Source organism: Strongylocentrotus purpuratus, unplaced genomic scaffold (genome assembly GCF_000002235.5).
Source record: "Strongylocentrotus purpuratus isolate Spur 01 unplaced genomic scaffold, Spur_5.0 spur5_scaffold_5, whole genome shotgun sequence".
Taxonomy (NCBI): Eukaryota; Metazoa; Echinodermata; class Echinoidea; order Camarodonta; family Strongylocentrotidae; genus Strongylocentrotus; species Strongylocentrotus purpuratus.
In genome coordinates this window covers 33,536,232-33,667,531 of record NW_022145611.1, presented here as the reverse complement: position 1 = coordinate 33,667,531, position 131,300 = coordinate 33,536,232, and the positions used below count along the sequence as shown (strand labels likewise).

Below are 131,300 nucleotides of genomic sequence, written 5' to 3'. Positions count from 1 at the left end.
AAGAAGTACTTTTGGCTTATTTTACTTTACTTGTAGGTAAACTTATTAGGTCTCTTGTTTTATTTGAAGCGACCTGTTCTATGGATATATAGTAGGATGGCATATTGAGCCTTCTGTGAAAACTTGAAAAGTATTCTTTTTGTTTCTTCTATTGTTTTGGTGTCTAAATCTGAGAAAAGCATTGCTCGTTCAATGATATACTTATTACAATAAAATATAAAATGTTCTTCTGTTTCACTGATGTTACAATAATCACAATATTCTGTTTCACTTAAACCCACTTTAGCCTTTTGTTGGTTCAGTTGAAGAACACCCATTCTCAATCTATGTAATATTACTTCACTGTATCTGTTTACCTTGATTGATATACATGAATGATTCTCAAATCGTTTTAAAGGTGATTCTATCGTTTTCCATCTTTCTTCCCCAATTTCTCGTACTCTTTTACTCAGTATTGATTTCAGTTCTTGTACATTAAGATCATTGTTAATTTCTATGTTTTTCTTTAATGCTCTCTTAGCAAAACTATCTACTACTTCATTCCCTACTAGTCCACAGTGAGATGGGATCCATTCTAGCGTTATGTTTATACCTCTATAATGAAGATGTGTTATTTTTATCAGTATTTCTATTACGAAATTTTCTTTTATCTGCGATTCTATTGCATTTATTGTACTCAGAGAGTCTGAAAGAATAACTATACCAACATAAATATTCAAGTTTTCAATCCAATCTAATGCCATAATAATGGCTACTTGTTCTGCCCTGTATGACGATGTGTCATTGTGTAATCGTTTCTGTTCATGAATTTTCATCGCTGGTACGTAGAAGCCTGCTGCTGCGTTGCCTCTTTTAGGATCTTTAGATCCGTCTGTGTATATATGTAGGTGTGTTTTATATCTAGTGTTTATTACTTCTAAAGATTTGGCTTTTTGATAGTGTGGGTTGTCATTCTTGCTGATTAAAGTATGTAATTCAGTGGAGATGGTGGGTGGAATGTAATGCCATGGTGGAAATGGTATTGGTCTGTTTTCTTCAACTTCATCCGATTCTTGAACTATTTTCTCGTTTAGAATTCTAAAACCAAAGGGCTTTTTTCCTTTCTTTTTTTTAAGATTTTCATACTGCCAACAGTTTATTGTACATTTTCGGACTGGGTGTTCGGGAGTAGATTTCACTTTAAAATAATATCTATTCGTCAGCATTTTTCTCCTTATATCTAGTGGTTCTTCTCCTGTTTCTTTAAGCAGGGATTGTAATGAAGTTCCAATAGGGCCACCAGTTATAATTTTTAAAGCCTGATATTGTACTGAGTTCAACGTATTCTTTACTAAGTTTGAAGCTGAATCGTATGCTTCACATCCATAGTCAAATAGTGAACGTATTAATGCTTTATATACAATAAGCATAGAGTGGGAGTCATTTCCCCATGATATACCAGTTATTTTCTTCAAAATATTCAATTTTATTTTACATCTTTTTACTATATCCTGAATATGTGGTCTCCAACTTAATTTTTTATCAAACATTAAGCCTAGGAATTTGTGCTCCTGTACAAAAGGCAAGGGTACTCCTTCAAGATTCAGTTCACATTTTTTATTACTATTTGTAAATAGAAGCGAAACTGTTTTTTCATGAGATATTGAAATTCCCCAGTATTTAAACCATTCATTTAACCGATGTAGGTATGTTTGAACTTTGTCTTGAACAAACGTTTCATTTTTACCTGATTTCCATATAGCACAGTCATCTGCAAATAATGATAAATTCACTTCCTTTTCCAATGGTATATCATGCATCATAATGTTGAATAAAATTGGGCTAAGGGCACTTCCTTGTGGTAATCCATTGGCTAGGGTAGATATTTTAGATAATGTCTGTCCATTCCTCACTTGGAAGGTTCTTTTCTGTAGTAAGTTCTGAATAAATGTATACATGTTTCCTTTCACTCCTAATTTGAGTAATTTATATAATAAACCATTGTACCACAACTTATCGTATGCTTTTGTTACATCTATAAAGCAGACTAGAGTATGTTCATGGTTCCCTAAGCTTTGCTGAATACTATTTTCAAGTAGTATAATATTATCTGTAGAGCTTCTTCCTTTTCTGAATCCGCTCTGTATGCTCGGAAAAATACTTTTATTTTCTAAATACCAATCTAGTCTTCTATAAACCATCTTTTCCAATATCTTTATAAAGATGGGAGTTAATGTTATTGGTCTATACGATGATGGTTTTTGTGGATCTTTACCTGCTTTTAGTATCGGTATCAAGATTCCGTGTTTACACTGTTGGGGGATGTTTCCACTTTCCCAAATCTTATTCATAATTTTTAACATTTTATTTTTAATCTGTACTGGTAACTTCTTGTAGATTTCATATCCAATTTTATCTTTTCCTGGTGCTGTATCTTTTTGATTTTTCAGGACTTGATTGAATTCTTGCATAGTAAATTTTTGATTCAAAGACTGATTTCTACGTTGTTCTTGATCGTCATTTACATTTTCTTGCATAATATATTCTTTAACTATATTTTCGGCTTCATTGTTTATTATTGTACTCTCACTAATATTTTCAAAATGATTAGCCATCACATTTACAACCTCTTGAGGATTTATTATTTCTTTCTCTTCGTATATTATCGATTTAATGTTTTTATTTTTCTTATTAGTCTTACTATTTTCTATTTTACGTATCATATTCCAAATGTCTGTCATTGATGTGAAACGAGTCATTTCCTTACAATAGGTGATCCAATAGTCTCGTTTTGCTTGTCTTTTGATCTTTTGTGCTTCTGCTTTCTTTATCAGGTAATCTTCTACATACTCTCCAGTTTTTCTTTTCTCTGCTAGATATCTTAGGTGATTTCTTTCTTTTATACTTTGTGAACATTCCTTGTTCCACCAGGGAACAGGATTTTGTCTTCTTTTTGATTTCACTTTTCCTAGACGTATCATTATGTTATTCAAAGTTTCTACAAATATAATGTAAGCTTCTTCTACATTATGTTCGTCTATATTTATCATCTCTTCTTCACATGCGTGTTGGAATGTTTCCCAATTAATATTAGCAAGTGACCAATTTATTTCTTCCGGATCAATCTTTGGAAGATCATTTTGATTTCCTATTTCTATCAATATAGGAAAATGATCACTTCCTAAAGTGGTAGATTCTACGCTCCAAGAAATCTTATGGGAAATATTAGGAGATGAAAAGCATAAATCTAATGCTGAACGCTTTGTCGTTCTATGGTCAATTCTTGTACCTTCCCCAAGGTTACAAATCGTAAAATCATGTTTCAACATGTATTTTTCGATTATTTTTCCATTTCCGTCGGTCTTGTCACTACCCCATAAAGTATTATGTGCGTTAAAGTCTCCTAATATAATTTTTCTTTTAGCTTCTTTTGCATTTTTTGTTATATTATCCAATATCTGTGGTGTTATCTTTTTACATGGGTTATAAAAGTTCACCACTGTGTATATACATTGATTGAAATATATATTCACCGTTTGACATTCTATGTCTTCATGTTCTGTAACTTTGTTATGTCCTAACGAATTATGGAAGTATATAGCACATCCACCTCGTATGCCTGTTTTTCTATTTCTATAAACTCCTTCATAATTATTTATATCAAAATTTTCGTTTTCTAATAGCCAAGTTTCTTGCACGCAAATTAAATGAATTATTTCTTGTCTATTATTAATGTGAAGTCTCAGTTCGTCTCCGTGACCATTTATGCCCTGCGCATTCCATTGCAGTATATTTAGGGTCACGGAGGCGAACAGACTAAAATACCAGGTCAATAACATTTTGTTCATTTAACATTTCTTTAGTGAGATTGAAAAATTTGAGAGCTGCTCCTACAATCAGGCTTATTGGATTATCTTTCTTTTGATTAAAATTTGCAAGAATATATACAATAAATGAAATTATTTCTTCATTACTGGCATTGACAACGAAGTTTTTCTCATTTTTACAAACTTCTCCTCCTTCATGAACATACTGCGTGGTTCCAGAATAATCTTGGTGTGCAGTATTTTCTTTCGTATTTCTGTTTTGTTGTCTGCCTTCGCTTTGTTTTAGTTGTTTGGGATAAGTTTTAATTTCCTTCTCAGATTCTTTTATCTGGGGTGTTTGTTTGTTTATCTGTACCGGAAAGTCTACCGCTTGTCTTTCTTGTGAAAGAGGAGCGTGTTGGATTTGGTTTGTATCCATTGCTTGATCTTGATCATTCTTCCAAACTTTGGCAGCTTGAGCATAGCTTACTTTTTTTTTCTATTTTGATTCTTTGCACTTCTTTTGCTTTTTGGGCTTCTTGACATCCCAAATATGCCGCAGAGTGTTCGCCTCCACAATTAACACATTTTGGCGTTTCTTTGTGGGGACATTCGTCGAAGGAGTGCGTCTCCCCACAGCGAACACATCTGGGCTTGGATTCACATTGTGCTATTCCGTGGCCGAAACGTTGGCATTTGAAACATCTGAGTGTGGGTGGAAAGAATTGTTTAACCTTAAATAATTGGTAACAAAACGTTATTTCAGAGGGGAGGTTGGTGCGGTCAAATGATAGAATGATATTCCTAGTGGGAATTGGTTCTTTTATTTTGTCTTCTCTTCCTTGAGAACCATTTTCTTTTTTGTCATTTCTTCTACTCATCATTCTTTTAACCCCCACAACTTTCTGTTTAGTCAGTTCATTTTGGATTTCTCGTTCTGTCATTTCGATGGGGATACCATATATCACTCCTTTCACCCAATTTCTCAACTCTTCCGCCTTCACGGGGATATTTCCGATGTTTTCAATTTCTTTCACACTTCTCATTTGCTTGGAGTTTTTACACTTTACCATGATTCCATTCCTTACATGCTTCACGAATTCCACTGGATTATTGCCCACCACTGCATGTATAGCTTTAGCTATCACTAGGAGATTCAGATTGTTTAGATTTTTCGTTTTGTCTATAGGGACTAAAAAGCATTTTAAGTCAGGTGGTTTGGGGGTTGAGAAAGTATCATTTTCTTTATCCGAATTCGAAGTATCGTGCATTTTAAGTGTTTCCACTTCTCTACTTTCTTTTCTTCGTCTTTTTGCTGATTGTTTTTTCCCTGGACTGACAGTCATAAAATTATCTTCTGTTTCGTTGCCTAATTGCTCCGGAGCGGAGGCCGCCATGGTTGCAGTGACGTGGCGCCACTACAAAAAGGCGGGAGTTTCAAAAAGATTCGATAGTTTTTAACAGTGTTAGTATAAACAATTTGCCCACAAAATGTCTGCTTACCTTTGTGATTCCTTCTTGCGATGTAGGTGTTCACTAGATATTCCAAATAATATGTGATATAAAGGAGATTTTCTATTGTAAATCCTGATATTTCCTAAGTGTAACAAATTTGCGTCCACGCCCTATCGCGAGCGCCCTCTACCAGGGCAGGTTATGTGTCTGAGAAAGATAGAGATGAATAAAAGAGGAACAATATTGGTAGGCGGCTACTTCTATTTAAATGCTGAGATATACAAAAAAAAAGGCACATGTTATTTAAATTCGGAATTCTTTTCCTCGAAATGCATTTTGCATCAACAGTTTAAAAACAATCTCGTTGTTTCTCTTTAAGAGTATGTATTCTTATATAGTCATATCTTTTAAGTCATTTCCCATACCTGATTTACTTTTATTCATGTAAACTGCGTATTTTACCTTTGTTTTCAGGTTGCATTAATTGATTCACTTGAATGAAATACTATAGGTAATGCAGTGTAATGTAATGTAACTTAATATAATACAATGTAATGTGATGTGATGCAATTTTATGTTATGGAATGTAATGTAAAGAGGCAAGGTCACAACTACTGTACGATACGGGCGCTTTGAGCACCTTGCAGGGTGGATATGTGCGCTATATAAATATATAATATTATTATTATTATTATTATTATTATTATTATTATTATTATAACTTATACAGTAACAAATACATGTATTCTAATCATTTCAAACTTTTTTTTCCACTCAAACAGTTTTTCATTCAGTCTTTAGTCGGTTTCGATTTCGTCGTTGTCTCTTAGACATTTGGAAGGAGTTACCAAATGTGTGCTCAGAGTAGATGTTAATGACCGACAACACGAGCAATTAATCATTTAGTAAACTGATTTTCCGCTCATGTATATTATGCAATGAGAAGAAAACTTCTATTATCACACAGCGCCCTCTTTTGATGGCAGTTAGATGGTGAAGAGAAGAGTTCATAAAGAAACTTAAAGAACACATCACGGAGACAAATATAAATAGAGAACGATACTGATATACTGAGAGAGAGAGAGAGAGAGAGAGAGAGAGAGAGAGAGAGAGAGAGAGAGAGAAAGAGAGAGAGAGAGAGAGAAAGAGAGAGAGAGAGAAGAAGAAAAAGAAGAAGAAGAAGAAGGAGAAGAAGAAGAAAACGAGACAGACAGAGAGAGAGTGGGGGTTAAGACGACTTGAGCTTGAGAAATAATGGAAGACATGTTTGTAGGCCTAATACAGAGATAAATAGACATGCCAGTGTTCAGTGGTATTGCACATTCTCTTTATGTTGGCAAATATTTATATAATTATGAAAGTCTAATTTTAGGACTCTTTTTCAACATAGAGTATTATTATACTAAATTTGATGAAACAGAAACAACCAGAGTCAAGTGAAGATCACTATCTCTACCACTATAAAAGGTTTTGACTTGAAGTATTGTAGTGGTCCAACCGTCCAACTAGCATGCCAATAAGACGCCATGTGTGTTCTCTCGTGTTCACATACTTCGTTCTGGCGGTCTATGTATCAAACGGGTTAGTATAGAGTAACGGGTTCTGTACACAAAAAGAAATAGAAACAAAATAAACATGAAAATTACGCTAAGAGTAATTTAGAATATCACGGGACTGCTGTATATGAAGTGACAAAAATAAGAGCATTTCATTTCATGGAATCAGAGGGCGATAGTCTGCTATTGTTGAGGCAAATGATTTAGCCGTTATAAAAGAAAAATTAATAAAAATTCGATGAAGAAGGCCTTGACTCGCGCATTTAGGAGCTCCATACAAAATCATGTATATCGTAACAAATTCACGATATTTGGAATAGATATCCAATATTCAACACTTCTACGAAGCAAAGTTTCGTGACCTCAGAATAATCCATGCATGCATTTTGTTTGATTGGATTATACATGTATAAGGGTTTTTCGAGAATTCATCAACGCATTCAATAATGAATGTTTTATCAATTGATTCACTTGTAAATGCGTGAGTCAGCTGTCTTCTACATAAAGTTGTCAAAGGATGACCGGGATAGATATCTCGGTGTATCAAATGATTAGGTATACACCCATAGAACAAACAATCAAGAACATTTTGGGGCTTCATGGAAATAACATCGCAGTATGTTCATAATATTTCGTTGCTTTTCACAGATTTTGACCCCGACTTCTTCTTGCTTGCTCATAACTGTATCCGTATAATGCTCTTATGTTCCGGAAATCAGCAAAATGTCATACAAGAATGTCAGTAGAGTCTCTCTCTGTCTGTCTCTGTCTCTCTCTCTGTCTCTCTCTCTCTGTCTCTGTCTGTCTCTCTCTGTCTCTCTCTCTCTCTCTCTCCTTTTAAGAGAAACCTATTATATTACTGGCAATTAACCTGCATCGGAATATAATATCTAAATGCACTTGGGGAGGCCGGGATCAATTGAAATGTTTTTTTTTTCTCTTCTTCTTCGTATTATTCGATTTCAAACATGGCACAGGCCTATATCTTCTGATTGCTTGTCGAGTGGTGAGGTTCACACACATGACTGGAGAAGCGCAGGTTTGCTCCTCGACATAACACTAATGTCCTTAAGCATTGATTTTTTAATCAAAAAAATGCTTCTCCATACTCTTAACCAAGGCACCCAGTATGATACAAATTCATCGTGTTTAGTTGATCACTGTATAGTCTGTACAATAACCTCTCGTTAGAATGCTCCCCAGTGAGTGGAGAATGCGCACACATTGTGTGTAGGCTTGTCTGAAATGTTATGACAGTGTAAAGGCTTTTAGAGACACCGTATATGTATACTAAGCGCTATAATTATAATCCAAACTAACTTCTTAATCATTTTTGTTACTGCGAAGAAAGTGTTTTGCCTGTTTTGCGTTACATTGTTTTTGAGTACGTTTTTAAACGATTTGGATGGGGCAGGGACAAAGCGACCAGAGGCCAAATTGAAAGGATTTACGGGCAACCATCTAGCCAACAAAACCAACTTCATTCAGGACTAAAACTCTACTGAACTTTGTCTGTTTGTTTGTGAAAAACAAGAAAAGAAAGAAAACAGATTTAAAGTCATTCGGTTAGCAGTCTACACCTATAAGTCACATCGCCCAAACTGACCGATTCTTGGTCATTCGTGGTCATTCGTTGTAATGTACAATTTTGATTGGTGTTTTGTCGGTCTTGCATCGGTTTCATCGTTGTGACTGTAGTAGTTGGTGAGTCGATTTTTCCTGACCATTTTAACAAAGGCTTTTATAACGAGCAAACGCAACAATATTTCTATTGATTAAATGACGAAAAAATAAACAGCGAAAATATTAATGATACACAAGTTGATTATTATTCAACAACGAGGCCTACAACATTTCTTCCGAATATGTGCCTTTATACTCGACATCATAATAATGTATACAGTCAATGTTAAAAGTAAATTACCTAAAAGAGCGGATTACTAAGAAAAATTTACGTCACAATAGTTAAAAATACAATACACGTACACAAACATTCCTTTTTCTAGAAATAGAATATTTGCAGCAGATTCTATTGTTTCCGTGTCCTGATCTATTGAGTGAGCGGTATTCAAGCGTACACCTGGTTTGTGGTAATAATCGGGAACATGTCGTTCATAATATTCATGGGTCTAGTTCTGAATCTGATTGTAATGAGGCAAAGGCGTGATTTTAAGGCACAATGGATGTAACGGTGAATAATTTTTTTCTTCACGGAAGTGTATGATCTAATCTTGGCTGATGGAGATAATTGATTCAGGCAAGCGACAACACTGGATGATTATAGTTTAGTCTTCGTGCATCTTTTGCGCGCGCTGCATTCTCTTGTCGTCCTCTTGCACTCTTGCACGGACAATCGCAAGATAACAAATGCTCTAAGAAGACAGTAGGCTGACACCGTCTCCTGGTTCAGACACAGTCATGACAATGGGGCTATTAAGTTTGAGAGTGATGGCGACAACAAGACTTCTCCGGCTGCTACGGTTTGAAGTCTGGCTTGTAATCGCGCTGTCGATGTCGGCGGCTTCGCTAGCCACCACAGACTCGATGTCTACTTCAGCGTTCAGTGATACGATGATGTCTACGACGTTGTCATCACAATCCACCGTCATCAATGACTTCGAATCGGCATCGTCGATTCCCTTCACAACCTTCCAGACCGAGGCAAACCAATCACAGGGTGTTGGATCCTCTGATGGAGTCGGGAGAGACGGGAAAATACCGATTTACCTGGGTGGGTTTTTCACCCTTGGAGGGAATTGGGACGGTAGTGGTATATTACCTGTGGTAGAGATGGCATTAGAGCATGTTAACAATCGCCCTGATCTCCTCGCTGATTATGAACTCAGAATGGTGTGGAATGATACACAGGTGAGACATTCATTCTTTTTGTTTGGGAAAACATTTAAATTCGCCATTTTGAAAACAAAATTGATAGACCTCTTTACTAATGTAATTCAATATATGCATGTTTCTCTCCAAAACCACTGGATACTAATTATTTAATTCACCTGCTGAGCATTATGACATATCTATAGATGGAATCTACTGTGCATACGTTATATATTGCTATGTCTGGCAAGCTTTGATTTTTCATGGAGCAACCATTGTTCAAGAATCATTTATGAAATTAGTTAAAAGGTCTTACTACCCGACAGGTTGGAAATGAATGCATACTCCTTCATACTGAGTTTATAAACAAAATATTACTTTCTATTAGTTTCATCATTAGAATATGGATTGCAGCCATTGTTGCTAGGTCGGACAAGCAACCCGACCTAGCAACGACTTACGAATGCACTGAGTTTGCGTTCGGGTTATTAAAATACAATACCTCGTAAAAGGTTGAAATAATAGGCAAAGGTATATCGTATCTGGAACGTCTTCCAATCTAATTGTTTTTTACCTTTTGGCCTAAACGACTACATCAGCTCTGACGGTCCTTGTCAGTGAATGTTAACCCTCAAAAGAAAAACCTTGGACAGTGTTGTTACTCCATATAATCAAAAGAGATTTATATACATCTACGACCCTCCTTGAAAACTTAATTATTCTTGATTACGTTTTACGAATCCCAGGTTAGAACAAAGAGTTGTGGAATTCTATGTTGTAAACATCGTGAATGTTGGCATGGAGAAGCTATACACGAATTTAAGTCGATGTGTTTTGGAGGAGATCTAGGAGTTATTTCATACTAAGTATTACACCGATAGGGGCCCAGTTACATACCTCATGCATGGGCACATTCCTCATTTCGAGCGCTCCTTAATTTTCTATTGTGACAAGTCGTCACCCCCTCCATTTCACAACTCATTATGAGAGGTTTCGTCATAATTATATCCTAGGTAATCACAAATCAAACGCTTTGATTATTTTTCATAGCTAATCTGATTGATGGTGGACCAAAAGGAAAAAGTATTTTCTGACAGAATATGATATTAAAATGTCGTACCTAACATAACAAATCTAATCTGGATTTGTTTTACATTAAACGTATAACCTTTGATTTTTTCTATGAATTCATAACTAAGCTGTACACTATTTATCTCCTCTATAACATGCACACAAAAAAAGTCTATCTACTTAAATAGTTGACGTATTTCATTTGATGTATTTCATTTAAATATCTCATAATTCTGGATCAATAATTAATGGATGCCTCACGCAGTTTGTGTTAATTGATAGCGTTCCGCTCAAATCAGCTGCCACCCAATGTATATTAAAACTTAGATGGCAGATTACATTGTTTACCAACTATGATGAAGATCAAAATTACTGCCACTGGCGACTCGTAATACCTTTTTTTATACCATGCATAATTCATCCTTCTTCTGGAGCACAACTGTAAAGGGTAATAAATGTGTATAATATATGCAGTGAATGGCTAAGTATGGTACTTCTACTTCCTCATATATCCATCATATTCCCCACCTAAATCCCTCTCATCGTATCTGAAAAAGAGAAATCAGTGGTTATATGGCAGAATCTCTCTAAGCCCTTGTCCAACTTTCAAATGCTTTCCTGCTCTCTTCCCATTACTTGCATTCATACTGAATATAAAATCGACATGAATTGAAGTCGAAAGTAATACCATATATTCCGTTCAATCTTTATTTGATCTTATGTTTGTTTTGGCTTTTTGTTCTTGTTTGTGTTTTTTTTCAAGCGGTAATAGGGGCAGGTCTAGCTTTTTGCCAAGGGGGGGGGGGGTTGACCAATTTTTTTCCTCCAAAAATCGCGCCGTTTTACTGTTTTCTTTCTTTTTTTTCTCACTTGGCCGCCAAGGGGGGGGGGGGGTTAAACCGCCGAAACACCCCCCCCCCCTCTAGATCCGCCCCTGGGTATCTATACCGAAAAGGTGGTGTGAGTCCATTTTCTTCAATGAAAGTCTAAATGTATATTTCTAATATTCGTTCATTCTATGCAATTATGCACCAGTAGAGACCGCATGGAAGATCTTGTTATGTTATTATTTCAGCTAAAATGGGCTATCCATCTTAGCCGTATCTCAACTTGCATGAAGTACATACACTTCATTGTACATGTATGTTGCTGATTACGGAAATAAAAACAAAACAAACAAGCAAATTATAAAAAATCTAACAAAGAGGTGTAGAGGGAGAGAGTGAGAGAGCGATGGAGACAGAGATAGAAAGAAAGAGAGTATAGAAAGAACTAGAGGAGAGAGATAGAGAGAGCGAGGGGTTATTTAGAAAGAAGAAAGATGGGTATTTGTTACAGGGTACATAATGTGAACCAGGCTAGGAGCTGAACTGGGTTTCCAATCAATCCGTAGGGAGAGGGAGATGTGAGATAAGTACAATACGACACCCCTCTAAAGCTCCCAACACCGTCGATTTCTTCCACCTAACAAGACCGAGTTTCCCCGTCCGTACAGCAGTATGTGCAACCGAGACACATGCTAATAGATATTGTGAGATTATTCTTCTAACCGAGTTCACCATGTCCCCCAAGCAACATTGTTCATTGTGATTATAATTGTGTAATGATGTCGTCGTTCGTTGGAATACTGTTTACATCTTACCTCGATAACGATATCAAGTCCAGAACCCTACGATATCGAGACATAACTTACAAAACTTTTAGCAGGTAAAATAAAGATATTTCGAGTGGGATAAATCGGGCTTTTCTGAGAGATGTGTCCCGTACCGCATATAAATTGTATCCAGTTCATCTTAATTACAAAATATCTTGATATAAAAAATGATATAAAAAATACCAAAACATTACTCAGTTATCAAGAGAATTACATTTTTAAAGAAAGAGATAAAAGGTTTACGTTGTAAGAGATATATCTCACGGTCGGTATCACGATTACTTCCATAAATGGGTCTATCCACTGAATTTTTTAATCATAAACCACACTTGGTATATTGTCAAGGTTTAAGAAAATCAATTATAGCTATTTATTATTACTTCAATTTGTAATTACCCTTTCTGTAAACTATATGAAAAGCAAATTCTCAGATAATGAACAATAATTCCATTCAATGTTAGTTGTTTAACTTCAACATTCATACGACACGCCAGAATGTGCACACAGTTTTTACAATGAAAAACTATTTCATGATTAATTTTTGTGTACAATACCATGAAGTCTGATTCAATTCTTTCCAGAGGATTTTTTATGTTTCACTATCATATCATTTTTTTTTACATTACACTACACTTCCGTATCAAAATATACATGTACGTGGTGCCCCCTGTGGTTAGAAAAAAAAAGGCGAGGTAAATAACATTGACATTCAGAAAAGGGCAAAAAGGTGAATAGAGTCTGCACTATTGTTGATAAAAACACATTTTCAAAAGCAGCTTTCAATGTTTGTAGAGATGTCATAATGCCAGGAAAGTATGTTTATAAAGCAAATGACAATTCGGAAAGAGGACCTAGATTTTACAATTTAGATTCTAATTGTAACTGTAACTCTTGTTCTTAGTTTCGCTTTGTTCAAAAGCTATACACTCAATGACAATGATAGTGTCGATGAAAATTTTGACATCTAATGATCTTTTGTTTGTTTACAATCCACTTCACTTGATGATTTTCAATAATAATGAAACTCGGTATATTATCATTTTAAGAGTTGTCATGAGCTCCACAATATCGTTTACCCTTACATCCTTGTCGAATGATAATTCTAGGAATAGTATTTGCATTGTGGTGTGATAGTATTGGAGTCAAAACTGGTTCTATAGGCTTACAAAACAGATACTTCTGTCATGACGACTACCGAAACTAAGGCATTCTCGAATCAATAGCACAGTATTGTTCTTGTCGTTCTGAATTTTTCAGCTAGTTTTGTCGCGGCTTTATTTATGTCAACTACAAGCATGGTCTCCTACTGATATGATGATCTTTCCTCTACACTCGACTTGCGATCTTCAAGTAGTGCATTGTTTATTCTTAGCAATCCTAAGATCTTATACCCTTAACTTTTAACATATTGCCACACCATGCAGAGACATGTCTCTGGTTACACCAACAAGACAGACAGCAGACTTAAAAGAATCTAATAGTCGCTCGGTCGGGGAGTCGGTCTGGAATCTGTTTGGCGGTGTGAATAGTATCTGATTGGAAGCGCTGTCGTAGTCCCTGCAACAACTCTGACAACATTTACGCATAGTTGTTGGTGTTTCGTTTATATTGATTCAGTGTTCATAGGATGTACGATGCATAATTTCTGATTTTCATGAAATATAGAGGTAAATGTAATAGGGCAAGACAATACAGAAAGAAGTACACACAAATCAAGAGTCTCGTCGACCATTTGCCCTCTTTATCTGCCCCACCCTCTCGTTTCCGTCCCGGTCCGTCCTTCACATTCATTTCAAGTAGTACAAGATGCTGTAAAAATATTACTGTTTATAAGGGTTTACTTGACGACAATTTCACAGGCATGGTATGGTTTTTGATGAAAAAAACAACCCTTATTTCACCTTTGTGACTATCCAAACTATAGGCCTTCTCGAAATCTATTTTTTTTCTTCATCTTTCGTTTGTTAGCAATAAGTTTCAAAATCTTATAACATTGGTTTTGTAATGCCTTCAAAATAAAAATTGTACACATTTGGTATTGTAGCTATCCTTACAGCTTTTGGTTTAAACCCAACCATATATATTTCGATTCGTCTTATCAGTAAGTGCCTATACAATTTCACAAATGAAAATTCTATAATTTTGTCTTCTATTGTTGAGATATTGAATGCACACTCTCTTCTAAACAGGGGAATTCCTGTATTAATAAACATGCCTTTAAATCATCCTTACTGTTGTTCAGTATTTCAAAGTACCTTTGTATATTTGATGCATTTGCGTAGGCTGTTCCTCTCTCTCTCTCTCTCTTTCTTGGTAATTTCTTGTGGAAATTTGTTCATAATCCTATTTGAAAAGCTTATCCTTTCCCTCTTGTTTCTTAAATGCAAAGTTTTATTGTCTTTAATCCCGTTACATAAAAATCATTCTGATCACTGTTCAATTTTTCTTTTTTTCTAAACGAATTTGGCAGGTAACTAAGACATACTCTCGAAGTATGTGTTATTAAAATAATCCTATTACATAGACAAATACTTCAAATCATCGGGTTATCAAGTCGGGTAAATCTGACGAGAGCATTTGTAGATGAGAGGGGGTTTATTTCACAAACAATCCCCGACATTCCTTGAATAACGGGTAATGTTTTTCACAAAAGATCGGATAATGCGACCACCCGATGATCCGAAGTATGGCGATAAACTATAGAGGGAATATCTATGGCATGTATTCTACTACGCTGTGCTAAAGCTTCCGTTCAAAGTCGGGTTTGATAAAGAAAGTTAGTTAGAGGTCTTAGTTTCCTGTGTTAAACGTGATCTTAGATCCAGTGTCGGGTTTAACTAAATTAGTAGAACATAATTATGCACCAAGGTGTTGCCAGCCATTCCATACTTGGGTTTGCGCGTTTGGAAAATAATTATACTGCCAAAGTGACCGATATAGTTGGGAATAAAACGAAATAATACTCACTGATGAACCTCTCGGTAAAGTAGCATCAGAGTGGCATAGTGGAGCACCCCCCCCCCCCCCATATGCCCAGCTCTTTCCCCGTGTTCTTATTCGAGTCACGAGTGCTCATGTAAATAAATTCCAAATGGCGTGACGAATCTACATCCTTAGTTGTTCAATAAGATATTGTTCGCAAAGAACACCATTACACCCTTCAAAACAATCGGATGGAAATCACGGCTTGTTATGCTTTAAGCATGTCAGGTGTAATTTTGCAAGACATTTATTTACTTCAGACTTGGCCCTGTATGCATCCATGTATGAACGAAGAAATTATACAACAAAATATGCAATACTATCAGTGATCTGTGTGAGTGATGTGTTCGAATGAGTAACACTATGAACATGACTGACAAAGAAAGTGGACAAAATATACAGTTCCTCAGGTAGACAAAGGAACATCCCTTTACTGCTATCATGTAAAAATGTATAGAACAGGTGTCACATGCATATTCACCTTTTTACATAATAGCAGTAAAGGGATGTTCCTTTATCTACCTGAGGAACTGTATATTTTGTCCGCTTTCTTTGTCCGTCATGCTCATAGTGTAAGCCGCCTCTATAGACGAGTACCTGGATCTATTTAGATGCACAATGGCTTTTATTTTTTTTATAAAGGTTGCTTCCGATTTTAAATGTTTAACTTATATAGACGTTATAATGTGCCAGTTATCTTACTACATTGATTATTCTGTAATCCTTTGTAAACAAAATATAATTGTGAAATGAAGGAAGTAAAAGCAAAGCAGATGGAGAAACAAAATGATCGCCCATGTGAATCTAAAGGGATGATTATTTCATTTGGATCATGATCCAAACGAAATACTTCTAAACACCTCTCACAATGTATTTTAAATATATGATGTAATGCATATTTTACAAGTTTAGGTACTGAATTCAAGATTATTTTTGAATAACTTAGTGCATGTTTGCGAGGAATGTTGTTTAGGACACATCAGAAATAGGCACATGGGACTGTAGTGTAAAGTGCACACAAAAGTAGGCATCAAAAACCACTAACTTTTACCCTAACTGGGAGCACTTGGGAATGACAACATATACATGTATATTGGTTTTAACACTTTTGAATTCCCCTATAGTAACATTGTTTTGTGTGGTTGGAAGAGGTTAGCCACGGAAATGAAAGGAACTAGCCGCATGTCCATCCCACGGGCTATTCAAGAGGAAAATTATTCATTAGTTTGCTGGACAAGGAGACAGACAGGTCCGAGACAGGTGGAGTTGAAGTGACCGATTGGCGTACATTAATTAGACAGCAATTTAAAGCTCACGGACAGCGATCGAATTAATTATTAGCAGCAATTTATGCAAATTATTCCCGATGGGAGTTTTTAGTTGCACTGATATTCATGGAATATAGAACCCTTTTATTCTTCCTCTCAATAGTATAACAACCTGAAACTGACGGATTAGTCAAGAAATTTTTTTTTTTTTAATTTTCGTTTTTGGGCTTCCCCTTGCTGTGATTATATATTTTTTTTTGCATCGTAAATTGATGATTGAGTTGAATTAATTTGGTTAAATTGATGGTCATTGGACCACACAATATTGAAATTTGTTGGTCTATACACTGATATAATTTATATAAAAATAAGTATGATTACCTAATTGCAAGAAGTGTATAATTCAATTTATTTGGCATCATAACAAAAAATACAAATCATAAATGCAGAATACATAATAGAGCAGGACATCTGAGGAGCAAATTGTGCTTGTAAATAAAGCCCCTATCAAGGTAAACACAATTTTGGATTAAATTGCAAAAGAAATATATTTATAAAGTATATGTATATTTAGAAGAAGAAAAAAAACGACCATTAACTACATGTAGGTATCAACCACGTATATTATGCAAACACACCTAAACACACAGAGACACAAAAGCAGTCCAAAAGAAGGGAACGATATAGAGAAGAAAGGGCCGACTCAGTCAAGGATGGCATCGTTTAAAAAAAATGTAACGTTTGAATAAAAATCTAAAAAGAGAATGAAAAAAATAATGGCTCCTAATGGAAAAATAGACGTAGCATCGTGGACACATGTAGCCTATATTCCTTTTAATTGTCACTTTCTTCCACTCCACTTTCCATCATCTTTTTTCATTGATTCGGGTGGGTGGGGGGGATATTTCCTTTCATGTACAGCGAGCATCATGAAATGGTTACTTAAATGATATAAGCAGTGAGCTTTTCAATAGGAAATACACATTATGGCGTATACATATCGACATTATCATTATGATGACCAATTTCACCAATCCAAAATGTATTTTCCGACTTACATATTATTCGATAATCACTAAATTTAGTAATATCTTCAACAATATTTGAAAATACTACACGACAATACGTTACAGTACTATACGCTACTATTACCAAAAACTAAACCGTTTGAATGACAACCCATTCAACTTTAGAAAGCAATCTTTGCTACTAGGTAGTACTAGCGGACACATTATGACAAGTTTCATGTCAAATTAATTTTCGAGATGATTGTTTTCTGATAGCAATTTGAGACAGCTACATTCTTGATATCCAATTATATTTCATTGACACTAGTTACAAGGGCAGTGCATGACAGGTTATTAGCTAGCTCATTATAGTCTCTAATCGTCCGTCCTTTTTATCTTCCTTGTAAAGATGAACAGGAAATCGGTGAAATTCCATGGTAATATGAATTTAAACAATTCATAATAATGAGTGTGCGTGTGTGTTTAGATCCCTAATGAATTGCGTTTTTACGCGATAATTGCCTATTATAATACCATCATGGCAATTACGTTCCCAATGGATTTAATTAAAACAAATGTGTGCTGAGGAGGTCTTATCGTTTAAGATGCACGTGAACCCCTCATCCATGACACTAAAGGATGACACTCAAAAGTTTTTTCTTGCTTATTGCCTTACATACAGTCATTAAACTATTGAAAATTAAAGAAGACTACAAGTTAAGAATTAATCGAAAGAGGAATTTCTTTTACAAAAGAAGAAATTTCCCTTTTGGGGCATGAACTCTGATTATAGAACATAAACGTGTTCTTTCTCTTTGAACATTTCTTTGTTTTTCACGGTTGTCAATACTTATGAATCTTTCAGTGCATTTTTACGTCGTCTTTTACATAATTTAAGAATGAATTGATTTTCGTATCAAGAGGAGCGGATGTAATGAAAAAATCGTCAGGACAAGTGGAAACGTAACCTAGTATATTATGTGAGGTTGACAACGTTGGCCATTCAAGAGAGAAATAGAGGACGGGTGAGAATGAGATATAGCGGAAGTTTAGACAGTAGCATAGACAGTAGCGTACTCTCTAAAAAAAATCGAATGATCACGGACGTCACTCCTCTGGAGAGTGAAAATGTTGTGAAAATAGAGTGAACATTCACTCTTTTCTTCTTAGAGAGCACTCTAAAATCAATCGATTTTCACTCCTAAACAAGTGATCACGGACGTCACTCCCAAGAAAGTGAAAATAGAGTGAAAATTCACTCCTTTTTTAAAGAGAGTAGCAAGGGGGCACGGGAGCACGCACACCCCCCCCCCCCCGCACACACAATCACACGGGGTGGAAAATGGAAAAAGAAACAGGGAATTCACGAAAGGAATTGAAGGGACTCCCATACAATCCCCCTAAAGGGATTGCCAGGCAGAAAAATCCGTCGGCTAGAAGGAGTTTTAAAAAAAAGTCTTTTGACGCTCTCGCCGTTCGGTTTTAAAGCCAGATGTATAGGCTCAGCGGAACAATATCCCCGAACGAAGAAGACTGAATTTTCTGTCTAATCAGTTGCCTGCTATTAGACCGAGTAAGACCGATTCCATCCTCATGATTCCAGATGAAGAATATGGAGTTGGAAGGCCTGTGGTGGCCGTTAATTAGCAAGAGCCTATACCGTGGTCGCTTTTTAGAAATAATGGAGTCTATTCATAACCTCTTAATAATCTATGACATAGTGAGAAACATGATCAATCTCTTTTCAAATGCTGATTTCAATTATTTGGTCCAATAAGTACATGCAGTCATGCTTTGTAGTTCTAGATTTTATAATGAGTTATTAATAATGCAGAATTCACCTGTTGATAATCACTCTATTGTGTGATTTTAATTTCATCTTTTAACCCATAAGCCCAAAACATTTTATTAATCATTTTTAATACCTTCATGGGATTGATAAATAAAATATCAAACTCGAGGATAGATGCTTTGCCCATCGACATACTCTTTCGTTTTTCAAGTGCTTTGTGTAAATTTGAAAATGACTCATTTTTCTACTTTGCTCATCCCTGAATGAATAACTTCAAAAAATGATTTATTGCTCTCATTCCGAATGTATTCACAGACACAAACGGACCATACCATGATACCTTCCATTGTTATTGTGATATCAATCACTCAAATTGTAATAAATATACTCAATACACGCAGGGAAGTGTGTTTTCGGATGAACACATATCTAATTACAATGATTTGAAATAGTTATGGAGAAGTATCAATCATTGAGATATGTAACATGTGCAAACAAGCTGGTATTATTTCATTCATATGAATGATTATTGTAAACGATTATGAGTGCCACCATCGACAATTCACACTTACGTATATATACTCAATTTACCTTACCTGTTGGAAGGTGTAATATTTGTTACTGATCGTAAGAACATTGTAATCTCCGATACGATTATAATCGTTTACAATACCATACGAAGGTACAATTTGCACCCTTACTATATTATACCTGTATCCGGGACCTGTATGCAAATATAATCTCCTTGGATTTGGTCACGGTTACAAGTACATTAATTTACAATACATGTATATGCAGTGATGCAGGGTAATCTGCACCGCGTGATTTATTAGTGTGTCTATTGAAAAGATCTAATCATATTCGGTGCATGATTATGGTTCTCAGTGTTGGTTTTATCAAAAGAGCCTTTATAGCTTGGGCAGAGACACGCCAGGTCGCATGTATAATGCACACATGATACACAAACAGAGAGAGAGATAGAGAGAGAGAGAGAGGGTGAGAGAGGGAGAGAGAGAGAGAGTGAGAGAGGGAGAAAGAGAGAGAGAGAGAGTGAGTGGGGGAGGAGGGAGGGGGTAACAGGTAGTATGAGAGAGTGAAAGGTATTAGAGAGTGCGAATAGAGAGAAAGAATGTGCGATAGAACGTAAAGAGCAAAGGAAGGAGGTAATCAGATATAATACTGAGAGAAATCAGAGAGGAAGTCAGAAAGAAAAGACAAGAGAGAGAGAGAAATATTTTTATTTCATAAATGATCATAAATCAATTGGGAACAACAAGTCAAAACAGGAATTAAGATGTAGATCCGGATGGATAACACCGACCTATGTCATGCGAAGGTGTTGTTGTAGAATGATTTATACACTTGACTTTTAATGTAAGTCTTGAGGGTTCGAATACCAGCTCGGCACTTACGTCCTTTGGTAAGACATTAATCCACATTAGCCGCTATCCACTCAGGTCCACGCAGATCCACGGCATTTGCTGAGGAATTTATAATTGCAGGGCTAGCAGAGAAAGCAAAATATGACTATCACGTGGCTACCCTGAATAAATAAGACCTAACCATTTAATTATTTATCGTCCTTTTTTGTGTGCTTCAAAAAAAACTTTTATAAAAAAGAAAGATTTTCGATTTGTTCTTGGTCCAACTGCAAACATGCACTAAGCGAAAACCATTCTACCAAATGTTTAACCCTGACCGATACTGTGCTACCTTTACAGCTATGTCCATAGGAGCAGGCTTCTAATCATATCTTTTTTTATTGAGGTAACATTATGCAATTATCATTCAATCAGTTTTTATTGTCTGTTTTTTGACAGTGTGATGCTGGTCTAGGAACCAAGATCCTCTTTGATCAGATCTTCAGAGAACCTCAGAAATTGATGATTCTTGGTCCAGCTTGTTCAACTGCTACACAAGCCGTAGCTGGCACAGCACACTACTGGAACCTTGTCACGGTAGGAAGCTTAATGATTCTGTTTGTCATCTATCACCAAGCCTTAATTAACCATATTACGAATCCTTGATTCAACTCAAGAGAACCAAGTTAATTACTTACGTTTCTTTTCTTCTCTTTTAAGAGAACGCAGCATCATAAAATCATGAGAGTTTGGGTAGAAACCGTCATACACGCACCATAATTATGTTTGGCAAAATTAATGCATAATTTAAGCTGCAAATTTGTATTGTATTGTAGAGACGAAAATCAAGTCACAACCAAACTTGTCACGATTGGAAGCTTAATGATTCTGTTTGTCATCTATCACCAAGCCTTAATTAACCATATTACGAATCCTTGATTCAACTCGAGAAAACCAAGTTAATTACTTACGTTTCTTTTCTTCTTTTTTAAAAGTAGATATTCATTGAATTTAATAACTAATTTTATGTTCATTATTGCAAAGTTGAAACTTTGATTCGACAAGGTTATCAAAATTCAATGCTTGGAAATATTTGAAGTAATGCTTATTATAAATTACAAAATGCTTAAATACAGCCCCGGCATAGCACCTGACGAGCTCTCCGAACGCTGCTGAGATGTGTGAGATCACAGTATGGACATGATTTGCACAAGCAGACGATGTCCCATGACATCTTACACATTTTCAGTGCCTGTGTTTTCATCTTCTCTTGAGTTTTTTCTCTTACTTCACTACCGTCAAGCTAAATGTATATCCTATTGCCTCACTTTAAACCCCGCACATGGTTTTATTTTGATGACAAATGCAGCGATACAAAAATAAAGGAATCTGTCGCTTGTAAACAAAATAAAACGCCATTGTATACTCAGCTGCACACACCGCGGTATGTTCGGTGTTCCAAAGGGGAACAAATGCCGTCCTTAGTATCATTCCGGGGGGTTTTCAATTTGAAAGTCTGGTTTCTTTGATTGTAAGTTAACCCCTATCCTGTGTATTTACAAGCAAAAGATTGTAGTTATCAGAATCGGGTCATATCCCCTTTTGAATGGTTTGACATGCCATTACATTTATATATACTAAACTCATTATAATTCGACAAATAATAGCTTTGCAATTATGTTCATTCTTTATGGGATGTCTTCTGCTTGGGCAGTATTGGTCCATATAGTGACGTCATTATAACATCGTTATTTTTTCCGGCGAATCTCTCGTATATCCCAGATGCTACGGAGGTTGTTTTATTTGTATTTTTTATAAATCACCCGATATGTAGTTGACCTAAAACTTGTACGATGGTCATCTGTTAGCTTACCAGTTTCTAGTGATACATTAGTTGACATATTTGTGATTATCTTTGAATTTCACCTTTAAGAGAACGCAGCATCATAAAAGCATGAGAGTTTGGGTAGAAACCGTCATACACGCACCATAATTATGTTTGGCAAAATTAATGCACAATTAAAGCTGCAAATTTGTATTGTATTGTAGAGACGAAAATCAAGTCACAACCAAACTTGTCATCGTCTTTAGAATGTGAATACGTTTAATCGACTTCAGATGGTACAACATTGAAGCATATAATCAAGAGAAGATGGTAAAACATTATCACGCTGGAAAGATGTGAATTTTATTATTGCTAAATATAAGGCATTTGAGGCCCAGGTAAGCCTATTTTAAAGGGAAGTCGACATTTGTTGTTGTTGCTAATATGTTCTTTCTACTGAAAATATGAAATAATAATGGGCACTTGCATAGCGCTCATACCCGTCACGCAGTGTCGTTAATGGCACTTATAAATTATTACCCTAGTTATAGCCGAGCCGCCAAAGTAACCAGCGCTCCAGCATATCACAAACACATTTTGAACCTGGGTGGAGAGTGGCAAAGGGACATTAATGCCGGGCTTGGATTTGAACCTCGTACCTTGTGATCTACAAAGTCTAATGACTTATCCACTAGACCACCACGCCTCTTCTATGAAGTTAGCCCTAATTTAAGAAGTAGTCTCCCAAATATTATTTTTCCATCGTCAACGCGTCCGTGTTGTGAACTGTGCGATTATATTTATTCGTTCGATCTGTTTCATTTTTTCTACTTTTGGGAAGCTGGGAAGATTTTTTAAATAAAAATTGGTAAGTTAACACGGGAATATTCGATAATCCTATTTCAATCAGTGATATTAGTTACTATGTTTTTGTGATTTTATATAGATGTCTTATTCAGCTTCGTCACCTGCGTTATCCAACATGGAGAAATATCCTACATTCTACCGGACATATATGCCTGATACATTGTATAACACAGCACGTATTAGAATCCTCAAAGAGTTTAACTGGACACGTGTGGCTACGCTCCATGAAAATCATGAAATCTTCTCTTTAGTAAGATAATATACCATGCTTGTACACACGCAGAATCAAGCCGCTAAAGCATTGTAAACGAAACATATCTCATTGAATTGATGGGCCTTCAGTGATTTATCAATATGTGTTCAATCCGTTCACAACTCTCCCCGCCTCTAAAATAGATAAGACGTGTTAGATATAAAATAGATAAATCTGCACATAATTTACAATCCCATATCTGAGGATTGAAGAAATCAAAGTAAAATTGTCGTAGTTTTTTCTTCGGGGGGGGGGGGGGGGGTCATGAAGTTGATATGTGGTACCTTTATCGATTTTCTGTGAGATATTTGGCGGCTTTATTCTGTTTGTGTTGAGGCAAGTCGAACTTACAATATGTATACTTATAACTCGCGTTAAATCGTATAGATGTTTATTTTCATCCCTATATTTCTTTAGATGTCGTATGCTGCTGCGTCATCAATCCTGTCAAACAGGAATAAGTATCCATTGTTCTATCGGACTTACATGCCAGATTCTATGTATAACCCTGCTAGGGTACGTCTCATCAAGGAGTATGGATGGACAAGGGTCGCCACTATTCACGAGAATCATGAGCTTTTCTCGCTTGTAAGACAGTTCATATTTACCACCTTAATGTGCGTCGGTGTCTCACGTGTTTCGTATCTTCACCCCAGCATGTACTTCCTTTCACACACCACCCTATTAACCGTGTTCGATTTGTGCATGGCATTAATTACGTACTGTCCCTGTCTATTTTTTTTCTTCCATTACGTGTCAAAGTTCTAGAAAAAAAAAGGAATAGTTAAAAGCACCAAACGGTGCTATTATACTGTTGTTTGTGTGTATTTTAGGAATGGATTCGATATTTTTACCGTGTTACAAGCACATTTCAGGAATAACATTGTGTTTGTTATTGCACCTACGGGTACATACATGCCTGGGTACATAGCACCTATAATACTATAGTACCTCAAAGCACGATATAACACCTATAACACCTATACTAGCACATGCATATTAAGCACGCCTGATTTCATACATTCATCAACGCACCTGTTGACTTCTTCTTCTTCTTCTTGAGGCCGTGTAAGTTAGTGAATTTTTCAAGGAAAACACTGTGATTATATTCGTCTTTTTAATAGAAACAGCTTCTAAAGAGATATTCGAATGTATTTGGGTTAAGACTGACATTAATCGAGTACTGGAAAATGAAAGCTGTTTCATTACGGTACAAGTAATACAAACAAAATGTGATTCTGTGATTTATTTGATATAATGTCTGTGTCATTGTAAATATATGTATTGTTATCACACCTTAATTTGTATTCTGATGGGAACACATGTAGAATGTGTAAACAAATCGATTAACCTAATGGGTTGTACCGGTAAGCAACTAGAACCTGAGGCAGAGTAATGGATTTAGTGCAACTAGCTCTATATAGAGTTCGATATTGTCATATACAATGAACCATGCGTGCAATCTTGTTTGGTTGATTGTAATTAATTAGTAAGGTAATCTAATTTGTTCGACTGCTATTATAAAGTTCATGACAAAAGAAGTTTTTTTGTTACGAGTGCTAATTTAATCTTAGTTTGTATAGTGCGACATTTTAACAAGTACACCCACGGTAAACGTGAAAAACGTGATCACAAATGAACGGGAAACGTTCGTTTGTCGTTGATAGGTAGAAGGAGGGAAGGTTGAGTTGAGCCACTTAAGATTATTTTCATCGAAATTGTATGCAGGCTTTTCTTAATGAATAATAGAGAAGATCAACTTGTTTCCCTATTCTTGAGACACCCTTTCTCTGGTTCATTTTATCAACGTACATTATCATATCGCAATAACAATAAATATATTGATATTAATAATATAAAATTTGAAATGAGCCAGTGTTCATCATGCTATTAGGGAGATTAAAAAGAAAAGTGATCTGGAAAAGGATGCATTCAATGATGATGACAAGAAAACAAGATGGGAGGGATTGTCTGAATAACCAGGTTCTAAGTAACTCGTGCTATTGAGAGAGGATAGGAAGCTAGGGCTCTATTGAACTCAAATGAACATGATAAAAGGGAGAGGAGGAGAGAAGAGAGTGAAAGAGATAGAGAGAGATAGGGAGAGACAGAGAGGGGGAGAGGGGGAGAGAGAGAGGGAGCGAGAATTGATGGATAAATGGAGAGGTATGTCACCATGTCCTTATAGTTAAGCAACATGGAAAAAACAATAGAGAGGTTATGATGTGAATACTGATTTACAGATAAAACACAGACGAGGGGAAGGGGCAAGGTGGCTGGAACCCCCTCCCCATAACTTATTCGGGCCACCGTTACCTCCTAACTGGGTGAGGAGGCCATCGGTTAGATTTTCGTATCTGAACTTATATAGTTTAGTAATTGTATTACATTAAAGCTATACACTAGCGCAGACCACAAGCTAGACACTACTTTGAAAGGTGCACCTTGTTTATCAATGACAAAAACACCCTTTCTTTAAGATATAACGTTATGTTATGATTTGAGTAGTCTCCAGATTCCGGTGTGTAGATCGAGTAGAAGTATCGTCCCTGTATTTCCCTTGATTTTGCCGCCAAATATGGGAAACATATCAAACTTCACGGAGTGTTTTGAAGGGGTACAGATCCCCCAATTTAAGGGCAAATCTCGCATTACACAGCACAATGTCATATCGAACATTGCAGACATAATTATTACAGGTTCAACTGACTGTTCATATTACATGTCAATGTATTCACCTTGGTTGAATATATATATATTGATAAATATTTGCGGTTAGAGAATCTCTCCTTCTTAAAACGGCTTAAAACCACCTCACAAAAGGTGTAATGATCAAATCAAGTGCAAATTAATACCCCATATGCAACATCCAATATTGCATGTAAAAATTATGTTTGGATTATATAATAAGTTTTTGGATTTTCTCAATTTTCAATAGGTTGTACAAAGCTGTTAGAATTGCCTCGCGTCAATTTTTTGCAAAAGAAAAATTGCGATCGTGATATTCTTTCATTTTCCGGAAAAATATTAAAAGTAATATGTCGTGTTTTTTTATAGTGTTTTTGCCCATGATTAAACTTTAAACTCAGTTTGCTTCACATCGTTTCAGACCGTCCCTGGACGCTGCACGAAAGAAACAAAAGAGGCGACGTAGAAAGAGATAGAGAGAGGTTAAAACCGAGTAAGAAATAGAGAGAGGGTATAAACGTGGAAACATAAGGAGGAGGGAGGGACGTATAGAAACTTGGAAATGTCATGTGAACGATTACCCCTGAGGGATGAATATCTGTGATTATAGGAAATGTATGATAATGGACCTCCACCTTAAGAAAGACGAAGTCATCACAAGAAAGAAATGAATCTTTGTATGATTTGTTAGGAGTCGTGGAGTTCATTTACACCACCAGTGTCATGCTGGAAGCTTTTTCATCCGCTCTCTTGTCATTTTGTTTTTCTCTTTTGCGTGTGTCAAACTATTACGATGCGATATGTGCATAATAGTCAATGTTAACGATTCAGTGCTGAAATCGACGAAAAGAAAGAATACATTCATCTTTGTGATATAACTAACGACATAATATATGGCTGCATGTGTTTTTGTCTGCTTTCTTTGTATACTTATAGCACTAAGAGATGATTTACGCGTTTGAAAGACTTCTTTATAACGATTTGAATCATTAGTCTAGATTTATTAACTTCTTTTTGACTTTTATTCTGTCGAGGCAAAAGGTATTACTCTAAATGTCAAACATAAGTAGATTATGATATGATTGAATTACATTAAATAGCGAAAAATAAATAAATAAAAAGTCGCCATTGCATGATTTAGGATGATTTAGTTATTTAGGTATAACGCAAAATTACCCAAAAGGACTTTTGAAAGCTAGAAATCTAAGGAACTTTTCATTACATGAGATAAGTCTTTGATTTTTTTCTTTTAATAATAATGAAAAATGATACTCCTGGCGCAGTTGTGTGAAAATTGTATAATTGTGGGGATACGACCATCAAGTAATTCAAGAAAGAAAGTAAAATACACATAAAAGTTAAAGTTTAACATACTTCAGGACATAATTTGCAATAATATGTATTTTCATGTAAATTGTCTGGGTTTGTCCTAATATCTTGAATCCTCAAAAGTTCTGTTTACCTCTATATCTGCACCTGCACTTTGATTTTCATGTGTGTGAAAAGTGGAAATAAAGTAAAAGAGAAGTCAAATGCCGATGGGTGTTACCGACATGGATAACAGGCAAATGTAATATGGATTCTACACTCACTCTCATTAGTTCACTATTACTTAGTTTTCTCGCATTTACGTGAGCGCAATTTGCATAAATCATTCATTATTTTGTGGGTGAAGCTTTGTATGGAGCTATTAAATAAACGTTGATGGGTTCATGGAGAAACCATGTGTTCAGGCAAAGAGGGAGGAAGAGAAAGAGCGAAAGATAGAGGGGGTGGGAGATAGAAAGTGAAATCAAAGAGGGAGAGAGAGAGAGAGGAAGAAAGGATGGAGGGCAGCTTAATACTCAAAATGAAAGTGAAAGATGAGGTTAATATTTGATATGATATCCGTCCATTGCCCTTTTGAATAATGCATCATACGTAAACTAATATAAAAGACACATTGAATCGCAACCTACATCAGTTTGAAAAAATGACTATTTTCCGAGTATGATTTCATATTCTATATCTTTTATGTACTATCCATATCGATATTTGTTGGGATTATTTTTGCAGTTTTAATTTTGTACTTATCTTTAAATCTTAAATATGTCTCTGCAATGTTGACATGCGACATTAGATTAATGATTTGCAAAGAGAAATTAGTAAATAGACATATAAACATTGTCGTCAATCATAAGCGTATTTTTCTTTTCAAGATTTTCAATTGTAACTAAACATTACCATATTTCGTAATATTATATTTCCATCTACTCGAGGAATAACTATACTCAAGACACGTGTTGAATATACATATTGGTTCTCTTAGAGTAGGGTGATAAATGATGATTGATCGATTTTCTCAATAACAGCTTTATTCTGACTAGTGTAACATTAAGATTTCTAGGTTATGACCATTGATGTTCAAGCAGGTATGAATCATAGATAGTAATATTAAGTTATAAACGCGTTAATTGATCGCTGGATAAGTTAAGAGAAAAAGTTTGTTTGTATTCTATTCGTTAACTTGCATGTCCTAACCCTTGTCAATGTTTAGTTATTTTGCAGACTTGTCTTGTCATTATCTTTCCTTTGTTATTGTTTGACGTTAGCACATCTTATTTTATGTGTAATCGTTTGAAATATAAATTTATTTAATCAATGAAATATATAATAGATACATGTTTATATACTGTATACAATTAATTTTAATTGCTTATGGAAATTTTTTGACCAGCTAATTCAGCATGATCAGTGAAATTAAGTAAATTAAGGAAAATGGACTAGTTCAATTATTATCGGGATCATAATCGTTATATATATTTTTATGAATTAACTACACAATCGATAGAATTGATCTGATAGCATTTTGGTTTTATCATGTGAACGTGTTCTACAATTTTAAAGATAATTTGATTATTTTGGACTGTATACGCCAATAATGAGGCAATTTGCTGAATAAAAATAAATGCCTCCCTCCACAAATTTTAATTTTTGTTACAGAAATAGTTAGTGGGATGAAAAGGTACCTTAAATTGTATATTGTATTTACTAATATTTTACTAATTTTTACTATCCTTGTATATAGGTTTAAAATATAATTAAATTTTTGTTGTTGTGCCTAAATACAACTTGACAATGCTTTATTATCGTATTAATAAATGTTTTAAATGTTAATAATCAGTAAACCCGTATTTAATTTATATCCTTTAAAAAAATAATTTTAATGAATCTAACTATGTTTACTATTTTTTCACTTTATTTCAATATAATATATAATTTATATATCATTTTTCAGCATATTTTATCATATTTATGTCTTGGTTATAATCCTTTTGATATTTCTTTACAATATGTTTATTTCTACCAACTTTTAACAAACTTCACTTTTACGTATACAGGCATTCAAATTTCATATGATTTCTCTCTACTCGATTTGTCATCAGTCATTTTACTATTTCGTTATTCTTTATATGATATATGGTTTTGTTTTTATAATTAATTTGTATTTGTATTGTATATGCACGGCCCCATTGTAAAACAGCCAAACACTACAGCTGAACTGGGCTTTTACCGTGAATAAATAAATAAATCAAGTCAAAATATATGTCGCTTTTAATCAATAACTTTTATCATAAAATTTGTTTATTTTGTAAAAAAAAAAATTAAAAAACGAAATTTGTTCATGTGATCAAAGCTCATGTTAAAATCCAACGTACGCTAAAAGGGGTTCAAAGATTGCCCTCCAAAGAGAAATTAAAAACAGTTCATAGCCTAAAATATTCGTGGATTTTATGTAACTCAATAATATTTATATAATTCATTTATAGTATTGCGAGAACGTTGTCATGGTATTGGAAGTACGAAATAATTTGTTCTGAAGTTGTTCTGCCCTTTGTCCCTGATCCAGGCGATCGATAATCTACTTACTCTTTTGCGACAAGCTAACATCACCATCATTACCTCTGAAAGCTTCTCAGAGAACCCAAGAAATCAAGTAGAAAATCTCAAGGTAAGTCTTCATCTCTTTCTCTCCCTCTGCCTCTCTGACTCTCTCTCTCTCTCTCTCTCTCTCTCTCTCTGTAATTATCTCTGCCTACCCCCCTCTCTCTATTCGTTTCACCCAGTTTCTTTCACCTATTCCGCTTTTCCTATTTGTATCCCGTCATTTTTTTAATATCATGAATCTCCCATTTCACTCCGTAAATGTGATAAATGAATTGCTCCTCTTTATTAGATTCGTGATATTAAGAATACCTCTACAGCAACGATTGGTGCAAATTGTTATTTTGATATTAACGGTACTGACAAATTTAATATAATGGTACATCCAAGAGTGAATATGCTATAGAGTCATTGGAGGAAATGCCGGGGCACATTAAAGGAAACCTCACCTAAAGTATGTAGGTATTCTGAAAAAAGGAGACGTATTCCTGCCCGTTGATGTACAATATTCCTTACGAAAATGTATAAGAGATACATAACGAAGATATTCTTGCCATTTTCTTGAAAACGTGACGTGCCAAGTAAAGTTGTCCATGTATCATGCACCAAGCTTTTAGTTGGAAAGACTTTCAAAATCAGTAACAAAAACATTACTTTTCAATGAGGAAAAATCATAGCTGAGAAGATAAAAATTACACTTGGTGAAGAATAAATAAAAGGAGAAGCATTGTAACTAATTCATTTCAAAATACTAAAATATAAGACTTGACTAATCTATTTAATTTTGTTACAAACCTTAACCCCAGAAGAGTACCTACTTATTTAAGCAATTTGCGTTCTGGTGATTGTAGTAGAAAGGATAATAGCAGGTAAATGAAATGCTTCATCACTACACACACCTGGGAAGGAAGCATCCATAAGTTTGAATATATTTACTTGATAAACGACTTCACATAGTACGTCACGTTATCAAGAAAACGGTGATGCCCATGTCATGCTGAGTAACTGTACATTATTCTTGCTTTATGCTTCTCCCATAGACTTTGGTGGGAGAATATTGTAGACAAAAATGGACAAGACTATAATAAATCCCCAGAATAAGTAAAGTTATTTCTTGGGGTGCGGTTTCCTTGAAAAAAACATGTTGAGCAACTTTCGTCTAGTCATTTTTTCGACATGTAGGACTACACATACACACACTCCAACTCACACACAACCATGCACCCCCACACACACACGCACTCCCTCCTTCTAACACACGACCATGCTCCCTTACACACATACAAAACCTCCTTCTCACACACAACCATACTCCCACACACACACACACACACACACCCACCCTCCCTCCCACACACAACCATGCTCACACACACACACACACCCACCCTCCATCCCACACACAACCATGCTCCCACACACATAACACACTCTCCTTCTCACACACAACCATGCTCCCACTCACACATACACACCCTCCCTTTCACACCCATCCATGCTCCCAGTCACACACAACCTCTCACACACAACCTTATGCTCCCACTCATACCCTCCCTCTCTCACACACAACCATGCTCCCACTCACACATACACACCCTCCTTCTCACACACAACCATGCGCAAACACACACATTCACACCCTCTCTCTCACACACAACCATGCTCCCACTCACACCCTCCCTCTCACACACAACCTTATGCTCCCTCACACCCTCCCTCTCACACACACACACCCATGCTCCCACTCACACATACACCACAATAAGAACAATATTAAGCACAGAGTTGCATAAGGAGATGCGCAAACATGTATGACGGGGAAGAGAGAGGGGGTAAATCCAAACATTTACTGATTCCTTATTTGTTTAAAAGTCAATACGACCCCGCCCCACATATATAAACACGCACATACTTTCCTTTCTACTAGGGCAGCTCCAAAAAAGCCACTTGGCGTCGTCACGAGGGAATACCTTTCGAATAAAGCTTAAGAAATCAGCTGAATATCTTCCATAAATATACGTTCATTATACGCGGCTTTTCATCGAAACCTCACTTGTCATTTGTTACGGGGATAGTATAAGTTGAAAATATTGATTGAAAAGATTGGTTTACAAATTAGCTGATATTTAGGAGTGGTAAATAACCTTCTATTGCACCTGCGGCAGCCATGTTGTATAGTAATAGTCATGATGACCGGAAGCTTAACTTAAGCTTCCGATTTAAAATCATTGATATGATTTTAAAAGGCAATGCATTAAGTATAAAAGAATGAAGTGGTATTTGTGGCCCGTTACAAAACTATTCTGAAAAGGAATGGGACGAAATTAGGCTAATACATAATGTTATTATAACTTCGAAATCTAAGCAGGAAACTGTCATTGCCCCTGATTCTAGGGGATGTACGATAGGGTATTGAAATAGCACTGAAGTTTTTAAAAAAAATGAAAAAAAATTTACGATTGTGTTATTAGTTGTTTGTCTTAATCATTTATAAAACCTTGTCAGAATCGCCTATATCTTCATTATCTACAAGTCAGAACAAAGTTTAACATTTGAAAGGAAATATTATACATTTCTGATAATGATTATCTCTTGCCTTTGTATCTTTTGTATCGATAATATAATCAATGTATTCCCCTTCCTTCCTATGCAGAATCAAGATGCTAAGATCATCCTTGCAAACATGTATGAGAACATGGCACGAAGGGTTTTCTGTGAGGTAAACAAAAAGTATAAATCAGCATTGTTTAGCATTTAGCTCTATAATAAGTGGTATTCTGAACGAGTTGGTAAATGTTCCGGCTCCTCATTAAGTTGGGACATTTATATTCAAAAATAATATTTTTCTTTCACCAATCAAATATGAGTTCCCAAACGTGTATTCAACTTCAGTTTTCTGTTCGCCTTCCATTCTGTTATTTTATAACACATATTATCATCTGCATATGGTGTAGTTACGTCAATCATTAATGATAGGTTGTGTACGTAATTCACAAAGCTTTTCCTGATTCATAAAGATTTACGTAATAAGCCCTAATGCTTATGCCTAACATGCTTTTCAAATAATGTACACTTAGACGAGGCCGTGCCTATGGTTACGAACGAGAGTCTTTTATCTTGATTAGTATGCACTGTGTCATGTGGTAATTACATTATATTTCTTGATATACTTCTGTCTAGGCCTACAAACAGGGTTTAACAGGAGAAGGGTTCGTTTGGTTCATGATCGGTTGGTATAGCGATGGTTGGTACCAGGTTCCCGACCCCGATGTAACTTGTACTATTTCTCAGATGAAAGAAGCTGTCGAGGGATCGTATTACATCGCTACTGAGAGCTTACAGCTTAGCCCAAGTAAAGAAGCGGGAATCACTGGTCTGGTAAGTAAACCTGTCCTTCTTCTGAAGACCTTGGTGATGCTAAGAACACTAAGAAAAGGGGAAGGATTAAGATGTATATAAAGGAGAATTAGACACACTGGGGAAATTAAGATGAATAGATAGGTACGATAATTGAAAGAGAATTGAAGATAAAGAATAATCAGAATTCAGACGACAGGAAACATGAATCACAAAGTATCATTAATTAGAAAAGGGAAAAAATACAGATAGTGAATATACTTCGTTCGTGATAAGTTTACTTTCAATACAGCATAATAAAACCTTCCATTGCATTATTATACTCTAAGCAGGGCTCTAAGCCGAGTTGTATTAGCGAGTTATGGTGAGTTGCCTCAAAGAGGCACTCGCAATAACTCGCGAATAATTCGGTATGGCTTAGCGTAACTCTTTACAACATTCCACGACTCTCCTCGAAGTCGCGAGCAGTTCCAAAATTTGAACATGTTCAAAAAATTTCCCCGATTCGTTGCAATTCGAGGTGAACTCGCCTACACTCGTAATATACACGCATTACTTGTAACAAGCTCGCGCTGCACTCTTCATGAGGTGGCGAATTGCTACGAGTATATTACGAGTGTTAAGCAAGTTCACCTCGAGCTACAACGAATCTTTATTTCACTGATTCGTTGTTACTCGAGGTGAATTCGTTGTTACTCGAGGTGAACTCGCGTACACTCGTAATATGCTCGCATTACTCGTAACAAGCTTGCGCTGCACTCTTCATAAGGTGGCTAGTTGCTACGAGTTACGAAGAGTGCAGCGCGAACTTGTTACGAGTAATGCGTGAATATTTCGAGTGTAGGCGAGTTCACCTCGAATTACAACGAATCGGGGACAAATTTTGAACATGTTCAAAATTTTGGAACTGCTCGCGACTTCGAGGAGAGTCTAGGAATGTTGTAAAGAGTTACGCTAAGCCATACCGAATTGTTCGCGACTTATTGCGAGTGCCTCTTTGAGGCAACTCACCACAACTCGCCATAACTCGCTAATACAACTCGGCTAAGTGGGAGCCCTGCTTAACTCTTTATGTAAAACAGGGCTCCCACTTAGCCGAGTTGGAGCCTCGAGTTGTGGCGAGCTGGCGCGATCTTATGGCAAGCCGTTTTATCATTAAAACATATTTTTTGATATCAAGAATTGAATTAAATTGAATGCCTGATATCACGAAATCGAATTCTTGATATCAAGAATTACCATTGCTTTATAACATTAAATCATTTCTTGATAACAAGAATTGATTTATTGATATCAATTAATAATAAAACGGCTTGCCATAAGATCGCGCCAGCTCGCCACAACTCGAGGTTCCAACTCGGCTTAGTGGGAGCCCTGCTTAGAAGCGTCATATATATTTACTCATGAATGCAATCTTCTAGAAATCTTAACAATGTGATACGTGGACAACGGTATGAAGTTTTTGAAGTCGACATAGCTTCATAATTATGATTGTTTAATTGGTTTTAATATGTTTTATTTAAAAAAAAATATTAATGAAAGTTGTTGGAATTCATCAAAATCAATGAGATATTTTGTTATCAAATTCAGAGACTAATTATTGATAAGATAAGTTGTTTCTCACAACACATCACCTCGTGATCAAATTGTATTTAATTGCAGTTCTCTGACGTCCCAATTCAAACATCAGGCTTTGATCATGCTAATTCAAATATAGTCTTTTGATGATTGATTACTTCATTTAGAGGAAATCGCATACTGGTTCCATTACTCTGATGAATAAAGAATCAAGAAATAAACGCGTGATTCTCCTCACTTGTAATATGTGTCAGTGGTTTTCTACGCAGCGAAGCCTGAGAGCATTAATTGACTAGGGACCTAACAGAACACTCAGGAGTTTGAATCAAAATGTGAGTGATTCAATACAGATGCAGCTGTATGCCGAGTAATTTGTTGAATGACGAGTGATTATTTCTCAAATAGAAAGTCCATATTAGATAGATGAACGATAAGTCACGATCATAACAACACTTATTTTTGGTAATTTTGTATATTTTGGTATTGCACTATGTCTCTCTAACGTGTCATTATAGTTCCACTGATCGTATATCGAAACGTGTTAGTTTCAATAGAATGCTGAGATAACAAAAATCCATCAAAATTTCACAACGCTTCCTCTACCTGTACCACGTGGGCAATTATTCCGCTGAAATTATTGGCAATTAATACTTGCTTTGTGTGTGTTCATTGGACTAAAAGCATTATTATCTAAGCCTCTTGTCCCATTTAATGAGGAAAGACAAGAGAATTGTTGATATCTCACTCGCGTAATTGTCCGTCCGCAGATCAGTCTCCAATTCATGGACAAACTAATAATATATCCCTTGACATTATCGACGACCTTGCTATAGATAGATTATAATAATGCCCATTCTTAAAAACCGTTCCAAACGATGTTGCGTATTCGTAAAGTAGCTGCTTTAATGAATGATAATAACACCTCATGGTAGAAAAACGGAGATGATTTGTTTATTATTGATCCCTCAGGGACTACATCCCGACTTTGATTTGGAGAAGACGGAGCCATTTTTGTCACCGCTATTGTCAATTCCGAATGGATTGATCTAATAACCTCTGGCATGTTCGGAAAGACTCCAGGGGCTACAGAGGGAGGGGATGTGTCAGTATGGGCGACAATACACTAACTTCCTGTTCTAAATTTCTGTCGACATAATTATTGCTACCACAGATATGAAAAAGTTTCTTCTTCATGAAAAGTTGTTGGCAAACTTACAAAGAAGTCAAGTTCATGTGAACAGTGAACACAGTCACTTATTCACCATTCTTGTCGCTCCTACTCTCGTTCTTCGTATTCGTTTATATCGTTTAATTTTGCTTCACTGTCTTTTTCTTGTTTTATCAAATTTTTAATTTTCGGTTGTTCCAGTGTTTTACAACATTTTACTCCTTTGATCAGACTCAACTTTTGGAGCAATATAAACAGAAATATTATCATATGTATCCCGTTCCCATGCAGACTGCTGAGACGTACACCAAAGAGATACGACAGCGACTAGACAGCCCACGGTACGCTAATCTGAATTATACCTTCAATAATCTGGCGCCCTTCGGATACGACGCAACTTGGGCCGTAGCTCTCATGTTTAACCGTTCTGTAGAGGTGCTGAAGAATATGACGTTCAAAGATGGCGTTCCTAGGAGACTGGAAAACTTTACATACGAGGATAAAGAGATGGCTCAACTCTTCTTTCGTCTCCTGAATGAAACGGAATTCACCGGTATTACGGTGAGAGGAGAGGGAGTGAGAGAGGGAGGGAGAGATGGGGATGATGGGAGAAAAGTGGAAAGGAAGAGAGAGAGAGAGAGAGAGGGGGGTGAGGGAGGGAGAGAGAGAGGGAAGGGAGAGAGAGAAGAGAAGGGAAGAGGGAGAGAGAGAGAGGGGGGGGAGAGAGAGAGAGAGAGAGAGAGAGAGAGAGAGAAAGTTACTAAAAATCTTTAACATTATGTTCATCAACACGTGGCTCGATGTGTTTGAATACCCATTACAAGAAAGGAATAATTTTGCGTTCAAAAATTAAATGAAAAATGAAAAATTCTGATTCAATAACTCTTCATACTATAACATAAGCATTTTTTTCTTAATAGATGGAGAGAAAACAAATATATGTACATATATTTCCTCTAGCACGAGATATTTTTTCCTATTGTAATATATATCCACATTTCATCTACATCGACATGTATTCGATATTGCATTCTTAACTCATACATTTACATTTCTTATATTTATCTCTGTTAGGGGCCAGTGAGTTTCAAGAGTGGAGACAGAGTGGGAATAACTCAGATTGAACAACTTCAACGTAAGTATAGTATGCCTTCCTCTTCTCCCAAACGAATTACTATTTCATATCACATTAAGACCAGATAATTATGACCATTATTGAGCGTCGGTTTCGGCAATAAATTTGTTGATTTTGCATCGAACAGCTTCCATCAAGCATCGTATAAAACCACTGTACTCGGTCTCCAGTCTAACGTCACCTTCTTTAAGTTCCCGTATAACTCGTTAATTCAGGGGACAGGCTGGTGGTGCCTTTGCTTCCAGCCAAATATTAAGGTATTGACTGTGTATCTTTTGCTTCAGTTATGCTTCAAATTAATGCATTTTTTAAACTAATATATTTTGAAACTACACCTATTTTCTAAAAGTCACCAGACATGTCGCTTTTGTTTCTTTTCTTTCTAAAGTTAATATTCAAAGGTTACATGGATCTTTAATGATACTTCTGATTCCATTCAATTAAGATCAAATCAGAATAGGTATAGTTGAGAAAGAATACTGTATTTATAGTTTTGTGCTTTTTTGTTCTCCTTTCGATTCCAGAGGGCTGCACGAACGACCAGTTTCAGATCGAATCTGTGTGTCTGACTTTAAACACCGACATTGAGACGTGGTCGGTGGCCAGTTCGGCATGCAGCCAATTGGGTGATAGGACGTTATTTACTCCTTCCCTGGACGCAATCGAGGACCTGATCGACATCGTTTCCGAAGATGGCATGACGAATACCAAATGGTACGATGTCGTAGGGCTACTCAATTTTCACTTTAATTTCTTTTATACGATTGTGTATGGTAACGCATTGACATCTTTGAATATCTAAGATGAATACTACATTTGATTATAAATGAGTATGCCTTTTAGGAAGTATGAGAAACATACAAACCACACAGAGGTACAGAGTCAACTCAAATTAGAGAAGTTGTGAGCTAACACATAAAGTTCCTGGTGATATTTCGATGCAGTAGATCAAAAAGGCTGAGGAACAAGATATAGGAGAAATATATTGCAAGATGAATAGCAAATGACATCTATAATCAGCACTAGTAATATGAAAATGAACGCAAGTCATGTCATGAAATAGAAAACAAAAGAGTAGATAGAAGATAATGTGTACAACTGGAGAGGAACATCCTCGTAGTAGTAGTAGTAGTAGTAGTAGTAGTAGTAGTAGTAGTAGTAGTAGTGGTAGAAGTGGTAGTAGTAGTAGTAGTAATAGTAGTAGTATTAGTAGTAGTATAGTAGTAGTAGTAATAGTAGTAATAGTAGTAGTAGTAGTAGTAGCAGTATAAGTAGTACATGTAGTAGTAGTTGGCCGCAAATACAATAACAATGGTTCAATGTCTTATGCACACAGGTACATAGGTCTGTATGTTGACTCTGATGGTCAGTTTAATGACGTAAGCGACTCGTTGAACCAGTCTGAATTACAAGCCTTGACAGACTCATGGTCGTCATCATTAACAAGTGGTTGCATGGTCATTGATCTCGACCAAGCTGACGAAGATGGCAATCTCCTCATCGTAGACTGCAACCAGACCTACCCGTTCATCTGCTCTCAACCAACCAGTAAGCTACTTTACCATGTAACCATGGTAACAATACAGTGGTTATCTTGACATTACGAGTAGCCGTGGCGGCAAATCCGCCGTAAAACATCGCATGCTGACTCTTTCCCTATAGAACCTTAAGTCTGCTCAGGGGAGTGAGATAATGGACCGTTGTGATTGTATGCATTTCGAGCAGATGATTACATCAGGTCTACAAGTTGTTGATTCTGATATCGATTTGATCGTGAAAGACGAGTGTTATTCAAATTCAGATATTTATGCCAATCACACTTCGTCGAGCTGAAAGCGAGTTCTTGTCTTTGAACATTGACATACAAAATATTTTATCCAGGCTTTATGTGTATTTGCCTGTCTGCCATGTGAAACATACTCCAGCCATAAAATAATGTTTATCTGTTTTCATAGTTATTCAATGTTTTACCACGACCCTCCTTTTCTCTCTCTGTCAGTATTTCTAGAGCAACGATTAGGACTATATGATACGGCAGGAGATGTCTTAGACTGGAATTCAAGAGGTATTTTTTGGCCAGGTAAGAAGCTATTCAAAGGCTTCGGAGTATTGACTGGAACCTTGATATATCATTGAGCTCTCGAAATATTTTCGAACATTTATGCATCATTCAGATTAACTTAATATAATTGGAAGGGAAGTAACAAATGTTCTTTTCCTCTGTTTTTAAAATATGCTGAGGAAACTTAAGCTGATCAAATTATATGGCAGCCGAATAATACCCCTTTTTGTATACTGACAGCTAGATGGTATAAAGATTAAACTATTACTCTTAAATTCTTATTTGAGTGACTGGTCAAATTTTGAATCAAGTTCCTCAAAACGGACACGGCGGCGCACAGTGGGCCAGAATCGCCTCAAAGTGTGCCAAAATTCAAAATTGGCGAATGTGAATTTTTATATTTTTTTCATTCGTTTTGGGAAGAAAACATTCTAAAGAATATTTTTCCACCCATATTTTAATATTTAGCGAGTTTTAAAAGTGTCATATACCCCTGCGAACATGGGAAAATCTATATGTTGCTTCAAAAATGATAAAAAAGGTAACTTTACACTAGGTGTTGAGAATGTATGAAGGGAAAAGCAATCAACTTGATACTGCGTGCACTTCTTGCCTATTGGTAACCCAATTAGAAAATACAATGACCAAATTTATGGAAGCTTCATTTTGGGAAAAATGAGCATTTAATTTCACAAAAAAAGGGGAAAAATGCAATTTTTATATAAAAGTAGCATATTAATTAGGATTCCGGCCGATTCCCGCAGTGATGTTAATCTCAAAATGTCCGCCCAAACCTATGCTTTCCATGTATGGTATTTCTTTTTGCCATAATTTGCGACTCTGCATGTGCAGGCGCTTTTTCTCCCCACGTCCATCGATTATTATTAGGCATAATCGGTACAATTTTGTACTGTTTACGCACAGCCGATTCAACGCTCGTCCGCGTAACCATGGCAACGGTTACGTGAGTGTAGAGCGTGTAGCGTAGTGTATATTGCTTTCACACGTTGATGCATTTCGCAATCATATATGATATCATTCTAGGAGAACTTGGATTGAAATAAACGATGGCGGTATTAAGAAGACAGCTTTTTCATGCTGTGCATTCAGCTGGCTTCATTTCAGACATCAAACTGGCATCCAAAACATCCATTGATGCATTATGTGCATATCATAATTTGGGTAACAAGTCAAACATCCCACAAAAACTTCTCAAGAGTTTGTCAAAGACTATTGGACGCTTTCTGTATCGTATGCGAGAGAAATGGAACAAGTGTGGTCGTCGCCAGGAATATTTCATGAAAGAAAACGAGGACTGGCTTAATCAGACATTGACATTCAATACTGAAGTAGAAACATTTCTTGCACAGCAAAACAGCACAGATACCGGGACAGAAACAGAGCCAACTTCAGACTTGCCAGGCACGTCACAGGGCGCATCCAATGTGGGACGTCCAGCTAAGAATTGGGACACTCTCTCAGATCGTTCTAAAAAAAGAAAAGCACACCACCTTCTAGAAGACAGGGAACCAGAGGAACTTCTATATGCGGCATCTCAAGGCGTGTATAAGAAAAATTCAAGTTTGAAATATGTGTTGAAATTCGCAATGCTAACACCATCAAGACCAGCTAAAATAAGAAAACTGATATCAGAAAAAAAGAAAGAACCATTAAAATTCTCAAGTGAAGAAGCTTTGTCACTTTTAGTTGAAACAGGAATGACAAAACAGGCATACCAAACAACCAGACTTGCTGCAAAAGGTAAAAATGCTGATATTTATCCACCGTATAACGAGATTAGGGAAGCTAAGGAAAAATGTTATCCCAATGACATCTCAGTCACGGAAGACTCTGGGAAAGTACCCCTACAAAGCCTCTTAGACCACACTGCACTTCGGATAATTCAGGAGCAGAAGGACACTATCACGCGAGTCATTGAAAATTTAGAAGAAGATGAACAGTTCAATTGTGAATTGGTGTGCAAATTGGGCTTTGACGGCTCATCAGGCCACAGTGAATACAAACAGAAGTCTACTGCAGGTACGTGTTTTCTTCTTTCCACCCTACAGAGCTAAATGCGTTTATTCTTTTTTTATCAGAGAGACCAACATCAGCATTAAAGCTGATTCATGAAACAAATAAAAAAAGGACATATCTTAAGTAAAATAAAAACACATGGTTTTAATGCTCCAACAATTAAACAAGCTTAGGTTTCCATTAATATTTATTTCCTGATAATTATATATATTTCTTATGAGCAATGATATTTTATGTTTTGATAAAATAAATAATCAAAGCCTCCAAATGTTGGGATAATATAGATACATTTGGACGTACATGATGTATGAGTATAACATTTTAAGTTTCATTCTGATGAAATTTTAAAGTAATTTTGAATTCATGTTTGCTGTACACAATTATTCATTTCTGACATAATAATTTTATTTTTCTACTGCAGGTACTTTGGATGACAGCAGCATATTCTGCACTACTCTAGTTCCGCTGCAATTGAAGGTAAAAGACAGTATTCTGTGGCAAAATCCGGTTCCTTCTTCGTCAAGATTTTGCCGACCCATTCATCTTCAATTCAAGAAAGAAACAACTGAACTCTCTCAGGAAGAGTATAGATCTGTTCAAGATGAAATCAAGAAATTGCAACCTATGAATGTATCTTTGGACATTGATTATGAGCTGGCAGCAGATCTAAATAGGAACGACACCATACAGATTAACTATGAATTGCACTTCACCATGGTAGATCAGAAAGTCGTGAATGCTCTGACAGAAACCAAGTCATCTATGCGATGCTATGTCTGTGGGGCTACTCCCAAACAGTTCAATGACATAGAGAAACTTCCCTCCGCGTCAAATGAGGAAGCTTATAGCTATGGACTCTCACCTCTACATAAATGGATCAGATGTTTTGAGATGTGTATTCACATTGCTTACAGAATTACGATTAAAAAGTGGCGTGTTTCAACTGAAAATGACAAAGCTGTCGTCGCTGCTCAGAAGAAGAAAATACACGATCGCTTCAAAGAGGAAATGGGTCTTAAAGTAGATGAACCGAAACAAGGATCGGGAAATACAAACGATGGGAACACTGCACGCAGAGCATTCCAAGAGGAGGACACCTTTGCTGACATTTGCGGGTTAGATTTGAACTTAGTACATAGGATTCACATGATCTTAGTAGCAATTTCTTGCAAATCCTCTCTAAATCCAGTACGATTTGGAGACTATTGTCGCAGAACAGCAGAAATCTATGTACAACTCTACCCATGGTATAAAATGCCTGTGAGTGTGCATGTACTGCTGCTTCACGGCTCTACCATTCTTGCTTGTTCAGTTCTACCGATCGGGATGATGAGCGAAGAAGCTCAAGAAGCCAGAAACAAGGACAACAAGGTATACAGAAGGAAATTTGCAAGAAAGACATCAAGAGTAGACAATATGAGTGACGTGTTCCACCGTCTTATGATTACAGGCGATGTTGCCATCAGTCTTTTATCACTTAAAACTCCACAGCCAAGAACCCTGCCACGTGAAGTCCAAGAGATGCTGAAAGACTTTCGGGTCATTCAAGACAATGATTCTCCAGACAGTGACTCGTAATGAGAAGCAAAAGGACCCATACATAGAGATATGGCAAAAACGTTATAAAACGTTCAAGGGTATTTCATATTTTTAAATCATAATAATTTATTTGATTATATTCCAAATCCCTTTGAACATCTTCTGAAATCAATCGATGTCTCATTCTTTAAATTCATATGGAAAGGGAAACCCGATACAATAAACAGAAAACAAGTAGTTTGTAAATACGAAAATAGTGGACTAAAAATAGTTGATGCCGGACAATTTTATAGAGAGAAATTTAAAAATGCTCCAATTGTGCGTCTTAGGTCCAGAAACCCTGAAAAGTTTCCCTAGTCAGTGTCATATGAATCTGTTTATGTGTTACAATGCATGTTGGCCTTTTCCAATCAGAAAACTGTATTTTAATGACGTGAGAGAAATTTGAAAATGCTCCAATAGTGTTTCTTAGGTCCAGAAACCCCTGAAAAGTTTCCCTAGTCAGTGTCATATGAATCTGTTTATGTGTTACAATGCATGTTGGCCTTTTCCAATCAGAAAACTGTATTTTAATGACGTCAGAGAAATTTGAAAATGCTCCAATTGTGTTTTTTAGGTCCAGAAACCCCTTATAAGTTCCACTAATCAGTGTAATATGAATCTGTCTATGCGTTACAATGAATATTTGCCTTGTCCAATCAGAAAACAGTATTTTAATGACGTCAGAGAAATTTGAAAATGCTCCAATTGTGTTTTTTAGGTCCAGAAACCCCTTATAAGTTTCACTAATCAGTGTAATATGAATCTGTCTATGCGTTACAATGAATATTTGCCTTGTCCAATCAGAAAACAGTATTTTAATGACGTCAGAGAAATTTGAAAATGCTCCAATTGTGTTTCTTAGGTCCAGAAACCCCTTATAAGTTCCACTAATCAGTGTAATATGAATCTGTCTATGCGTTACAATGAATATTTGCCTTGTCCAATCAGAAAACAGTATTTTAATGACGTCAGAGAAATTTGAAAATGCTCCAGTTGTGTTTCTTAGGTCCAGAAACCCCTTAAAAGTTCCACTAATCAGTGTAATATGAATCTGTCTATGTGTTACAATGCATATTTGCCTTGTCCAATCAGAAAACAGTATTTTGATGACGTCACACGGATTTGAAAATACTCCCATCGAATTCTATGGGTCCGAAAACCCTTAAGATACTTTAACCAGGAACTTCATTAACCTTCTTCAATGAGAAATTAATTTTGGCACACTTTGAGGCGGTTCTGGCCCACTGTGCGGCGCAGTCATTCACACCTCTCTTTAAAATACAAAACAGACTAAAATCACAAAAGACCATTTAGTTGCAAGTTTGCACAATGAACTGAAGAGGTTATAATGAATATAATGTAAAGAGCTTATAGAAACGTAGTATTACAATTGTGACTTTTGATTATTATTCATGTTGATAACATTCGTATTTCGAGGTAACTTTTTTTTACAGAACTGATATGTATTCATTGTTCGATTAAGTTTTTTATTTGTTTGTTTGTTTGTTTGTTTTCATCATTCAGGGACTGGTGAACCACCACTTGATAGTACCCCTGAGGTTATCATCGTGATCAAGGAAATTTACGAGGGCATTGATACATATCTCTATATCATCTTGTGCATTTTCGCGTGTATTGGTATTCTCTTCGCTGTCTTCTTTCTCGCTTTCAACATCAAATTCCGTAATCAGAAGTAAGTAAGATTAATGAAGTCATTGTGGCGTTTTCTTAAAGCACCAGCTAATAAGAAAATAGTAGTAATAAACAATAAATTTGTGAATTGATGAATATAGATGAGCCTTGCAAGGTCTATTACTTCACCGTATTGTTCTTAGTTGTCTTTGTATAAGTCACAAGTCACATCTAAGAATGTCTTATCAAAGATAACACTCTAAAGATTCAATTGAAATAGAGTCTTTAAGAGATATCTTAAAAGCAGATTTCATTATCAATCAGAGAGGAATGAAGCTCATGAATTAAGTCTTGATATATGCTATTTGTATGCTTCGCATTGTTAGAATCACGACAGGGACATTACTTGTTCTGAACAAGTTGTTCATATCCATCTACCTGTGAGTTTTTATACTGGAAGCCTTTTGTGTATGAGTCCAATACCAAGCGGCTTACGAAAAAGCACGAATGTATCACTGTCGAGACTGTACTTGCAAATGATGAAAGAAGTTATTTTTGTCCAATACGTTACGTGCCAACATATTTAGCACAATTATCTGATCACTGTATTCGGTTAATTTACCTACTAGAGATTAGGTCAGACCAATTTCGTAAAATGACACATTATTTTGATGTCAATTAATTTGCATAACCCCACAGTACTTAGTAATGTACGGGACACCGAATGACCAAAACTTTGGACTTGCCGAGATAGATGTAAAACTTAAAGGCCACCTCTTTATTTTTCAGTTTCAGAAGAGTATGATGATACTACTACTACTACTACTAATAATAATAATAATAATAATAATAATTCTAATAATGATACTACTACTACCGATACTACTACTACTACTACTATTAGTATTAATAATAAATCATAATAACAGTGGGTTCCTGTAAACCGCACATGTCTGTCAGACTCCACACCCCCGGTGCTCCACATTATAGACTTGTCTCATTTCCAAGATTTCTCACAGCACAATTCTCATTTCCAATTTAATGTTTGTCTTTATCCTACAGATACGTAAAGTTATCGAGTCCTAACCTGAATAATCTTATTATACTGGGTAGCGTCATGATGTATTCATGGATCTTCTTGTATGGACTAGACGGAAACCTGGTGGGGTCTCATTCCCATCAAACCATATGCCAGGTTAGTTTACCTCTCAGTATATTAAAACAAGCATTACAAAATACATTTATTGTGTAAAACGATTCCTCGGATGCACTTAGAATAGCTGACTTTATTTAGTCCAGTGGTTAAAGGCTACAAGCCATACCAACCTACGATTGACCACACCTAACTCGATACAAAATAAGTGTTTTAACGTGTTTTTGTCTAAAGTTACCTGAAATCTTCAGACTAAACATTGAATATTTTGTTCAGAGATATTTTAACAATATTTATCGAGTAACTCTTCTCTTTGGTTTTGTTTGTCATCTGATTATTTTGTCAGCTTCGGAATTGGGTTCTCTCCATTGGATTCGTGATAGCTTTCGGTGCTATGTTCAGCAAAACCTGGAGGGTACATCGTGTGGCTACTTTTAAGATTATGCCAAGAAAACGAGTAAGTTTAACAAGTTAGATACATTTGTGATCGTACAGTAAAACTTATCAGAATAACTAGTTTTCGCTTTTAAAGATTATAAAGAGAAAACGAATAAGTTCCAAAAGTTACCCTTTTGAGATCATACTGAGAAAACGGGTATTGCCAACAAGATGTCGTGTTTTTTTAAGATTAGAAAATGAGTATGTGTTTAATAAGTCCCGTTCTCAGATTATACTTGTAATAGTGCTCACATATGGGCACCATGCAATGTGCTCAGTGCGATCCAATGTTACAACGTCTTTATCTAGGCTACGATTTCGGTGCTCAAAGCATGCAAGGAATTCTTTGCTGCCTGTACCTCACTTTGGCGGAAAGTGGCTAATGCAGATAAATGTTGTTCTAAGGGACATTATTGACGTGCCGGGGTTAGAACCCACGACCTTCAAGTGTTTAAACCACTTGACTACGATACGGATCTGAAGTATAAGTTTAAGTTTACAAAGTACCCTTATGTATATAGGTTTTTTTTTAATTTAAAAAAAATCTTTACTGAGACCTTAAAGCTTATCTGCCATAGTTTACAGGAGGGATTAGACCGCCCTGCAAGGTCACTGGACAGGTGGTTATCTCATCAACTCAGCTCTCAGTTAACATAAGAAAAAGAGGATCATGGGGGACCAATGGTCACAGATTAGGCATTGTTTGTTATATAGAGGGCGCAAGTAGCTACAAGTAGTCCAGTGGGCCTTTAAAACAGGCAAGTTACACCTTTAAAACTATACTTTTGAAATGTTTATCTAACTGTTTATCAAATGACCTCTTACCGAAATTGATTGCTTATCTGAAGCTTATTTTACACGTCATCATACAACGACAAATCTTTAAATTTACTCGTGATAGAAACAAGAAATTAGTAATACTATTTATTAAAAAGGTAATTATCAACAATATCTTAAACTTTCAATACAGGTGATTCGTGACACGCAGCTTTACCTCATCGTCCTTTTCCTCGTCGCAGTCGACTTTGTTATCCTTCTCGTCTGGCAGATCGTTGATCCGATGGTCCTTGACATCAGGAATCTATTTTTGATGGTGAGACAGTCACTGTAATGTGCAGTACATCGCGGGTGACTATTTAAGGCGAAAGGCGGTGTACATAATGTCGAAACAAAACTTGAAGTATATACAGTATTTATAAATTTGTCTGTTCATTGACCTTTTGCTGCTTCGTATGAAGAGAAAATCTTAACGAAGTATGGAACTTGAAAACGATTGTGAAAACTTCAAAAAAACTCTTTGATCAATGGGACGTTTAGGAAGACATATATCATATGAAAATCGTGATCATATCGCTCGTAGTTTAGATTTGAAGATAATTATGGCGGAGTGTGGCCATTCTGACCTACGATACATGTTGTGTCCATAGATCCATGTTCAAAGTGAATTCGTGTGGGGATTGAGCTTGGATAGTAAAATCGTTCATTTCAACTACTCCATTTTCAAAATCCGCTTTTCTTCAGCTTATTGACAAGTGTTACGATGACTTGTATTTCAAAACGTCGATCACAAAGGCTTCTCAATATTTTCGTTAATATCGAGTATAAACAGTAATATTATAAAATTGAGAAAATTGATAAAAATTATTATTTTGAACAATTTCAACAGGGTTTTCCCGAGAGTTATCTGACATAGTGATATCATCTTGTCGTCACCTCCTCGTTCCAATGTGTTTTTGGAAATCAAAGTGTTGGGTGGTAAAATTACCAGGTATTAAGTTTCACTTCAAAGCATGGTGATTTGTTTTATTTAATATGAAGTCTTTTGCTTTTCGTCTTCTTCGAAAAATCTTTCTTTAGAATGATCCTGATGATGAGTTGGTAATGCTACAACCTTACGTCACGTTTTGCCATTCTAAATACCAGACTTACTGGCTTGTTGTCATGTATGTCTACAAGGGAATCCTCCTTTTCTTCGGTACGTTCCTGGCGTGGGAAACAAGAAAGGTAGGTTTGCATCAAGAGGGAAGAAGACAAATGTTTAGACAAATCTTGTGGGTGTTTGGGCAACATTGAGGTATTGCAATATACGTTCACACACTACATAGAGAATGACCCCATACCATTTGCCAATATCTTTTTCAGCTTTGTTTCAGGCAATATTAGCCATCCTACTCTGGTCTGAAATTAATCAAAATTTATGTTAGGTGATGTAATGTCAGCTATCAGCATGTATTAAAAATATCTATTCACAAATAATATGCATGTTTTATAGTAATTGAATTATTGTATTTTTTGTCTATATTAGGTGAAGATACCGGCGTTAAACGACAGTAAATTGATCGGCATCAGCGTCTACAATGTATTCATACTCTGCGCAATAGGAGTTGGTGTCAGCTATGCCTTACGAAGTGAACCGGCAGCTCTCTTTATCTTCCTTTCCTTCGTCGTGTTATTTTGTAACACAATCACACTGGGTGTCGTCTTTATACCAAAGGTAATATCTCTACCGAAAGTAATATTTATTTATTTCCTTTTGCTGCTGTGTACCACGAAGTCATTGGATGTCGTCTTTATAGCAAAGGTGATATTTCTACTACGTATAGTCTTTTTTCCTTCATCGTGATGTTCTGTACCCTAATCTAGTCACAATGGGTGTCGTTCAACTTAATAGTTCGTTTTAGCTCATTTGAATGTAAAGTGCCTATGATTAACGCCTAATGTATGACTGATCGATCATATATTTGATGAAAAGCCATTGTGCTCATAGCTTGATGTTGTTAAATAATGTGGTGGCAGTGAAAGAAATTGAATACACATCTTTGAAACTTCAGACCCAGGAAGCTCAAGGTGTAAGCTATATGAAAAGTCGACGCACAAGACCAAGGTATTAGATTTTGAAAGGAGAGTCATAATAATGCCGTATCGATTACTCGAGATTTTGAAAACAATCTAGATTATTCAAAGATGCTTTTATATAGAAAACTTTAATTCTTATAGAAGAACAACTGCTATTTTCTTCTGAAGGTATGAATTTCGATTCGATAATACACTGAACGTCTTCAGGATAATGTTACGTGAAGTACATTCGGGTATTTTAAACTTATATAAGTTTTGAAAATTGTATTTCGTCTGTGAATCTATCTCGCGCAGTCACATATACGTGAGTACAAACTAATGCAGTTTTCAAAATAAGCCAATCTTTCTTCTTTCCATTCCTAATCTATCAGATAATTACAGTGTACAAGGATCCACTGGGTGTGAACGCTACGGGTAAGAAGAATCGAACAAGTGGATTAGAGTCCATGGATATGAAATCATCCACAGCTATTGACTATGCACCAGAGTTATCGGTAATATCAACAGGTGCACCAGATAAAGATAACCAGAAGTTACAAGACAAAGTTGACATGGTATGGAGAAATTAATCCTATAGGATCTTGCATGTTGTAGCTTCAGTGGCCATATGTAAACATAATTTGAAAGTCTTGAATGATTTCTGATCTTTTGTCAATAGTTATTTCGTGATTACGTTTATCACAAACGCTACAAGCACTTGATCACTATTGTTATTGTGATTGCGTTAACCAATGATAAGGAAGAATTGAAGATCAGATGATCATTATTGGATTGTTTGTTAAACATTACAAAACCATTATTACCATTTCATTCACAAATTGTAATTTGGTATATTTCTAGAACGTCTTAAATACGGTCATCAATTAAATAGTCATGTAATCATGTCCCTCACTCGTTCGGCTCCCTGTTGGTTGTCATCACAAGGAAAGAGTCCAAACTGGTATAGGTTGTCAGTCCCAAGTCCCTCGCTCAGTCGGCTCTATGTGGCGTGTCATCACAAGGAAAGAGTCCAAACTGGTATAGGTTGTCAGTCCCAAGTCCCTCGCTCAGTCGGCTCTATGTGGCGTGTCATCACAAGGAAAGAGTCCAAACTGGTATAGGTTGTCAGTCCCAAGTCCCTCGCTCAGTCGGCTCTATATGGCGTGTCATCACAATGAAAGAGTCCAAACTGGTTTGGTTGTCGGTGCCTAGTCCCTCACTCAGTCGGCTCTATGTAGGATGCCATCACAAGGAAAGAGGTCAAACTGGTTTGGTTGTCGGTTTATAGTCCCTAACTCAGTCGGCGCTATGTAGGATGCCATCACAATGAAAGAGGCAAAACTGGTTTGGTTGTCGGTTTATAGTCTCTCACTCAGTCGGCTCTATGGTGTAGGACGTCATCACAAGGAAAGAGTCCAAACTGGTATAGGTTGTCAGTCCTAAGTCCCTCACTCAGTCGGCTCTATGTGGCGTGTCATCACAAGGAAAGAGTCCAAACTGGTATAGGTTGTCAGTCCCAAGTTCCTCGCTCAGTCGGCTCTATGTGGCTTGTCATCACAATTCAATTCAATTCAATTCAATTCAATTTTATTTCGCAATATAAAATCAAAATATACAAAATAACAGTAAATTTTAACTATGTTTACAAAGATTATGTGCGGGGCTTTCCATGAAGGTTGCGAAAACCTGTGAAGTTGGATCGCCCATTAAAGAATGTAAAACAATACAAAAAGAAATATAACATATTATAAGCACTCAACAATAAATTAAGTAAAATAAGCAAAGTACAAACACTTTAACTACCTATAAGACAAGAGAAAGTAAAATAGAGAGAAGAAAAACAATATATAAAGGGGGAAAAGAAAGGAAAGGAAAACAAGATAACAATGAAAGAGGGTTCAGATATAAAATTAGAAGAAAAAAGAAGAAAAAAATCAACAACTGAGCTGATTAATAATTATTTAGTAGTAAGATTTTATATTGTTTTCTAACAAGGAAAGAGGCAAATTTGGTTTGGTTGTCGGTTTATAGTCTCTCACTCAGTCGGCTCTATGATGTAGGACGTCATCACAAGGAAAGAGTCCAAACTGGTTTGGTTGTCCGTTGCTAGTCCTTCACTCAGTCAGCTCTACGTGGCGTGTCATTAAAAGGAAAGAGTCCAAACTGGTTTGGTTGTCCGTTGCTAGCCCCACTCGGTCGGCTCTATGATGTAGGACGTCGTCACAAGGAAAGAGTCCAAACTAGTTTGGGTGTCCGTTCCTAGTCCCTCACTCAGTTGGCTCCCTGTAGGACGTCATCACAAGGAAAGAGTCAAAACTGGTTTGGGTGTCTGTTCCTAGTCCCTCACTCAGTTGGCTCCCTGTAGGACGTCATCACAAGGAAAGAGTCCAAACTGGTTTGGTTGTCCGTTGCTAGCCCCACTCGGTCGGCTCTATGTAGGATGTCATCACAAGGAAAGAGGCCAAATTGGTTGTCAGTCCCAATTCCCCCACTCGGTCGGCTCTATGTGGCGTGTCATCACTAGGAAAGAGGCCAAATTGGTTGTCAGTCCCAAGTCCCCCACTCGGTCGGCTCTATGTGGCGTGTCATCACAAGGAAAATGTCTAAATGGGTTTGGTTGTCCGTTCCTAGTCCGTCACTCAGTCGGCTCTATGCGGCGCGTCATCACAAGGAAAAGGTCTAAACGGGTTTGGTTGTCCGTTGGTACAGTAGTTCCTTACTCGGTCGGCTTTATGTAGGGTGTTATCGCAAGGAAAAGGTCTAAACTTGTTTGGTTGTCAGTCCCTAGTCCCTCACTCGGTCGGCTCTATATAGGATATTATCACAAGGAAAGAGGCCAAATTGGATTGGTTGTCCATTGCTAGTCACATGGCACCATTAGACTTAATACTATTCGGAGAAGCGTGTAGTTTTATAATAGGCACAATATAAGTTAACAATTCAATAAATAGGTTTTTTTCTCATTAGTAACAGTCCGTAGCGTCACCAGACGTTGTTTTATTATGATTAATTTTCCGTTCAAATTTTGCAAACGAAAAAATTATTAGCTCTTTTATGTTCAGATATTCATAAACGATGAAGAAGTATAAAATTCTTCAGTAGAATGTAAAACCTTTATCTTCTCCTCCCTCTCCCTCATTTTCTCTGAATCTGCATCTGACTCGTAATTATATCATAATATCTCGTTCTACCTTTAGCTCAAAAAGCAGTTACAGGGCACGAAGGACCTGAATGCCATCTTGAAGGACACGGATGATAACATGTGTGGTGTTTGGTGCTGTGGTCTCTCTTGTGGCTGTTCTTACATACATGGATGTTTCTATTCTGATGAAGATGATGAGTGTACGCCTGGGTATACAATCAAACAAGAAGAGAGCACATCAGGTGATGTTTTCATGGGGGACGAAAAACCGAGTGGACACACCAAACCTGCCACGACTGCAGATCGTGGTAAGAATGGCCAAGCCGCTGGAACTGTCGAATCCATAGCCGTTGATGTGGAAGTTGGTGTAGAAAACGCTGGCTATGTTGCGACGAGTTACGATGAACATGACACGAAGGCAACTCCTTCTCCAGCCGTAGAAAGTCAAGGTTTTCCAGGGACAGTATATGGAGCGGAAGCGTCCCCTGACCTGTCTGCGTGGAGGTCATCATCTAATTCGACAGGAGTGCCTTGTGCTGAGCATTCAATGGAGGCTTCCAAAGTCAGAGTTGTAACAGATGACAACACACCACGTGATGTTGACGAAGATGAATGTTGACGGTCAGAGTATTCACCGTATGACCTCCTAGAGGAGCTAATACAGCAGTTCATGTTGACGATACAGCCTTTTTAAAATCACCGCACGCCTTACGAGCAGACTATATGAATGACTTCGAACGGATTTTAAAAATGTTATCTGTATCCATCTTGAATCTAGAATGGTCATATGAATAATAATTGTAAGCCCTGCAGTTACAAAGAAAACCCAAATCGGCTGGAATTTGTTGGTCTTCTCTGCAAATCTGTATGAAATCTACTCGCATTCGCAATCGCACTCGCACTCGCACAATATTTTAATGATTTTTTTTTGGGGTGCTATTTTTTAGCTACAAGAAGAAATCCTATCGAAATTTCATCGCGGTGTTTAACTGATTTTTGCTTTGTTCACAGACATTTTCGACTTGCCTCCACCACCCTCCCATTTATATTCGAAGATAAACAACGGCTTCTGTAACTTGTAGATACTTAAGTATTATGTTATGAGTATCATTTAGTATCATTCGGCATCACCTGTGACTTGGAGGGACCTGCATGCCCTTCTGAATAATAACATGCATACTAAAAAAAATTATCACTTATCTTGTAATTCAGTGGAAAGGATATTTACATGCTTATAACATTTTAAGGTGTTTTAAGGTTTTGTCGTAAAAACAACAAAAAGTATCCAAACTAATACAGCTATTTTACAGATTATTCATTATATTTTTGTACAAAATGTATATTGTGAAGCTAGAGTAAGAAAGTAACGCACAAGTTATACAAGTACAGACGATACATGTTAGGTTACTTTGGAAAGACTAGTAATTCTATAATTGGCGATAAAATAGAAACTTACAATTTTACTTTTTATGAAGTGTCTAAATTCTGATTTTCTCTTTCAGAACATGATTGTGTTCTGTAGATTGGTGGGAAACATATTGATGCTGTTGTAAAAATTTCATAATTCTAAGCATGTGACATGATGTGTGAAAGGCGTGCCTTGGGTATATTTTGATGTTGAAAAAGTGCATTTATGGCGAATCTACTATTATCTAGTAGAATATAGCACAGATTTTTTTTTACAATGGATTCAATCATAGACCTCAGTAGAATTTGAGCAACATTGCCATTTTTATGTATATTTCCATCAGTACTATTAGCATTGTTATCATTAGTGATGTTGTGTGAGGGGATTGGTTATTGTAATTAATGGTATTATCAGAGCCATTATTATCCTCACATGCTAAATGTGAATTGCGTTAAAACATCAATAAACTTTCTACTTGGGAATTTTGCTTGGTTCTACCCTGAAATATGTACTCTCACTTATTTAAAATCTACATGTACATATAAGATTTGTCAAAGAGTGAAAGTTTGCAATTCTAAATTGCGAATACGTGACTTTAATTTGGGGCAAATGCGAAATTACAGATCTTACCCCCTTATTCATCTTATATCAGAATCATAAAAAATAATCAATATTTAGTAATGTTTGTACTCGTCATTATCCTGTGCACTTAGTTCTGAATGATAGCAGGCCTTTCGATAAATGTTATTTGGTATTTCATTATCTTTAAATCCTGCCAGATGTCCATAATGCCTTTATTGTGACTACGGGAGCTCCAGTTTCCAAATGGACCATGACTATATATTTGTAATCATAATTTATCACGAAGCTGCACTTACACGTTTGGTATATGCAAATTTAAGTATGTCGCACAATCCATTGATGTTTGTACCACCAAAGCAGATATATATGTTTACGTGTACTTTATTATCAAATTGACACTGTAAAATGAATATTGAGCCTAAGTGGTTATTTATTGTTTGGGAATATAGCGACCAAGTTAACGTTATGAAATAGTGAGGGAGAAAAAGAGAGAGAAAGAGAAAGGGAGAAGGAAAAAGAGACAGAGACAGAGCAAGGGAGGGAGAAAGAGTGATAAAGACGGACGTAAATCGAGTGAGAGGGGGAGATAATGAAGATGGAGAAAGAGATAGGCAGGGCGAAGGAGGAGAGAGGGAGAGGGAGAGAGAGAATAATGAACGCGCTGGTGGAAAAATAAGGAGAGGTACAGAGAGGAGAGAGGAGATGGATACGGGGGAGGGGAAACACTAGCGCATTCGGGGGGAGCTTTGGGGCTGATGAAGCCCCCCCCCCCCAAAAAAAAAAAAAAAAAAAAAAAAATGGGAAAAAGAATTTAAGAAAAAGAAATATGAATGTTTTATAGAGACCAACGATTTTAAGACAAGAAACAGTCTATAAATCTTGGCTCGGCAGTCTTGATTGCACTTGAAAGAGAGCATCCAATAATACCTGTTATCAATAGGTATACCCTGTCAGAATAAAAAGATAAATGAAGAAATAAATAACTACATGGAGCTCTATGCCAAAGCTCTGGTGTCTTTTTTTTAACACTGGAAAATTCTTCCCGGGAATGCGGACCAGCTTGGTGTAATTAATCCCCTATCAGAATGTTTTATATTTTCTTTAAATATGGTGGGATGCTCTCAAGAGAACGTGAAATACCTTTTGTATTTCCTCATGCAAGTTTACAAGGCCCTGTTACATGACAAGTAAATGATCACTCATTCAAAAGGTTGGGGAAAATCTGTTTAAAAAATCGTTTCAAAACTGGCAAGAGGGGAATCATGAATGCAGTACAGATTAAGACATAGCGTAGCCTACGGCCAGTAGCGTTAGCCACAGTTTCGTTTTAGGACAAAAAGCACATCATTCTTGACTGTATTTGAAACAGACAGTTCAATATACCTGATATCAAAATGAATACAAATAACCGACAAATAACTAAATAAACAAATAAAAGAACTAAATAGAGCTCTCTCCCCAAGCCTGCGTGTCTTTGTTGAGCACTAGATGATTCCGCTCGGGTATGCAGGCGAGATGTAAGATTAAGCCTTTATTAGAATGCTTTCACTAGACTTGAATGTGAATGATTCTTTGAATTCCATAGTGTAACGTAGGGGCCCTTTTAAACAAGTAAAACCCTGCCCATCATAATACGCATGTTAAAAAGTTGTTTACAGACTGGAAATGACTAGAATAAGACTATAGTGAGTGAATGAGACATTGAAACGAGATTTTATTTTAATTCTGGCAGTAGAGGACTGTATAATGTATTAAAAATTACCGGCCGCAGGCTACGCTGACGACAGGCAAAGCTAGCTGCATGACGACTGATGCCAGCTACCTCCTCCAATTTGTTTAGCACACCACCATCACAGCCTTCCCCAAAGCTCCCCCGATAGACGTTATCAAACTCGGACACACTCCAAACTTTGCATCTCTATGACCCATCTTTAATTATTTTTTTAAATTTCCCGCCTGATTTGAGATGGCCATCTCACAAACTCCCCAGTTTAGGTACGATCATGTATAATGAAACGCCCTAACCCCGCCCAAACCCGTCGCCGCCCCACCCACACTCACTCAACTTCATATATGCATTGCGGAGCTTGAGACTGCAGAGAGAGAGAGAGAGAAAGAAGTGCGCGCGAGAGTGAGAGATGAGAAAGAGATGAGGAAGAGGGATTAGATGAGAGAGAGAGAGAGAGAGAGAGACAGAGAGACAGAGAGGGGGAGAGAGATAAGACAGGGGAAGGGGAGTGAGATGAGAGAGAGAGAGAGAGAGAGAGAGAGATACGACAGAGTGAGGGAGGGGTGAGAGAGAGGTTGAGAGAGATAAGAGAGAATAAGGTAAAGATGAGAGTTATGTAATTTCGATGAAATACGACAGTATTCAAGGTATATTATGAAACGATGAATAAACACGATATAAGTAAAATGATAGGAGTTTGGTTAGTGGCGATCCGGGAAACGGGAAAACTACATCGTAACACGTATCAATTCAATTCAATTCAATTCAGTTCAAGACTTCATTCTAGACTCAGCTGCAAGAGCAGAGGTCCATATAGTCATATTCACATGTTGATATAAACAATGAACAAAAACAAGAGGGGAACACATATAGATAAAAGAGAAAAAAAAACTAAACTACTTTAATCAACCTCTGCCGACTGTAACAAGAAAAGGTAAGTGTAAGCACAATACCATAGTTATTAGGAGGATGGAGTAGATAGAATTGGCATCCAGTTTCTTTCAAGTTTTTTTTTGGAGTTAAAACGCTGAAAACGCTTAAAACGCCCAAGAGCTTCCAGGGGCTCTACCCCTTCTTTCCCTGCCGGTGCCTTGCCCCCTTGACCCGAAGCCGATAGACGCTGCGCTTGCTTCAACTCACAAAATAGACTCCTGTATATTTTGAAAATACACGTACAGGTATAGACTTTTCAAAATTTGGCCAACAAATTTAGGCCAGCTTCAAGGTACCATGGAATTTTTGTTGAAGTGTCCAAACACAGTCTGCATGCAGACTAGGACAGTAGGATGTGGAAAAGGAGACTCAGTATTGATCTAGACGATGAAGTTCAAACATCATAGTCAAGTGATTGTTCTTAACTATTTACCAACGCCAAGAGCAACATTAACAGTCATTATGGTATAAAATGTTATCTAAGAAAATAAAATCGAATCGACAATGATACAAAGGTCGGTAGTAATATTGATACACAAAATGTATTATTAACGAAACCAATGCCCCAATATAGGTTACCGGAGATAAAACCGGGATCATAATATTTTGAAAGCACTTTGGAAGCACATAGATTGATAAGTGACTGTACAAAAAGCGGAATATTTACGATCATAACTCGGAGCAGGCGCGGATCCAGGATTTCTTAATGGAGGGGGCCCAACTTTTTTCTTTTTTTTTGCTCCCGAAAAACTCCCTTGAGCGCCAGGGGGGGGGGGGGGGGGGCCCAACCCCCCAAAAAGGTAAAAATCGCGTGATTTTTGCATGATTTTTTTTCTCAAGGGGGGGGGGGCCCGGGCCCCCCCCCCCCCCCCCCCTGGATCCGCCACTGACTCGGAGACACGCAGCCTTAATGCATTGAGATTCATTATACGCGTCCCATCTTTAAGAGTGAGATAAGAACCATTTTACAATGAGATCTTAATCGTAAAGACACTATTATTTAGTTATTGGACCTATAAACAACCGAGTGTAAACAATGAACGAGAAGTCTATACAAAGTCGTGTTTACACTATCCCGTTTAATTGATTCAGATCTAGTGACTGTGTTTTGACTGTGTTTTGGTTTAAGGATCTTACATTTTTTCAAGCAAGAACAACGGCAGAGATCTGATAAGGAAGGGCATGATGTGTTTGCTGATGATAAGTCCCTTGGATATTTATCTGTAAGGTCTTTTCATATTTTTGAATATATTTTTATTTTGTCGAATCTTTTCGTTTTGTCAAACAAACTATTGATGTATAGTTTATAGTATGACAAAGTAGTTTTTAGGAACAGATAACAACTACTAATGTTGTATACCCTTACCAAGTTTCGTAATTTATGGAGCATTTGAAAAATTGATTTGTCCCGATTCATGTTTCTTGAGACTGTGACATATTAAAGCTTAAATCTATACGTATTCAAACAAGTTCCTAATTCAACCAGTCCATCTTTCATTCTTGAGTTTCCGAAAACGCATAAAAACATCAAATTCACAAAGGGTATGAATAATTTAGGAGTTAACTGTACGTACTTCAAGCTTTGTTATAGGTAACTGACACGGAAGATTGATCTATTGTTTATAATCATCTACCTCATTATTGTCGATATAAAATTGGGGGAGTCTGCATGCAGTCACATGATTTCCAAAGGAGTGCTATATATAATTATAAAAAGCTTGTCATCGCGAATTCTTCTTTTTACGATTATTATAAGGGAAAGTTTTGCGATCGAAACATACATAGACCTATACATAGACTTACAGTATTTGGCGTGTCAACCATGTCAACACTTAAGCCAGACTTTAAAAAATATCCTTGAAAAATTAAAACAGGGCCCTTTTTTTCTTAGTAGTTCTTAGGTTCGTTCCGCGTGAGCGAAATTGTGATTATCCTTTAGCAAGAGATGATGAGTCTTCTTTTCTATTGTTATTCAAGATACTGCAACGGATTGACTTCGATTTGTCGTTATCGTATGAATGGGTCATGCCCTGCGGGGTTGGGTTCATCAAAACACCACCACACAGTTACCTTCGATCGCACTCCACTCATTCAAAGCCTACTCTATCAATCCACAAGCAGACGTGAATCTGTACTTGGCGCGACAGCAACTTATCCACAAATTTCTGTCAGTTGCACTTGTCGCCATGTTTATAACCGTTCGGTTTGGAGGTAAGTTTGTTTCCAATGCTATATTCTCGAATTCAATCGCTGGCATGTTTAGCAGAGTTGGATATATTTCACCTCTACCGGATTTACATGCATATACTTCTATTCATGGATAAGGCGTATTGTACACAGGATTACTGGAGCGTGCGGAGCCGTGTATACACCAATATATACCGTACATACCACTGTCTCTCCCACGTTGCTAGGCACGCGTTATACCAGTTTTTAATATACAGGTATATCTGATATAGTGCATTGTATGTGTACTGCTCATATACTGTTAGATAGTAGATGATTATCTAAGATATATGTGTATTTAGTCTCTATTGATCTGAATTGATGAGTTTCATTCTTGTGCTCCTAGTTATAACGTTGCTTCGATTATTGCATCACTGTGATCCTTTTCTAATCAATATACCTATTGATAAGTACAATGCAACCTGCTACAATGTCTACCTAATTTTCTATTGCTCTTTCCACTAAATAAAGCTCAGTAAATGCATCATGATGAAATCCTTTCATGACAAACACTGTGTATTATTGCTTGGTAACCCAGCCAGTTCAATTGAAAGAGAACTGCATATGAGCAGTACTTCTTGCACATATAAACTATCATTCGTATCATATAAATGCCCTATCATTGTTCAGCTTACAATATGAGTTATGTTTGATGATCTTGAGTGGGAAGCAATATCATACAGAGCGACCTTGCAGTATGTTTTCCTATTTCTTTGAAAACTGAGTGATGAGCGGATTTTGATCATAAGAAATTACTCCAAAAATTAATATTCATGGGTTGGGTATTGTATGCTGGTCCTCTAATCATGCATTCATATTTTCCATGTAATCGATAATCAACTACAGTTATAAATAATTTGTTTTGCAACAAAAGGCATCTTGAATATTAAGAATAGTGGCAAATGGTTTTTTAAAATCAAGTGTTTTATTAATTACGTACACTAAGCAATGATTGTACCGTTATGTATCATAATGATGGCTGCATGTAGGCCCATGTTTTCACTTTTCCAAATCCTTGTCTAATGTCAAATTATGTACTTACAATTCATTCAAGGATTGGAAAATTGAGATTCACAAGCGGCATTCTGCAAGGTATTGGATATATTGTTGATTGAGAACCGATACAAAATCTTTCAAAGGAAGTAGCATTTATTGGTAATGATAGCAGTTAAAGCAATGTAATCGTTTGTATTATTCAGATGTCTAGTTATGATATTGGGATCTGAAAGGACTAGTATTTGTTGATATATGAGTATGCGTCATGCAGCACTCTGATATGTTCCGTTTTCCTAAACCCAAGGTCATAACATTCCGGTCATAATATTCCATTACAAAGACGAACTATTTCTGACAGGTGCAGCATAAGGTGTTGTCATGACAACGTCACACATTTACTCATAGCATTTGAAAAAACGAGTTCGCACTTCATTCTAGTTTTTAACTGCTTTTGCTTTATCACCTCCATCAAGTATGTTCGTCGTAAACTATACGATGACTGATGCGTTGTCTCTGATGGTCTTCTTCTTATAAACACACACACAAAACATGACAGGAAAGAAATTGAGTGGCGAGAGAAATGAAGGAAAAGAAAGGAAAGAGAGAGAGAGAGAGAGAGAGAGAGAGAGGGGGGAGAGTGGGGGGGGGGGAATATGGAGAAAGAGGAAAACGAGAGAGCAAGAAAAGGGAGTAAGAGGAGAGATAAAGAGACACTGATAGAGAGAAAGGGAGAAAGAGAGGGGAGATGGACTGACAAAGACAGAAAAGCATTTACATTTGTACAGCATTTTTCCATTTCACATTACTCTTTATGTTTTACTAAGCGTATTAACTGTATCTGAATCATAATTACCGATTAGAAAATAGACACAAAATTTCCCTTTCTCTAAGTTCACAGAATAGACGAATTTGTTACACTTCAATACCGAAATTTTCTCCTGCCATTTCGTTTTACATGGATGTGTTTGCTTTCGAGTTGAACTAAGAAAAGATATCTCTACCCCCGAATGGGGCGTAACGGGGGGGCTTAACATGGCGATTGTTTGAGCAGATAGAGGCCAAAAGATACAATAGGAAATGTTTTGGAGAAGCCGACTATCTATTCTGTGACGGAACAATAGAATGCAAACATAATGTTAGAAACACTTTTATAGATTGACGGGCTTCTATTATGTAGCACATGAGTCAATCGAGTATCTACAGTACAGCTAATCTCTTTCATTTCAGTGTTGCTGTTATTTTTGTTCATGATTTCACTTCTCATGATTTATACCAAATAAAAAGTTAACCGGAAGAGTTTGATACCCACGGTATTTGGCAGATTGGTCTATGTATGGGCCTATACAGCTTAAGAAACTCTTTACTTTTTTTCTGTACGAAGATTGTTGTCATGACAACAGTTTGTATTATACATGCATGAAAACACATTCCTTGTCCTATTTTATCATACGACAGCAAAGGGGTAATTGGTTGTAGTCGCGTATACTGTAATCTATTATCACACTTTCACTTATTTTTTTTTTTATCTATATGCTATACAAGCGCAAAGAGAATTAATTTGATAGTAAAACAAATAATATTAGTATTATAATAGTAATTTATATAGATATTTTGTCATAGCTGTTGTCATTATCTAATAAATCAAGTTTTGAAGATGTGGGGTTGCTTTCTTCGAAATAGAGATTGATCGGTATTTGGTTCGAGAGGAAACGTTCAGGGCTAAATATATACTAATCATATTGATGCAAGAAAACCAATCGTTTCAATAGCAACTGATGATACAGTGTGCACGTAACAATATATAAAATGTGAACCCCGCTCGTATACATAAATATGTTTTGATCGGGTTCTCCTACTTAGTTTGATCAAGAAGTTGCTGGTAACTCCTTGGTGTGATTAAATAGATGGGGATTTATTCTTGTTCCGTTCCTCACAGTACTCAAAAGAAGGGTAACAATGGTGGACACCTGTTTCTATAAAAAATAGTTTTATTACTCTATAATGTAGTGCAATATCTACTGCCAACATGGTGAACATTAATCTGAAAGGATGAAACGATAACAATAGTACGGAAACTTAATGCGTCGGCACATTAAAAGGAATAAAAAGAAACAAACTTTCAAGATACACGCACTTTCAGTCATTTCGTGATACTTTGTTGATATAATCAATAATCATTTTGTCAAGTCACGTTCTCATTAAGTCACCCTCTATAAAAAAAATCTTGTGTTGAATTAAGGTAAAGACCAGTTACGGTCATGCGATTGCATTGTGAAAGAAACGTTGTGGAATCGATCAGAAAAGGTTGATCATCTAGCATCTAGCATCTGCAAGGTTCTTGAATCATCAAAATGATAAGAAATTTGGCCCATTCTTCGTAAAGTTACAAGCACTATACACAGAAAGGTGTATATGGGACTACCCTATATCTCTCACAGACCATGAGAGAAACAAATTTACCAAATATATGAATTAGTAGGCGGTTTCCCGGCAAATTTTGTATCATCATGTATTAGTCAAAACATATTCTTTCACATGATTGGTAATGAGAGCTTCCATTTCATTTTTTGAAATTGGGGCGTTTCCAATACTGGTCTTTACCTTTAACAATGAGAGAAGGACGTATGAGAAGAATTTCTATTCGATAAAGTACCCTCAGGTTACCTTTTCAGCTATTCACATTCACATAATTGTAATTATACCTGCAGACAAACATGATCAGGAGGTATGTCTTTTTATTAGAATTTGATCCTTAGGGTCACTTCATGTATTCATACAACTGTGAGACTGTATACGAAAGTATACGATGTGTCGACGCTAACAAGTAATACAGGAAATGTGAACGTCCTTGCTTATAGTTTGTAAGAATGATCATACTACATTCATTTGATTAAGGGTAATCCCCTGTCTAATCTAAAGTTTAAATTAATTTAATTTGGGAGCGAGTACAAGTAATGTTCGTGTCCTAGGAAGCGCATGAATTACAAAATTGAAGCTTCTTGAAGGTATAATAATTTTTATATGTAAGGGCTTTAGATGTTCATGGGTTTGAAAGGACTTTAGAAGACATTCTGAGAGTTCAAAGAACAAAATATACGTTACGGAAGGGGCCTGAAAATCTTGCTGAAAGTTTGATGGGAGTTTGATGTCAGATATACCACGAGAAATTAGTCTTAGAAATTAATTAAAAAAATAATTAAAAATTAATTATATATTGATTAGTCTGAGTAATAAATTCAATTATTTAATTGTGCCTTGAATATGAACAAACAAAAATATAATTACGAGGGTTTCCTGTCTTGAATGGCTAATTTGCCGATTTGGAATTCACAACAACGACAAATTGATTGATCTCAGCTTTCAATCATTAACAATTATTCTCTTATTGTTGGTGCAATTTCTGTTCAATTTTATGTATTTCTCTTATTTTATTTCTATTTTTACACAGTTCAACTTGTTACAAAGGTTGGACAAGGGGCTCAATAGTTCCTTAAAATTAATTTCTCAGGTGGAAAGGATAGGGGAAATGTTGACATTTCGAGAAGAATAGAAGGGATTGATGGAGGACACTTGAATAGAAAACATTCACCTTCGTAGTAGTAGAAGTAGTAGTAGCTGTATACAGAGCGAATTTATTTTTCATTTCTTTTCACATAATATAAACAATGACAGACAATAAACATTATGATATAACAGAAGTCAGCATTGAAATATATTTGACATTGTTTTGGTCATTGTAATGCAAAATGATTTGGTTACCGGAAATGAAAAAAACGAATCTACTTGAAATCCTACTTTAGTGGGTCCTTTGTTAGTTGTTATTTGTGTATTTGTTGTATGTTACTTGTTAAGTTCTATATGATGAAGTCATGGCTAGTGTTTACTGCACGACTATCTTCGAGGTATATATGCTTTCTGTTCATTTTCCTTTAAACATTTGTCTCTCTTTTGCAGATGACAAGAGTGAATTGTTCAACCCTAATTGCCGAAACGTGATTTTACTGGACAATATCAGAGAAAGATGTAACTGTGACGAGGATGGTAAGTTGTTACCATGGTAACCGATGTTTTTATTCTTCTTATCGTTCTCTTTTAAATGAGGTTAATATAGTGGTGGGCGCAGTCTCTAAAAATATCTTCAAAACCTGATTGTTATTTTTTCTTTATAGACAAACCATTTGCAAAGACTTTTTAAGAAATCAAGTCAAGGGCATGCAGTTTTACTGTAAATCCCATGTAAATCATGTTTTGATTACGTAAGACATATTGTATATATAGTGTTCGACAATTCAATAGGTGATTTCGATAGGTGATAGACAAGGCTATTGAGGTTTGTCTTGTCGGAAGTATTTGCGACAGTGTTAGACACTAATTGGTATTAATGAGGATGATTTACTATATTTATTCTCGTTTCATTTAGATGTGATAGATTTGTCAGATGAGAACGGATCTGTTGCCAATTTGCCGGGTCATCTGGATGATTATGGCAAGAACTTCCTGACTGACAGGGGCTCTTTTATACTCGTCAGAGTAGAACGTGAGTATGTCTCCTTTATATTCAGGATATGAGAACAGAAAAATGCAATGCATATTCATATTAAATTCAAGTTTTCACATCTAACTGAGGATCAAGCATTATCGTTTGGAAAGTGTAATACATGTAAATAATACTTCTCGACAGCATGGAAATACAAATGTGATATATCCTTTCATACCATGTTTTAACAAAGAAATAATTAAACACTGTGTTTATATATTAGTATACAACAAATAGATGCACAATTAATCCAGCTTTGGCATGCACTGGCGGAATGCTGAAATGACAGAAATTACTATGAATATTGCCTTTGATTAGATCCACGATCGCTGTATTTGTATTTATCACTAGGAAACTTCATTGAGCCGCTACTTAAAGAATAAGGTTTACAGAACAAAAGGATAACGGATAAGGAAACAAATATATAATTTGAAATACGTGCTCGTATATTCATTCGTAGTTTTGTATATGTTCTGGTAGTGATAGCATTGTCTTGTTATTACCAGGGTTAATCATATTTTTTCATTACGTTTAGGAGATGGGGACGAAGGTGACGATGATCGTTTTACATACATCCCACTCTTACAAGGAATAGACGATGATAAAGAATTTTTATGTAAGTATCTTCTAGATGTAAACTTTTTAAAACCATCTTAGCCATCGAATTCGTACTATTTCTCTAGTAAAAAGAAATTTCTGACTGATGTTACGGGATACCATATGAGCTCTAGCCCAATATAAGTTCTGATTTCAAATCGTCAGTTATTTCATTTGCAGAGTATGTTTCACTGGGGAATCGGTACTCAGTCCAAAAGATATGTGCTTTTAAAAAGGAATTCGGCTTCCCAAACGCATTTGCAACTTGTTTTGAAAGAGGCCTTTTTTCAACCATGTTTGGAATGCTAATCATTCAATGTCAGACTTTTTGTTGTGCTTCAAACGAAGTTAAAGGTACATCTTTAATGTGATAAATAATTACAAAACCGAGTTTTGACAAATAATTTGAGAGTGTTTTTCTAGATGATCTATCACGTATGACTGTTTCCTCTCCAGGGACAATGTATACAGCCTGACAATAGCTAGGTATAGGATTTTGTCTCCTAATAACTTATTGACTGAGAAGTTTCTTTTCTGTCGTATCAGCTTATTAGCTTATTGATTTCAAAGTTTCCCCACCCTAATTTGTAACTGTTTTGATTTGTAATAGAATATCAGCAAGTAAATTAAAGATTTAGTTCGCTCTTTTCCCTTCCAAGGCTAAGGTGACAACAATACGTAATGATAATAATATTAATAACAAGATCTGACATCGCTTAAGCGATTATATATCGAGGTTGTTCGTTAAAGCATTATTAAGCAGTTTAAAGCATTCCCCATCTTTTTGTTTGCTTAATCTGGATCAGCACGATTAAATCCCAAACCAACGAAGGGAGGAGAGAGAGGTAAAGGAAGACGAAAGGGTGATCGATCAGGATCACCATCCTCAGCGAAGGGTGACAGGCGGAAAGGACGTCAGAAGCAAGAATCACAGAGTAGACGCAGCGGGGGTACGGCATCAAGAAATACACCCTCCAAACGATGACGTCACAAAGGAGTCGTAATATATCGCAGTCGCGATTTGGAGTTCTCTTTTGTTTAATGGATGCTGTAAATAAGGATTGCCTTGTTGTCGAAAAGACATGAACATTTGCCTTGGAATTGATAGGTGCATATTGAAACCGAATCAGTAAGAATTATTATCTCTTTCAGAAAAAAATGTTGTGTGAGTGACTGCTTTGCTACACTGGATGTGTTTGTGACAAAGCCCGAGATTAACTTTGTATGGAAAAAGTCATGAAGAACACGCTTTACATCCTTTTGAAAAGCCTAGATTCATGGTTTTCTCGCATAGTAGTTATAGATGATTCAGGTCCTCGCATCTAACTTAGAGAGCAATTGGCACACTATATAAACTAAGTGAAGAGAGTCCATCCCGAGTGTAAACTAATTGAATCCAATGACCAGGGTAATAACTGCTAAATGCTCTCATCTGTCACTGAAAAGGTGATATGAAAGTCTTGAAAAACAATAACACTAAACTATGAGCGTGCCCATGTATCTTTTGGGGGAGGTTTATGTATTTTGCTGTGTGGGAATTTATTAAGTTTGATTACACAAGTGTTCAAATTTATAAAAAAATCTTCATGCATGGTAAGACTAAAAATAAAAATTCTTGTAAAGCAAGTATTTTTTACGATATCCTCATCCAAAAAGTATGCTTGAATAGAGTAACTTTCAATTACAATCTTTTTAATAACAGGCCCAATGCATCAAACAAGAATTGTATCATCATCTATCATTCTTCAAGCATTTGTTCTCAAATAATTGCAAGTACATGTACAAGAGGAAACATCCCATTGAATGATGAAGTATTCCAATATTGAAGAAGATCTTTAGCATGCATGCACTTTATACATTCATGTAGATGTTTTAAAGATATTATCTTATATAAGTGGGGAAATTGCATGAATTTGGCTTGTGTGTGGGTTAATGTATTCTCTGTGCTGTATCAACTCGTCAAATCCGTCCATGTTTGTTTCAAAATTGAGTGAGTTGGGGCATTTCCATCTCTCTATTACAGTAGGAATAGGCATCATAACTCTCAAACTATGTGATCCATCCTGTTTGTATTTAATGTATATATGTTTAAGCTTTGTATATATAGGTGCTTGTATGTACCATAATAAAAGATATAATCTGACAATTTATACAGTGAAAGACTCATAATTTATTGAAGCTTCTTCTTACTACAGTACTATATATCTATACAGAGAACATGAATATTCACAAAGTTCCACAATAATCATTATATATCATAAGAGAATATAAATTACAAAGTCACGAAATATAAAAATGTACATCAGTGATTGGTCTTTCTACTAAACTTCTGACATGAACTGTTAAAGATTATATAAATCATCATATTGAAAACATATGTGCAAATCATGTCTCTCTCTCTCTCTTTCAAGTACAGGAATAAAGGAAATATCTTTCCATCAACAAAGGGGAAATTATATTAATATGGAAAGAACCAAATTTATGATAGCTACTTTAGAGCTGTTGTGAGGTTTTCCCTGTCCTATCGTATAGTCAAATCAAGCTTTTTAAAACATCTTTGGCTTTAGTCTTTAGTAAATAATTTACTTTGGAGAAAATTCAATATGATTTCATCATTATAGCAATAATAATATGTAAGTTGTTTGTTAATAAATATGTGATTTTGAAAGCTCGCTACAGAGACCTATAGCACAAAACAGTTGCAAAAGTCTATTGATACGGCATTATGAGAGATTGTACTTGTTCTACAGTGTATGATCAACTTGAAGATGTATGCACATACACTGTATAGCACAATCATGGCTATGTCATGAAATTCAACAAATACCGGTAGTAATTCCATTATTATATAGATATATATATATTCTATTTTCATGCATCATTTTGAAACTCCCAAATAAGTATTGCGATGGCAATCTTTGTTCCCTTCAACAGATGATGTGGCCTTTGAGGGCCAAGATAAAAATGAGGCCCCAACTATGACTGCAGAGTTGAAACCCTGCATTGAATTTCTAGAAATGAAAGAAGAAGCTGTTTGCAGTCCAATATTCAAGGAAACAGTCTATATACTTAGAAGCAGAAAATAACGTTTCAAGGTGATGGATAGACGATTCAAAATATAAAAATAACTTTTATAACCAAGTCACACCGACAAGACCTACAACAGACCAACAAAAAATTTACATTAAGTTGGTGTGGCAGTGTGACCGAGGTACTACAATAAACTGCTTGAATAGCCTAAACACGATTTATGCACACCAATTTCAATGCAATATCTCTCATCATACAAACGCATTTATATATATAACCAATGCAATATTTGTGCACCCCCTTTCAAGGGTTAGGTTTGTAAAATACACATTTAACTTACTGATGTGATCTATGACATACATACTGTAGACCTGATATCATTGCACTCAATAAATGCATGAGGTTCCATAGATATTTCACTGTATGGAAGTGAATAAAAGAATACACTTCATCATGCACATTAGTCAAGATGAAGACATCTGCTGAGAGACAGAAGGGCGTTAAGTCATCATGTTTTAGACATTAATACATACATACTGGCTGTCAGTAGACAACACATATGGCATACCTACCTTTCCATTTGCAAAACATTTTAGAATTTTCTTGTCCATTATACCTCAATCATTGAAAACGATGTAATACCAGGGAGATGAGACTATACTTCCCTGTTTATACCTAGTATCAGATTAAATCAAGGCCAATCCCCCCCCCCCCCCCCACCCCCGAAAAAAAACTTGACATTTGTTTTATGTGTTGCCTGATGTTTTGATCCATCACCTTTGACAGATGATCCGAAGTAGCTTGTAACAAGCATGCTGACAAGTACAGTGTACTGGTAGCACAAGAAAAACTAGAACTTAAATAGAAGATTCAGATTGGAAGAAGCCTCAATTCTACTACAATGAAGAAGACAGTTCTCCTTGCAAGATACAATATTAAGGATTACCACTTCATAATCACATCTTGCTAATTAGCTGCTCTACAATATTGCAGCTAATCCTATCTTGGGAAGAAGAGATGGGATATAGTTAATTTAAATCTGATCACAAGAACATGATTTTAAAATACGACAGCATTTTAGAATTTTAAACATACTTTTGGTGGTTAAATTCAAAAAAATGTCTTCAAGGATATGGCACAATTATGCTCGGATTAAATAATACTTTCATCCCACATCAGAAGAGTCTCTGGTCTTGGTATAAAAAAATGCTGTCAGATTTTTTTCAATAAGTGAATTCTAATAGCCACTTTGGGTTGATAAACAAAACTAAATCAAATCATTGCATCTAGGTTTCAATCCTTAAAATAAAAGACGGCAAACTCAAGGATAATCAACATGTCTAACCCAATTTGAGTACTGCCAAACACAATTCAAGAATATCAACAGGGACGTAGGAGAAAATGGATAGAATTTCTAGGCCCTGTCTTACAAAGAGCTACGATTGATCCAAATCAAACGCAAGTCCTCCAATCAATTGTAAGTTGCAATCTCCTATCTCTTATGAACAAAGTTACGATCGATATCAACTCTTTGTAATACAGGGCCCAGAATAATAATAATGATAATAATAATAGCCTAATAGTCCACTCCAAATTTTATTAAACCGAAACGGAAATTCTTTTTGCCCAATTGATCGTGAGCCCGACAGCCACCGAGCAGCCCCAGATCGACGTTGCTCTATCCCTTATTGTTGAACGCCAAACAAGGTAGCAACAACTGTTTTGAATCTTTTAGAGTATAATACAAGTCTTTGACTGATTGACACGCCCTCCATGACTGGAATGTGGTCTCCTAGGCCCGTCATCAAACGTCTTCTTTGGTTCCTTGAGAGAGGTGAAAGAGAATGACCTTCCCCCTCCTCCAGTAGCCCCACGGTCACCCCCACCATTGGTCTCTGGGAAGTCATCGCTACCTATCGACTGCAACTTATGACGATCAGCATCGGCTATGGCTTTCTTGAGAGCATTAGGATCACTGCTCTCGTTGATCGTCTTGTTTCCTTTCTGATGGGGCACAAAAGTGAAAGAGAGAGAGAGATATCATGAAATATTATTTCTGCCAATTACAGTAAGATAATATTTTGTTTACTTTTATCAGTAGCTTTATGAACTAATACCATGATGCTCATTTCTGTAGGGTTTTATGCATCCTCAACCATACAAAATATGCATGATTAAACTAATATCAACCAAGAGAACATAGAAAACAGGTACATTTTGTATCCATACACCAACTGATTGATGATCACTATGCTTGAAACCATTGAATGTGCTTCCCACCAAGTCAATACATCTTTATGCAAAATTCAGCAACAATAATATTTGTTGATATGTCAGAGAAAGGTCATGTTAAAGCTTCTCACCTGAGCATCTGAATAGAGCATCTTGGCTCCCTTTCCTTCAACAACCCGGATCTCTTTACCATTGTAGCCTTTGTCCTTGAGATTCAATGTCTTCTCTTCAATCTGTTCTATGGCCCAGTCAAAGTCTCCGCTCGTCTCTGTAAAAATAATCAAATGAAATTGTGTTTGAATTACATGTAGGCTTAAGGTAAAGTTTAGTGCATGAAACAAAAAGGAAAATTTGAATGAAGCTTGTTGAAAATAACTAGACTAAAGAGATTGGAACTATAAAATCAAAGAATAGCAGTGAATAAATAGAAAGACAAAAATATTCTTATATTATTTAGAGGAAAAAATGTGCCTGATATTTTGACCATGATATCTGATGAATGTTTCAAAATATCTGAAAATTTTGCCAAATTGAGGCCATCACTTGATACTGTCTATGCTCGAAATTGAGCCACAATGTCCAATCCTCAAATGACTCACCAATCTTATGCATGACAAGTTTCTGCCACTCCTTTTGAAGGCTGCCCTCTGGAGGCCATTTGACTGATTCCAGTATGAAGGGTAACACTGGTTTGGATCTCTTCTGGGCTAGGTCCAGGACTTTGCCCATGTGTTTGGTCTGACTTATCTCTGGACCCATACAGCAGACCACCGACGTGCAGGAGGAGACGTGATCGTCGATCAGACTGGTGATGTCAGAGCTGTTGAGCTTGTCTTCAGGAAGGAGTCTTGTTACAAGCCCCTTTGTGTCTAGTCTGTACAAGACAAATAACAAGAAATCAAACAGAAATGCCTAAATTATTTTTACTCTCTGTGCATCAAATTCATACAAATGTTGTTCAAACAATAGTGAAATCTTTTTTTTTCCACAAAGAGTAACAGATGTTGACAAATTTATGACTAAAAAATAAGAGAAATTGGAATGAAACAAGTAAAGCATATTTATGTGAACTAAGGCACTATATCGGAGTAATAAATAACCAAATCTATGTAAATCTTTGAAGTCATGAGGACATTTCCAAATCGTGTCAAGGCTATGCAATGCCATGGCCAATCACAAATTAGGACCCTCTTCAAGCACTGAGTATACTGAAAGGAAGAAACATGTTTTATCTGGTGCGTCAAAAAGGCTAACTGCTCTGCAAATATAAACAAGAACACAATTAACTAGCTATGAAATAACATTGATAATACAATACCAATTTAAACCGATCTAAGTGAAACACTGTCATGGATAGCTGGATTGTTTGGATGATTGATGATGAGAGGATACTACATACCTGGCTTGTATATGAGTAGCTTCATTGTATCTCTCTGAATCACAGTGAATATAGACAGTGTTTCTCTTCAGATGATTGTCAGGTCGCTTACATGGAGTTGCAGGTCTAGCTCGTCTATCAGCTGATGTCTGCTTGTACTGACCTGTAAACAAATTTTAAAAAATACATGTACATTTGATGTATCATAGGGCAGAAAGTTCTTTGGAATTATTTGAAAAAGATAAATTCTTAAAGGCCTTAGAGAAGCTTTTTTACTTATTCTCAAAGTAATCATGTCCTGCATAACTGAAGACATTGAATTTGCCACTTTAAAAAAAAAATTCAGAACCACCTTTAAAGTATGCTGCTTCAATATTCTTTTTGTAAGTTCAATGAAAATCTATTTCACCTTACTAACCTTAATGATAATAATATCACAAATGTGCAAATACTTTTGGTGTACACATACATCACTGGAATAATGTTCAAACTTCCTGGAAAAAAAATTACATTTAATATGTCCTTATATAGAATACATCCATACTGTAACACACTAGGCCTTTATTCATGAGATAAATTAGTGGGGAAAAAGACGGAAAAAGGTGTTTTATTGAGAGAAATTCTATGGTACACAAATTTAATTGAGTACCGTACGTAGGAAATGTGAGTAAAACAGAAGAATTGATTTGACAAAGAAAAACTTTTAATTGAATAGTCCATATTAAACTTGTCTATATCTAAGATCAAACCAATAAAGATTAAATATAATAAAATATCTAACATGATTAGTGAATTGTTTAGAAAGTCAAATGAAAGGACTGGCTTCTACTATCTACATGCCTATGTACTTTTTGATCAACTGTGATTATTTTATACGGTTTACACTTATCCTCATATACAAATGCCCTTTAAAAACAGAAATAACCTTACAGTCATTTATCTATTGAAAATTACATTTAAATCCATTAATTTCATTAATCAATCATAAACTAGATTCCAGAATCCATCTTCAAAATCAGCAATTTATTTCCTTTTTTCCCACAAAAGAACATGCAGTTAGTGAGAGCTTGATTAGAGTAATGAAGAAGAGAGGTTAATCCTCTTTGAAAGATTTATATCCCAATTTTTCACAACTTTCAGTTTGGACTTGAATAAAGCTTCTTGCAGAACCCAATCCTATCATTTGGCCTTCCATTGATTGGTTTCAACGTACCTCGGCGAAACTTTTGTTTTGAGGGCAAGATAGTGCGCATGAGGTATGGAAGATATAGCACAAATTCTGTGAATGTAAAACACAAAATAATACACCTTGTGTCACTGACTACATTTGATGTTTTATAACCTTGATGTTGTAACTAAAATACTATTAACCTTCATAATATGTTACTGATTCTAGTCAACACAATATATTAAAATGTTTTTTTTAGAAAAAATGACCCATATCCTTAACTTCTACCCTGCATGAACCTAAAACTATAGTACCTAACCCTAACCATGACTCTAGCTCTAAACCTTATATAAAACCAAACTGCAACCAGTACAAGTACTCCTATCTTTGATAAAATATGACAAACGTCATGACGGGAAACCGTCCCGTACATACATACACACACAGCTTTTAATAAAAAAATTGTTCTGAAACATTTCATCACATACACCATAAAATATGGACCCTAAATATGTGACGACTTGATAAGGAAGGCATTTTGGAACAAACCGTATGATGTAATTCTCTAAACTAATTCAAAGAGGAGGACAAATCTGTGCATTCATGAGAGGAAGTAAAGTGTAAGGCAGGGGAAAGAACTTGCTAAGAATGTTTTAATTGTTAGTAAAAATAGAAAGATTTCATTTGATAACTTAATAATAATAATTCTGCTTTCTATATAGTGCTTAATACATCTATGATGTCTCTAAGCACTTTACAGATATATAATTACCCCAGTAATTGGATGCAATACTTGCCCGCACACAATGTGTGCACAATCTCCACTCCCTGGGGAGCATTCCAGCCAGGCGTTACTTGACCCTCAAACTGTTTGACCAACAATGACGGTCGCATCCTACCGGGTACCATTTACCACCATAGTTGTTGAATGGCGAATAAATGACATTGCATGGAAGTTTAACTGACATCTTTGATGACATCATCGATGAAAACTGTAATCAAGCTGATAGGACATGCAAGACATGAGCATTTAGATGGTAAACTCACCGGCAGCTTTACGTTGTTTATCAACCTCCATCTTGAAGGCGTCGGCTTCTTCATACCAACTCAACATGTCAGGGAATCGAGGTGGAGTCTGGTCGATCAGCAAGGAAGCTTCTTCCCCTACAAACACCAAGAAATGAGAAATACATGTTATAAATCTTCTCTCTACGGGGTTCAATCTGACTTGCTTATCTGATGTAATGCAATGTAGAATTGGTGTAGATGTAGCACAAACTGTTTACTTCAAAGATTTGAGCTCTACATCATATGATCTTGTTAAAACACTGTAAGACAAAGCCAGATGGTCCTTTAAAATGAACGAATCATAAATCTCTTTCAATAGCCTGCCAGTATTCAGTCAGACTCAAGATTTCTGACAAGTAACTTCTTGGTTGTTGAGTCTTGATTACTTTACAGTAAGGTTTAATTGATGGACCCACACAGGTCTGCTTGAGAATGTTTTATCAAAGAAACTACTCTGTCTGCATCCCTGCTAGATGCTACTCACCATATCTGTAGAGGGTTACAACTGGATAGAGACCACCACCGGGTTGCTCCATAGGTTTGTGATAGACGATCTCTCCATTGATGCAGCAATACACAATAACAATCTGTCTGGTTAGATCACTAGGAATGTTCTTAGAAGAGGCTGGGTACATCAAGCCCCAACCAATCCGGTCACCACTTGCTATGAATCTCTTCACTGGGAGCACTGAATAGGGGGAGAGGAGGACAAAGATTCCCATTCTCAATTTCCATATTTTAACTCTTTAAAGCTTATCTGTACTAGATTATAGGAGGGATTAGACCACCTTGCAAGATCACCGGACAGGTGGTTAACTCATCAACTCAGCTCTCAATTAACATAAGAAAAAGAGGATAATGGGAGACCAATATAGTCACCGATTAGGCATTGTTTTCTATATAGAGGGAGCAAGTAGCTACAAGTAGTGCAGTGTGGCTTTAAAAGTTTATCAAAATATGTAAGACTTCTCCCATGGCTCTGATTAATGGGGGATTCACTAACCGTAAATCTCCGTGTATAAGGCGCACCTGTGTATAAGGCGCACCCCTATTTTGGGGGCAAAAAAAAAAAAAAAAAAAAAAAAAAAAAAAAAAAATCGTTTTTTGTTTTGTTGTTGTTGTTGTTTTGTTGCCGAAAACCCATGCGGGGAAGGACCTTCATTTTACATCGAGGTACAGTAGAAGTTGTGAACTTGTCACAAGTAATAGTAACAACAGTCTAAGGCTTCATGATACCAAGTGTCCCACACCAGCCTCTTCACATCACCTAGCAGAAGCACTGTGTTCTATGCCAAACATCAATAGTCATGCATGATATGAATAGCATCCTCTATCTTTCTAATAATGGAGTACCTAGGATAGAACCTTGTGGTACACCATTTGTTATAGAAAACATAGAAAACATATGCGACATTGCCAGGCATAGCGCCATAAATCGAAACTAAAAAAAAAAAAAAAAAAAAACTTTTTTTTTCTGTACCTGTGTATAAGACGCACCCCCGACTTTCAAATTTTTTCGGCGGCAAAAAAGTGTGCCTTATACACGGAGATTTACGGTATAAAGAGACAAAGTCCATGGTATCATGTCCCATACGTTATGACTACAGCCCCATTTTACTGCTTGGATAAGACCAAATATCAAGGAAACTGGTATTTTTAATTATGCTTCAATGATACTTGGCCGTTTATGGAAATGACCAAAAACCTTGGCCATGCCCAATAACATTGGATACACAAGCCTTTCAACTTACTTTCATGTTTGAGGTAGTCCATGTAGCCAATGGAGTTGGTGTGACAGTAGTAGCGGGTATCTCTTGCTTCTTTGTTATTGATGATATGTTTGTACTTGGAGGGTCTCATGCAGTTAGTCAGTCCAATGGAAGGAGCCTTTAATACCTTCTGAGAGTCAGTAGAAAGCTTCTTGCAGTTTATCTGTACTTCATAGTAACTCCATGCTGTCAAAAACCAAAAACCCAAACAAAATGATATCTGTCTTCTTTTCCACAACATTTTCAGGCATTCATAAAATCACAAAGCAGTGCTTAAAAAAACAAATACTTCCAACTTCAAACATAATTTTCCACAAGATTTTGGACATGACATATTTGTTTTAATTGGAAATACTCAATGATTGACATACCATGACACAGTGGTTGAGGTGAAACAAGTATGCTGCTTTTAAGCTCCCGAGTTTTCTTCTCACAGCACAGTCTACTTCCATTCATCAAGATGCCAGGACTTTTCAGCCAGTTCTCAAAGTTGTCCTGCAAAAAAAGATTAAAAAGTCATATATTAAAATTTCACATTCAGGACTCTTTTATGTGGTTTACAAAACTGTTAACATTAATACACCGGTTTTCTCTTATCTTGTTCTTTTCCCAAGTGCACACAAACACAGCAGCAGTGTCAATACAAGCATTGTATTATTGGTACGATAACCCCATTTTCAATTCTAATGGTCAAACAGACTTTTTGTATGTGATACATTATGGGTAATGCATTTGTACATGTCTCCCAATAATAACAATATCTGTTCCACAATTAGAATTAAGAAAAGTGATAGAAGTAAGTGATTTGACTACAAAACAGGAAGGGGTGTTCTCCATAAATATCATCACTTATCATGACTGTCAACTTTCTATGAAGGGTCAATTACCTTTAAAATTTTCCAATATGACCCCTAAGTACTGACCTTTGAGAAGGTAGGTGGTGGGTCAGGTCGTGCGGATGGCCACGTCACATGTACAGTTGCTGGTAGACCTCGAAATCCTAGACTAGGATAGATATCCTTGTTGCTTCCCTTGATAATGCTCTGACCCATCAAGCTTCCATTCTTGATGAACTGAACAACTTTAGTCAGGTCCAGGAACTGCACATTCACACCAATCACATCACCTACAACGAGAACGAGAAATGTGATTACAAATTACTAATTGAAGCGTTTTTTTGTTAAATCCCTGTACCGGTAATGTTAAATAGACTTCGTCAATCTTGACAAATGATAAAAGAATAGTAAGGAGAAGAAGTTGACAGTTCTTCCTCGTCATGACTAAAAATAATATCTTGCAAGTTCTGGTTTTATAGATTGTATGATCAGTGGCTTGACAGACATTAAAAACTAAAACACAAGACAAAAACATGATTTTCATTTTAAGTGAAACTCGGTTAATTAGAATGTGAAAGAGGATTTTCTTGTATTCTAAGAAGGAACTACAAACCTTTCTTGAATTTTTCAGCTGTAAAGTGTCCATCACTGCCCATGAGTATTTCACCTTGAGAAGCATAACCTGCCGAGTCTATGAGAGAACCAGGTATACTCCCACAACTCTGTCCTCCTCTGCTAACTCCTACACAAACTTTATTGCCATCATCTAAACAAATAGTAATCAAAGGTACAATCATATCAAGGCTTAGTCAAGACATGCACTAAATTCCTATTTGCTGTTTTATGTCAGCACTAGAACAAAATCAGGAAGTAAGGTCCGAGTTTCACATGAATTTGTTATCTAGACAAGCAAAACACAACATATGTTTATAAAGTGGTGAAAACAAATCTGAAAGAATGGTCATAATGCAATATATCTCCCTGACAGAACCTTACCTTTTCTTTCATAAAACAATAGGTTTAAGCTCATCTGCCAGACATAGCACTACAAACATGATTAAACTGTCTTCTTAATTATTAGGTACTCAATAATTACATCTGGCTCAACAGAAGGCAAATAGAGATAAAAGTGCTTTGAATATGAGCATGTAGGTACAGCCTAACAGGGTCACAATTCTTATTCACAATAATGTGCTTGAAGTCAAGTGGAAGAACTACTTTCACTTACCTAGTTCTTCTATCTTGATAGTGAAGTAAGGTTCTGAAGGTGTGATTGTCTTGAGTAGCTGTAGCAGCTTTCCATCATTGAGTTCAGAGTGGGGTTTGATAACATCACTCGTTGGGCAACCAACAGCTTCAGAGAAACGGAAGTAACCCTGGGTAACTCCTTCTTCATGCTTTCTATTCTCATCCCTTTCAACGGAAGCTGCAGATTGATTGGTCAGGAAAGAAAAAAACATGAAATACCCAACTTCTAATGATTGATGCCATGACTGACTGTCTGAACGCCTGACATACATGTACTTTTACTTTACATTGATCAGACTGTATGTATTTATAATTGTGTGGGTCAATATATATTATATCTCAAAGAAGGTTAAGATTTTTAAAAAGTCTCACCCCAAAAATATTTCCAAATATTTCAGATAATTTACACTTCTGTGGATAGCTCAATGTCTGTTTGATCAAATGACATTTAAACAAAAAATATGCTATGCTTGAGTGAGCAATTAGCTACTTAAATTGCATATTTTGACAAATAAATTTTTGGTGAAGAAAAAAAAAATCATTGTATCTTGTCTTTGAGTGAGTACGTTGATCAATAACAATATCAACGATACATTGATAACAGGCACTAATCTTTCTGGTAATTATTTTCTCATGTTGTAGGTTCTGGGCTATACATGTTAGATAGAAATTAGCTTACCCTCAAAACTTCCCAGTCCAGGGAAATCTAGTGCTCTCTTTGCTTTCGCTAACCAATCTGTCTTGTCTGGAAGCGCTGGTACAGAAGCAGTCATGTTCAATCTAACACTGGAACCTAAGAAAACAAACAATTTGACTTAGTATATAAGGTAATAACATGTAGGTATGTATGTGACAGCAAGAGCATAATTTGCAAATCTCAAATTTGCATTAAAAAGAATAAAAACAACATTTTGCTTTAACTTTAGACATGTGGTAAGAATACAGGGCATCTAAATAGGGAAACCAAAAAGATCTTTTCAACACAGTTGTGGTAGAAAAATTAAATTCAAATGATAGCAGTAGCAACAATCGAATGATCTTACAGGAACATAGAGCAATTCTAAAAGTTATTTTTCACTACTGATATTCAAGTGCTGTCAATATGATAACTCTAACATCCAAATGGATATAGCATTTGGTATTTTTAAAAAACTGTAATTTTCACTGGAATCCTTTTGACTCACCTTTACTGACAAATGCACATGTAGGGTAGAAACCTCCTGTAGACTGTGTAACATTACAATGATGTACAACAGATTGATTCCTGGTGAAGTACACTACCACCATCTGGGTAGCTGTCGTAGCTTTATCTGCTTCAAAAAGGAGAAGACCACACCCGATCCTATCTCCTGCTTTACACTTCCCAGTCTCGCCTAGGTTCTTCCCTGTTAACGAAACATCACAACATCAAATTTAACAGTACAGCATATGCAGTGTGGCGTTTCATTCTTGAGGTCTAGTTCTTCTGATACTTTTTTCATTGTTTAGAAATATCAAACCACTAAATGAGCAGTCAATTGTAGAGTACAGTTACTCAAGAATAAAAAACCTGGGTGAACCTTTTGATTATCTGCCCTATACATATTAACTCAGCTAAATTAATTACCATGTTTTTATGAATATCATTATTGGTTAATTCACAACTACCATAAAAAGAACGAAGAAAGCAATCTTCTATGAAAATTATCTATTTTTATAGAAACTACAAATGACATTAAACAAACGTCATTAGTAAAAAGTAAGCTTTCAACTGGTACACTGTAACTGGACAAAATTAAGCAGGACCAATTCAATTTCAACTGGACAAGATATAATTCAACTACTCGTACAAAACCAGTTCAAATTTAATTGGTCTACTTGAATTAATATCTGGTGTGAAATATACCTTTTGAAGCATGTCCACCATTGAGTATCTTTCCCTTAGCTGTATCATAAGCAATTGAATACTCTGATTTTCCAGGTAACCCTTCATGTCCTGACCAGGTTGATGACGTCAGTCCTATCAGCGGACCTTCTTGCTCCTCATCTGCTTCACATTCACCCATTGACTCTAGGCTCGTCTCAAAATACATACTAGAACCTGAAAATGAAAACATTTTTAGGAATAAACATTAATGTCAATTTAATGTACAATCTATTCAACAAGCAGACTATACAAGCAATATCGTGTGTTACTTTGAAAAAATTAACCAAAAAAATATACCGGTATGCATTTCACTTCCTTGATGGAACCCTGAATTTGATTTTAGCCCTGTTAGTAAGTAGCTTTTTGACCTATTTGACATACATGTATAATGAATTTGTAGGCCAAAAAGCCATCAGGAGGAGAGCTAAACTTACCCTCTTGGAATGCACATGGTGACTGGATGATTCCCTTCTTATCATCAGAGACACTGAGTTTATCACCCTCTACCTTCATGTTACTAGATGACATCCATTGATTCAGGTTAGTCTAGAAAAGATAAATACAATATCATCATATTTACTGAGTCATATCTGACAGGTGTCTTAGTACTTACAATTATGTAGCTAAATGGTTTCTCTTCGGTTTCTATAATTTTAGAAAAGGTACCCTTTCCACAATGCAAACATTTTCTTTCTGATTCTCTATTAAGTTACATACTGTAACAGAATTCTCCTAGCTCAATCTTTTTTCTTAATCATTTATCATAATCATATACAATATTGAGAATATCTAATGATTATTTTCAAAAGTTTTACGGGTCCTCAGAATAACTGATATTATACAACACCCACGTGGATCCTTGTCATTTGATTGGAGGATTGTTGGTCACATGATATTCAATAGATGTTATATTGCACAGGCGTGCATTTTTGGTTATATGCAGCGACTGCGTATCCCTACGTATCCCTGCGTGTATCTGACGCGAAGGCAATCTGAATGTAATCGAGAAGGCTCGACTACAACTTTAATTTATCTTTAATATAAGGAGCAAAGCATGATTCTTCAATGTTGTATAAAACAAATAATGTATGTTTTTCAATCGTTCAATAGTGTCAATATTTTCATTCATTGAAAGATTAATGTTAATTCTATTCAACTCGGCTGACGCCTCGTTTATTGAACTCATAACCATTCATTATTTGTATAAGTTGTATAATATAAAATGCACATTTTTTATTTCACATAATTTCACCAAAACATTCAAGAACGCCTTAAGTTAATACACTGTAGACTGATTGTATGTGGTTGGTTTGACTGAATGTTTCCCCCAACTAACATATTTAAATGATGAGGAGTGTATACACATAGCTGTGGGACAAACACCTTGAAGCCATTTCTTACCATGGATAACTGAGGTACAGTTGAACTAAGCCACTCCACCTGTAGCTCTGCTGGGCCCCACCAGGCATTGATTGTAGGATAGAGGTTCTCGGCTCGTATTGTAACCCACTGCCGACACTGGATCTTATCATTCTTCCAAACACAAACTAATGATTTATATGCAGTGAGTTGTTCTATGACAAGTGTTATCACGTCCCCTGTAAACAAGAAAATAAGACAAACAGATACGTTACTGAAAGACATGAATTTAGCATCAAACAAGGTCATAGTGTTATAACTTTGATATGCCTATAATATTGACTTTACTTTGTAATTTGAAAAGACTCTTGAGGGTTTTTATTAGCATGTACTGTATGTCATTGATAGTAAAACTCATACAATCAATTTGAATGAAAATCATTTGTACATATCTGACTTCATTCATATATGTCACTCTTATATAACATTGATAAAGGAAATTAAACAATAACAATAACATGAATGGCTTACCTTCACCAAAGCTAGAGGATTCGTTTCTTCTTCTCTCGTGATTAGGTGTTGATACAGCTCCATTATCACTATGGAACATGAGAGCATCCCGAGATCTGTCTGATGATTTCTGTTCTTCTTCATCATTATTTATCTCTTGAACAATTGGACTGGAACTAATTCCTATTCCAATTGATGCATCTTTGCCTGGAATGAGAACAAGTGATTATAAAGCAATGGACAACATTCTTTTTTACTCCATTTCACAATCCCATTATCTACAGACAAAGGTTTTTTTCCCTTTCACTAGGAAGCTGATTCATGTGATCAAAGTATATATTCTCCTTTATAATACACATTAAATTCTGAAAAAGGGGGCATTTACTTGATGTCTTCTCCCTCACAGATTTTTCATGAAAGATTATACTTTTCAACTAAATAAAATCTACAAGCAAACTCTATGATCTAGTGGATGCATGATCTAATTGTTCTTCTATTACTGACACTACATCAAGCAAATCTTTATTTCTCTTATACTTATTGTTCAGTTCTTACACTTACCTAATTGCACAATTTTAACCCTGAATGCTGGATGACTGTTGGAAAGTGGTGATCCATTATGCTGAGCATAAACAATGTGTTCCCAGCCGTCAAGTAAATCTTGTATTCTGATGATTGCTCCATCTTCTCCAACCTCTACCAAGTCACTGTGATGTATGGAGCTCATTCTACTTGCATATCATATACCAAACAGCAGGGAAACTTCATGAGAGTAGCTATAAAAATAGGAGAAATAATTACCATGGCAACTGAGATGAAACCATTCTTGTACATGATTATGTGGCAAACATGGATAATTTGAATCCACCTTTTTGAATATTTTTATGATAAATATTACTGACAGTCACATTATAATTATATTATAGTTACAGCCTTTACTAATACTAGGCTTTAGTGCAACTGGCCTGGACTCGGGCTGGAGTACTGCCTTACAGAGGCTCACTGGCAATAATTGCTAGTGAAACTAGGTGCGCTCTTGCGCATACATTACATCATTATTATGACTAGTCTACAGTAGGGGCGCTGGTCCGAGAATAAAGAGCGTCCGCATAAACGAGGATCGTCTTCTTAAACGTGGACAGACAGGTCCTAAAAAATAAGGATCGTCCGCATTTTCTCGGACGATTCTTATTTCCACTCCGCGCGTTGGCGATGCAAAAAAACAGATTCTGGGATGATGCTCCTTGATGCATTTCACATCTAGACTACTTTGTACCTAAGTTAGAGGTCTACAGAGACTTTATGTTATGAACAACAAATCCTCGGGAAGACGGGCAAAAGTAGACGGCCGGTGAACAGGGGGAATTAATTGATGCAGAATTCTTTTTTTGCATTGCCAGCGCACGGGTCGGGAACCTTATTTCATCCTAATTCTTTGTCCGTGCTTGCGAGGATATCCTCATCTTTATGCGAACGATCATCATTCTCCGACCAGCGCCCGCGGCCCTTTTTATATTTCTTGGACTTGGGCACAATAGTCAGACGGTTAACTGTTACTTCTTTGAAAACAAAGTACATTGCTTATGCACGGTTTCCCCATTATAGTTTCATACTCGTTTAGACATAGCTTATAAAACTAAAGTCTCAGATCTCATCATCCATCACTGACTGCCAGGCCAGCCACTAGCTGCACAGTGCAGTGCAGCGCAGTGCAGTGCAGTACTGTCTGCAACAAGCGAGCGCGAGCGATGAGTAAATCATGTCGAGATGGATTTTAGAGAGTTTTAGAGGCAATACTTACAAATTTGAAAAATTCTCTTACCAGAAAACACAAAATTGTTCGAAGAATATATCCTTTCATCAGTTCTGAGATAGTTTAAACCATTTTCAAATGATTAACAGTTTTGTAACACCAAAATGTGGCAAAAGGATTGCTGATTCACCGACTTCGTTTACAATGTTGCTATGACCCCAAGGGTTGCCACGCATGCGCAGTGTGTACCTTGTAGGTCATTTCGCGAATTTCGTCGGCCTGAAAATTGTCCAAAAACAAGCTGAAGGACAAGTAAAAATATGTTTCAAATAATATCTAGAACTACTGCAGGTGTTGTGGCTGGTGTAGCCGGTACTCTATTTATTGGGTACTGTATTTATTTCGATAGGAAGAGAAGGAGTGACCCATTGTTCCGTCAAAAACTTAAAGAACGTAAGTGGATCCGTGAGATAAAAAATATATTTCCACGTGTGGTATGGAGATGATATGTGATGGTGTTTCTGGTCAGTCATGTAATTTGGCCGTTGATTCCGGTCATACATACCAGTGACTAGTAGTGTAGCTATTCATTTATTTCCATGATTGTGGGTTGATTTTAGGCGTTTGACACTTTGATGGCATCTTAATGGCATTATTGTGAAATAGGGTAGGGGTCTAACTGTAATGTTAGGCCTAGACTCTAGACAGTTTCTGCCCAAATTTGTTCAAACTTCCAGAACTAACATCTTAGATTCGTTAGTAGCCTAGTAGATCTAGACTAGGTCTAGATCTAGATCTAACTGTTACTGTTAGGATGTTCTGGAAGTTTGAACAAATTAGGGCAGAAACTCATATAACATAGTCTAGATCTAGAGGGTTTGACTGAAATATCATTTTGGTATAAAAAAAAACAGAAAATAGCAAGCTTGCTCATTGCACAAATATCTTATGAACGTTTTGCGCAGGCGCTTAGATCTATAAAGTTAGCGTAAGCTTAAGTTAAAGCTCCAACACCAGCGCCGCAGGTGTTGGAGCTTCCTGGAGTTAAAGTTCTATGTGCTTAGCCTAGATCTAGTTAAGGACAAGGAAAGTTTGGGGCCATTCCATGGTAACTCGCGTTACACTTAATGGGTACATTGACACGATAATGTGCCTATATCTTTAGAACTGCTAGGATCTACAAGATACTTTTTTCAAACATGGACAGGGTAGATATAGAACAACTGAATGAAACAAAAAAGAAAATTGAAGAACAAACATTTTTAGATTCTTGGATTATTGAATTTCGGTAACTCGCGTTACAAAAAAAGGACATGGTCAATTCTACGAGACCCTCTTTTCTCCTCATACTAGACTATCTTGACAAAATCTTTCCTACTTTAATTTGATAGTAGGTTGTGACTTACTAGTATAAGATCACAATATTAAAGATAAGAAACAATGGACTAGTAAAATGCAGGAAGCAAATATGTCGGTAACTCACGTTACGGTAACTCGCGTTACATTTTGTCCGGAGGCCATTTTCACCCCTATGTAATAGATTAAATATCACAGGACCCCTTAGAATATGGAAATATATTCATCTTTTTCCATTTAGCAAAATTTTCAGGAAAAAATATTACAAGAATCCTGTGTAATCTGCAATAAATTGTTTTTTTTTCAGCTACAGTCCCACATGTACGTTTTTGATGATAGTTTGAGATCTTAGGAAATCAACAAAAATGAAAAAAAAATTGTATTGAATTTGAAAGGCCCTAATGTTTTATGAACATCCATGGCATAAGGTTAGTGATAAATCAAAGAATTAACATAAGAGGTACATTTCTTTTTTTGATGTCATGTCCTTCTTCTCATGGAATGGCCCTTTGGGGAAATGTTAAAAATTGGAGACTAGTAATTCTTGAATTGTTTAATATAATTTGGATGCCCATGTGGAGGTAGACTACAACTGCAGAGCTACCAAGTATCACGCATTAGGCGTGACATCACGCATTTCGAGGGCCTGAAAATGCTCTTATGCACGACGCGCGCGCTAGATTTTGAAAAAACTACCCTCGCACGAGCAATCGCGCTACAAATCGTGAAAATGTCATGCATTGCTGATCTTTGAACTTGGCGTCTCTGTAACTGTATAGACTCTAGATCTAGATCTAAGTAATATAGCCCCTCCATTACCAAACAGGAATACAAAATAAGTCTTCTGAATATATTCGCTTAATATTCAGAATACAAAATAAGTGGTATTTTAGTGGTTGCATGTATTCCTCCAAGTTGAGTACTAAAAATCTTATTGTCAGAACCACTAAAATCAATTTAAGTATTCAAATTGTTGTGCTTCGAATACTAAATCCATTTAAAGGAATTTTAGTCTTCGATTATTAGTATTCTGAGTGTACTAGTATTCAAAACTGGTTGGTTTGAATACTAGTAGAATTGAGTCTTTGATTATAAGTATTCCTCCAAATTGAATACTAAAGATCTGATTGTCATAACCACTAAAATCAATTTAAGTATTCAAATTGTTGTGGTTTGAATACTGAAATCCATACAAAGGAATTTTAGTCTTCGATTATTAGTATTCTGAATGTACAAACGTTTTCCATGAAAATACTAGTATTCAAAACCAGTTGGTTTGAATACTAGTAGAATTGAGTCTTTGATTATTAGTATTCCTCCAATTTGAATACTAAAAATCTGATGTTTGTTGTGGTACTATATTAACAACACCAATAGTTCATTGATGTGCGTAATGAGGCTGTGATTGGCGGAGGAATACCAGAATAAAGCACTTCCAAGATGGCCACTTATACATGAACATTGTCTCCAGCAATGATCTCTTATTGATCTGTACATCTGATCATTCAACATGGAGGCAGTGGTCAAAAGGATTGCCATTTTTATTACTATTAAACTGCAAATAACATTGAGCCAGCAAAAATCTTGCATGACCTTGGGAAGATGATTTAAGCGACGTTTTTGAACTGCCGACAATCACAGCCAACACTTCTGCTTTCGAACAAAAATTGAATAATAAAAATTTACTGGTGCTCCCGCCAAATTTCAAATATTCAAATATTCAAATATTTCAAATAGCGCACAAGGCCATTCCATGGTATAGCTGCGACCATGAAAATCTCTGAATATGCAGCTTTGATCTTATAGGTCCAAAGTCAACTCTGAAGCTCATTTGGAGGCGTTTTTTCTAACCGTGTTTGGGGGTATGCCATATTGCCTATTGGCCCTAGTTCACAAGTGTCAGTGAAATGAAGTGAAAAATGAAATGAAATTAAATTATTTTTGAGACAGTTCTGTTTTAAAATTATAATAAATATTGACTGTATAAAAATTTACTATCCCTGGATCCGAAGACCAGTTATAATTTTTTTAAAGAACCATGCTCGTGAACCTTTGCTCATGTTGGGCATTTGCTGTAGAAATGTAGAATGATCTCTCTTACAGGATTTATTGTCTAAATAGCTGATAAGTTGTAGTATTGAAAAATAATATATATCATATATACATGAATTTGGTATTTTCTTTTGCAGGAAGAAAGTTAAGAGGGGAGACATGTTCAAAGCCAGGTAGTGGAAGTTCAGGAGGAGGACAAAAACTAGAGGTACTATATCTGTATGCTGCTTACTTGATTTGCAATAAGGGTTGTTGTTTTGTGGAAGTTTAATTCTTGCTGATTAGACTGATTGTGTTCTTGATTGAATTCCTATTCCTTTGTTGCTAAAGGGTTGGCAACTTTTTTTTCTTATTGGGGGAGGTGTTTAATTTTTTTTTTTTTCTCAATATTTTTCACTTTCTTTCCCCCCCCCCTTCTTTTATCTCCTTCAGCAGGGCATGGATCCCTTTTTTATGCCTCCGCCACCGAAGGTGGTGCCGGAGGCATCATGTTTTCGGGTTGTCCGTCCGTACGTCCGTCCCGTTTGACCGTTATCACAATATCTCAAGAACCATTTGAGATTTAAACTTCAAACTTAAGGATAGTATGTATCACTATAGGAAAACAATCTGATTACATTTTGGAGCACGTAGGTCAAAGGTCAAGGGTCATAGAGGTCAACTTATGAAATTCCATACATTGAGATTGTTATCATGATATCTCAAGAACCACTGGAGATGTAAAAACTTCAAACTTAAGGATAGTATGTATCACCATAGGAAGACGATCTGATTAGATTTTGGAGCACGTAGGTCAAAGGTCAAGGGTCACAGAGGTCAACTTATGAAATTCCATACATTGAGATTGTTATCATAATATCTCAAGAACCACTGGAGATTTAAACTTCAAACTTAATGATAGTGTGTATCACCATAGGAAGACAATCTGATTAGATTTTGGAGCACGTAGGTCAAAGGTCAAGGGTCACAGAGGTCAACTTATGAAATTCCATACATTGAGATCGTTATCGCGATATCTCAAGAACCACTGGAGAATTTTCACTTCAAACTTAATGATAGTATGTATCACCATATCATAATATCTCAAGAACCACTGGAGATTTAAACTTCAAACTTAATGATAGTGTGTATCACCATAGGAAGACAATCTGATTAGATTTTGGAGCACGTAGGTCAAAGGTCAAGGGTCACAGAGGTCAACTTATGAAATTCCATACATTGAGATTGTTATCATGATATCTCAAGAACCACTGGAGATTTAAACTCCAAACTTGTTTAAATTGCTCTATGGCGGAGGCATCATTTTCGACTGCGCGCAGTCAAAATTCCATCCAGTTTATTATGTGTATGTGTAGACGTGACTCAGTGTTGAACCAAGGTCCGCCGAGTCAGTTTCTAGGCAAAATACAGACCAACTCACATCTCCATGTTAAGATTCTGCATACTGTATATTATATACGGTTGATAGCAATTATTTTGAATAAACCTCACTTTGAATTCCATGAGCTGTTTTGCAAGGTGAACAAGATAGTTAAATATGTTGAGATTCTGAAACTTCAAAAGGCATTGTGGGATTGATGATCATTAAGTATTTTATGTTATGTCATTTTTTCTTATGTTGTACCTATATTTTATATGTTAAAATAGAATTTAAGAAGAAATCAAGCTTACAAAAGATTTGTTTGTTTGTTAGATTCCAGATCTGAAGGATGCTGAAGCTGTTCAGAGGTTCTTCTTACAACAGGTACAACGTGGAGAGGAGTTACTTGCATCAGGTTAGTGAGTCATATCAAGATTCCATCAAGATTCCATCTACTCCATTGGATTTTTATGATATTTGTTGTTGTTGTTGTGTTATCATTGTCATTATCATCATCTATTGTTAAAATTTGAAAAGAGTTTCATTCTTCCAATTATTTGTGTTTATGAACCCCCAAAGAAGTCTCAAAGACACTAAGACAGGAAGCATAGTGCAACCATGATCTTACAAGTTCCCCCCCCCCCCCCCATTGGCAATCTGGAATTAGGAAGAATATAAAATGGGGAAAGTGCTGATCAAGAGCATAGTACATTACAATACTTGCTTATTCTATTATACAGATTGTGAACAATGGGCTATTGAAAATCACCATATGCTACTGACAGTGAGGGAAATTATGTAAAGAAGTTACTCACAAAATCTGTGCTTTATTCATGTGTACAGCCTAGGCAATAAGTGAAAAAGTTATAGCAAATACCTAATTTGATAATGACAACACAGGCAGTTTTATTGATTTGATTGGTGTATCCTATTGGACACTATTTAAAGGGGAAGTTTTGCATTAGTCATGTACCTTTTTCAGAATTCTTATGTACTAGATCTTAAACCATTATGAGATTACCTTTGATTCTTTCATGTAGGTGATTTTGAAAATGGAGTTGAGCATCTGAGTAATGCTGTAGCTGTATGTGGCCAACCTCAGCAGTTATTACAAGTTCTTCATCAGACTCTACCTGCACCAGTCTTCCAACTCCTGGTTCAGAAACTGCCTCAAACAAGCAAGGTATGGTTTACTCTACCAAGCTTATTTCCTGTATAGACAAAGATGTCTATACTTTGCTTTTTTTCCTTCCTCTGTTTTCTCTCTTTCTAAAATATTTTTTAGTGCCCCCCCCCCCCACGAATTTCTTTCAAATTGTGTATAAAGTGGTTCTTGGTACAATGTACACATTTACACTTTTGGGCAATGCTGCCCTCATTGTTCATATGTCTTTTATTCACTCTAACTGCCACATTTCTTGACGGATTTCTTTCAAATGTTGTATGGAGGTGTGTCTTAATAAAATGTACACATCTTTAGTTATGGTGATGCTGCCACCTACGTTCGTTCCGTCTGTTATAGGGTCAAAGGTCATATTTTGGTGGCTGTCTATTATGCGCTCTAAATGCCACATTTCTTGACAGATTTCTTTAAAATTTTCTATAGAGATGCATTATACTCTAATCTACACACATATTGCTTTGGTGATGCTGCCCCTAGTCTTCACAACAGTTCGGGCCACTAGTAGCAATCTCTACGTCATCCTTTTTGTTTCAGGGAGGGGAGAGGTGATCTTTGTCCCTTCTTCAAACATAAGGTTGACATGAAAATCGCTGCCAGTGCCAGGGGATACATTTGCATGGGGCAGTAATGGAGATTGCGGTATTTCTAGTTTACTTCCAAAACTGACACTGTCACACACCTTTCAGATTCAAACACAAATACTTTATGTAGAACCATTAATTTAATGGCAGCTACATTTAATTTTCATTCTTTATTTGTTTTCTTCTCACAGAAAATTGCTGCTTTGAGTGAAGCAAGGAGTTCAGGGGCTACAATTCAGGAAATAGACGATTTGGAATGAATTTCAATTACTACTGGAAATCGAGAGTGGTAAACATGGGCATAAAACCACTAGACTGTTGCTAAATAAATTCCATTTGGAGCTGCATAATGGCCAGTTATAACTGTGATGAGGAAATCTCTTTTCTACCCTTCAGGCAGATCTAGCACTGATTCAGCCTGATATATGTTAAAGATGGAACGTGTATCAAATGAGGTAGAAATGATAACAACAAACAAAGACGATCATTGATTTATTATGGTCAGGAGTCTTTTGATTTTTGCTTTTGATTTATGTTATGTTGTCCTTGTTGTTCAAACTGATAGTTTGGAACGGTGACTTACTATTGTAATCTTAAAGGTACTATGTCCCATTTGCAGGCCAAAAAAATGAAAAAGTTAAATTCCAACTGCATTTGAAAGATAATACTAATTTAGAACTTCCCTAAAGAAGGTGGGGCTTGAAAATGTCTTCAAGTGGGAAAATAACGACTATTAGTTGTCAAATTGACTTTAGGGCTATAGAGCCCAAAAGTAATAGTCTTGATTTTTAGACAATTGTACCGAATGGTCAAACGTTTTATGCTGCGCAAAGATTCAATCAATTTAATCTTGGCCATCACAAGAAGTGGGTTATTGATGCAGACAAATGCTCATGTACGCTTTACAACTCTTTTCATGTATGTTATTACCAAAGAAGAAAAAAAGCCAGTCAGTCACTCAATAGTGTCTGACAGTAAGTCTAGCAAGTAAACGGTTTCCTTGCATAATTTGAATATGAGGACACTGCAGACGTTTAAATTTCACAAATAGGACATACGTGACATATTCATAATTCCTGCAAAGTTCTACAGCATTGGAGGTTGGCTGCAAAAGGGACATATTACCTTTAACAAAAGCCTATATCTTTGATAAATTTATTTGATTTATATACTAAAAGCTTCATAACACCTATTATGTAACTTACATTGCATTGCTCATACCGGTAGACCCCCATTAATTGCTCCTATGGCTTTTGTCAGGATATTGTTACAAACCGGTACTTGCCAAGTGCATACACAAACTTTGTTTTGTCCAAATAAAAAAAAACTGTGTTCTTTGTTAAAGGTAGCATGCTTGTTTCTTACTTTTAATCGTGGCTCCTTGACCATGCATTTCTCTGTTTGTCGGTTATAATCTGATACGAGTTCATATCTGTGAGACAACCTTTTTATACTCTCTTTTTAAAAAAAGATATGATGTTCTATTTCTATGTTTACCTAGGTATACTTGGTTCATTTCGGTTGCTGGATATGTACAAAAACATGAAAGTTAGTATGTACCTTTACTAGTTTATACTGGATCTTATACTGAGGAAGCCGTTATGTTATGTGCTTCTTTTTGTAGCACAGAAACAATGCCATCATAGTAATTGAAGAATCACTGGTTCTATGCTGTCCACATTATCAATATGACTTATGTGTATGTACATCCTGCATGGAATGGAAAAGACAGTTAAAATGTTTATTGTAATGACCCACCAATAGAGGGTGTATGCACCTAGGTGCCAAAAGGTTTCTAAGAGGATTACAGCTTCATGTGTGCTGTTAATTTGGATGAACATGCTGTAGAATGCATACTAGTGTCTGACAACAAAAGCTTAACATATACTTACATATAATTACAGGAGTCCATTGCTAGATTTTTGCTACATCTCCCTATCATTAGGTAATGGAATATTTGAGTAATGATTTGTATCATTTATCCATATAATATGACATATATTCCATGCCATCGTATTATTAAGTTTATAAGTTATGGTAAAGCTGTACTATATTTATATTCCTTTGATGTTTATTGCAAGCCATGTACAGTCATGCTTTGTGTGATTATGTAATAATGTACAGTTAAACATTATTCTTGGAGAGAGAAAGTATACCGTTATGGTGATCTTTTTTATGACTTGAATATACCTGCCATCAGGAACTTTGAAATAATCTTGAGCATTTTTTCCTTCAATTTTGTGTGTCTCAAAGAATTAAACCAAAGCACATTGACACAAAAACAGAGAGAGAAAAGATAGTGATATAGCGAGGAGGACATGGATTATAGAATGTGGTCAACGATTTAGATTGGATGGTATGAGAGGCACACTGACAATAGACCAAACAAAAAGTGGCACAGCTCCTAATGGCTAAAAAAATTTCAATCATCAATATGTTTGTCAGTGTGACTTTGGTAGGAGTGTGTGAAAGAGTTGAATATTAAATAATTGTAATGATAGATTATTGGCTGGTACTTGACTGGTATTCATCATCATTACCAGTACTACAGTTTTCCATGCAATTCCTTGGATATAAATGCATGTGTATTCTGAGAAATCTGGCCTGCCATATTGCATTACAACACAGTGTAAAGGGTATATAGCAAGTTTTAGGCACAAGCTTTGAAACTGGTTCAAAGTTCCCCCCTTTTATAGTTAATACTGGTACTTGAAATAATTTATATATGCACATTAAAATGAATCTGTGTAAGACTGCAATTCTTTCAAAAGTATCACAATCTGCAGTGCCTTAAAATCTAGGAACCTTTAAATAAATTACCGTCCAAAAGTTAGAGTATGAAATGTCTTTTGTGACAATAAAAATATGAATTCAAGAACATATTTTTTTAGAAAAATCACATAGTACAATATTCACATTATTGTATGTGCCACCCACACCACAGAAGGGATCAATCAAATAGTTTTTCTTAGTCCTTGAACTTTTAAAATAATGCTTATTAAACAGACAGTCAGTTGACACAGACATACAGGTTATGATAACTGGAATCCCTGCTTCCATAGATAATTGTAGATTGACACATTTTAGTGTTACTACATGTTTACTTAAATTGTGGGATGTTTGCATTGATATGCTACAATGCTCATTTTGCGATGCAGCATTAACCATGCCTGGTTGCCAAACGTCATTTACATCTTACGAGTCATATTGTTTGATTTGTATATTCATTTAAACAATGGAGGGGCACCATAGATATGAAAAGGTAAACAAACGTATGGAGTGTTCGGCATCCCATGGCCAACTTGATCTGGCTACAAGTCCAATCTTCAAGGTTAATGTCAACCTACGCAAATGGGCCTATTCGTGTAACCCATACCGGTACTCATATGATGCCATTTTTTAGTAATAGTAATATGTTCATATATATATTTATAGTAATCTAATACAATTGATTTCATGGCACTTTACATGGTATAAAGGTGGAAAATCAGCCAAACAAATACTTTTCAGGTATCAGCATCTTTGACTCAAATTAAGACTGATTTCCAATCCTTATAATATCACATCAGGTTCTTCCATCATTTTTATAGCACACACTTTGACCACATATACCACACATTCCATGTTCTAACATAAACAAATACACAACAGAATCTCACTTTGTATCATTTCCTTTTACTATTTAATGCAAGTTAAATGAAGTTAACCAGTACAACTGCATGGAGCCATACATCGAAGTACAGAGTGAGACATGATAGATAAAAGATCATATACAAAGGTTATTTAAATAAATTGTCACCACCATCATACATAAGCTCTCGATGTGTCCCCATGTTTAATTATTAAAAAAAAAAAATCACCTAGCATATATAAAGTAATAAAAGAATGTTAACTGGATTCATGAAAATCAGGGAGATTCCTGTAGACAAGCAAATCCCCATGTCTATGATTAATATTTTTTTTCATGAATGAATTAATAAAGCCCTTCATTCACATGATGTGGTAAACAGCCATGGCAAAAAATACAATACATCGATCTTAAGTGTGCTTCATTTTTGTGTATCTTTGAAAACAGAATAGTACATGTATCATATGGGCCTTTTTTTTTTACCCCCACTTACCCCACTTTTTTTAAAGGCAGTATACTTTTTGTATGTAAATCATGCCTAAACTTCAAAAGGGAAGTTCTGCCATAAGATGCCATTGCTTGGTGAAGGACACATGAGAAGATTTGTTTAATGACTTGTATTGCTGTTATAGAGAATGATGTTAATACACCCACAAAACACTCACTAGAATTCAAAGGGATTACCTTAGTGTTTCTATAGTTATGGTCACAAAATTAATAAGCATTATGAGCAAATAAATAGAAAGAGAAATCTATTTTTTGTTTAAATACTTGAATAGAAATCATACATGATAAAGAGAATACAAGTAGCAAACCAGTAATATGCTTTATATTGGTGAATACATACAATTACAAATCATAAAGTAAGCAGTATTAAATAGATTGAGGTATTTGCTCTGAAATGATTATAAAATACAAGAGAATACAAAAGACATTGCTTTTTCATTATTTCAAGAATTTTGATGAATACAGGGCATAATTTCTACAAGATGGGACTAATTATCGAGTACATTATATATCGCACTACAAAAAGATTTTAATGTTCTAGATTTTACCTAGGTGACGTAAATTTACTGACTTTCCACAAGAAAATGATTATCTTTATGCGTTCAATGAACAAGTAACCAAATGTGTAATTCATTGATTCTATATCAATTTAAGCACTTTCAGATCTCTTACTATCTTTCCAGGATACCAATAAAATCATATGAGAGATCACATCTCCTGAAGTACAAGACCAACACAAGTACATTATTAATCAAAATCAAAACAATGACCTTTGCTAAAATTTACCAATACAAAAACACACTTGCTGCATGAATTGTTAAGTGGTACACTGGGTGCCGGAGCCATTTCAGACATGCTCCAATCACAAGGAGACATGGTATCTTTTACTTTCATTAATTTGCATTTCCAACAAAATGACACTTGATAACAGAATCAGAAGCATACAGGATGTACGGTATAATGATCACAGGTAATCTTATGGGTGAATCGTTTTTTAAGATGTCTTTTTGAACATTTTTGTTTTGTCTCACAAACCAGCAATAACAAATTAAAAAATTACATCTACCGGTAAAGAGAAATACTTGATTTTTTACACAACACGAACATAAGTATCTTTTGTAAAGGTACATCAAAGGACTTTATTGCTGACACAGAATCAGATAGTGATTTGGATTACTTGCAAGTATTACCAGATCATGTCTCTCTCAATGAGCCCCCAAAAGATATCTGACTTGTCCTTTGGAGATAATATTTGCCCAAATCGTATCTCAAAAAAGTATACAGTACAAATCAATACACATTAAACATGCAAACATTGAAGACAATAAAGATCAAACAGAATGACATTAAGAGAGAGGGGAAGAAAGAGAGAGAGAAAGAGAGAGAGAGAAAGAGAAAGAGAGAGAGAGAGAAAATGAGAGAGGAATAGAGAAAGACAGAAATAAACCTATGGTTCACCTACAAACAGCAACAATCTCTGTACACATAATACGCATGAGCAATCTTTGGTAATAGATTTTAAGACCTCAATGTGGCAATTTAAGATTGGATTAATCCAGATAAAAAATGTTTAACCTGCAATTAGCAAATAATATTGAAAGATTTTACTCCCTCGTCCTCCCCTTTGAATGAAAAAATCTATTTCAGCTTCAGATTAATTCCAGTTATCAAATCTCTTTTACACAATTTCAACATCAATACAAACCTGCATAGTTATTAGTGAGTAGTGATGAGGAAGAACCACACAGATTTAAGCCCAATACCGGTACTTCCCCTCTGACAATGAAGTTATATATTTTAATCAGTCTCTGTCTTGAACTTAGAGTAATATTATCAAGAAATAAGCACATAATCAAATATGCTCATGTGTATTGTATACATGTATGCAAGAGTATTATATCATTTCATGAGTTATAAGTAAAAGGAAATATCAATATAACACATATTTTTTCTTAAAATTTATGATTACTTTATACACATGAGTTGACTACAAAAAGAAGAAAATGTTAGAAAAAGTGGAATGCAATAATACTTTTGCACCGACATGGAAGCAACTATAAGTATCATTAGATAATGTATCCATACATGCACAAGCTCAAATTCATTCTTAAAGTTACACACACAACCAATTATTTGCTGTACTGCTAAAGAGATTGACAGCTTCACCGACTAGCTTTGCAATAAAACATTATTTCAGGATATATCTCCCCGTCTTCTTTGTTCCATTCTGAATACTTGCGTAAATCTTGAAGAAAATACTAGCAATACTGTTCATTATTCCTTTTTAATAAATGTGATATGGTAAAGATACATATAGTTGCTTCCACCTCCACATCAGCTTGTTGTCTTTACATCGCAATAGACAGGAGCTACACTGGTCAACTTACAAATAGTATTCAAATTCAGTGTATAATTTACAAAATATTTACAATGATACAAAATTTATTTACACTAAAAATCTGATGCAGAGAATGTATGTTACAAAAAACAATTCAAGTTTTAAGTCAGTGACACAATTTGCAACTGTTTTACAATTACAGGTGCTTTTCTTCATGTTTTAAAATGGTAAATATCTTTTTACTTAATCAATAATGTAAATGTAATAATGTGTATATACACAAATAATATACAAGTATATATATAGATACATAATATTGACTTTTCAATTACGGTGTGCAGCAAGATGTCTCTTAGAGACTATCTCAAATTCTCAATTCAAGACAATCTCAAATTTGGAGACTTGTGCTTTCACCGACAGTATCTGTGATGTAATCATTGAATAAAATCTTTAAATCTGATATTTTATGGTATTCAAAGATTCATTTCATACACTTGCTACACATTCAAGGGGTCTGATGACTTCTTAAACCTCTCATATGTAAACATCCCAAACATCTATTGTAAAAATAAAATAGCCCAAATAAGACATCAAGCAGGATTATATATAAAACATAAATAAAAGGTGTTGGTCAAGGTTCTACTACAATACGTCACACATTTTAGTTCTCAGTGCACTTGTACAAAACTAGTTCATCAGTTCAAAAAAAGCTTACAACTGTGAATCAGGGGAAAAAACAATCAGTGCTATAGCCCAATCATGCATCAACCATTCAAAGGAGCAACTTCGCCCTCCATTGAGATTCTTCCTTTGAGATTCCAATCTCAACTGACACAGAGCAGATAAGCATTTGAATAGATGGATGACCCTGGCTGAACAACAGCCATTCAGCTCTTAAATCCCTCAACAATGCAGAGATTATGGCCTTCCACCTCAAGGAGTGTCAAAGAATCTGGACCTAGCTAAGTGAAATATCACTGCATAATGTACAGTGTTATGGAACAAGTAAGAAGCTGTATAAAGATATTGATACCCTATTGAAATCATCAGATTCTCCAATACAAACACATTTATATGACTTAAATCCATACCTTTCCAATATAAACTACCATCATCCCAGTTTGCGGTGGGATGCTTAATTTATCATATATTTACATGTATTCTGTAGTGTATACATGTATGGTCTGGCAAAAACTGACCTATATAAAAACTATGGTAGTTGGATTCTAACTTCAACAGTGAACTTTAGCCTCACCAGAAAAGCAATCTGCATTTGCCCTAACTCTATAGTATCTACTGATATTTTATGTCTTTTAATCTACCCGGTTGAGAAATATTCAAAGTGAAATTACAACCATATGAAATAGAAATCAAGAGAAATCAGATTTGCAATTTGAATATATAAAAGCCTTTCTTCATATTTCAAATCTACATACACCTGTTGTGTTTTCCAGGCATTTCATGTTGATGTTATTCGATCCTATATCTTAAAAATATAATTTTCTCTTTCTTTTCATTTACATGATTGAGGGCATGTTCTTAAAGAAGAGCCATACAAAGTGATAACCTGGTTATACAACACTTCATTAAAAACATTATGCATTCATGTTTGAAGAGTGACTGGCATCTATGATCTGATATCTCATTCATTCTCCTTCACCATAAATAACACTATAATTAATACTTGATGGTTTTTATTACAACAAATAAAGATCATGCAGTAGTTTCCTTAAATACACTTCTCACTGTTGTAGAATCATGACCGATTCTTTCATTGGGTGCATTTATCATATAAATATGTTTATCAATTACATGAAATTAATACACAGCATTTAGTTTATTCCATTTAGATGTAAAACTTCCACATTCATCTGCTGAGAGTAGACATGGAAGGTCTTGTCACCAGGCCAGGCAGGCCACATACCCCTTAACAGCCATTACTACAACTTCTGACTTGATAGTTGACAGTACTGCTAGTAGATCACAGTAAGAATACAGAATGTTGTGACAAGATTCAGGTGTACTGTATTAACCAGTCAGTCTGACTCGGAGGGATGACAGTACTGTTAGGGGACCAGAGCAGAGTATGGCAAGGGGGGGGGGGGGGGGGGGGCACTGACTGAATACTTTTTCTTTCCAGACAGCCTCATCTACCTCATCTATATGGAGGTTTTCTATAGCCGGTATCTTGAAGGATGACAGTACTATTAAGAGTACCAGATTGGGGCTGACGGAAACTAGATACCCTTCCTTTCAAGACTGCCTGTACTACCGCTACTGTATGGAGGAGTGCTGTAACCAGCAGGTTTAGCTGGAGGGTTGACAGTACTGTTAGAGTACCTGGTCGGAGCTTGGGGGCGCTGTGATTGGTTACTGCCACTGCCGTTGCTACTACCGTTAGTGCCGTTGGTGCCATTAGGGCCAGTTCCATTGGGGTTGTTTGGGTTGTCTCCTAATTTACGCCACACCACCTACAATGTAAAAACCAATGGAATAGTAATAACATTACTGAATGATTCCATGCACTTCCATGTAAGCACGTAGAAAAGCAATGCAACACCATAAATTGAAAAGATTCATCAACAAACAGACACAAAAATATACAAATGAAAAATACTCAACACAAAGAGTTTTTGTTTTTGTTTGAATGAGCAGTGGCTCATCAACTAAAACTCCTTTCTTAAAAATATTAATTTCCAATTCATATTATACTGGACAGAAATTAAATGGAACAGGATGCAGAAAAGGAAGTGATATGAAAAGAATACATTTTACGAGGGTGCAGAAACTGAAACACTTATGCATAACAGTTGAAGACAAAATACTCTATAAATGGCAGAGTCCAGTGGTATAATTCAATGATGGGGAATTTTCTTGAAAAGCATGGAGTTGTCCATGATAATGACTGCATGTATTATACACTCACGTTACACATCTCCCTGACAATAGCTTTCTCATTGGTGTTCATATGGTCATTCTCAAGGTGGTTTGGTGTTGTGTCTCGCTCCAACATGTCATGAACCTCCAATACCTGCAAAGAAAATACAAAACAGATTTATATATTATTAGTACGAATTTATTCAAATACCGGTACATGTATATGTATGTCAATAACAAATTGTGAATACCATAAAAAAAAGCACTTGACAAGGATTCAACAAGAAACAAAAATTATCACATGATCGCTCACAAAAGAAGTATTCACACAACTCATTAGATCTCCAAATTGGATCAGAGAGCTGTCAAATACTGTTTGATATTTGGAAATCGCTTGTTTCCATAAACGAATTAATCTACAGCTCCATTTTGGCAAATTTACACAAGACATTTTAACTACGCTGTAGTGCTGTACATTAAAGAGTCGCAATCAAATAATTAAAGATTCATGAATGTATTGTTATATTTTCTACATTTCAAATGTCCTCAGAATGAAAAAAATAGCACAAACCCACAAAAATTATTTCAGAGGTTGTATTTTTAAAATACATTATACAAGCATGTTAGCACTATACTCCTATCAACATCCATTTGCCACAATATAATCCTGTAAATGCAGGTGTGTTAATTACATTGCATATCAGTTGTTGAAGAAGAAAAAAACATTCAAAAAGTTAACTTGCATGAACAGAAAATGGTGAACTAAATACAACAGTTCACATTTGATTTATCTTTAAAATCTGAATGAAAGACTGGCATACCAGTACCATGAATCTGCATTACAGTCTAATTGCAGTTTAACAGGGCTAATCAGTCAATTATATGGCATGTAGCGATAACAACCCAGGGTAGATTTGTTTTATCCAAACAGAATTCCAAGCTATGACTTGACACTGGCCTACATGTACTGCATAAGGACTTGTGTTTTGGGCAAGCTCTTGAGTCAAGGCCAACAACACACATCAACGTGCTTCTTTATTTATCACAGAAATTTCAATTGTATGTCTGGTCTGAGGAGAGTATTCACCAAACTTTACAAATACAATAACACTGTAATCAAGCCAATCTACAATACTGGTGACTTTCTGTAGTAAAAGGTTGATCAAAATTAGTTCCATAAACTCTGCATTCCAGCTTGACAATAAAATGTCTGTACATAGAAATTACAATACCATGCCTGACCTCCTATGGTTAACAACAAAATATGACCATACAGCTGATTTTATTTTTTCTCACAGTGGAATTGGATTTGGATGAATGCATTTGTAATTTACATGTAGTTTTACAATTTAATTTCTACTCCTTTTCCTCACACCAAAGAGTTATTGTACTAGATTTGAAAGATCAGTATCAACAATTTCTATACTCGTGTCTAAAATCTAGAGTGCTTCATTATTGCATTATAATCAGCAGTTTGAGACATAACTTACAATTTCTATAAAAAAATGACCTGAAATTCTTGTCCAAATAAAAGTGAAGGACATACTTGAAAACAAATTGGAAGTGTTGCATGATTTATGCCTACATGTATTTGTACCGATTATTAATTTGGGAGGATAACCTACATACTGTAATGTACAGGTACATGCACCTGAAAATGTGATGTTTTCTTTCACCCCTCATTCACCCTTTTCCTAAAGAATCATTATGTGCATTAAAAATGTGTTATTTCCTCCTCATCTTTGTTCTTCACCTCCTTGTTGATTTTCTTCTCCATGTTCTTGCTGCTCTTCTTCTCCTCCCCCTCCTCCTCCTTTTTCTTCTTATTTTGTTACTTCTTTTTATCCTTCTCCTCCTCCTTCTTTTCTTCTTCACCTTCTTTTTTCACTACTCCATGTTTTTTATTAGTAAAACTACATGTGTGTATGTACATGTACAGTACATGTATTATGGATGACATTTACTGAAAAATGTAAAGAATGTTGAATGAAGGCAACTGTTACAAACAATTCTCTTGGTTACATATGACAGACACTTGTGTATTCTTATCATTATTTTGTGAGACAGGTGTAATGTCATTACCAATATCACTGGCTAAGGTAAATATACTAATGTTATCTAACATACATGTACTTGCTAACCTCTGCACCACTCTGATATGGTTATGCAAGGCTCAACCAGGCTATCAGGCGCCTGGGACACATGGGCATCCAAGATTTCATTCAGGACCCCCTCCCCAAAAGGTTTGGGTGGGATCCTGGTTTATGTATAAAATACAGGTAGATGCCAGGGTAACATTCCTCCCAAGTGACTGGAACATACATGTATGCTGGTATTCATGTTAAGAGATGGTTCACAATTATATTTTGCAACCTACACTGTACTAATTTATATCTGGCTAGCTATAAATCAAAAGTAATTACAATACTGAGTTAATTACAACGACATGTACAAGGCAAATACTTTATACGTCTTATTCAAGATACAATCTTTTGTGTATAAAAACTCTGCATAATTACGTTCCCTGTTCCGTTCATCTAATCACAGAAGAATCAATACATATATTTTGATGTCAACATATTGACTTATCAGTTTATCGGGTAAATATTGTGGGCAGAGTATATTGTTTTGCCACTATCTATAATTGAATAGTTAGTTTCATGCATCCTAGCCCAAACTGCTCTAATATTTACTCAAATTACCAAAGCATCCATACTCAATACTTTGTGGGTTGATGTACTTATTGTAAAGAGATGTTACTGTATCCTCCTACCCCCATGCGGTCTACACTGTATTACTGATCAACATTTGTACACAAAACACAAAACGGTAATGACTAGATGTACAAATTTGAGTTTGATTTCTTTTCTCCCCCATTTATCACAGAATTATAGAAAATTAACGCCACTTTGCAGAAAGTGATCATACATCTACCGGTACAAGTACCGGTTCACTGTCTGTATGTATACTGTTTGTTAATATCAAGAAAAGAGGGAAAAGATAAAACCTTCAAACCCTTTTCCCTTTTCATAACATTGCTATTCTCATCATTCTTTTAATGTGGAAAACTCCACCAATATCTTATCATCAAGAAATAATTGACATTCCACATTGCTGTGTGGAAGGTACTATCCATTATGATGATCACACTTTAGATCTGTCTACATGTAATCACACTGATTGCAGCCAAGCAGCGAGTGAGTCATCTTAATTATGCAAGTATCTTGAGGCATGTTATGAATAGAGTAATTAGATCAGTAGACTGAATGAACAGATTACTCCCTCATGACAATGGCAGAAGAAAGCACACACTTGACTTGATCTTGACTGCCTTAAAACACAGACGACCATCTGCTCAATAACATTCGCATCCATTCGGTAGGTTTGTCATTTGCATTGGTATTATTACCAGTACTGGTTTGCACAGGTTAACACTAAATTTGTAGCAAGTACATGTATGTGAACATACATACAGTATGTGCATATTCAGAGCATTCTTTGAACCCCAAGTACGGTACTACATATTTAAAGTGTTTGTAATTGAAAGGCATCGGCACTGAATTTTCATGCTTGAATAGATGACGCAAATATTGAAGCCATAAAACAAACATGAGAAAATGGTAAAAAATTTGTTGTTAAAGACGAAAAAGATGAACAAACAAACACCAAAACCACTACATGTATGTGGCAATAACACTAGCTGTACATTACACTGATTAACGCACACACTGCTTTTATTTTATACACAAAGCTCAGATGAGAGATTAGATGTCAGGGAGGGTGAATGAATGTAACCATACCTTGAGTGCATTCACTATAGCTTTGGGTGAGTTAGGAGCCCTGTTACCATTCTCTATGCTCGAACCATAATTCCTGGATGAGTATGATGACTGCAAATGCGACAAAAAGAAAAAAAGAGAGATGAAACATGAGCTTAAGTGATGTTACAGTCTGTGATCCCTGGTGTATTGCTTTCTAGTATTTTGTTCCTTAAAGATACTATGTCCCTTTTGCAGCCAACATCAAATTCTGTAGAACTTTGCAGGAATATGTCATACATCCTGTATATGTCCTATCTGTGAAATTTAAATGTAAGCAGTGTCCTTTTAAACATGCACTTTAAAATTCTTTACAATCAAAACACTTAAGCTATAAATGTAGGGCTCAACACTACACTATAATTTTACATACTAGGGGCTGTGACAACAAAATAAATTTCAAATGTTTGGGACACTGAGATAATAAAAACAAAACGCTTGTGCTTGTGCTTGTGCTTGTGCTCATACCATTACTTGTTTAAAAATGAAATCTGTAGGTACATGTACATTTAAGTTGTTACCTTTCCGCCCATATTCCATCCATACAGGCAAAATAAATTAAAATAAGATTTCACCAACTATTGCACTAAAAGAAATGTAGTACGAAACCCCACCCTGATCGTCTATTTATAATTACTTCCTTACAAACTTCAGTGAAAACTCACATGTATTAGGCATTGTTTCACAAATCCCTAAGTTCTTCAATGTTTCATTGAATTTTTAAATAAAACTAACATGGCTTTCAATGGGATGTCAGCAAACTTCTGTATGATGGCTATTTTGTACATGAGATGTTGCCTGTTCTATATGATTGTTAAATAAATAAAAAGAAATCTCGAAACATGTTTTCCCTTTTACAGATAGCAGGTCTTTACTTTATTGCCCACACCAGAGAAAACTGAAATAACATAGCAAAATGTATTTATGATTAGAAAGAGCCGAGTATTAATCATTGAGACTACAGCGAGTTGAAATCCAATGACCCGTATACAAGAAATGAATTTACATGGTTTGGGTTGGAAGCGCTTGTGACATGATTGGGTGTAGGGCCATCTACCTTATCCTCTGACCCATTCCTCCTTGTCTGGAAAAAGGAAATACACAAGGAGTATGATCAAAAGAATGCAAGAATAGATGAGGCAGAACTAAATGACTGCATGGATGAACCATTATTAAACAGGAAAGAAAAGAAGTCACTTGGGGTATCATACATTGTAGGTTTGAATATAAAGGTTAAATGGAGGGTATTTAATACAATGACGGACAGTCGAGAGGGCATTAACTGTGCATTAATTCTAGTGTCTTTTTTCGTAAACAACCCATCTTGTTTTCAATCTTGCTAATGGATGCATGCAGGTACCTGTACATGTACAAGTACACTATTGCCAGTCAGAATTTCGACATCAGGACTCTGTCCCTAAAACATTGTAATCAAATTTGAATTCTTTTATCATTCTTGAAAACTTCTGAAAAATACACTGTACAACTATGTAAATCTTATTTTGCGAAAGCAATTTTTAGCAAAAGAAGAGAGAGATAAAGATAACATGTAGATAGAGACCATTTTTGGCAATTGAGATATAATAAATGCACAATGAATCAAAAATGGATGGAAAAATAAAAAAATTAATAACAAGTTACCTCTGGTTGAGAAAATTGCCTCTTTTCATCAAAAGAGCGGATTCTATCCTCTGTGAAAGGCATGTGATCTGAGAAAGGAAATGAAGATAGAAAAATGTGAGATGTCATGTCATAGACATAGTGCAGATGAAAACAAAATGATGACATACATTATATTTAAGAGTGTATACCGGTATGTAAAAGCTGTTGCACAAATATGAACACAACTAATACATAATTATACATGTATATGCTCTTGAAAAATTGATGAAAAAGGGAAAGGGGGGGGGGACTTTTAATTGCAGTTTCTTTCTACCGTGCAAAATCTTGTTTGTTTCAATATAGTATACAGGTGTATATACTGTTTATATATACCGGTATATGTACATGTATATAAAATAGCTTCATTGGTAGCTACATGTACATATATTACAAAAATGTACTTCCAAAGTTCCAATTATTTAAGGTACAAAGTTCAATTGTCAGAGAAAATATCTCTAGAATGAATAACATGTAAAGTTTGGAATGTGAAAGACTAGATTGATATTGTGTACTTTGTTTAAAATAATGACAAAGAAACTGACTAACCAAGAAGCATGTGTACATAAATAATGAGCTGGAATTACATGTCACGCACATTCCTGACACTAATTTGTCTAAATACTTACACTGTGATAATCAAGCAACAAAGGGAAAAACAATGTATGAAAGCTGTTTTGATAAAACAATAATTATTTTATATTACATCTTTGTGATGAGATTTTAAAAATGGTAAGTTTAAAACAATAGAAATGATCTTGGTACACAGTGTATACAATTATACATGTACAGTACATGTACATGTAAATGGAATAAAGAACAAAATATAATGCAGTTTCAATTTGCAAGAGGATGTTTGCAATAATGATCTACATGATGTACATGTACAGTATATGTACTGTAGTCTTGCACATTTGTTTCTATAATACACCTACATGATTCTGCAATTATTATGCAACATTTTGAGTGACAAAATAATTATTTGACATTACAGGTGTACATACTGTATACAGTGTACATGTACATGCAGATGCAGGAAAACATTTGTTGTTCTTAAATACAGTGTACATGTAGTTGTAAGCCTCTAACAGGTAGTACCGTAGCTGTAATTATCATTGTTATGTTTTTAAAACTTGATATTCTAAAAACATCATGATATTCATTACATACATGTACATGTACATGTACAAGTATATTTACAGACAATAGCTCACACAGATACAGAGTACAGTGTACATACTGCTACATGTACATGTACATGTATGTACAATGTACATTAGAATTATATTAAAGGTAAAGACCAGTATTGAAAACGCCCCAATTTCAAAAAATGAAATGGGTACAGGTGTATGCATTGTTTTATCTGTTTTTTTCTTTTCTTTTTACAAATATTACAATTTAAATTTCAAAGTTTATCATCTTTCTTGATAAATTGGCAATGACGCCATCGGTATTTCTGTGTTTCTATGGAATTCAAAGAAAATCTCTTTCTGGTACAGGAAAAAAATTAAGTCACACCTGATGGAATTTGTGATTTATCCGCATTCCCCTACATTTTGTTTGTCATGAAGGAAACTATTCAATTTACTGACAATGACAAATGTACACTGTACAGTACATTGTACAGGATTCTATTGGAATGCCAGACACAATGGAATAAATGACTATTGATCAGATTATAAGCTTGACTTCTTACTGCTTGTGACAGATTTGTAGACAGTAAAGCAGTTAAATCTACATGTAGGTACAATTATATAGGCCTACATGTACATGTACAATTCATCTCACTGTACATTACTACATAGTACAATCTACATGTACAATAGAAATATTCTTGTAACTACCAGTTACATATGTGCATGCCCACATGTCGGCATGCAGCCAACATACTGGTAAGTGTACAGTACATGTACTAAATGAATGTACTTGTTGTTCATGTAGTGTACGATACATACATGCACATGTAGATACCGGTAAATATGTTCAGTATATTGTACCATACAGTGTAAATCTACATGTATATAAATGTACATGTATGTATATTGTACATGTACATGTAGATCAATTGGTAAAAATGGCTGAGGACGCTCGCCTCAAGTCAACACCATATTTGGTCATGATCCCTGCTATTAGGCTCAGACCACTACTATCCAAACAGATTCATGACGTGAACACACAATAAAAATCCTACAGGTATCACAGTCGATCACTCTCATATACATGTACTACATTGTAGTCATATATATTGACTTTTGGTGGATATTTGGATATGTCCTAACATTGATACAAATGTTTTTGCCAGGAATTAAAGTACATTCATACAAATGTACATACATTTTTTCAACTGTCATGTCAATGATATGTACACATTGTGCCTACATGTCTATTATTTACAATAAAGCAACTTGCATGAAATGCACATCTACTGTACATGTACATCAGATACTTTTGAACTTGAACTTTATGTTTAGTGTCTGGATGATTGCATTATTTACACAATGTACAATCCACAGCTGGTTGATCTGACATATGTACATACTGTAGCCTGCATATACAGTATTTAAAGTATTCAAACCTTGAAAGTTGATTTGCAAGTACTGTACTTGTATGTCAAAAGTTCAATTTGAAATGTGAAGATAAGTTTTAACTTCTGGTAATTCAAGGAATTATTGTGCCCATTCATAAGTAGTTATCGTAATTCATATTTTTTATTTAAATCTACAAGTGGCATTGTGCAACATTTAACCAGTGAATCATTTTTTTTTTAATGAATATCAAATGACATCTAGGCTTAATGGGACAATCTGGTCCCAATAGGCAAATAATTAAGTCAAGTAGTTAACCCTCCCTTTTCCCTCCCCAAGAAGGGGGGGGGGGGGGGGGAAGGAAGAAGAAAGAGAAAGAAAACAAATCCCTTCAAGAAATGTACATGTAAAAATATAGGTGCAGTGAATATCAAATGAAATAATCCATTCTGGAAAGAAAATGTGAAATAAATTTGTTGAAAGATACTCCCAACTGGGAGAGTGATGTTCCGTGTCCTCGCCCAGCATGACCTCAGGCCAAAGGTCAAAACTACAGCCTACAGGTAGATAACTTCAATCCATCCTCCACATCTACATGTATATGTACACTGTACACACATCCCAGGCATTTCAGAAAATAACTGGTGCATAAATATATCATATTTTAGAGTAGAATTTGTTTCTTAATTTGTTGGAAAATACATTAATGGAGGTTGATCTGTTTAATGCCCCCCAAAAAACAACACTCATCCATGGAATTCATTTGTATATCTTGAACCTCTGAATTTACAGTCTTCCTAGTTTACGAAAGAGAAAAGTTGAATTGTAACACATGTAAGTTTTTGACACAGAATATGATGAGTCTACTAAGATAGTAACAGACCAAGACTGTACAGGTCGGGTCAAACTAGAAGATCACCTCCAATTTACAAATCACTCTAAAAATCTAAACATAAAGTACAATGAACTGATTTTTTTTTTTTAATTCTATAACAGTAAAACTATAAAATGCATTTTCTTTAAACTGCCGAAAATATAGACATGTGCATACATGTAAACATGTACATATACTGTACATGTACATGCTAATAAATTTCCTAGAATTCTAGTAGATATACATCATACATGTACCGGTCATAGATGTGTAGGAAAAATAAATTTATATTTACAACAAAAATCTACTGTTCCAAACTGAAACTGTTCATGGTTTCATCCTAACTATTACTTATACAGTTTGTACATGTTAAATGGTAGTACTCCTAGATTTCTGTGAGTGTTGAAGAGCTGAATGGTTCTAATAAAAATCAGATCAAAGAAGGATGATTCAATTCAAAGATAACACAAAAAATCTCCCTGGAATGCTGCATTTCAATGATCACTCACTGCAATAGAAAGGTCATCAGGAAGGCATAGTTTGTTAACAATTTGTTACTTTAATACAGGGATTAACCCTGACAATTGACAAGCAACTTTTGCTTTTGTTTTTTCCCCCATCCACATGCTAGCTTACCATGTTTACTTATTTTCCCCCTTTTGACAATTACTTGTTTGTTTGTATATTTGTTTCTTTGTGTATTCTTTTTTAATTGTATGTAAAAAATACATAAATGAAATTAAATGGGTACATGATCAATGTACATGTAGTGCTTCAGGGTAATCTTCCGAGTGGAAAGATTCACCTGAAGATGACATCAAAGGCACAATGAACATTTCAAAACAAAATGCATGTCTATTGTGAATGATTTCCAGCTGCTCACTATAGAATGTTATCAATACTTTACTTGTGTTGAGTGTTGACATGACTGCGCTACATAGCGGTAGACATGTTAGAAGAAAACACATTACAGGTAAAATATTGATAATTTGATAAATTTCTCTTTAGAGACAAATTTTGAAGAAAAAAAATGTGGAATACCATGTATGTTTTAATTTCATTACTGATACCATATATCAATCAGTTAAGCCCATGACATGTCAGCATGCTTACACACACTCACATGCCATTACTTAGGCCTAAAAAAAAAAGATTTTGTATTGCCCTTTAGGTGGCAAAACATGGGCGGTTGGTCAAAAATCTTTTTTTTTTTCCTTCTCCCTCTTTGGGCTGACATTTCTCAGTTTTGAATGCTTTAAAAAAATCTTTTTTTAAAAGCCGACCATAGATTTCAAGATTTTTGGGTCGGTCGCAAAGGGTGATACAACATCTTTTTTTTTTTTAGGCCTGACTGTCATGCATACGGTAGTTTACCAGACACAACCTACACATACACTGATGTATGTAAGTGAGTGAACTTTCACATATTTTGGTCAAACCTAAACCAAAATAGGAATGCATGGACAATACAGTATTTCATTTTAAAAAGTTTGCTTACATTTAAGGAAATATAATATATGCTAAACAATGTACTTACCATTGTTTTGCAAGGCTGAAATATCACCACCATTCCCCCACATTTTGGAAGACCCTTCTTTTGATAAATGTCCATCATTCAACACTGAGGAAGGTCCATTACTCATATTTGTCTTTTCTCTTAAATCAATTCCATTGCCTAGACTAAGGAGAGTACTCTGATTGCCAGTTCTTTCCTGGTCCAGGAGAAAGCACAGCTCTCTCAATTCAACATTCTCCTGACATAGCTTTTCTTGCCGTTCCTCCAACTCTCGTAATTTGTCCTGATACGTGGAAACTCCATTGCGCATCACGTTTGTTGTATATTGACCAAAGCGCTGCCACTCAGTTGAAACTTTTTTACCTTTCTGTCTGTCATCATCCAGAAAGCAACATAGCTCACGAAGCTCTACATTGTCTCCATGAAGTTTCTGATTTTCAATCTTGAGAGCTTGTATCTCATTTGTTTTGAGCATCAACAGATGTTCGATTTCCTTTACGCTACCCCCTTGATTAGACAGCAACTTCATTCGCTCCTTTTCACACCATCGTAAGCGTTTGACTACATCTTCCCAGCTCAACTTCTTTAACTCTTCATCTGTAGTGAACCTTGGTCCAGATTTGACTGCCATCTTTACCTCAATGTCTTGAACTTGTTGTCTCTATCTCTTATAGTTATATTGACTTCGCTGCACTCACGTTGTGTATCTTTTCTGTCATGATGAATTTTCCTCAGGCAACTTTAGGTTGGGCCTTATGGTCACTGTTTCATGCTGATATCTGCAAAAGATATGGGAAAATAAACATTACCTTTAATTTATGTCTGGGGTGTCATATTACATAGTCTAGTACATACCGGTACTGTGCATGTATAAATAGTCCTGTAAAGCATAAAGGACCAATACTAATACAACAAAATCCTGTCTGAATGAGTCTTGATTACTAAGTACCAACCTTCTGCACATAATTCACTATAATTAATAAAGTTATGTGCCATCTCGTAAAAATTACAAAAAAGGAAATAAAGTGTTCCAATTCTGTTTCAGTAAATTGTACCAGATCTTCATATCTTTTTTCTCTTTTTATTTATTATTTTATATTTAATGTAAGGCAGGAACACGCACAGCAGAATTAGATCTATAACTAAATTTAGCGAACTCCTTTTTTATAATAAGTTAAATCGCTATTATCGTAAAAGTAAGTATCAAATTGGTTACCCTACTCCCTAGGCTATTTACAAAAATAAAAACAGCCATTTTCGTTTCCAGGAAAACCAACACCGAAACTCTCATGAGAGGTCAATGTTTTATGTGATGTAAATCGCATGTTAACTCATTATCATCAAATACACATGGAAGATGGAACTTCTGGAAGGTAAGCAAATCACTGCACTATCACTTGACACTTCCTGTACCAAATTTAACATATTTTGTTAAATTCTCGACTAATTTGAAAGAGCTTTGACCTTTGTAGTATTGTACGAGTAGAAAGTAGAGTCCACTCTGAAAGGTAGACAGAAATGGGTGATTATCTATGCATTTTACGGTTCAAAACTTGAAAACATGGCCACCTTTTGATGCTGAAGCCGAGGTTTTAGCATGCTAACTCTAGTTTTAATTTTATCTTTATAAATTAATATAATTAACATCTAGATCTAGGTCTAGAGGTCTAGTTAGACATAAGGATTAGATCTAGTCTAGCCTAATAATACCAGATCAAGCATTGGAAGAATATCAGTAGGGGCGCTGGTCCAAGAATAAGGATCGTCTTCATAAACAAGGATCGTCTTCGTAAACACGGACCGATGCGTCCTCAAAAATAAGGACCGTCTGCATTTGTGCAGACGTTTCAGATCGGCACATTGGCGATGCAAAAAACGGATTCTGCAATGATTTTCTTGATGCATTTTACATTGACATTGTACAGAGACATTCACATTTTTAGCAATAAATCCTTGGGAAGACGGACAACCCATAAACGTAGACAGTGAACTAGGGTTATTTTCCCCCGGGGAATCCATTTTTGGCATCGTCCTCAAAAATGCAGACAACCCTTATTTTTGAGGACGCATTTTGTCCTCGTTTATGAGGATATCCTTGCAAAATGAGGACGATCCTCATTCTCGGACCAGCGCCCCTACTGAATATAGACCTAGGCCTAGAATCTAGAACGTCTACTACAAAATTCATGCCAATTTCAAGTAAAATCTTTGGTGCACTTTACATTGGGTTCCTATCACATAGACCCTAGTCTACACTGTCATTACACGAGCACCATGCACCAAGCACTCTCCTTTCAACAGCCCGACTCAGCCGCTTCACTCGCCAGATTTTCGGCCACTCAGTGAGTCTCAGCACTGCTGAGCGCAACGGATTGCCATATTTTGAAATCTTAAGTTTGTAGCGCTAGATTCCAACATTGAAATAAAGATCGAAATACCCATTTAATCCAAGCAGAAAACAGTACATAAAAAGAAATAACATATTTACTCACGTACGTGGTAATCAGATGAAAATGGAAACAGAAAGGTTTACAATTCAACGATGAAGTTTGTAGACCTCCAACGCGATCTAAATTATAAAACACGTCAAAGTCGTAGTAGTAAACATGGCCGCATCTTGACCTGTGACCTCAATCATTTAACTGTACCTGTCGTGCTATCACTACAACACACTCCCTCTGTTCAATTTTTTGTCTTGTTGGTTTTTTCCAATTTTGTTCCTTGAATTACATTTTTTAAAGAAAATAATCATTGGTACGAAATGAAATAAAAATATTTATCCTAAAAATAGAGTTTTGTATTTCTTGTGAATAAGGAAATCATATAAGAAAGAATATGTAAACTGTTTAAAGAATATGTACATTCGTTCAAAGTAATGCTAAAAAGTTTCATTGTCGGGGGTCTAGCTCTGTGTACTCCGAAACCGCAAAACCGGAATTGATAGTGGCGCGTGGTATCTCCTCAATCCAACATTCCTTTAGACTGATGAGTATGCTTCAACCTTCTGTTATGTGTAAACATACGGAATTTTAACGGAACACAGAACATCAACATATTTTTTTTGGGGTGGTTCCTGAAGCCAATAGGCATGACGTAACATACCGGTACCATTATTAGCGGTATCCAGTCATTTACGCCTCGACCACGCCCATCTCATCCTAAGCAGTGCTCATCATGGGTGCGTGGTCCTAGTTTTTTCTTCTTCATTAAATGCATTCGCTTTTAATGCAAATCATCTTAAATCATCATGATCGCAAACTACTTTCGGAAAATTAACCTAATGCGATAGTCTTGTACGCCACCTTTAAAATGTGCGAACATTACAAAGGCATATTACGTAATCCGGACATTATACTTCTGATGGGAGTTCTATAATGATACGGTCAAACTCCGGTACTCTAGTATCTAGTAAGTTCTGCATCCGATCATCCGATTCGGCCGAGTTGTTGGCGTTGATTTGTATAAATTTAGGAAATGTTATAATAGGATAACAAATCCTATAATAACAATAATGTTATTTAACATGTTGTGCAGCTAATACTATGACACGTTAAATCAATGAAGAAAATAAATGTGGTGCACAGAGCAGTCAACATTATTGTATTCCACCATCTCATATCACTTGAAGTCACGAAGATAAGAGTGAGCTATTTATATATAAAATATAAAATTGACACAATTTACTCTCGCTCGCTATTATATGAAACGACGACGGAAAGCAATTGATTTATTCCTTCTTTTTAGATTTCGGCCATATCTATTTTAGAGTTGTGTACTTCGATTTTTGTAATCTGGTATTGTGCTTACTTACTTGTCATTTGATACGCAATGCAATGTAATTTTACGGTCCCGGCCTTGGATCAAGTTCAAGTTCAAGTTCGTTTATATACACTCATCATTAAAAATACAGAATATATAGTCACATTTACACATGTACAAATATAAACATACATAAATATCATACATCCAAACAAAAACTTAACATAACATAATGAGAGTAAAGGGATGAGCTAAAAAGGAGTAAAGTCCTAAATGGAAGCGTCCATCCCTCATAAATAATATTAATGATATTCGAATTAAATGTCGTACTATTGGAATCATGAAAATAAAAACAAGGGGGAGGGCAAAGAGCCTGGTGAGTTATTGCACGTAAACTTAGATTAAATGCATTTTTATATTTTCGTTTAAAAGGTTGAAGACTATTCAAATTTTTTTTTTATGGGAATGGAATTCCAAAGGATCGCCAGTATCTAAAATCCTATCAATCTTACCTTACTGTTTCATAGACAATATTGTCTAATTCCACATGAAATAACATTTAGAACTCGGCCCTCTCGAGGAGAAGAGGGGGAGGGGGAGGATTTCTTAGGGGTGGGGCCCATTTTTTTCCTTTTTGCTCCCGAAAATTTTAAAATCGCGCCGGCCGAAAGTACGCTCAGTGGGGGGGGGGGGGGAGTGAGGGGGGGGGGGAGTGAGGGGGGTAGTAAGCACATTTTTTTGAAAATTTGCACCATTTAGGCCAATGTACAGCACGGGTTTTCAAAATTATGTAGGCTTCAACTCCCAAAGCGCCCCACACCTGGACGTGCACGCTTAATTGTGATAGGGTTAAACATTATGTTCAAGGAAACGAATGCTATAAACTTACAATGTTGAATACCTTGGATAATACTTGTTAGTTTGGGTGTTTGTTAGTTTTACTTTTCTTTTCCGGAGCCATTTTAATGTGATTGAAATGACCAAGAAGAGGTCGGAAAAATAATGCATAAATATTGGGGTTAGATATAATTTCTTGATAATTGTCATGATGATTATTTATTCGCAAAAGGCATTTCGAAACTGATGGACATACATAACATACTACGTCTTATCATTTGTTTATTTATTTAAAAAGAGAGATTTTTAAAATGTTAATATATATATATATATATGCATCCGTCTCAAACGACTTAATTTCATTCATGTAACTTTCTGTGTACGAGGTACACACACAAGTATGGTACAACAAAAACATTTGTCTTTATTGTATTTTTTGTTGTTGCTGTGTGCATGGGTGCAAATAACAGTTAACACCTAAAACAACTTTTTAGCTATTTTTCTCACAATATAATTATGTTCCATATGCTTTGGATGGATATATTTTGTCATTAGAGGGCGCAATATCTTGAAATGGTCATTATGCATGTGAGCTTAAAAAGGCTTTACAATTCATTTCTTTATATTATATATCGTTATCATCATCGTCATCATCAGAGTAATCATTGTTATTATTATTAGTGTTATTACTATCATCTTCATCACCATTATCATTATTATTGCCACAGTCGTTTATCATAACTCTCTCATTGCCAATATAGCTTTCCCTTCATTTACCCCCCCCCCCCCACTCTCTCTCTCTCTGTTCAGTTCTGCCTCTCTCTCTCTCTCTCTCTCCTTACCACCCAACACACACAAATACTTCATCAATTTATCTCCCATTCTTCACCTTACCTTGATCTCTCTTTCCGAAAGACGCAATTCAGGATTGGATTCTATGTCATGGTATATACCAGAATTAAAGCAGACTACCAGCTCATCTAGTAATAATAATAATAATACTTTGTTTTTTTTATAGCGCATGTCATGTCTGTTGACGTTTCAATGCGCTTTAAAATATAATATATCAAGATCATAAAAGAAACAAAATCATACATAGAAAACAATGAAGTTCTGACAAAGAGAAAAATTATAGCATTACTTATCCTTTAGTACTATTGATATACTCATTTGAAAAGATGAGTTTTGCAGAATTTAAATATATAGGAGCCAATGTAAATCTTTGAGGATGGGCGTTATGTGTTGTCATTTCTTTTGCAGGGAGACCAGAGCCCCGTTGCACGATACTTACCATCGATCGTAAGTTTTATGCAACGGGGCCCTGACGTGCAACAGAGTTTTGAATCCTTTGTGACTTGTTTATATCAATATGCTTGTTTGTCCGTTATAGTTTAGCCTTCCACTAGGTTATCATTCCATCAAAATAAAACACAAAATCTTAGTAGGACACAATAACAAAAACAAGTCAATACTTCACATTTTTTTCTTTAAAAAAATGGCAATTTACAGCAAAATTTATTCCAGTTTTTATAGAATATATTACATATCGTCTTCAATGCACCACAAGATCTTAGCTAAACTGAAAGATACACAAAAGACAGCCAAAAAGAGTACAAGTAAAATAACTAGAAGCATTTCTGATTGCACCAATTGAATAATACCCAGACACCATCCAAAAATTAAAAAAACCCTAATAGTTGTACAGTGCTTCATTATATCATTCTAAGAGCTTTAGAATGGTTTGCCCTGGTAGACTATGAACACTCCACATTGCAAATTACAATTCCTAACTGAAAGACCGAGAGAACTACTACATAATAGTCTGAATACTAGAATAGAGCATACAAAGGAGTTATCTCCTTGAGGATACATAAATTGTTGTTATTAAAAATAGCACAACTTGTACGCCATAAATCATTGAATAATGTTACTTACAAGTAAGCCTCTTTGCAAAAGTGCATTCTTAGACATGTTTTCGTAAAGATGATATTAAAGTAAAATATGAGAAAGTATTCCTCTTTTTCCTTTTGCGCAATAAATGGAGATTTGAGTTGAATGTTCCTGATTTTTGCTGTTTAGTTTTGAGCAAACCTGATTTATCTACATGAATACTATCAAAGACAAAGCAAAAATATTAATCATGTACAAAAGAAAACATACAATTCAACAGAAACATAGTATAGGAAAGTTTCATTTAAAATATGTGTAGCCATACACTGCAACCATTTATACTATCATTCATCAGTGGAAATAGTCATCAACATATTGTACTTAAAATAAGGAAAGAGGGACAAAAGTCTGAGAACATGAATAACAATGCAGAGTAGTGTAACACCACTTTTGTTATGTGAATACAGTGTACCGTATATGATATTGGTTTGGTTCTTTGTATGTGTACATGTGTTTCTATTATACTTGATTTTCATGCATTGATTTCTTGTATTGATTTCTTGTATTGCCTGTTATTTGTGGTGGAAGCATATTTCAAAATGTAAGGATGAGAATACATAAATTATCAAATATAAGCTTACTGCTAACATATATATTGCTATTTCAAAAGCAAATAATATTATGTATTGCTATCTAAACTAAAACGATCGGTCAGTAGTCATATATCCAGATCTCTTTACCCCCCCCCCCTCCCCCCATTTTCCTTTTTTCCCTCCTAGTTACACACATGTACAGGTATACATTTCTGAATAATCTTAAAGTCCAATAAAAGGTAGTTTTAACTTACATCCATTTGCATGCTAGCATCAATCTCAAAGGAACTGTACTATTAAGAGCTTTTCAGAACTAGAAGTACGTAAATCAATTTTACTTACAGCTACAATGTTGGTTACATAGCAAAAGTAACCATCAGCAAACAAACATACAGTCAACATAAACTTAAATCAGGATATCTGATTTACAGATAATAATGAAAATATGAAAAAGATAATTACATTTGAATACAAATATGAAGCACGAGATGTAAAAATGTTGATATATACATTTTGCAAAATCATACTCTCAAAACTTGAAGGTATATCTATTTTCTCCCCTTTTTTGCAAAAAGGTTTGTGATAAGAGTTGCATGTACTTAAAATTGTCTTTGTTTAGTGTTGAGCAAATATAAATCCACATGAATACTATCAAAGACAAAGCAACGATATGAATGATGTACAAAATAAAACATACAATTCAACAGAAACATTTCATCCAAAATATGCCTAGCCATGAATGGAACCATTTACACTGTCATACATGATTAGTGGAAATAACCATCAGCAGATTGTACTTGAAATAAGCTTACATGCATAGCAAATTTGTAAATACTCTATTGCTAGTTTGAAAGCAAAACACAATGAAAGATGTTACCTATTGCTATCAAACATAAAATGATTGGTCAGAATTCAAATATCTCTCTTTTCCCATTTTCTATTGTATTATTTTTTCTTCCTTGAGTACATGCACAGGTACATATTTCTGAATGATCTGAACTAGAATTAAAGGTAGTTTCAAGCATTTGTATGATATTACCAATGTAAATTGTACAATATTTATATTTAATTTATCTTACACATACACTGTATGTTGTAGGTCACACGTTAAAGCAAAATAAACCATTAGCAAACATAAACATAAACCAAAAAAGCGAAGAAGCCAGTAAAGAAAACGACTGACAGAAAACGACTGAGAAGAAAGATATACATGTACATTCATCATACATTTCATCAGGATATATTATTTTGAGATAAAAATGGAAATATAAAATAAATAGTTACATTTTAATACAAATGTGAAGCAAGAGATGTAAAAATGTTTATATATACATTTTGCAGAATCATCCATATATATATCCCAGTCTTCATTAGTTCTCAAAAGTTGAAATATATGTGATGAAAAATAAACTAAAATTTGTCATCAGCATACATTAAGACCCTGTATGTGAAGATCTGGTTAAAATAACATACATATAGCAGTACAAGAATTTTATATGACCAAGATAAGAACAAAAATTCTAGAGATTACTGTACTGCCTGGAAAAAATATCATCAAAAGATTGTGTGAAATTAAAAAAAAATCCACTAAATACTTCTAAAATAAGGTTAGTTCAGGATTTCTCTTTTGAAACAATTATATGAAAGAAAGATTTTTAAAAAAAACATAGAAAGAGAAGCAAGAATGTACGTGATGGTCCAATATTCATTTTAGGTATAAAAATGTTAGAAATTATGAGTCTTACATAATTGTCTCTCTTTTGTAGTTCATGTAAATAAATGATATTTTCTGTTAAAAAGTGCTATTAAAGTCCCACTGCACTACTTGTAGCTACTTCCGCCCTCTATATAACAAACAATGCCTAATCGGTGACCATTGCACCTCCATGATCCTCTTTTTCTTATGTTAACTGAGAGCTGAGTTGATGAGATAACCACCTGTCCAGTGACCTTGCAGTGCGCTCTAATCCCTCCTGTAAACTACGGCAGATAAGCTTTAAAAGACTAATTTCTTCTTCATATAGGGAAATGATATTCATTTAAGTACCTCTGAAATCTGATATCAGAAATAGCAAACTTCATTTCCAACCTGAATCTATAAAGATTTTTCAGTTTTAATTGATATTTCAGTGATTAGTCACTGTATTTATAGTCTTGCACTTGTACAAAAACAACAACAACAAAACAGTTAACAGGGTATTAAGCTCTTTAAAATTTCTCCAACTAATATTCAATTCATACTTGCTAGACTAAAATCACTACTAAAATCGGTACTAACTACGTTTCAGCTGAAGCAGTCTTTTGGCAATTCAAGATAGAAATACTAGATAAGATTAACAAGCTAACCATAACCAAAATAATGAATTCAAGATCACAATGTTTTAAAGTCAAAGTATGTCAGATTTGCAACAGCATTCCAGAACAAAGTACTATGTAAAATAATGTGTGGTTACATTAAAAAAATGATTGATTCCCCAGTATTAGAGACAGCAAGATATCAAAGAAAACAACTATTGATTCAAAATAAATTTGCTTAAAAGTTTCTACTTTTCAACACTGGGCAAATCAAAATGGATAAATACACACCTTGTAACAAATATAAAAATATTTAAAAAAACTTATAGTTGTTTAATTTAAAATAAAACTGATTGCGTACATCTATGCACTTATGAAGTAGAAAAATAAAAAGTTTTAAGCATAACTTCATTTATTTAGTAATTGCTGTTTTCTTTGCATTCTATGTCAATTTGGCAAAGAAGCTAGGGAATAAGGGTGCAATTATGCAACTAGAAAATGAATGAAAAGTCACTCTACTATGGTTTTGTGGTTTTTATCTTGCTGCCTACAGCACTTTCGACTGATTTGTGTGATAGCCATCAAAAGCTAAACACATGTCATCAGCACCATACGCAGAAGCTCAACACGAGGCTGATAAAAATATATGACATTCACTCACTGTTTGATTGACAATTGACATCATGAAGGGAGTTTTACTTGATACACCTTCTTTTGGTCTCTGGATATTGATATTCTAGCGCTGTATGAAACTGAAGGAAGAGGTAGTAATTATTACGATTCTCCTCGTCTTTCTGCTGATGGAATTCTGTTGTCTCTTTGAAGCCCTTGTGAACAACAAATGCCTTATCGAGCACTGCAAAGTTGAAACCTGCCATATACAGCTCACATACCTGCATAGAAGAAAACAGTACGAATGTGGAGTAACAGATTATGTCCAACTAATTCAAACATGAGAATTACACCAAGATATGAAAATTTGAAAGTAAGCGCAAAAAAGCCAAACTTATTTTTCACACTACACTACTATGGTCCCCAATAAAAGTTTGTTTTTGAGGTCCTCTTGAATATATTTATACAAAACATTTACCTGAACCTTATGAAAACATTCAGAAAACATTTTACTAAAATCTTAAGCAAATGATCATGCATCTTATTGTATGGTTCTTTTTAAATGCTGTGGTCTCATTTATACTCTAAATTATAAACAGGGTTTTTATATAAAATATTCTACATCTTGTCCGTGATCAATTTGTAATTATTCAAAGGAAGTACATGGCAAAATGGATAGAGATTAAAGAAATACAGATTTTCTGGAAATTCTGCAATTAAAAGGATCTAGAATAAAAAAGTTGGTACGGTAGAAATAAATCTTCTGATCCTTCGGATCCCAAGAACAATAAGTGCCTGCCGCCAAAGAACTCTCTTGGTCGCAACATCCTTTCTGTAATTTAATTTGAAATCCTGCCTTTTTTCTAACAATGCTGGGCACACAAAGTACTTAGGACCCTTATCTCTCATCTAATTTTCTTTTTGCGCCTTGGAATAGAAGTTCTAGATAGATATTGCAATATAAAGGCCTCATAATTATTTATGAATCCAACGTCTTATTGAACGCTATGACCAGATAACAACAACAACAAAAATATATGTGGAGGGAGTCCGAGGAACAGAGATTGCTTTTGCTGATTTCGATAATAGCCTTTTTATCGGTACTTGAAACTGACTGAACATTACCTGACTGATGCGATTGTAGCCATACTGCCTGAACCGCTCATCATAGAGGGGTGCATCACTCCTGCTGATGTAGAAAGGTTCCCACATGGGCTTCCACTCCACAGTATATGCCACTCCTAGCTGACCCGTAAAGCTCTGTGGCAAAATGTATCATACAGATAAAGGATCTGATTTAATTCATGGCTCAAACTACTTGGACCTGGTCTAAGATGCATAGTTTTCTGAGACAAAACATTTCCAAAGAATAAGTCTAGAAATGTGCATACATACCAAAAGCCAGGAGACAAAAACCTTCAAAATACTTCAGAAAAGATTTAAATTCCATCACAAAAAAGTCATAATTCCAAAAGGAGTATTACTCCTTTAGTAATAACTAAGAACACTTCTAGTCTCAAAGCGCTGTAGGATTGTTGGCTGCACTGAAATTTTACCAAATGCATTTTTAAAAGCTAACTCTAAATATGCCAAATATTAATGATTATGTTTTGCAACTAAATACTGGCCATACATCACTTTAATATTGGAAAATCTAAATTACACACCCAAATGGTGATGCAATAGTCCGGGCCAAGTAGACACTTTTTTGGACTTGGCCCTAGTGTTTTAAGACTGTTTGCTTGTACTGAAAAATCATACAGTTCCTTTGAGAAGATGTTGAAACACTGTGGTCCAGTAACTTAAATGGACCTGATTATTATCCTCTTTGAGTGGCTTACCTGAAGACTAGTCCATCGTCTATAGTCTGTATGGTTCTGGCAATAGAGACAAGCCTTCACATAAAACTGTCGCACTCTATCCTTCTCCAAGTAACTCAGCAGTTCCTTCTTATCACCAGGCACTTTAGAGACTGCTCTGTCATCCATCTCAAACGCTGGTAATACAAACACCATCTGTTGCACCATATCTTCATCCAGCCATAGAGACGATGAACCCTTCACAAAGTTTAGAAAATTCTCTCGCAGCCCAACACTTGGAAGCATATCAATATCCAGCACAAAATGAAACTCTGTTAATATGTTTGCACGGCCAACATTCCTCAGCAGATTGTTTGGGTACAAGATGCCATCTGCAGCATAATTGCTTACACTGCTATATGATGCCTTGATTGCCTCCATGAGTTTACTGCAATGTATTAAAGGTACCCTAATGGAACGTTTATTGTTGACAGAACCAAATATTTCAGCCTCTTCTGATACCGAGTTAACTGGATGAACCAAATGGAATGTCACATTTCTTCTCACTCCTAAGATGCACTCTTTGAGTGACATGATATAACTGACAATAGTTTTTACATCGGATAAACTCCCAAACACAGCTAGAGAAATTGGTCCTTTCCATCTGTCTACTAAGTCTGGTACGTGATGTAAGTTATTCATGGAGCAGTGCGTGATGAGAGTGATGTCTCTTCTCTTGACTGATTTGAGTCTGCTTCGAGCCTTTGCAAAATCATAAAATATCTGGTATGAGCCATACGTGTTGAGCTTTGCTGGCGGCAAAGTAATATGGATGAGTTTGTCCCTTTGTTGATGTGTCTGGTTCTGGTTCTGGTTCTGCTTGTCTGACATTGGCAACGCTTCTCTTGCCCCTGTTAGGATGCTGTTGGGGTTTCTGTTATCCAGCCATGAGACCATAGTAAGTTGTATGAGTTGTAATAGTGTCAGTACCACCACAAGGGCACAGATTGAGTACTGCAGCAGTGTGCAACGCATCTTGATTCATGAAGTACACCTCTAAGCAGAACATCTCAATTCAAATTCTGCATGAAAGAAAAAGAAAATGATTTGAAGGCATTTCAACATATGTGACCCGGCACCACAAAACCAACAAAAAGTCGCAACCAGCGATTCTCCGTAATCAGCTAAAATGTCAATTTAGGTGAAAAAAATAGATTTTTGTTTTTTTGCATTTTCTGAAAGAGTGGTCTTTTCTGTACCTAGTATCAAAATTTGGAAGTCTAAAACATAGTAGAAGATGTGTTTTAAACGGTTTTTCTAGACCAGTTTTTTTCGCACAGCCTTCGGTCTCTTCCAAAATTTGATCACTTTTCCCGAGCGAAATTATTGTAGTCCGGAAATGGTCGGTCGTTGCTAACGGGTCGTGCTACGCGGGCTGTGATTGGTCCGTTATAGCAATCAGTGCGGCGCGCCATTTTGTTTGTATCCGCTTTCACATCCGAGTTACAGATTTGCGTTCGTCTTATATTCTCCGTTAACGACTTCGAGTAGCTTGATTGTACATCACATATCCAGAATTTGTTGATCAAGAGGAAGAACATTATTATATTTTATACATTTGAGAGTGACAAGTTGCGAAAAAGTCTACAACGTCGTTACAATGCCAGGTTTTGTACGTGAGCAGAGCCGTGGGATGGTACCGGGGTGCACCAACGCAGATGCCCGGGTAGCTCGGGCGGTCAACGAAGCGATGATGCGGGGGCTAGCTGCGGGGGATCAGGCCAACCTTACAGCTTTGCTTACTGAACACTTCGGGCAAGACAGCGACGAGAGAATTCCTGATAATGTGGTTACAAATAATTGCCCAGATGTATACAAAACAAGATAGGTGACAAGCAGTGTTATGTAAGGGGGAACAAAAAGAATCCGGGTCCACCATGAATAGGCATTGTCTAGTGCAGGTGGCTCGGCACTATGTTGCAGTTCACTTAATCTGTCCAATTACAACTCTATACATTTACAACCTAATAACTTTTGAAAGACTTAAGTCCACACATTGAAACCTCAGAAACATAATGAACAGACTATGTTTGACCATCAGGCCAAATCTCAGCCTAATCTGAAAATCTCTTCATAGTGGTTGCTATGGCCTTTTGATTCACCCTTCTATTGATTTCCCTGTGGTTTGCTTGCTCCGCATGCTTGAATAGCCCCAAACTTTAAAGCTCTCTTTCTCACAATTTAATACCAGTAACCTCCCTCACCAGCTCTTTTCATTCACTAAATTGAAAGGGTTAGGAAGCTTCAATTTGGACAAGTAATATACCATTTTAATGAGGAGAACTTCTTCTTTCATAATCAGATGAAATCAGGAAAATAATTTTTTGCGACTTTTTGGTGGTTTTGTGGTGCCGGGTCACATATGATCAAAGTATTAATTGAAAATGATTTGAGAATTGATTTTTGTTTTCTTCAAACAATGTATGATCCACTGCAGACAAATCCCTGGTAATCCACACAACACGTATTATACTTATATGAAGCCCTAACTAACTCACTTGTATTTAATAAGGACATAAAACAAAGCAAATCATTTCAAATAAGTTTGCAGGCTAGTTTAGGTAATAGGTAGTAGTAGATATAGATCTTAGTCTACTAGTACAAGTGAAAAGTAAGTGAAGCTTTTTTTAATTCTGAAAGCATAATTGTCATAGGCATATGAGAGGGGGGTAGCCACCCCCCCCCCCATTTTAATAGTTCTACTATTTGGGTGGTGGTGCACCAATATTCCAATATCCTTATTTTTGGACCTGTTTCTCAATTGTTTGAAAATTTTCTAGTTTTAATTAGTTCCAACTCGACCAAGAAAAAACATAAGCACTGGAATCTTGGTCCATACTGACTTACTGAGCACATGAATATTGCAAGTTTTTACTTGTGCCTTGCAAGATGATATCTTGGCATACGGTCACACCATATCCTTATCTCTCACCAAGTTTAACAAGTCAGTTTTATTGAAGAATTCCTCATACCAGACACTAGGGCAGAGACCAGACGATTATTTCTGTATAATTTTCAAATATCCCATTCCGTGTAGATCTAGGCCTACATGTTAAAGGGCCCCTCCAACCCAACTATAAACTTAGCCTTTCAAAACATGAATACACCTCTACTTATTAATATTCCAGCCTAAAATTGTTCAAAAGCTCTCTGTATTGAGCAAACAATGATAATAACCATCCATTTTTCACAGATCTCAAGCTTGCTAAGCTCCAGCCCCTCAAAAAAAGGTAAATACGGTCACATGGCCTGATGATGCATTTGACGTCATTGCAGGAATTTCCTTGTAACTGTCCGAAAACTAAGGATCTTACAATCTCATTGTAATTCATAATTAGGAATGACAAAATGGCCAGAAACATTCTGGGATTATTGATGGCATATTATGTGTCGGATGAATGTCTCTCTTTTCTCCAATTTATATCATAGGTTGCATTTTTTAAAGACATTCTAATGTCTAAATCACCCTCTTTTTCCCCGAGAAGTCGTGAGCAGACGATTTTAGCTTAGACTCTAACCACAGCCCTTTCAATATTTGCGGGCGCGTTCTTGTCAGCCTGGCGTCAGTTTCCTTTAGAACACAAACTAGTAAACGAGTACTGAGTAGGCTATAAAAGTATAGAGAGTCCACGGTGTTCATCATTTCTTTGCATTCATGCTGTATGCTTGCGGCTAAGTTTTGTTCTTTCAATTCAAGCCCAATGCTATTTGTGTGCATCTTGCTGCTAGGCGATTCGGGTTTAAAAGTTCACAAGTGGGGGGGGGGGGGGGGGGGGGGGGGTAGACCAAATTTTTCTGTCTCTTTCGTTTGTTAGCCTCTGATTTGGGTAGGGTCGGCTCTCTCTTTAGAGACAGAACAGCCCTATACGCTTTAGTGTTCACGCTTTGTGTAAAGAAACATTACACCAAACTTGGCAAAACTGCCGGCCAAATTCCATATTTCACAGGATGCATATCCGGTACATCTTATTTTGACAATTAGGTCTAGGCTTACCTACTTCGGTTCTACTTACCAACTTGACTGAAATAATCCGTGTAACTAATGGTCCCTTTTTTAGGAAATTATGGGTCAAAATCGACATCCATCATAAAAAACTTGCAGCAGTTGTTTAAACTCTCGCTGTGCATGACGTTATCTAAATCTCATCCCTTCTAGTCTATGCCGAAGGCAAAATGATTATAACGGAAAAACTGGGCATGTCATTACGAACTCGTAGCTCGTGCACAGTTTTTCCTTCGGGGGGGGGGGGGGGGACCCAAAAATGGGTGTGTGATTTTACATTAAACTATCGTTATTTCACTATTTGTTGACCTTGTGTGATGATCTGGAATTATTTTAGATGTATTTTTTATGCTCTTTCGAATGGTACTATTTTTAAGGAGATTCAATGAATTACATTTTTATGTTCTTATTCACGGCCGTATGTCTCATTTACCGCTAGGCCTACACCAAACTCAACATGTGGGACACACTATACAAAATGTAGTAAAAATAAAATAACCAAAATGTAAGCATTCATTTCATCTGTAAAATGTGCAACAACAGCCAAATAATGTCAATAAATACCTCTCAATTTGCTTGGTTCGGCCTTTTCCCTTAGTACGAACGTCTCAGCTAATTTCACATGATCTCAACTGTTCTACACTGCATGCAACTGCAGCTGCACTGGCTCCAAAAATCACCCGCTCGGATCGGTGTGAGAGGGAGTCGTAGGGAGTGGTCGCACCTTGAAAACTACTGACCCTAAATAATAGAACAAATCTGAACAAAAGAAAAACCCTGCCCAAAATAACAACCCATGCAAGCAAGGGCATTGAAAAGAAATACAACAAACTTATTCATTACATTGATCGATCAAGCGTTTAGGTGTAAAATGTTAATATTCCGAGGGTGAAATTTCCGCTCTGTGAAAAAACGGGAGGTTATTATTTTTGTCTTCGTTTTGTTGTGTTTTGTTTCGTTATAACAGGGATCCCTGGTTATAATTATATGAGGCGTCTCTTTAAGTTCATCACCAGTTTTTTTCTTCCAGTTTTCATTTTTCTCCTTCTTCTTCTTGTTGTTTTTGTTCTAGCTGGTTATTGTCTTTCTTGCTCTTGTTCTTCGTCCTCTTCTTGTTCTTGTTCTTGTTCCGTTCTTGTTCGTGTTCTTGTTCTTGTTCTTGTTCTTGTTCTGTTCTTGTTCTTCGATCTTCTTGTTCTTCTGCTTGTTCTTCAAGTCGTTCTTCTTCTTGTTCTTGTTCTTTTCTTTTTCTTCTTCAGTCCTTCATCTTTTTGTTTTATTTTGTTTTCTTTTGATTTGTTTGCTTCTTTATTTGTTATGTTAATGAGGGCTTAACACTTTCCCTTATTACCGGTAATGATCGACAAGGAAGTTCCGAATAATTATACAGCCCAGCCCATAAACCCATGAAAAGATATAACATGTGGGTTATTCCCGGGGTTATTCATTCTAAGCCATTCAAAATGTATAATGTTAATATTAATATCGATGTTAGAGCTCTGAAGAAATGTGAAAACAAATTTTTTTTCTTTGTTGGTGTTGTTGTAGGCCTATGCATTTTTCCCCCTGTTTTTACTTGTTAGTTTTATGTGAGAGAATCAAGTGGCGTAGATAAAGGGGCACGGGCGCGGCAGTAGCGTTCCCCGCCAGAGGAAACCCCATCCCCCAAAGAAAAATCACCCAAAAAAATCGTGAGCAATTTTGAGCCTTCAAAAATTTAAAAATTTGCACCCCCCCCCCCCCCCCCCATTGGGCACCAGGGGGGGGGGCATCCCCCCAAAAGGTACAAATCACATGTTTTTCACATTTTTTTTCCTAGGGAGGGAGGGGGGCGGGCCCCCCGCCCCTCCCCCTGGATCCGCCACTGGGGTGGGCGCTGTGCGCTGACCCCACCCCACCCCCCCCCCCCCAAAAAAAAAGAGAAGGAAAACAGAAGGTAAGAAAGTAAGTAAGAAAGAAAGAAAAAACAAGAAGAAAAACAAACTAAGTGGGAAAAAGAAAAAGAGGAAAGAAGGGAAGGAATTATCAAGCAAGTCTACGCCTTAAGTTTACAATAGCTACATATTTAATTTCGTAATAATTCAATTGGATCCATCAAGATTTATACCGTCTATCCATTAAAATACATTTAGTAGCCCTATCCTCTTTTCTTATAGGGGTCCATAGTACATGCAGTGGCGTATGCAGGATTTTTTCAAGGAGGTTGATTGAAAATTGAAAATCGCGCCGACTGATATTTCACTCAGTGGAGGGGGGGGGGGGGGGTAGAGCGAGCTATAATTTGTTTTTCTTGCCCCCGGAAATGGGAAAATCGCGTCGACCAATATTTCGCTCAGTGGGGGGGGGGGGGGTTTAAGACAGACTTACTCAGCAACCCCCTCCCCTTGAGCAAAAAAAAAAAAAAATTGAGGGGGGGGGGGGGTTTAACCCCTAAACCCCCCCCCCCCCCCCCCCCCCCCCCCCCCCCCCTCTGCGTACGCGCCTGAGAACGTGTACCACATTTTAAGATTGCATAAAGTCCATGCATGTCCTCAAGGTACCCGGACGAAAAATCAGTTCAGCCCGCCCCCCCCCCCCCCCCCCCATCGTTCCAGTGTCTCAATGAAATAAGCGATATTGTTTAGTTTTTCATGGGGAGAAACAGTTCTGGGCAAGATTTCCCCCCCCCCCCCCCCGATTTTTTTTCTCGTACAAGTGGCGGATCCAGGAATTTCTTATCGGGGGGAGGGGGGGGGGGAGGTGCACATACGCTTGGGTGAAATAAATGAAAAAAGATGGAGCGAAGCAACAGCGGCGAGGAAGTGGAGCGACCAAGCGGGGGTGGGTCTGGGAGGGGGTCAGAACCCCTTATCAGAGTAGGAAGCATTTGCATTTTTTTAACATTTGGTGCATTAATGTCCACCGGCACTTCCTGGAAATAACGATGCCTTCTGATGGTTAAAAGTTAGAGAAAAGTGATCTGTACTATGCACAAAGACGGTGGTCTGGTACTTCACCAGTAGTATTTGTAAAAAAATATCTCGAGTGTATAAACTGTGTTGTTACCAGGGGAGTCGCTAGACCTTTTTCAGTGGGGTGTAGAGGGGGGGGCAAAACAATTATTGCTCCTTACCCCCCCCCCCCCCCCCCCCCCCCCCCCCCCCCCCCCCGCTTTAGCGACGCCTCTGGTTGTTATTCCATTATTCTTTTAAAATAAAAGCAATTCCTCATGCTCTCGCACCTCTTTTCTATCGTTATTTGATTCTATTTCATTCTCTCTTCCCCCCTTTTCCATCTCTTTTTTTGTTGTTCTCCTTGTACTTTTTTTGGGGGGGAGGGGGGGCCTACACGCCTGGCAAGAGGGACCCCATATTATGCGCACTGCCAAATTGCGTGCCCCCTGCCTTTCCCGGTAAAAAAAAACACACCTTCTAAATTATCATCCCCCTTTCTTTCTTTTCCCTTCTCATTATTCTCCTCCCCCCCCCCCTTTTTTTCTCTCCTCTCTCTTCCCCTTTCTCTCTTCCCTCTTTTCTTCTTCTTTCTCTCTTCCCTTTTCTTTCTTTTTACCCTCCTTTTTCTTTCCCCCTCCTTTTTCTCCTTTTCTCTCTTTTTCTTTCCCCCCTTCCCTCTTTCTCCCCATTTTTTTTTACCGGGGGGAGGTGGGCACATGCCCCCTGTACCCCCCTGAATCCGCCATTGCGTACCATACACATATAAACTTAACTCTTTTAACAGGGGATGGCACTGAAATAGGGTATTCAGTCGGTTCATGGACGAACTCATGATTGATTAATGTCTCTCCTAACAACTTTTTCAAACAAACTCGCAACAATAAATGGTGTCGTAAACAGTTAAAAACACCAATCTCTCCTCCAAGGTCTCCAACAGAGCACACAATTATTTTGTATCATTTACATAGGTCTAAATTATATAATCATGGCATTATTATAGATGAAGTTTCAAGTCAATTGGATAACGAAATGTAGAAATGTAGTCTTTTAAAGTTTGAAGAAATCAACTCGAAGCTCATTTCAATACGCAGCTGTATTGCTGGTAGATATCACATTCGGATTAAGTATTAAATATATTTTCTGTTTACACATTTCAAAAAGATGGTGGACAAATCCCGGAACAAATCTATTGTAATTTCTTTTCGCATTTACCCATGAAAATAACTTCTACTTATATAGCGCTTTTCATATGAGATTTATATCAAAGCACTTTACAATATTATATTATTGATGCAAGTAAAACTAAAAGGGGAAATGACAAAAGAACATAAGTGAAATTATCAAACATATTAAAATAACAAGGTAAGGTTACAATTTAAGAACTAGGTTGAATATGCATTTTCCATTAAATTGGTTTTTAATTTGGATCTAAACAAAGTAATATCAGAGATGTAACGAATGGAGGCTGGACAAATTAGCAGTGTTGAATTTTGAAAAGGGGCCTATAAGATGCAAATTGATAAACGTTTTTAAATTTTTTTTTTTTTTTAATTGGGCGCCAAAATAACATAAACCCCGCATAAACTGTGCATGAAAAAGCATAATCGAGAAATTTAACAAACTCAAAGTTAGGATATATTTTTTGAATGCTGAATCTTTGCAAATCGTATTATTTAGTGGGGGCAAAATATCTAATAAGAAGCGGATGAAACTATAAAGAGCAAAGCAACAAGAGCTGCATTATTTCCATTGGCGTTTCATTATACATTAATTGCTATATGGGAGTTTGTGGGAAGGAGTCATCTCAAGTTCGAAGATGTTTCTTTTTTAAATAATTAACATTTTGGGTAATAGGGATGCTTGGGTTGGGGTGGGTCCTAGCTGACGTCTGTTGGTGTAGAATATGAGGTTTGGGATGGGGCAGGGTTTGTGTGTTCCAATATTGCTCCTTACGGGGAGTTTGTGGGAAGGAACCGTTTCAATTAGTCAGGCGGGAAATTAAAAAAATAATGATAATTGGGTCATAATTGTAAAGGGATGGAAAGTTTGACTTTCACACCAGAGATAGGGGGGGGGGGGGTGTTTCAAAAAGAGGGAATATGCATTATATACGCGTACCCTAAATAACACTGAATGGGGGTCGGGGGTTACAAAACTAGCTGCGCCTGTCGTCAATAACCCGTTTATGCCAACGAATACAATATATTCTTTTCTTTCTTGTGCCCACATACACATTCTATCTCTCGGCTTGCGATTATCACGGAACAGGTTCGTCTGATTGTTGATGATAACCTAATTGTGAATATAAATGAGGTTTTGAAGCTAACGCACTTTCCTTGAATCTCGACAAAACAAACTTCATGATACTGACAACGCAGGGGCGGATCCAGCCGGCGGCAGGGGAGGGGGACAAAGAGGGGGCCCAATTCGTGAGAAAATATTTAGCGGCAAAACAGCCAGCCGGGGTAAGGAACACTAATTTTTTTTTTTGTTTGCCCTCGGAAATTTGAAAATTGCACCCCCCCCCCCTTTAAGCACCAGGGGA

General features: G+C 36.0%; 8 protein-coding genes across 14 annotated transcripts; 5 read left to right on the top strand and 3 right to left on the bottom strand.

The window, feature by feature from the left end:
- Positions 1 to 8,922: 8,922 nt before the first annotated feature.
- LOC105442179 (gamma-aminobutyric acid type B receptor subunit 1-like) lies at positions 8,923 to 44,935 on the top strand. The gene is made up of 12 exons (XM_030999010.1): positions 8,923 to 9,664; positions 21,220 to 21,357; positions 24,123 to 24,293; positions 30,283 to 30,384; positions 32,971 to 33,036; positions 33,498 to 33,695; positions 36,712 to 36,981; positions 37,495 to 37,555; positions 38,080 to 38,269; positions 38,892 to 39,103; positions 39,555 to 39,635; positions 44,760 to 44,935. Exons 1-12 carry the CDS (start codon positions 9,215 to 9,217, stop codon positions 44,930 to 44,932), a joined length of 2,112 nt encoding a protein of 703 aa, XP_030854870.1. The 5' UTR covers positions 8,923 to 9,214; the 3' UTR covers positions 44,933 to 44,935.
- Positions 44,936 to 45,028: 93 nt separating this feature from the next.
- LOC105442182 (gamma-aminobutyric acid type B receptor subunit 2-like) lies at positions 45,029 to 47,569 on the top strand. The gene is made up of 4 exons (XM_011674072.1): positions 45,029 to 45,042; positions 45,930 to 46,062; positions 46,367 to 46,477; positions 47,429 to 47,569. Exons 1-4 carry the CDS (start codon positions 45,029 to 45,031, stop codon positions 47,567 to 47,569), a joined length of 399 nt encoding a protein of 132 aa, XP_011672374.1.
- A 744-nt stretch (positions 47,570 to 48,313) lies between these two features.
- LOC100892787 (gamma-aminobutyric acid type B receptor subunit 2) lies at positions 48,314 to 54,835 on the top strand. The gene is made up of 4 exons (XM_011674052.2): positions 48,314 to 48,462; positions 48,764 to 48,952; positions 49,686 to 49,868; positions 52,491 to 54,835. Exons 1-4 carry the CDS (start codon positions 48,340 to 48,342, stop codon positions 53,052 to 53,054), a joined length of 1,059 nt encoding a protein of 352 aa, XP_011672354.1. The 5' UTR covers positions 48,314 to 48,339; the 3' UTR covers positions 53,055 to 54,835.
- Positions 54,836 to 59,072: 4,237 nt separating this feature from the next.
- LOC577294 (uncharacterized protein CXorf65 homolog) lies at positions 59,073 to 66,670 on the top strand. Its single transcript, XM_794859.5, has 5 exons — positions 59,073 to 59,298; positions 64,264 to 64,350; positions 64,730 to 64,846; positions 65,382 to 65,462; positions 66,250 to 66,670. The coding sequence occupies exons 1-5, from the start codon at positions 59,106 to 59,108 to the stop codon at positions 66,426 to 66,428; spliced, it is 657 nt and encodes a 218-aa protein (XP_799952.2). The 5' UTR covers positions 59,073 to 59,105; the 3' UTR covers positions 66,429 to 66,670.
- A 3,426-nt stretch (positions 66,671 to 70,096) lies between these two features.
- Positions 70,097 to 83,896, bottom strand: LOC577229. Of its 3 annotated transcripts, none has more exons than XM_030998541.1 (20): positions 83,749 to 83,890; positions 82,509 to 82,723; positions 81,969 to 82,154; positions 81,480 to 81,676; positions 80,513 to 80,624; positions 80,058 to 80,252; positions 79,357 to 79,557; positions 78,852 to 78,965; positions 78,153 to 78,350; positions 77,538 to 77,690; positions 77,012 to 77,214; positions 76,460 to 76,583; positions 76,071 to 76,274; positions 74,804 to 75,007; positions 74,299 to 74,415; positions 73,297 to 73,362; positions 72,105 to 72,246; positions 71,305 to 71,579; positions 70,837 to 70,973; positions 70,097 to 70,477 (listed from the first exon to the last, which is right to left on the bottom strand). In XM_030998541.1, the coding sequence occupies exons 2-20, from the start codon at positions 82,672 to 82,674 to the stop codon at positions 70,205 to 70,207; spliced, it is 3,267 nt and encodes a 1,088-aa protein (XP_030854401.1). In that variant the 5' UTR covers positions 82,675 to 82,723; positions 83,749 to 83,890; the 3' UTR covers positions 70,097 to 70,204. The 3 variants fall into 3 exon arrangements, with proteins under 3 accessions (XP_030854401.1, XP_011672355.2, XP_782563.3); XM_011674053.2 differs by having other exon boundaries at positions 70,098 to 70,477; positions 83,770 to 83,896; XM_777470.5 differs by lacking the exon at positions 73,297 to 73,362 and having other exon boundaries at positions 70,098 to 70,477; positions 83,770 to 83,895.
- Positions 83,897 to 83,939: 43 nt separating this feature from the next.
- LOC577167 (mitochondrial import receptor subunit TOM20 homolog) lies at positions 83,940 to 90,562 on the top strand. Its single transcript, XM_777411.5, has 5 exons — positions 83,940 to 84,153; positions 87,246 to 87,316; positions 88,802 to 88,883; positions 89,509 to 89,651; positions 90,424 to 90,562. The coding sequence occupies exons 1-5, from the start codon at positions 84,021 to 84,023 to the stop codon at positions 90,490 to 90,492; spliced, it is 498 nt and encodes a 165-aa protein (XP_782504.1). The 5' UTR covers positions 83,940 to 84,020; the 3' UTR covers positions 90,493 to 90,562.
- Positions 90,563 to 93,895: 3,333 nt separating this feature from the next.
- LOC756179 (coiled-coil domain-containing protein 85C) lies at positions 93,896 to 112,614 on the bottom strand. 4 transcript variants are annotated; one of them, XM_011674055.2, is made up of 7 exons: positions 112,467 to 112,611; positions 109,996 to 110,753; positions 105,042 to 105,109; positions 104,407 to 104,484; positions 103,383 to 103,472; positions 99,632 to 99,736; positions 93,896 to 99,176 (listed from the first exon to the last, which is right to left on the bottom strand). In XM_011674055.2, the coding sequence occupies exons 2-7, from the start codon at positions 110,603 to 110,605 to the stop codon at positions 98,943 to 98,945; spliced, it is 1,185 nt and encodes a 394-aa protein (XP_011672357.1). In that variant the 5' UTR covers positions 110,606 to 110,753; positions 112,467 to 112,611; the 3' UTR covers positions 93,896 to 98,942. The 4 variants fall into 4 exon arrangements, with proteins under 4 accessions (XP_011672357.1, XP_011672358.1, XP_003725571.1 ...); XM_011674056.2 differs by having other exon boundaries at positions 112,471 to 112,611; XM_003725523.3 differs by lacking the exon at positions 104,407 to 104,484 and having other exon boundaries at positions 112,467 to 112,612.
- A 6,734-nt stretch (positions 112,615 to 119,348) lies between these two features.
- On the bottom strand, positions 119,349 to 126,546 carry LOC577047 (beta-1,4-glucuronyltransferase 1). Of its 2 annotated transcripts, none has more exons than XM_777301.5 (4): positions 126,387 to 126,546; positions 121,802 to 122,841; positions 121,086 to 121,220; positions 119,349 to 120,241 (listed from the first exon to the last, which is right to left on the bottom strand). In XM_777301.5, exons 2-4 carry the CDS (start codon positions 122,792 to 122,794, stop codon positions 120,044 to 120,046), a joined length of 1,326 nt encoding a protein of 441 aa, XP_782394.1. In that variant the 5' UTR covers positions 122,795 to 122,841; positions 126,387 to 126,546; the 3' UTR covers positions 119,349 to 120,043. The 2 variants fall into 2 exon arrangements, with proteins under 2 accessions (XP_782394.1, XP_030854718.1); XM_030998858.1 differs by lacking the exon at positions 126,387 to 126,546 and adding an exon at positions 123,376 to 124,081.
- Between the last annotated feature and the right edge of the window lie 4,754 nt (positions 126,547 to 131,300).

Excerpts from the sequence above, each read along its gene's own strand:
- LOC577294 (XM_794859.5), top strand. The coding sequence starts at position 59,106 with ATGGGTCATGCCCTGCGGGGTTGGGTTCATCAAAACACCACCACACAG. Across the intron at positions 64,351-64,729 it reads ATGTAACTGTGACGAGGATG|ATGTGATAGATTTGTCAGAT; the intron begins GTAAGTTGTTAC and ends CGTTTCATTTAG. Across the intron at positions 64,847-65,381 it reads TATACTCGTCAGAGTAGAAC|GAGATGGGGACGAAGGTGAC; the intron begins GTGAGTATGTCT and ends CATTACGTTTAG.
- LOC105442182 (XM_011674072.1), top strand. Across the intron at positions 46,063-46,366 it reads CCCATCAAACCATATGCCAG|CTTCGGAATTGGGTTCTCTC; the intron begins GTTAGTTTACCT and ends TTATTTTGTCAG. Across the intron at positions 46,478-47,428 it reads AGATTATGCCAAGAAAACGA|GTGATTCGTGACACGCAGCT; the intron begins GTAAGTTTAACA and ends CTTTCAATACAG.
- LOC100892787 (XM_011674052.2), top strand. The coding sequence starts at position 48,340 with ATGCTACAACCTTACGTCACGTTTTGCCATTCTAAATACCAGACTTAC. Across the intron at positions 48,463-48,763 it reads TGGCGTGGGAAACAAGAAAG|GTGAAGATACCGGCGTTAAA; the intron begins GTAGGTTTGCAT and ends TGTCTATATTAG. Across the intron at positions 48,953-49,685 it reads GTGTCGTCTTTATACCAAAG|ATAATTACAGTGTACAAGGA; the intron begins GTAATATCTCTA and ends CTAATCTATCAG.
- LOC756179 (XM_011674055.2), bottom strand. The coding sequence starts at position 110,605 with ATGGCAGTCAAATCTGGACCAAGGTTCACTACAGATGAAGAGTTAAAG. Across the intron at positions 103,473-104,406 it reads GCGCTTCCAACCCAAACCAT|TCATCATACTCATCCAGGAA; the intron begins GTAAATTCATTT and ends TCGCATTTGCAG. Across the intron at positions 99,737-103,382 it reads CTATAGTGAATGCACTCAAG|GTATTGGAGGTTCATGACAT; the intron begins GTATGGTTACAT and ends TTTTCTTTGCAG.
- LOC577229 (XM_011674053.2), bottom strand. The coding sequence starts at position 82,674 with ATGAGCTCCATACATCACAGTGACTTGGTAGAGGTTGGAGAAGATGGA. Across the intron at positions 76,275-76,459 it reads ACCTCAACCACTGTGTCATG|CATGGAGTTACTATGAAGTA; the intron begins GTATGTCAATCA and ends GGTTTTTGACAG. Across the intron at positions 73,363-74,298 it reads TAAACAACGTAAAGCTGCCG|AATTTGTGCTATATCTTCCA; the intron begins GTGAGTTTACCA and ends TTACATTCACAG.
- LOC577047 (XM_777301.5), bottom strand. The coding sequence starts at position 122,794 with ATGCGTTGCACACTGCTGCAGTACTCAATCTGTGCCCTTGTGGTGGTA. Across the intron at positions 121,221-121,801 it reads GACGATGGACTAGTCTTCAG|AGCTTTACGGGTCAGCTAGG; the intron begins GTAAGCCACTCA and ends ATTTTGCCACAG. Across the intron at positions 120,242-121,085 it reads GCTACAATCGCATCAGTCAG|GTATGTGAGCTGTATATGGC; the intron begins GTAATGTTCAGT and ends TCTTCTATGCAG.
- LOC105442179 (XM_030999010.1), top strand. The coding sequence starts at position 9,215 with ATGACAATGGGGCTATTAAGTTTGAGAGTGATGGCGACAACAAGACTT. Across the intron at positions 39,104-39,554 it reads CATCTGCTCTCAACCAACCA|TATTTCTAGAGCAACGATTA; the intron begins GTAAGCTACTTT and ends TCTCTCTGTCAG. Across the intron at positions 39,636-44,759 it reads AAGAGGTATTTTTTGGCCAG|GGACTGGTGAACCACCACTT; the intron begins GTAAGAAGCTAT and ends TTCATCATTCAG.
- LOC577167 (XM_777411.5), top strand. The coding sequence starts at position 84,021 with ATGTTTCAAATAATATCTAGAACTACTGCAGGTGTTGTGGCTGGTGTA. Across the intron at positions 84,154-87,245 it reads CCGTCAAAAACTTAAAGAAC|GAAGAAAGTTAAGAGGGGAG; the intron begins GTAAGTGGATCC and ends TTTCTTTTGCAG. Across the intron at positions 88,884-89,508 it reads AGAGGAGTTACTTGCATCAG|GTGATTTTGAAAATGGAGTT; the intron begins GTTAGTGAGTCA and ends TCTTTCATGTAG.